At 39.3% G+C, this 144179-nt stretch overlaps 2 protein-coding genes across 4 annotated transcripts in view; one reads left to right on the forward strand and one right to left on the reverse strand.

The window, feature by feature from the left end:
• Positions 1–1640: 1640 nt before the first annotated feature.
• On the reverse strand, positions 1641–72220 carry ripor3 (RIPOR family member 3). Of its 3 annotated transcripts, XM_079241613.1 has the most exons (26): positions 71963–72220; positions 43438–43526; positions 27847–27945; positions 22810–22959; positions 21898–21976; positions 21797–21820; positions 21653–21706; positions 21352–21501; positions 16146–16209; positions 16006–16049; positions 14993–15118; positions 13862–14007; positions 10815–10941; positions 10294–10445; positions 9901–10113; positions 9295–9385; positions 8682–8948; positions 8450–8595; positions 8195–8360; positions 5908–6037; positions 5641–5805; positions 5076–5240; positions 3803–4005; positions 2541–2624; positions 2358–2448; positions 1641–2266 (listed from the first exon to the last, which is right to left on the reverse strand). In XM_079241613.1, exons 3-26 carry the CDS (start codon positions 27942–27944, stop codon positions 2166–2168), a joined length of 3036 nt encoding a protein of 1011 aa, XP_079097739.1. In that variant the 5' UTR covers position 27945; positions 43438–43526; positions 71963–72220; the 3' UTR covers positions 1641–2165. The 3 variants fall into 3 exon arrangements, 2 of the variants coding, with proteins under 2 accessions (XP_079097739.1, XP_079097740.1); XM_079241614.1 differs by lacking the exons at positions 2358–2448; positions 2541–2624; XR_013771339.1 differs by lacking the exons at positions 1641–2266; positions 2358–2448; positions 2541–2624 and having other exon boundaries at positions 3943–4005; positions 5592–5805.
• A 57880-nt stretch (positions 72221–130100) lies between these two features.
• The window catches only part of chd6 (chromodomain helicase DNA binding protein 6), a gene marked incomplete at its 3' end in the record, with an annotated part of 98956 nt that continues 84877 nt past the window's right edge, over positions 130101–144179 (forward strand). Inside the window, exon 1 of the mRNA XM_079241981.1 lies at positions 130101–130142. Coding sequence (XP_079098107.1) covers positions 130113–130142 — 30 coding nt within the window. The 5' untranslated portion in view covers positions 130101–130112. The remainder of the gene's footprint in view (positions 130143–144179) is intronic.

The following is a 144179-nucleotide window of genomic DNA, read 5'->3' on the forward strand; positions in this document are numbered from 1 at the left end:
ATTTTGACTTTTAAATCATCTTCTTCAAAATATAATCAGTTTTGACAGAAAATTATGACTAATATCGACAAGATGATGAAAGAAATGAAACAATAATCCAGAGCAGTGTTGATGAGAAAATAAAATGACACCATAACCGACTACACAGATGTGGTTTGTATATTATCCAGCTATAAAAGGTATGTTATATGCTATGTTCACTAACACTTGGTTATCTGAGGTTTACGAAACTTGTGAAAATGATGAAAATTTATTCAAGAAATTGAAATAAAAATTAAAATAAGGTTGATAAGGTTTCATCTTGCATAGCTGATCTGTTTGTCGATAAATAGTTAAAACAGTTTAATGAACATCTTCCAGCCGTATTGATTCCATATGTGTTTCATTTTTTTAATGTGTTGTTTAAGAAATACAAATCGGGCATCGTAGGAAGGGACGTTTACTTCCAGGTAAAGGTTGACAGGAAGTTCGACTGAGTTTGAAAAGTTTTAGATTGATTTCTTACTTCTTTTTTCTTTACTTAAGTTCCCACTAAAAGACTGCGATCACAAAACATCTCATGAGCCAACATCATTTTCATCCACTGCTTTAATGTTCGTGGGAAATTTATGCAAAGCAAATATTATTCACTTTGTGTTGTATGAGCAGCTGTTTAACATGCAAACACCTGCTAAACATCTTTCTCATCCACATTCATTTATTCATGCTTCACTTCCTTCACCTTCCTATTTATTCTCCCTCAACTGTTCGGCTACCCCTCGTCTTACAGGCGACTTTGAAGCATTTTGATTTTACATATTTAGGTGTCTAAAATTTCCTTCTGAAGTGCAAATCCTGAAACATGCGGTTCTGCAGGAGGTCTAAATATGTAAAAGGTGAACATGTTTTAGATTTCCTGGAACAGATCAGATGTCGCCTGTTTCCAGATCTGAGAAGAAATCCACTCCATGGAGGAAAGTGAAGCAGCTGGAGACAGTGAAACGCGTTGCTAACTCTGCCTGATAGCATGATAAAAAAAATATAGTGCTGCTCCACTTTCCTTAAACTTTGCAAGATATTAGCTCTGTGGTTGACTTGATGCGGTCATTTCTGATTAAAAGTCTTGGCTGGAAATTTTGAACCTGTTCTGAGTTTTTTCTAGAGCTCCTCTTGCACCCAAAAACTTACAGAAGCATGATAATTATCTATGAAGCAGACTTTTTTGTCTAACAGAAACAGTTGGCCAACACATTTCCTTCTCATACCACTTATCTCATGCCAGTTATTATTGTCCTCACAAATGTCAAATATCCCTGTCAGAGCAGTAACTGGAACCAGTACCAAAGCTGCTCTGCTGTGGGTGAAAACATCCACAGGGTCCATGTCCGGCTACAGTTTACCTGGGCAACCAGCAGAGGACAGCATGTCATACTGTTGGTTTCTTTTTCTGTCCATATCAGTCAACACAAAAATGGAAAAAAATAATACAAATAATCTGCAATTGGCTCTTTTTCTCTACATCTCTTGAGTTGTGTTTGACCCCTTGGTATCTCCTGTTGAAGCAGCTGTTTAGTTTTTCCCCGTCCAAGAAATTCTCCATCAAAAAGCATTCTGAATTTTCTTACTGTATCAAATAGTTCACAGACACAGTTCAAGGCTATCACTCTGGATTTATTCAGTATCTCTGGGCTTATTTATAAAATATTTAGGATATTAACTAATTATTAGTTTCAACCACACACTTGAAATGTTATGTGAAATCAAAATATACCTATCCTTCATTTTTCAGAATAAGAATCATGTAAATGGGTCGTTAAAAGTCCCAGCACCATCAAATAATTTCAAAGCTGCACAAAATGTTCTGTCACTTTATATACAACAGAGCATTTTAAATGTATCTGACAGAAATGAATTCAAGTTCTCAGTAAACTAATACAGAGTTGTGGAGATCGGAGTCCTTGATGATCATCAGCGAAGAACAATTCATCCAGAGAGAGAGATTAAGTCACCTTCATATGGTCTTCCTCTGCACATACCACTGACATGTTTTTCTTCCAATCACTTAAAACCTGCAGGTTCATGAACTTTTTCCAACTCAGACATAAGCGTACTTTACATCTAATCTTGAGTCTTCACAGTTGGGATCATGTGTCTCTTTGTGTCTGGTCACATCTCCAGAATAGTTTCTATAGAATGGTAATCTCTGTCTCTTGGTTCTGGTAAGCCTCTTCCTGCATTTCAGCATACAGCTGGTCCATCCTCTGGAAGGCCTGGTATCCCTTTTTACCTGCGTATAAACAGAAAGGAAACATAATTAAAACTATATGGCATGAAAAAATGAACAAACTTCTGAATCTAAAATAGACTCAAATTTGCACCAAAGGAGAGGATAGTTTCTCTGGCAGTGCTACGAAGATCTTCATCGGGTGATCTCCATAAATCTGCAATGTGGTCCACGCTCTCTGTAGCCTGACAAATAAAAGTACTCAATAAAGAACCAGGAAATGAAAACTAAATGTATGTATTTCTGTGTCTCTAGAGATCTAATGTGTGAGACTTACCCTAAGGCATTTAAGAGCCAAACAAGAGCCCTGTTGGATCTGAACATCCGAGCTTTTCAGACTTTCTGTGTAGTAAGCCACTGCCTAAAAAAGACGGTCAACACATAAACTTGATTTGTATTACATTCTAACAAGTTGCTATATTAGATCTTCTATGCTGCATTACTACACTATGCAAGATAAAGCTGTTACCATAGTAACAGCCTTACCTAAACATAGCATAGCAGCCCAGTGTAGCGTGAATCTAAATGGACACTTTTCTAAAGCGCAACTTACACAAACTCAAACACTCTATGTCGCTCTTGTGAGTTTAGTAAACAAGAGGAAGAGGAGAAAACTGATATTTGCATAAATTTCAAACATACTGTACTATTAAACTATTAAAAAATATACTGATGACAGAACTAAAAGCTATGCTAGTAAGGCTGGTAGCATACTAACAGCCCCGCTAGCATATCTAGCATAGCAACCTGGTGTAGCGTGAATTTGGTTTACTGTCTTCTTAACCACTGGTTCTCAAACTGGGTGTTTAGTGGATCATTTCAGGGGGTCACCAGACATTTGTGAAAAAATATACAGACTACATTTATCTAAAACACTGAGCAAACATATAAATGCAACATTTTTGTGTTTGCTCTCATTTCTTGTGAGCTGCACTCAAAGATCTAAAACTTTTTCTACACACACAAAAGAACATTATCTTCAAATGTTGTTCACGAATCTGTCTAAGGCCTTGTCTACACAGAGCAGGGTCTCTCATAAAACAAAGATATTTTTCTCCGATTCGACCTGTCATCCACACAAAAAGCCTGATTTATGCAATCAAAAATTATTCTTTTAAAAACCTGCAATCAAAGTGAAGATTTGCAAATACTTTGTTTACATGTCTGCATGTGGACATATATAACCGGAGTTTTAGGTTTAAAACGTCATTGCAACAAAAAAATGCCATGACGTCACATGTGCCATCTTTGTTTACAACATTATGGACGTCCTCAAAACTGTGCTGGTGTTATCCATTGTTCAGGCGCTTTGTGCTTGTTTGTTTTCACAAGCTCAAACACCGCTACACATAAAAGTCCAACGGCGAAGGATGAGATTAATGACAATTATTTTCTGCCACCTAACCTCACGTTACAGGCATGTGTTGTGGGAAAAACCTGGCTATGTGCGGACAAAGTCCAAATCTGTGTAACTGTTTTTCTCCTTTGCCGTGATAATCCATCCCACTCCAAGTTGCGTAATGCATTCATTTTTATCACCTTGTTCCTGAAGCCCTTACAGCTAGCTGCTCTACACATGCAGTTGGATGCAGCTTTGCATATTTTGTGGTTGGAGTCAATTTGCAGGGCGGCAAGAACTTGCAAGGTGCATCCCAGTGGGAGGAGCTCCATGATATTTCGCCCTCGTAGTTTGTTTAGAGCCCGCCTTCTTTTCGGGCCCCTCAGTGCTGACAGGATGTACTCTGAAACATAGCAAGGAATAACAATGAATAACATAATCCTTACATGTAGGCTCACTGCTCAAATTTTAAGAGTCACTTCTTATCTTGAAATATAATTGATAGTAAGAGAGAGGAGTTTTTTAAAATTAATTTATTATATTTTATTGACTCCCAGCCTGACCACAATCTTCACAACTCTCAATCATTATGGTGTCAGATACTCTTTGTTGTTATGAACACACAATTAGCTTTAAATAAGATCTCCACTGAAGACTAAAACATCAGCTTTACAGTGATAGATGTAAAACTCTTTACAACTGTAAACAACTCTACATCAGACAAAATTGTTGGGTGGAATTTATTTGGCTTATATCACATATTACTTTTACTTTGCACAATCTTCTTATACAGCTAAAAAACATTGAAATACTATGAAAGATACAGTTGAGAGTAAAGATTATGTGTTGTAACAAGCCGCTGAAATTTATGTGTGCTGGTGCCTTTGTTGTCGTGGTCTGGTCAACTCCTGGTGCAGACGTTCCTTGTGATAGTTTCCTTACCAGGCTCCTCTGTGCTCAGCAACATATAACTAGCTGTATGCATGATGATTCAGAAAGTGTTTGAAACAGGCGCTGGGTGTGTGTAGGTGTGGGGATTTAAATGTGTGGGAAGGGTGGAGCTGATGGATGATTCTTTGTTCATTCATTCATTATCCTATCCGCTTAGTCCAACGAAGTATTGTGGGGAAGCTGGAACCTATCCCAGCCGTCTTTGGGTGAAAGGCAGGGTACACCCTGTCCATCGCACACCAGTCCGTCGCAGATAATTCTTTGTAGTACTTTTATAATGTGTAAAGCACTATGTTACATTTCATTGTAGGAAAAATGCTTTATAAATAAAGTTTAATTAGATTTTGATTAAATTGATTGCATTAGTTATTGCAGATACTTCAAATAAATCAATCTGGTTTAAATAAAAGTTTTCATTGGGTAAATATTTGAACCAAAGGAAAAGATCCATACTTAAAAAAGCATTGTTGCAACAATAAATTAAATTTAAAGCAACTAATTGATTAAAAATGGAAGCTTTACCTTCTTTGGAGAGATGGGAGATGTGCTCTCCAAGCTCCTGGAAGTTCCAGCGCTTCATATACACTGAAAGCTGGAAGATGGTGACCCTCTCTTGGCTGCAGAGGGCCCGACAGCTAGGTAGTACTCTGCAGGCTGCCTGGACCTGCTGCAGGAGCTGAGAAAACACTGCAAAGGAGAGAGACGATGGTTTTCAGCTCAGCCAAGAGCTCCCCACAGAGTCCTTTAGAGGACTGAAATGCACAAATAGAAAATAAATACAATTCTAGATCAATAGTTCAATAAATAAATGAATAATATTTTTGTTGTGCGTTGGGAATAAAGTTAGTGTCACCTACTGGTTAAAAATGAAAAGCTGCTGTTTATATCAAACATCACATCCATTTGCAATGCTGCTCAAGCCATCTTCTAATCACTTTGTCCTTCTGTTTTACTTTATTGATCCCTATTGGGACATTAGTCTGCATTTTACCCATTTGTAGACATGATAAAGAACAGTGGGTTGCTAAGTTTCAGCACCTGGGGAGCAGTTGGAGAGTTAAGGGCCTTGATTGCCGTGCAGTTGTACCTTTCTCTGATTGGCCAGGCTGTTTGGCCTTCACCTTGTGTGTGTAACGTTTCTTCAGTGACCTGGAAAAGCTGTCAACGTGGCAATAGAAAGGAGAACTGGTCTCGTTCACACATTCCTCCCAGAACAGAAGAATATCCCTCGATCGCTGGGCCTTAGGGAGGACTGCAGGAGAGATGAGTGTAAAACATGTGGAACCAGGTTACATCTGTTATTTATTGCATTAAGCAATGCCAAATTTTGGTTGAGGAGTTTTTTTCCACTGACTCGCTTGAGCTGTGATGTTGTTGTTCTTTTCCAGCAGCAGACAGCTGATTCTGTCCAGGACGTCAGCTTGATGAGACATCTCCTCCAGCAGCTCCCTCTGAGATGGCCCGAAATCAATTGTTTTTATCATCTGAGGAAAACAAAATCATGTGCATTTGTGTGAACTAGAAATACAAATGAGGAAATGGGAAATAGTTGAGAAGCTAGAAGTTAGTGGCGACCTGTCCAGGGTTTACCCTGCTTCTCGGCCAACAATTGCTGGGATGCGCTCCAGCTTCTTGTGACCCAGAATGGGACTAAGCAGTTAAGAAAATGGATGGATTCAATTCAATTCAATTTTATTTGTATAGCGCCACTTCACAACAATGTTGTCACAGGGCACTTTACATACACAAATCAACATACACATCATTTCAAGCCAATTCATGAATGGATGGAGGTTAGTGATATTGGTTTTGCTGCCATCAAGTGGTTCGTGGAAGCTCACACAGTGCAACTGACCCTGCGAATTATGATTTATCTAAAGTGGTGAAGAGCACAAATCTAAAGTCTGTCATGCAGAAGAACAAATAAGTGTCTAGTTGTACCAAAAGTTTAATGTTACATGATCACTTAGTGAGACATTTTGATAAAATCATCACAGGTGGAAGCTCTTAGTGTTTATGTATAAGTAGCTTTAAATAACTAAATTTTAGCCAACAAAAAACAAAGGAGATTTCAAGTTGCCTAATTTTTCTTTAGAGTACAAGATATAATTAGAAACCATTTCCCCCTTTTAAATTAGAGTTACACTGACTATCTGCATGTCTAGATAATGACATGAGACATGGGCAATAAATAAAGTCATCACGAATGAAATTCCTATTATATTAAATGTAATTTCAGCTGTTTGCTAATTAGTTTAAGCTAATCTTAGCTTGACTAAATAAAACATCTGATTTTATATTAAAATTAGGTTTTTAATAATATGTCTCTCTTTGCAATCTTTACACAGACTTACCAAAAACAGTCAGGTTGTGAGCATGTGTTTTTTTTTCATGTTGGGTTTTACATTGCTACTATTCACTGAATTTGATTTAATAAATTTGGAAGTAGAGATTTAATCCCAAAAAGGCCTCATTTATTTAATTTATTTTCAGTAACCATGTCCTGTCATGAATCATAGCTAGCAGAATTATGGTTTTATTGATGCTGTCATGTAACTTTTAGCCACAGAGAGGAAAGAAACTAAAGAGGAGAAACAGATACAAAACAGAGAACCAACAGCAACAACTGTAAATCAAAACCTGAACAGAAAAACCAGACAACCAGCTGCAAAACTTGTTAAAAACCTTGCAGAAAATGTTGTACGGCAACTGTATGAAAATGAAACTGATCATCATCAGAAGTACGGGAAGACAAACAGGAAAAAAAACATAACCAATGTCATAACATTAAAAAAAGACATAATAACAAACTTTCAAGTAAAATAGATGTTTTTTTTTTTTTTTATTCAACTCAGTCCCACAAGAGCTGCAGCCTTCAGGTTTTCAACATATCTCTGCAGCAACACACCTGACTCAAATGAATCAGTTGTTTATGCAGAACTTCATTGGTTGTTGGATCCATTTAATTTAGGTCAGGTGTGTTGAAGCAGGGATACATTAAAAACCTGCAAGAAAGAAAGAGACTTCCGGTAACTTTTCAATACAACTGACTTCTAGTTTGATCAAATCCACATCAAAAAGAAATGATGTTCTTACCAAATGTTTCACTAAGATTTGAACCGAGCTGGACAACGAGAAGGGGACAAAGTTCATGTAGGTTTGTTGATGTTCATCATGAAACATGGAGCTCTTTGACAGTCGGTCTAGTTGAAACATTTCAATGATAATATTTCTGATCAGTGTGTGGAAAACATTTTGACTGTTCTTGGAGAAAACACTTCAGATTTAGGGAGGGAGGAAGAGGATTCAGAGTCAGGAAGAGCATCTCAGAAAACAGATGAAGATGACCTGAAATGTTCATCCATCCCTACGTAACTAAGTCCAGGCTGAGGAACAACAAAGGCTACAAGAGCCAAAGACGACTTCTCTTCTATTAAAGCCTGATTATGCCTCCTCTGAGCACTGTTCATGGCGTTACTCCTTTTGTAGATTCCTCATCATGATGAAACCAGCATCCTCTATTGAAGTACGTCAGAGGTACATGTTTCAGACATTCAGGTACAAATAAAACAAATAAAATAATTTCTGATAAAATCTACAATGTCATTCAATCAATGTTTGGTACCTTATGAGCAGCTTACCTGCAACAGGACTGAGCAGATATCCAGGTGTGTTTCCAGAGCTTGGTCAAGACCCCAGTTCCCAGAAGTCAGCGGGGCGACAACCAGTTCTTCCTCTGAAGCTGACTGGCTCTCCTGAGACAGGAGGCCGAGACTCCTCAGAGTGCTCTGCTGGAAGGAGCTGATGCTGAAGATGGAAAAAAAAAAGGTCATACGAGCTGTTGAAGAACACGTCGATGCATAGTGGAAGCTGTTTCTGTCTGCTTGTGAACGCACCCGCTGTCTTTCAGCTTCAAACTACCCAAACAGGAAGTGTCATCATCTGCGTTGAAGTCATTCGAAAGGAAGTCAAAGCTTTCCAAGACTTCTTCGACAGCTAGAGTCTCCTCAGATGATGAGCTTTTCAGCAGCGAGAGGTCGTTCTGGAGGAGCAGAACAAAATATTAAACTTGATATTTAAAAATTTTTTGAGATGTATAAAAGTATTTATGTGCAAACACACGGGTACCTTTAGTATGGTTGCCAGGTGCAGAATCTGGTGGTCCAGAGCTCGTAGCTCCTTGTCGGTGCAGCTTTGATTCTGTAGTGTTTTCTCTAGCTCTGCGATCAAGGCTCCGAGCTTGAGGGCCAGAGCCCTGCGCTGGGCCCCGCTCACCCTTGGCCTGCCTGGTGTCAGGGCTGTTGTTGCTGTGGGTGAGGATGGAGAGGCAGCTAGAAGCTGAGTGGATGGTGTTGGGGAGGCTGCAACAAACGGCCCCTGACTGTCTGGGGACTCCTAGAGTTAAAATGAGAAAGATGATGAAGCTTGATGAGTCAAGAGGTGATGGAACAAAACGGAGGACAGTTGTTTAAAAGAAAACCACTCACAGATTGACTTTGCTGCATTTATCAAATCACATCTATGAATAGAATATTTCTGCTATTTTACTTGAATCTACTTTGTTTAATAGTAATAAATGGCTGCTTGCATACAATATGTTTAATTGATAACCACTACAATTCACCTGTAAATAACAAATATACAAAAAAAAAGCTAAGAAAAATGCTGTAATTTATTGTTATATGCAAAATCCAAGTTAGTTTTTCCAGGAGTCTCCAGGAATGTCTCAGCATCTTTTCACCTGCTTGTTGTCCTGCTGCAGAGCTCCACCAGGTGTCTCGGGGTCTGGTTCTCCTGTTGTGTTTTTTCTGAGTATGTCTGGAGTGCTGGACCTGCATTCAAGGTGGAAACATAATCGATAACAATGTTATTACAGTATTATCTAGTAACCACCCTGCACATATCTCCCAAATCTGAGACCCTCCTTGTCTAAACAACTGACAGGCATTAATGTCCTAAAAAAAAGTGGAGACATCTGATTGTTTGCTACATGGGAATTGTGCTGTTTCGGGTGATGTAAAGAGGATTCCAGAGTAAGAGGTCGCTCCCAGATTTTTTACATAATGTTGTTACTCCTGCTTGAAAGGCCAAAGGTCTCATTCAGTTTTTAATTCCCACAGACTCCAACTGTGCTTTTTTTGAGCAAGACATATTTTACAAATGAGTCTCAGCAGTAAAGTTACACTGAAATATACGTACATTTCAGTATATTACAAAACCAACCCCGCTTCAGTAACATGGACATTAGTGATTCTGATGGCTCTGTGTGTCTTGATCAACTAAAAATAAATAAAAGGAATGATTTATAATAAACTCTGAAAGTTTTGAGTGTTTTTGTGATCCTCACCTCTGTATGGCAGCAAGGGAAGCAGCTTTACTCCCTTCTACTGATGATGAGGGAGTTTCTAATACACCTTCCCATTCTTCCTCACCAGCCCTCACATCTATCCTTTCCTCCATCTCCTGCTCCTCTTCTTCTCCAAGTGACAGCTGAGTCTGACTTCCCCCCAGACTGGTGCCTTGACTGTGGCTGGAAGGGAAGCTGTGAGCCCGAGTGAGACTGTGGGGGTTGATGGTCACATACTACGATTAGTATCCTGAGTTCCAGAACCATTACAAAGTCTTATTAAAAAAAAAATCTGATTGTTGCTAGGAAGATCACATTCAAGTTTTATTTGTATTTTCTAAATCCAACTACATTTATCTGTCATTTCATTCTTTGGACTCCCCTGATACAAACCTTCGGGTGTGTGGGCTTTGAGGGCTCGACGTGACGGAGGAGTGAGACGGGTTAGAGAGGTAGCTTAGCAGAGACACGCCTCCTCTATGACGACTTTTAGGCTGCAAAGATGGGAGGGAACCCTCTTGATCCTGCAGCTGGCCCACCATTGACTAAAGAAAGGCAAGGAGAAGAGTTTACGCATCAGACTGTAATGCTACAATTTACTCTGAATGTGCTAGCAACCAGTTTCAGGATGAAGATACTGGGGTGGCTCTGGACAAGAAAAATGTAGATTTCACCATAAATGAACAAATATACATACACTAGATTAATCTATATCAACATCTACAGTATATATGAAATATAAAACAGGCAAAAATAAGCAAAACAAAACTTGAAACCAAAGCTATGAATGACATTTGCTCATTGTGTTCTGAATTAATCCAACTCTCCATCAACTCTAAATATACCAATACTTTTTCTCTCTCTCTCTCTCTCTCTCTCTGTGTGTGTGTGTGTGTGTGTATTTGTGTACTTACTATGAAATATTTCTCTGTGAAGGAGGGGGTGCTGGGTGCCGTCCAGCTGTAAACGGAACTTTTCCTGCTGGACACCGACTGCTTGCTGACAGACAGCGGCCTCAGCCTCTCAGCGGTGTCAAATGGACTGCACACAGAAATGCAAATGTCTAAATAAGATGAACATCAAGCTTTTTACTTATTTTCCAGATACAAACATGAATCAGAAAAAGTTGGAAGGGTTTCGAAAATAGGCAACAGTTAATCTTACATTTTCAAGCACCAGAGTTTTGTTTCCTGGCAGAAAGTAGAAACCCAAAACACATCATGTTTTACTTGTTATCTTAATTCAATTTGTTAAAATACATCAGATTATTGTTTTTTTTCCATTCCAGCAACACATTATTAAAATAAGTGGGATAAAAGCAATTCAAGTGAAACGTCCATGTACTGTATCTTTCAAGAGGACAATGAAATCCAATTTCTGCACACATTACAAAGGCAAAGCTGAGGAGGAAGATGTGAGCGGTGCTGGAATGGGCTGCTTACAGTCCTGCCCCCACCAAAAAATTAAAGCTGTTGAAAAAAATGTAATAATTCGTATTTGTGTGAAAAATGACACAATTTTTATAGAGGCATGGAACATAGCCCACTTGGACTCAATGTCCTCCACCTCACTAGGGACATGGTTCAAACTCTGCTGAAGGTGGGAGTTGAAGCTCGCTCCAATGGGGGACTGGTGTTTGGGATCAACCTTTTTCACATGAACTTTGGCAATCAAACTTGTTGCATTTACAGAGAAAGATTAATGCTAAATAGATTAACACTATTTACTTGCACTGGTGTGATAATTTGCTCTTGATGAAGTCATGGAGCTTGTATTGCAGTTTGGTATAACTTTTCCATGAAACCTGGACAGCTTTTCTATATTTATAAATATATATATATATATATATATATATATATATATATATATATATATATATATATATATATATATAAAATTGATATTAATTGCCAACTATATAAAAAAAATAAAATAAAATAATATATATATATATATATATATATATATATATATATATATATATATATATATATATATATATGTATATATATACTGCGATGGACTGGCGAGCTGTCCAGGGTGTACCCTGCCTGTCGCCCAAAGCCGGCTGGGATAGGCTCCAGCTTCCCCGCGACCCTGAATTGGAATAAGCGGTTCGGAAAATGAATGAATGAATGAATGAATGTATATATATATATATATATATATATATATATATATATATGTATTTATATATATATATATATATGTATATATATATATATATATATATATATATATATATATATATATATATATATATATGCATATATATATATATATATACATATATATATATATATATATACATATATATATATGCATATATATATATGTATATATATATATATATATATATATATATATATATATATATATATATATATATATATATATATATATATATATATATATATATATATATATATATATATATATATATATATAGTTGGCAATTAATATCAAACATTTAGTTGCCTATTTACATGAAAACAATTCTTGCATTTGAACATCATAGACATAGGCACAGGTACAACTATACAGCCTCCAGTCAGTCTGTGATCTGTCAATGCACAAATAACACCTCTATTCCCATTTGCCGCTCTCTAAGCTTTTACTTTATTAATCAGAAAATGTGAGAACAGAGATTGCTCTCTTTTAGAGGCCTGACGCTAGTTGGGACACCAAAAAACACATTTTTGTAGAGTCCTGGTTGTTGCAGACAAGGGCATTCACAGCACAAGCCAAGCCTTGGCTTAGAATGCAAAATAAACAAAAGGGAAGCAAAACAACAGTAGATGCTCACACTGAGCTTTAATGGAACAAGGCGCTCACAGATGTTGTGAACCTTTTAGCAGTTATATAAGCTTTGTTACTGTTCACCAGCTTAGTTTCTTGGGTTTGTTATGTATAAAACTCCCTGAATCAGACTTACCAAAATAGAGTCCTGCAGCTGAAAGTCTTGGCTAGGTTGACGGATTGTTTCACTCATTATAAAAAGTCAGCTTCACCTGTCAGTTTGAGTTTTAAACCGGCACATTTTCATCTTTTCTTTCCTTTTTGAGCTAAATTTGAACATTTAAAAATTTTTTTTTTTTTTTTTATCAGGAGCTCATTAAAATGAGTCACTTCTGCTGTGTCTGTGTGTGTGTGTGTGTGTGTAGGCCCTAAGTCTTAGTTTTGTTTTATGAGTGTGTTTATGGCAGCCTTTTTCCATCTAACTCGGGAGGGTCTCTGAAATGTCCTCCACCTGGTTTCTCTAAAGCCTGAAATGTGATCTGTCATGCTGCAAGAACACCGCAGAGAGTGTTTATGTGTTTTTTTGCTATTGCCTGTGCCTGTGTGTGTGCGTGTGTGTAAGCATGATGTACTGTACTATTCACTCTGTATTAGATCAGCTGCTCTGAAACAGCTGGCTCAGATTAGCGGTGTGTAGCAAAGAAAACAACAAATTCTTCAGGATGACTCGACGTGAGCGTGTAACATGATGTTGTTTGCATCATGTTTGTCCTTGTTTGATGAAACTGAGTGGCGATGGACTGTCTGTTACTGTGGTTTCTTCTGAAAGATTTCAGAGCTGTAGGTCAAAATGCAGGGCATATTTCTTTGTTCTACCTTTTTCCTGGTATGGGAAAAAGTACATTTGGACAATTTTATCTTTACACAAGTAGCAGGACAGAGAAGGGCCACTTCCATGAGGTCAAGACAGAAGTTCAGATGAGAATTTTTGATATTTTGCACAACTAACAGGAATTTCCTGAAACACCAGTCCATCCATTTGTTCTATGTTTTTGTCTAGGAATTTCACTGGTCTCTATCATCACCTCTTCAAAGCTTCTTTCAAGCAGAGGAAATGCCTTTTTTACTCCACCTCATGCTGTTCTTTGCCACCACTTCATCAGTTTGCTTAATGTCATGGCGTTTAGTGTGTGTGTGTGTGTGTGTGTCAGTGTGTCCATACTTCCATGTGACCTCCAGTTGTAGCTTGATGGTTCCCAGCTCTGTGATGTCCACCAACATCAGCTGTGGTTTTGCGACGAAGAAATCAGCGCTTGCACATGTTACCATGCCAACCAGCAGCCAACCCAAACCCTTTGCCTCTGTTACCTGAAGAAACAGATTTCATGGATTAAAAACCCAAAGACAAATATTTGACATTGAGTTGTTTTTTTTTTTTTAACACAAAAACAATAAATAGATGACATCGTCATAATGCTGTCAGATGGTTGGTGCCATTATTGTGCCTCAATCCTGAGTGAGCAGAAGGATATTCTGAGCATAGACAAATTATTTTTCATTGCTTATGTTTTGAGCAGAATATACTTTTGCAAAATAAATAACTTAATCTGAACAAACAAAGATTCATGCTGTGCTCGCAAAATAAATTTCCATACTTGCTCCTGTGATGTAAGAGGATAAACTTTCTCCTTCATTGTTCTCTCCTCTGTGCTGCCACACACCTGTGCACATGCTCTCAGTGTACCATCTGATCAGTTCTGTCAACACACGCTCTCAGCTTGCAGCAGTCATGTGAATGTGCCACAATTACATCCAATCACAGGCTCAGACAAAGTCATCCAGATTAGCTGTTTTGCATGGTAACACTGGAAAAGATGGTTTCTAAGTTGGGAGGAGTAGATCTTTTAAAACGTACAGAAAAAGCATCTGATGTGCTTGCAAAACAAATTGATCTGCTTACTCAGGAATAAGGCACAATAATAACAGCATACAAGTGTGGATCATGATGTAAAAATTTTAAATCCAAGTGCTTTAAGTACTGTTTAATAAAATACTCTTGAGTATAATAAATTTAACTGATCGTTTGTAAGATGAATTTTGGTGTTCAAACTGAGGTTTTATTTGGCAAAGCAAATGTAAATGGTCCTTGACAAAAAACAGAAAATCTTATTAAAGATGAGACTAAAACCAGTGTTTTTCCTCTGAAAAAGATCCGTCAAGTTCCTTCTTTCAGCCAGAAAGGCGCTAAATGTTCACTATGAATTGATTTAGTCTTTTTTCTGCGGCATTAATAATAATAATCTCATGAATCTGTCATTATCCTAAAATACTGTTGGGTTTCTTGGCTTCAAACCTTGATCTCAAAGTTGTAATGTATGTGAGGGAGGAAGACCATTTCTTCTTCATCCCAGGACTGAGTGTCGTCTGATTCGATCCTCCCTCTGATCTTCCATCTCTGACGGCCCAAACGCACAACCACCTGGTCATGTGACACATCATCAGCCGCTAACTATGTCACAAGTCATGATGTTCATTGATGAAAAATGATAGAAAATATAGGCTAAACATTCATGCTTTAAAAAGGAACTAATATTTCCATCACAACAGGAGGCCGTTATTATATATTGTACAAACATCTTCACAGCTCATCTGACTGAAATCATACAAATACAAAGGCAGGATTCAGTAAGAACACAGAGAAGCAGGAAGCAGAGCCTTTGGTTATCAGGCCCCTCTCTTATGGAATAAGCTCCCAGTTAGTGTTAGGGAAGCAGACACCCTCCCCACCTTTAAGACTAGGCTGAAGACTTATCTGTTTGATAAGTCCTATAGCTAGGGATGGTTAGCATCCCTTAGTTATGCTGCTATAGGTTTAGACTGCTGAGGGACATTTCCTGATACACTGAGCTTCTTTCTTTTTCTCTTTATCTCTTTCTTTTACCCCCCCCCCCCCCCCCCCCCCCCCATAACAGTGTTGCATCATTAACATGTATGTCTCCTGTCTCAGCAGGTCTCCCTGGCCGGGAGTAGCAGTTCCTGTTGTCTGTTGTCTTTCTGTCCTCTTCCCCCCACACAGCAGAGGCAGATGGCTGCCTGTCCTGAGCCGGGTTCTGCCGGAGGTTTCCTTCCTGTTAAAAGGGAGTTTTTTCCTTCCCACTGTTGCCAGTGTGCTTGCTCAATCTGTTGGTTTCCTTATATAGGCTGTTATGAATTGGCCTTCATTATGTTTTCCCCTCTGTCTGTAAAGCGTCTTGAGATGGCATTACCATGATTTGACGCTATATAAATAAAGTTGAATTGAATTGAATTGAATAGAAGCATCGTTTTGCCTTCGAGACTTAAATGAAATGGAACGGAGAAGCTCACCTCATATTGGTCTCCGGGGCAGAGTCGAGCAAAGCCAATCAGACCTGAAAGAAAAACTACATGTTGGGGGGAAAGCCTGGAGATAACTGTGACCCTGATAACCTGTGAGTCGCTCTGGGACTTTGTGTGTACATGCATACCCTTCATCTTGACGTGCAGCTCCCCGAGTAGGATCTCTAAATCTCCTTCCATAGTTGACATGTCCTGTAGAGAAGAAAATGAAACAGTTTGACAACAAAGGATTAAAGTGATGATGCTGTGTCTGGCTGCCTTGTTGAATGAGATAAACAGCAGACTTTATTGGGACTCTGATGGATCATTTTTTGTTTTATCGGAAAGGAAACCAGAGGATAAAGATTTGCTGTATTGTCATACATGAGCTTTGCTGATCGTCTGTTTTAGTAAACTCCCCCTGTGTTTGGTAATCCAGCCCATTATTCCACTTCCAAACTCATTTCTTTCTGCACCTCAGTTAGTTTGATCTCATATATTTGTGAATATACTAGCATGTTTTTTCCTTGTTTAGTTCATTTCCATGTTGCTCATGTATTCTTGCTTTTTTGATCATAACACCTCTGCCTTCTGTTACTCATTGCGTTATTATCTTTGATCCCCAGTTTTCTTCACATTCCCATATGCAGTATATGTTGTTTCCTTTTACGTAAATCTAATGTAGGGCTTGTTCTCTTCCTTAAAGTAGCCCTACGTAACTTTCTGACATTTATTATATACATTTCAGGGCCTGATTTTACACTGCAGCATCACGAGGCTGAGAAATCACACTTCACTTCAGGGTTTCTGAGGCGTCAACCTCAGGGTTGCAGCTAATTTTTTCTGCATCACTACAACTGCATTTCACTTTAAGGCACCGTGTCACACGCCAGCACCTGGATAGCAACACACTGGCCATTTTAAATGCGCATTGTGGCTGATTCAGCATACAAACAAGACATAGTAACGGGATGTTATTAGAGGAATAGAGGGGAGAGAAAGAGACATGGGACAGAGTGAAATAAATAAAGAATCAACACCAGACTGAATTTTACATGCTGGAGTGAACTTGGAGTTCAGGTAGGATGAAAAATAGATGCTAAATTAGTTATCACAAGCAGACACCTCACCAGAAAACCTTTTTACTCTTTTTTTTCTCTTGTTTATTGGACTTTTCCTCCATCTTCCCTGCTGCTTTCTCCACTCTGGACCTGTTGTCTTCCTGCTTCCTAGCTGCTTTTATTGTTTACCCCAAAATCAATCAGTTTTTTGCCCTTTTAATAACCTCTCTTCTGCTGCCATTTTCCTTCAAGACATCATGCCTCCCACCACCTCCCAACTCCACCTTCTGCATTGGAGCCTCTTCAGAAGTCACTGGGCTTTCCCATCATCCATCATGTTCTGCTTCGGAGCGTCACAAGAGTCTAGGTATTGGTAAATCAACCTTTCATTTGATCTCTCCATGTTAAATTTACTTCATTATAATTGTGGTGAAAGAGGGGATGCTGTGAAATCATCTTTCTCCCTGGCTGAGGACTTCTGTATTACAACTATACAAAAATGGACAGGTGTTTATCATTGTTGGTGCCGCTCTTTAAAATCCACCACGATGAACATCATGCTACCAAGGAATGCTGGCAGTGCTCATAAAAGCTGCAGTAATCAACCTACCAGTTTATAGTGCAGGTGTTTGTTACAAGCAAAGGAAATTGTAGTAGGTTAAGCATTTATCCAACCCCTTTCCTGTACATCCAGTTAACTTAAAAATGAATTACGAAATAAAATCATAACCGTACAAACTGACTGTTCTGTTGGTTATCTGAACAAATACTACAAAGAAAAGGAAAATTAAAAAATGACAAAAATCAAATTTGGTTTGATGACTGGAAACAGCCAAACAGGAAGAACTTTTAACTAAGGAAAATGAAAATGAATGATTATTGAACACCATTAAAATAATTTGTTTTAATGAAGACCGCCTAAATGAGAAGCAAAGCAGCAAGTCGATGCCTCCTCCTGTAGGCTCATGCCGCAGGAGGCGCAACAGTCTGACCAAAACTTAGAACCAAGCGGGCACTTTACGTGTTTAGGGGAATTTGTAAAACCTACACTGACACTGTTACAAAGCATACAGACAAAGACGAGCTACATTTGAAAAGCGTGTGATCTGTTATCTGGATTATAATTAACTCCTCAAATGGAGAGAAAATCAAGAAATCAAACAGTCAGAAACTCCTGATGAGAGAAAATTAAATTACATCACAGACAGAACTTTACATTTGACATTTTTTGTCAAAATGACACAGAGTCCCCTCAGGATAATAAAAGTTTTAATTCAAACCCTAATGAAGGTGTAATATTGACCCAAGACTGCAAACTATTCAGTTTAGGGTTTTTTTTTGTTGTCTATGTGGACTCCTCTGTGTGTTTATCTTGTTTCCTGGTCCCCTCCTGGTGTGATGTTGTATTTATTCCCCGTCACACCTGGTTCTTAGCTGCTGATTATCACACCTGCTCTTCATTTGTCATTAATCCCTCAGTAAATCTTCTGCGTTTGTCATCCCTGCTGCTTCCTTCTGTCCTGATTTCCGGTCAGTCAGTTCATCTACTGTCCTGGGTCTTGTTTCTTGTGAGTTTGAGTCACATTGTTGGAACCTCCGGCTGATCCAGTCCTCCTGCCTCATAGTCTTGCATGTTTGGGTTTTTCTTCTTTCTGTTTAACCATGAATTGTGACATCGCTGAGTGGATTTCAGCTGTTTGTATATGGTGACTTGGTAAGTTTAGAAAAAATAAACATGCACACATTTTACATTGTTGGGACATCAAACTTAAATATTTGTATCTACAGGGAAGGGACTGACAAACAGAAATGTGATTTTCCACATCTAAGGGACTGATTCTGAAGTGACATCTGAAGTATTTACTGATTAAAATGTGTGAAATAGGCAGATTTTTGTTGACTATAGAACCAAATTTGGACAGATTTTTAGCATTTTAAGTAAATGTGTAATACACACAAACTATATTTAAACATTGGACATTACTCTTGACTTTTTATTCATATTCTCAACATAATATAAATGTGTATTTGCAAGAATAAAGAGGTTAATTAAGCATTTTTAGCTTTTCCAATATTTTGAAATATGTATAGAACACAACCTTTCCTGGACTGTCTGCACTAAAACTTCCCATTTTGTTCTGATTCACTCTTTTAGAGATGTTGTACTATATGATAGAAGAGCAGCTCTTTCTATCCAAAGGGAATATGTTTCAGCTTTTTTTTTGTTTGTTAATTAAGTCACTTTTTTGATTGATGTTAAATGAATTCTTCATTTATTGGTCACCAGTAACACATATACTGATATATAAGCATCCTAATAAATGCTGCAGCATTATTATAAAAATGTGATCTGAGATGCAGCTTTTCAAACAGCCCATTAATCTTGCTTACAGGTAAAAAATGGACAGATTTGGTGTCTAATTTTTTTCCTAATTTTAAAGTAAAAATGTTGGTTATTTTGACAAGACTAGGCACCTTAAGTTGAGAAGCAAAACTAAACATGAGAAGATTTACCAGAAGAGCACTTTGGAGGCTCATGAACCTCAAAAACGTGTGAATACACTTTGTGTGGTCCAGATACACAAACAGCGGTGCTGCTGCCAGCAGCGCTGACTGCCGTCTGCTCACTGATTTATGCTGAAGAGTGAAAACAGTTTCAGAAATGCCAGAACATTAAGGGTGACACGGACAGAAGACTGGATGAAAGGCAGAGGCAGCGAGGACAGAAACATGTTAGACACTGTTGGATGTGTCACAGACAGACAGATGAGTCTTCAGTTTTCTGTTAATGGCCCTTATCCTGTGGCTGCAAACAGAAAAATCACTGTGGGACCATCATTTCCACACCAGCTTGTTCGTTGGAAACATCATGACCATTCGAGGCAAGTTTTGGCCCCTGCTTTGGTGCGACGATGGATAAGTTGAAACTTTTAGCCCGAGTGGATTTCCAATGCACTTTACAGATTCTTTAGTTACATTTTGAAGACAGATTGAAGCTGGATGGATATCTAGTGTGCAAATGAGGGTTTGACTTGTATGTATTAAGAGAGGGATTGTTGTTTATGGATGGAGTGCCGTTTTAAAATAATTTTGATCAGGATCTCAAAATAAATAAATTTCACTTTACATCTTAACATGTTGTGTTTTTTCAGACAGTTACAATAAATATGTCCGATATAGAAAGATAAAATATGTTCACTTTATTATTATAATGAATTATTATGAAAATATGGGCTGCATGGTGGAATGCTGGTTAACACTGTTGCCTCGCAGCAGGAAGGTTGCTGGTTCGAGTCTGGGCAGGGGGGAAGTTTGAACAGTGGCCTCTCTGTGTGGTGTTTGCTTGTTGGCATATATGCATGGGTTTGTGTTTCTGGTCTCTTTACATGAGAAAAACATGTTGGAAATGCTACTTTCCCTTCACTCCACATGTAAAGATGTTCTCGACAAGTAAAACTTTGCTGCCAAAGACAGAGAATGTCCTCGAATCATTCCTTGTCAGAAACAACGAAGGGATCTTTAAATTTTTTCAATACAACATTTTTTATTAACTTTAAATTGTACGGGAAGCAGATCGGGAAACAGGATTTGCAAATAAACAGTAGCTGATAACACTTTTTTTAGTCTGTTCATGCAGCTTTGCAGCAACATTGTTTAAATAGAACAAGTCCTCATGGGCCACCATCCTGCAGGTTTTAGTGTTTCCCTGCTGTGACCCAAATCAAAAGCTCATTAATAGGCAGGCACAGAAGATGACAAGTTGTCGGAGAACCTTTTCATTTGAATGAAGTGGGTTGTACCAGGGAAACACTAAAACCTGCAGGCTGGTAGCTCATGAGGAACGGAGTTGGTGACCCCTGATGTAGACTGACACCATTTTCATGTACAAAGGACAACATTTATATATTACACTCTTCTGTCCAGTGTGTACATAATCTTAAATAGACAGAGGAGGTGACTGCTGTGACTGCTCCTTTGCTCCTTAAGGAGTCTGTGGAGGGGTTGTCTGCTGTTATTCATTATAACTCTGCTTTTTCAGTGTAACCCTCTCCACTTCTGTTTCCAGAGTGTCCAGTCTCCTGGACTTATTCCCCTTTTTATAACCAATCGGTCTACACCCCCCCATCAGAGCAGTGCATCATAGAGCACTGGCCACAACAGTCTGAAAACACATGACCAACATGTCAACACAGCAAAGGACCTCTGTGAGCACAGCAAGAACAGACAACTGACCCTTCATCTATAGGACCCCCCCCCCAAAATCTCCACATGTGCACATGAAATGTCTGAATACCTGCAGACTGTGTCTGTGGTTGCGGCTGAGCTCCAGAAGACTTTCTCTGGAGGCTCTGGTGGATGGGGACAGGGAGAAGGCTCTCTTCATGTTGACTGCTCCCTGACATAATCTCCACTGAATGCAATACGTTTCATACAACTCCTCCACCTGCAGAGGCAGCCATAGCAGCAAAATGAAGACAAATTCTAACTTTCAGAGATGAAATAAAGAAACTGAAATGGCAACGCAGATAATTTTTTAATAATTTCTTAAATAATATCTCCTAAAAAACCAAACCGATTAGCACTAATTTCTTTACCTTGCTGATTTGAAATTCCAGTCGCCTTATGTATCTCTCCAATGCTCTGATTTCCTATAAGCAGAAACACGTATTGAGTCATCGTTTATGTATATCTGCATAGGTTTAGTTTCATAAAAACAAAGAAACACAAGCCAATATTACCTTTTCCAGATCATAAAGAAAGGCCTGGAAAGAAAAGCAAATATCATCATCTTTACTGTCACAAACACAGAACACGATCATTTCTCACTCTCTCTCCTCACCAGCCTGGAGTTTCTCTTGGTCTCTCTCTGCTGTGATGACAGGAAGTCCATCTCTACTTGGTGACCCTCCAAATACTCCCTGCACACATCAGCCACACCAACAACATGTGAGGAATTCAAAACAGACCTACAGCTTCACCAACCATGACATGAGGGGAAGAATTTCAGCACATTAAGTCAACTCTGCTTTTCATCGTCTCAAAGTTTAACACCTACTGGCCGAAACACAACAGAAATCTAGGTGTCTATGAATTAATTATTGTGGAATTGACATTGATCATGCTTTTAATTTTTAAACATTCTTCCGTCTGTCCATCAATCCATCCATCTGTCTGTCTGTCTATCCATCCAAGCAGCAATTTTTTATGCAAGCAGGTCTAAGTTAAAGGTGATTACACTGCCTATAGATTCTCCAGATCTCAGTCCTATTAGATGTCCTGGACAAATCAGTCTAGTCCATAGAGGCCCAATTTTATGACTTGCAGGACTTAAAGGTTCTGTTACGGGCAGTTTGGGGCCAGAATGTCCATTTTTCAGTGTGTCTCCTGACTGAGTAGTCGTATATACCGTTATGGCTGATTGGTGTAGCAGAGCATCCTACATGCTGAGCCATTAAGAGGCAAAAGCTTTGACAGAATAGTGCTGCAGAATTCAGTGCTTTTGAAGTTATAAATTAGTTGTCTCTTTTTGTCAACCCTCATTAATCATCTCATGACCTTTTTGGATTTATCTCTGGCAGGAGCACGACCACTAGATTGGGAACCACTGAGCAGGAATTCCTGACTTCAGGCTAATCAGCACACTAACAGTCATACTTGAATGATATATTCAGCCTCTCTGGTCATATTTCTGCACTTTTTTCTTGACTCCACTCTTTTTCGATGATTTTTTTCTCTGTTAAAGTTCACATACTTGAGTCCTTTGCGAAGTGCCAGGAAGACTCTGTCGACCTGCTCTGGCTGCAGTGACCAGATAGATCCTCTCTGGGGGTAGAAGTGCATTCTGGGAGATTTACTTCCCGTCATGGCTTTGGAGCGGAGAGAGCTTCGTACAGAGGATGACCTGAAAACATAAACACACAATGAGAGAGAGAGGTTATTTCTTGTTGTTGAACGGCAAACAGAATGAACACTTTTTGGTAATAATTATTATTATTGTTATAATTTAGAACTTCCCAGGTTGAAGAGGGAACTGAAGTCCGCCTTTAGTCGTGGAAGGAGGGGAGGAGTAGTTATCATGCCTTATTATGTCATAATCTTTTATTGGTTAGTGTGCAGCCTGGAAAGAAAAGACTTCTTCATTTGATACAATCTTGTTGTTTTAAAGGTAGAGTATGTAAGATTTTCAATATTTTCAAAATAAATAAACTAAAAAAAATAACTACAATCATAATTTGATAGTTTTTTAAACATGTATGTTCCAGTCTGTCCATATTTGATGCATATAAGCCCATTTATTGCAGAGCGGCTCTCAGCTACAGCTCACAAGCGATTCCTGCCCTCGTTGGAGCTGGCAAGGAGGAGGGGTGAGTTTTGCTCATTACTGCCAACCTGTGGTCGTTTGTGGAGGTAGCAGTTTTGTGGTTTTGCTCACGACCTGGTGTTTTCCACCTGGTGGTGTAAAGAATCGCCTTGAAATCTTACATACTCTGCCTTTAAACAGTGTTGCAAAAATGTGTGAATGCTATAGATCATGCCATTTCTGCAGCTGCTCCACTAATACCCCCCCCCCCCCCTCCTAAAATACTGACTTTTCCTCGGGTAAAACTAGTAATAAGACAGAACTTCTGTGTTCTCTGTGACCTGGTAAAAGAAAAGACTTGACAACGACCTGTGCTGTTACGTGAATGTGACCTGAGACTGAGAATTTGTCATTTGCTAGATGTATTTAAAACAGAATATATTGAATTGTTCCCATTTGTTTTGTTATAATCAAAATGTTTACATTTGAGGAAGACATCAATATCCAATACACAGAACGTGGTACACAGTTTGTTTTTGTTAAAAGAAGAGTCATATAGGTCACATTTCCACCAAGGTGTATATGGCTTGGTACGGGGCTTTCCATGGGCAAAAACTGGGAACGCTGCCAAAATATCTGATTCAAGGCATCCTGATTTTTGGGACTCTTACACTGGTTCCCAATCAACCACGGATTGTTGTTTTCACTGGGGTTTGGTATGGGGGTCAGATATTCTGGCACCCTTTCAGTGATTGCCTGTGGAAATGAAAAGAAAAAAAAAAAAAGAGTGCCTTCTTTTCTCCTACATCCCCAAGCTGGATCTTTTGTTAAAAATGAGACTTTATCAGTCAGAGGCTAAAGGGTGGAGTTTAACACACTGCAATCCATTGCATGTAATGGGGATGATGATAGTATGATTAAATATAAAGAGTTTAAAGCCACATGTAGAGAAAGAACACAAACTGCTGGATTTCCCCTTTTCTCCTCTGTGTTGCTTTTTTTGTATTTATCAAGGAAATGAGTTCCTCCTCTAAACGCTTAATTATTCTTCCTTTATTAATGTAAATAGTTATGTCTATTTCAAAAGTTGCTGTCTTCAAACTCTCATGTCTCCCTTTCACTGACATGTTTGTTAGCCACCATACATACAGCCACCAGAGACGTGCAGAGTTCAGAATTCACTTCTGAGCTCTGACATCTGATTTAGAAAGCAGCAAATATGGCGTCGATAGAGGAGAGAGAAATGATGTATTATAAGCACCTAGACCAGGAATGTCCAATGTTGGCCCTTGAGGGCCGATGTCCTGCAAGTTTTCAATGTATCCCAGCTCCAACACACCTGGCTCACATCAAATAAATCCAACAGTTCTGCTCAATGACTGATTCATTTGAGTCAGGTGTGTTGGAACAGGGACACATGGAAAATCTGCAGGATTGTGGTCCTCAAGGACCAGAGCTGGACACCCTTGACCTAAAAAAAAAGCTAATCTAGCTCTCTCTCACTCTCTTGTTCTCTACCTAGTTCTGCTGCTGAGCCCTGGATCCCAGCTGGTAACAATAAGTGATCAGTCCATCGATCATTGACACTACAAACAGCAGCTCTGTAGCAGAGCTGATTTGAGAGCGACCAAGATGGAAGTGGGAACAATGACTGGTATAGTATGAAGACAACTAGAGGATAGACAGTGCTGTAATTCTGAACAACATCTTGTGTCTGTTTTTTTAAAAGACTTGTTTAAGTCCAGTCAGTAACGCTGGTTGCTCCTGGAGAGTTTTCATTGCAACCACACTTTTATTAATGCATTATTCATGGTTCTTTCAACTCTTTCTCTTTTATACTATTTACACTGGAGTATGGCTGTATATCTGGTGATTTAATTGTAGTTTTGGACTGAAGTGACTTTGTTATTGCATGTCTTTTTCTTTCTCATAGTTTTTCTTCAAGTTTTTCTCCTTTTTTATTTCAACTATTTTTAATGGTTTTTTTTTCCCACTCCAGTCTGTGTGGATCAGTACAAGATTGGTACATTGGAAAATGCAGCCTTTAAAAAAACTTGTGCATTCACCAGTTATAAAAGAAAGAATTGCTTTAGAGGTCAGTGCATGGACTTTGGTAGAAAGAAAGCTCATTTAATGCAGGAGGACAAAACTTAAGACAAATAAGATACAAGCTAATGGCTGAGATTTTTTTTCGAAAAGTGTTTTTGTCAGCGTCAGGTCTGGCAGATTGATGCTTAGAATTGAAATGTTCTCTGAAATGCAAACAAAGATTTAAAAGTGCCTTAAAGTGATCTGATATTTCATCCATCGGTGTGTCTGTGTGTGGTGTTTGTGTCATGTTCCCCTCCACCATGGTTGACTGGGCCACTTTGTGTGCTACTGTAAAGGCAGCAACACTGGAGAAACTCAGGAATGACTGGACTGTGTGTGTGTTTGCATGTCTCCGAGATGGAAAACATATCTGGATGTTTGTGTTATGTGTACATAAACATTCACACACTCACACAGGAAGTGGCTTACAGCTTTGCGTTCTTTATTTAACATGACATTTTGTTCTTTTTCTGTCTCACGATGCTGAAAGTTTGCATTCGTGTGTTTTTTTATTCTCCAAATTAAATTTTCATCTTTAAGTATGTGTTAACTGTCTGGCCATCAATTTAAGCAGGCTTGTGTGGAGCTGAGGAGTTTTAGGCACAAAGGGAGGATGATACAGACAAGGCCAGAATCTGGTCACGACTTGTAATTACAATCTTAAACTTCTGACATTTTTCTGTTTGCTGTCTTTCATCCTGACAGTGATGAGACTTTGGGGAAATCATTCCAGTAACATTTGTCACCCAAAAAAAGATTTTGTTGTTTTGTTGCAAAATCTTGTACTAATTAAATACTGCAAAAAAATTTCAAGAACTTAATCTAGCCTCTTTTTTTTCATTTACCCTCATTCTGAATTACCTGCTAACGACGTCTTCTTTCTCCAGTATTGTAACTCACATAATGTGTGTTGTCATAGCAACCATAGAGCATTTTAATATACATAATTAAGAACTTTAAATACAAAATTATGTAGAAAAGATCAACTCAAATAAGACCCAAAAAAATGAGAGTATAGCAGGAGTTTTCAGGCTGTACATATCCACAAGATTCATTCTTGTCAGAGACCAACTACTTTATGGTCCTTATTCAGTTTCTGCTATTTGACATATCAGTTCTATTCAAAGAGGTAAACTATTAGTGTGTAAGCCTTTTAAACAGGGATGTCCAAAGTCGGTCCTCAAGGGCCGATGTCCTGCAGGTTTTTGATGCATCCCTGTTCCATCACATCTTGCTCACAATAAATCCGACAGCCAATGAAGTTCTGTACAATGACTGATTAATTTGAGGCAAGTATGTTGGAACCAGGATACATGGAAAACCTGCTTGATTGTGGCCCTCAAGGACCAGAGCTGGACACCTCTGTTCTAAGTTTACTTCCTATATCTCAAAAGTTTAAGAAAATATTTAGTTTTCTGGCCCCTAATATCTGAAAAACTGAAAAATCCGAAGTCTGATCCACACCTTGGTTCTTATAAAACAGTCTACTGTCTTTTTTTCCCCCCTTTTTTTTGCCTCAGCTTTTAATCAAACCAGGAAGTTTCTCTTTTCTATTTTCTGTATTATTGTAGAAGTCTGTTTTGTGTTTGTTATTTAGACCACATTATGTTGCTTTATGTGTAAAATATGCTATAAGATTCATTTGCCTTGTCTTTCATGGCAATTTCTATCTGCATTTTATTAGGATCGGTGCTTAGGTCAAAATGTCTGTATTTAATTTGGAAAATATGTCCCTGTACCTGGTCATGGCCTCTGTACATTTGCATTTTCCAAACAACTTTTAAAAGCACTGATCCCTTTCACCCACTCAGCAGCAGCCTTTCCTCTCCCCATGGCCAGATTGTCAGAGTTTTTCCTCTGTTTCCATCTTTGAGCTTTTATAGATCAAGAATCTTGTATTTTTACCAGTTTGTGTCCCTGCATTGCCAAGCCTGCCTGCCTGCCCACCCGCAGGCCCTAAAGACTGTAATTCAACAACACAAGGGCTAAGATCTCTTAAAGATCTCTTTAGAACTCCTTGCTGGTGTCCCTGCACTCACATGTGGATGTCGGCTGAATTATCTAGAGGATTACTTTTTAAAAACAAACCTTCAGCACATTTCTCATAATATAACTAATCTTATAAATCTCCACAGATAAACTTTGAGAATCAAAGGATGTATGACTCTGTTGTCGCTGTGCTCTGCCTCTGCTTCGTCAAATATTTCTTCTATATTCACCAAGTTTTAATTAATCTGATCATATGTGGGTCACCACAGCTAACCTTTTACAAGTCCTCTATTCAAGCATTTAAAAGTGCTTACCCAGTCTTTTATATCCTGTGGAGAAAATTAAGTCAGACACAAAGACCTCATTTGTTAAAACTCAAGGTATGAATGTTAACAGTGGGTAACTCACCGTTGTCGACCAGTCAATGAGCTGAACCCAGTGAAGGAGCGGCTTCTGTGGACCAGACCTCCATCTGACGGAGAGTCAAATCGCAGCTTCACTGACATCCTGCTGGCCAGACAAAGAGACTTTAGGGACATTAAAGCTAACACTTGTACTCTTGTGTATTTGCTGACACAGAAAGAAGATGACACTACAATTGAACAACAGATCCATCACAACAGTTCTTGGCACAAATAAAGCTTCAAGGTGTCTGGAGAATTTCTTTTCTTGACACTTTCTAAGAAAATCTTTGTCACCTCACATCTGGCACCATTTGTATTTTGGCACTGTAGCTGTCAAAGTGAAGAATGATCTCAAGTTGTTTTTTCTGTTCACTGAGTTTTTGGTCTATTTTTCACCTTGTTGTGTATTTACACAGTCAGTCACGCCAACACTTAAATCAGCAGGACCACACCAACTCTCAATCCAAAACAGGAAACAGAGCACCATCCAGCTTCTCTGGGACACATTAACAGAGGAACATCTTGAAGCAGACCCACAAATATGTGCATGGTATGGTATGCAGATGGAGGCCAGTTATAAATTTTGCTCTGCAACTTTAAAGCACGTGATGGCAGAGCTGCAGATTTTCAGACATGGCTATAAAGCTGGCACACAGAACAAAACACCGTCGGGTAAATTGCCAGAAAATTTTGTCCATATGTCTACAGTGTAAAGACATATCTTCTCATCACTCAGTTGCATGCACTGTGTCGCTGGATGGTCAGTGTATTCTGTGCATCAGTCGACCATTTTAATTCTACTTATCTTAAAATCTGCGATCATGAGAATGTTTTGTTTGCTCACCAGTAAAATGACATGTGCATTTGTGTAAAACTGAGTAGGAATAAATAAAACTAGAAGACGAGGTGCAAAGATCTACAAAAATATATCCTATTTGAACCAGAACACTGATCAGCACTAGGCCCTGAGCTATGCGCTTCTAGTACTTGTTGCCCTTTCAGACTCAAGCTAAATATTCACATATGAAGCTAGAAGACAAACCACCTTTAGTCAACATTTAATACCAAAACATGTAACAAGGATTCAAAAAAACATTTAAGTGCAAACTGGATCATCTACTGTAGGGGCCATGTTTCTTTTATGAGTTCCCCATCCACCAGGGGGTGGTATCACTTATCGTGATGCTTGTAGCGGGGGTTACTTAAGGGTCATGATTTTAGTTGCACGGGTGTTGTTAATGGGGGAGGCAAACAGTTTTCTATTGTACGTCCAGCAGACTCATGTTTGACACTGTTATGCTTTTTTATCATAAAATGAATGAGCTATGAAAAGACAATAAATATCAACTGGATCTCACGACAGCGGGGAGAAGTGATAATTAAAGAGGAAGTACAATTAGTAAGCAAATTAACACATTGACAACCCGTAGCATGTTGTAGATGTTAAACGCTACATGTATAAAACAAATCAAGATAAAATATTTCAATTGCCGCTATATAAGTCTTGTAAGTGAAAATTTGTGCTACATCAAATGCTCTATAATAGCATTTGAACTATTTTCTGGTTCAAACTGCATAAAAGTAATGATAAAAGACAGCCTCATATAGTAACATCTAATGATGGCCAGGAGAGTTTTTTTTATCCTGAAGCAGTTGGGGTTACGATGGCCAAAGATTTGTATGAAGCTTCATTGATGCAAAGCGGTCTGATGGTCAAAAAGTATACATCAAGTAAACTTTCTTTGAGAGTATATTGTATATTTTCCATTTTAGTAAACGTATAGTCCAAAGTAGCCCTTCTGAATTTTTGCTTACTGCGTGGTGTCCCCCAATGATGGACAATTCAGCATCTGCCTTGCATCCTGCCTCTTCTCTGAGCTCTTTTCAGTCAGTAAACATCAGTCCCTTTCTCTCTGTCTTTCCCACAGTTCTCATTTTGGCTTATTTTTCTCCTTCAACTGTTGTTTGCATTTACAACAAAAAAAAATAGCAGCAGCGGTAAGCACTGCAGCCTCACAGAAAGATCACTGCTTTGATTTTTGGCTGGTGAAGAGGTTTGAACAGTGGTCTTTGCATGTTCTTCCTCTACATGTATTCTGGCTTCCTCCCAAAAGACATAGGTTAGGTTAATTGCTATGGGTAACTTACACCCATAGTCACTTGGATAAAAGCATCTGCTAAATATAAAATAGAACAAAATAGAATAGAAAAATGGACAAGGTGTTGCTAAACCACTGCTGTCATAAGACACTTTGTCATAAGGCAAAATACAGTTGTCATGTGATGCTCTAAGTCTGGGGAAAACAAAGTAGAGTGCAGTTTTCAGCCTCAAGATGCTGCAGAACAACAGCAACAACCATCAAAATGAGTCAGAAACACAAAATTTTAAGGCTGTAAAGTTACATACATGGTTTAAAGCTATGTTTCTCACCTAATACATAAGCTTATAACAGTAATTGCTGATAATATTGTCATTTTACTCTTTTTTTTTTTTTTACAGACTGCCGTAAACAGAGAGATAATTCAAAAGAACTTGTGACAGAACTTGCTGGCAGATTTAATTTTTCCCTGCAGGCATAAAGATTGAGGCATCAAAAAGAAAGTGTCCATAAAGCCTTTCTTATGACAATTGTGAAAAAATCGGGAAAGCTGAGGAACAAAGTATGCATGCTCCACTTTCACAGCAGAAGGAGAAAAAAAGTAGTGTGCACTCAGACGCAATCTGGTCACCATCTGCCTGGTGTCTTTCATGTCATTTTTGTGAGTTTGGTTAAAACCAAAACAGCAACATTAAGATTGTTTTTCTCTTCAGCTTTTTTTTTCTTTTGAATAAACTCAGACCAAGTTGTTGGGAAAGTCTTTGTTATCGTAGTTTACAGCTCTTCTATATATAGTATGTTAAATGTTTCAGTTGAAAGACCCTCATCAATTGTCCTGCAACGATGAAAATTATAATTCAACGCCAAAACCTCAAAAATACTTTGATTGTGCAACATAATTCTTTTTTTTTATTGTTCTATTGTGATATGTTGATCAGGTGAGCGTACCAGTTATTGTTGATTGTTGTCTGCACATTAAATGACTATCTATGATGCAATTTATTTGTTTATTGAAGAGAGTTTTTCTTCTCTAAAGAAAGTATTTCTGACTCTGGTGTTCTTTCTGCATCACCTGGTACAGCACACCTCCCAGGTTCACCTGTTCAATAGCTTGTTCACACAAATGTCTAATCCGCCAATCACATGACCACTGTTTAATGCATACAAGCATGTATAGATGATCAGGATGCCTTGCTAAAGTTCAAACTGACTAAAAATGTCTCAGTGTCAGAGATCAGAGGGGAATGGGCAGACTGGCTGGAGATGATACTAAGTCAACAAGGGCTAAAAAACCCAATGCTTGCAAAGATATCCAGAAAACCTTGGAAGATCACAAAAAACTCAGGCTACATTTCATGCAGACTCACTAAAATGGTACAATGGAAAAACATCCAAGGTCAAGTTTATTTAGTTTGGAGTCTTGAGTCCAGTTTGGAGTGCAGCATCTTCTGATGGCTGCATCCACCAGGATAATGCATCATTATCACAAAACTCAAATCATCAAACTGTTTTCTTAACCACTAACATTGGGTTCACTATACTCCAATGGCCTCCACAGCCACCATATCTCAACAGAGCTTCTTTGGGTGTGATGGAACGGGAGATTCTTAGGTGTGAGGCAGACAAATCTGCAGCTACTTTGTGATGCCTTCATGTCAATACGGAGCAAAATGAAAGTTTCCAACACCTTGCTGAATCTCTTACACAAACAATGAAGGGCGATCTCAATGAAATAGTGCACAGGTGTCAAACTCTGGTCTACGGGGGCCAGTATCCTGATTTTCATTGTCTCTGTGCTCTAAAACACCTGACTGAAATTAATGGACCATTGTGCAAGGTTTTATAAGGATTGATTGAAATTTGTTGTGTTGGGGCAGGGAGACACAAAAAAATGCTCAAGGACTGAAGTTTGACACCCCTGATACCAGTGGATCCAACTCGACATTACCTAGGTGGATGGTGAGAGACGGGTAAAAGTTTCTGTTACAGTACTACAGAAGCTTCTGGAGGGATCAAAACTTTATTGAATGTAAAAATTTTGCTGATCTTCTTTTCAGGTTCTATATTTTATCCAAAGATGTGAAATATGAACATCTTAAAGAACGCAGTAGCAGACAAACTAAATCAAGGTCATCCCCACGCAGCTTTGCAGCCCCTGCCATGTGCATTAAAACCAACACCATGACAGAAGTAGTGCCGGCTGCCAGTATAACTAATTGGGAGCAACCCAGTTTGGAGTCTTGACTCAGAATGGGGAACACACTCTGGCCTTGATGCCAGAACCAACAGTGTCACCAAGCAACCACACATAACAGACGAGGATGAAGAAGCCAGGTTAGATCAGTCTGGACCAAAATACGCCAAGTGAGAAAAAATATGTTATACTGTAGCAGACACACACACACACACACACACACACACACGTGTACACACAGTTCTTCTCCCTGTAGAGGAAGTCTACTGTCCAGTTTTCTTCCAAAGACAATCTTTTTTCTTCAGCTATCACTTCTGGTTGATTTAACCTCCACTCAGAGCAAACCTGAAGGTCTCATGACAACAGCATCCAACTGCTTAAAGACAAAAATGATTATGTTTTAAAGGCTGTTCAAGATGAATAATCTGCATCCAGAGACCAGCATCTCAACACTCTTCCTGTCCTTGAATCAGTCTGCTTCAGTGAGACGTGTCAACACCAGCTGTGTCCTTTCACTCCCTCCATAAATTGTTTGAACTCAAATTTCAATCAACCATCCAGTCACTCGTTGCATCGGACAATGGAGAATGTAACCTCCACACAGACAAGTGAAAGATTTGGCAGCACGCAGCAGTCTGTCAGACTTCCTCAGCATGGCAGGTAAACTGTATTCACTTCAAATGACAAGAATACTTTTTGGAGCAAGTTTAACCCAGAATTTTTGTTTTCAGCAGTTCTAGCAAACTGCCTTGTGAACACATCACAGAGACAAGTTGAGTTTTGGGCCATTCATTCATTCATTTTCTGAACCGCTTAATCCAATTCAGGGTCGCAGGGAAGCTGGAGCCTATCCCAGCTGGCTTTGGGCGACAGGCAGGGTACACCCTGGACAGCTCGCCAGTCCATTGCAGGGCCGAGTTTTGGGCCATGAACTCTTTATTCATTTTATATTTTTCTTCTGAGCAGACCTTTTTTGTAATGTTTTAAACATGGTGTTGATCAATAGTTCTCAAAGCTTTATGAAGATCTTTTAAAGATTTTTTTCAGACATTTTCTGCTTTTTCACCAATTTTAAGTCCTTCTAAATGATCATTTACAAATAAACATTTTTTTTTTGTTGACTTTATTTGTTAAGTCACTTAACTCTTATCTAAGATTAATTTAACCTCAAAAACAATCCGAACTCAAAGAATGAACCAGTGTTGTATGGACTGCCATGGTACTGCCCACACTACAGGTTTTGGTTGTCATGCTGTGTGGGGGCAGGATCAGGTGTGTTTGGCAACTGAGACGATAATCCAGCCAGGTGTGACATGAGGAGGACTGGCGAAAGGTGGAGGGAGAAGCCAGGTGTGAGGAAGACTCTCTTCATAGCCCCCTTTACCTCATCTAGGTATGAAAAATAATCTGATTACCGAACAAGTGGGGAGATGCCGGAAATGCCAGTAGATGAGATCTGGTGGACTGGTTCAGAGTCCAGGGATCACCGTCAGAGTGGAGTGGAGAAACTGGGACACCGCAAGTTGGCGTTCACCCCTTTAACGTGCATAGTGCTGAGCTCTGGGCTCATCAGTTATTGATTGATTTATTCCTTGTTCATACCGTTTAATCCAACACAGGGTTGTTGGAAAGCTGGAGTGTATCCAAGCAATTAGAAGGCGAGAGGCAGGATACATCCTGGACAGGTTGCTAGTCCATCACATGCTGACTGAGTTATGGTGAACATACATGCAGAGCAGTTTGGCGTTAGACGACACAAGATACTACAAAACAAAGAACAAGTTTTAAATGTGATCCTTAGGCTCTTTGAAAAACACCACTGATAACAGTTTGATAGATGGAAGATGCTCGATGTTCTTAGCAGCAAGACGATGAGCTTTAAGCTGAAAATGTGGCATATCTCAGCACGGTTATCAAAATGTTTCAGAAAACTGGACAATTGGAGGACGACAGAATAAGGGTGTCAGGACCAAAAAAGCAAATGAACAGGATATAAAAGTGATGTCCTGAAGATATAGGAACAAAATCAGCAAAGACCAGACACAGGACCTGAGGGATGCGTCTGAACCTTTAGTTGGTCCATTTACTGTTGGCCAGCGCCTCATCAGAAATGGTCTTTATGGATGGGGGATGCCAAGAAGCCATCTGAAGCAACGTGACACAACAAGTGGACTGAAAATTAGTGGCAACACAGTGGCAACACATTTGTGCACTCGCTGTTTTGAATATAAACAGAAAACACAACCCTTGCTTTACTGTTAAGCTCTGTGAAAATTTGTTGTAAATTCATATGATTGTTTTTGTGTTTTTCTAAAAAAAACAAACAAAAAAACATGAGATAAATATTAACACCAAAAAAACAAAAAGTCTTTTTCTCTTAAGAAGAATTTGGGGATTTCCTGCGAACAACCAAACATCTACCACATGTGGCCGTGAAGCAGAGCAGGAAGAAAGGGATAAGGCGGGGATGTGGTTGTTTGTGTGATGATTAAAGACGCAGCAAAAGTTAAACATAAAGGAGTCTGAAAAAAGATCTCAAACATGCAGAATGATGCAAAGCAGCAGAACCAGATGAACCCAGAACATTTGTATGTTTTGCTGTATGTTGTATTTCTGTTTTTTGTGAAACAGAGACCATCAGTATTTACATTGCAGATGAAAAAATAAGGAAAATAGAGTAGAAATTGAGTAAGAAATCACTTCTGACTACAACGATAGTGGAAGAAAATGTAAACTTCAAGTGACTTCTAGCCTGGCTTTATGTCTTTATCTGGCCCTGATAGGTGGCTAATCTCAAATAAATATGTTGCCATTATTACGGAGCTCCTCTGGTGACGTCAGCAGAAAAGGAATTGGCTGTTGGCCTGATGACCACACATTATTTAGTAATGTTCATGGATTATTTACGGTCAGGAATGAATTAACAGGAATTATTGTGAGGCCACATGTTAGTTATACATAGGGATATATGTCTATAGTATGCATGCTAATGCATAATTATTTAATTAAGTTCTATTTTAATATTGGAATGAATTATAAGTGTAACTGAGCTAGTTTGTATTGCTGAACAGTTTACTACAAAACAACAAACTCAAATGGAGCGCCAGGTACACCATTTAATAACAGCCCCACTGTGATACTGTCTGACTTTCAAACACGAAAAAAAGTCTGCCAACTCTGAGCTCGACACACAGGGGACCATGTTTCTCTGTTTACTTCCGGAAGTTGCACAAGCATGTGAAAGTTGCTGTCCTCCTCCAGCCAAGCAATATTCATGCATGTGAAATTTCACCCTCGTTCAGGTAGACGAGCACACAGTCGAAAAATGTTTAACTTTTGTCGCCTTTGCCTAGCTTTACAACCAATCAGTTTTCTGATTTTCTGGATTAGCCTTGAGATTAGCCTTTCTTTTATAAAGTAGAGTTAACAGCAAGTTTGCTGTCAAATCTAGCAAAATCTCTCGACTCCATGCTTTCATGTACTGCAATGAAAATGCCAAATTTCCCTCCAATATCATAACCAATCACATTTCTTGGAGACAAGCAATCCGAGAGCATGATGCGCAACACTGTCGCTGTTCCTTGTTGTGTCCCGTGTGTTGGATGCTCCCTTGTGTCGAGTGGGGGTGGGCTGGGTGTGTATATCATACACAACAAGCCCAAAACATTACATACTGACAACTGAGCTGGTGCGTAAAGGTTAAATAATGATCCCTTTGTGTGTGTGTCTGTGTTTCAAATTTTTACTGTCCTCATACACTCATAGGCTAAACTTCCACCAGAGGGCAGTGCAGAGGTCAGCGTTCGCCTCAGTGTCCTGACGTCCATTTTTCAGACAACAGTGAATGTGGTGATGATGGAAGAGATCATTTGTGTTTTCAGAAAGGGACATGAAAAGATGGAGTACAGCGACAGCAATGGCCTCTGTGGACATCAGATATGGTGCAGCTTCTTCTTCTTTGTACCTTTTGCTGGTCACATGTCAGCCACACTGCTCAACACTGCCCCTGCAGTTAGAGGTGAAAATTACTCAATTTGCAATGTTGGACTTTGCATCTCCAAGAACTTAGGAAACCCAGCAAATTATGCACATTGGATGGACATTTGAAACGAAAACACTATGCAGACAATGAGCAAGCTTTTAATGGATTTTTAATCAATACAATTATTTCATTTCCAAGCACTTGTAAGGTTAAGCCATAAATTTATTATTTTTTTCTCTTTACATCACCAGGTAGTTTTTAAACACTAAATCTTTTCTTTTTTCCCCAAATTATTTTAGTTGCAGCTGTTTTATTTGACCACCATCTGACTTGAGCTCTGATTATTTGGCTGCTGTCGGACTGGTTGAGGTGTGAAGACCACAGGGTGCAGATGACCAGAAAAAATACTGTAGCCTCTTGATTCCCTGTGGCTCAAAATGAGTGAATGTGTACCATAAATGTAGCCAAGAAGAGAAACAAAACAAAAAAGTCATTAGGAAATTAATGCTCTAATCACAGGCTTTGCTGATGACGAGAGCAGAGAGTAAATCTGTGGAATGTGAAATGAGGGAGGAACATTCCTCAAGTGATGAAAAAAAAATTCAAGGGGGACCGAAAGGGAAGAGGCTTCAGTGTGTGTTTGTGTGAAGTGCCTCAGGGGGTTGTCTAGAAGAAAACTGGGGTAAGATCTGGCCTTAAAAAATAGTCTTGACCTGCAAGTGATTTAAAAGCCCTCATGTAGCGAAAAGGTGGGAGGTTGGTGTGTGTCTATGTGTGAGAGAGAGAGCATGTAAACGTAGCATGTGTACATGCTTGTGTGCAAATGTGTAAACAATGCTGTGTGTGTGTGTGTGTGTGTGTGTGTGTGTGTGTGCTTGCAATTACACATTATGTTCATGTCCCTAGTGAGGGTCTGATGCATGCTAACAGCTCTGTGGCCACACCGCTCACATGAGGAATCAATTTTCTTTTACTTTTTCTCGCTCCCTTCTCTCTCCCTCTCCATCCCATGCTGCGCATGATGGTGTTTCTTAAATGCAATTTAATTTCATGGTGGGCTTGTTGGCATCATCACTTTAATTCAGTTTGGTCTAATTTGGTCTTCAGTTATTCATTCACCTCATGCTAACTCTACATGTCATGCACAGAACCCAGAAGCTTGAAGCTTTGCCACATGAACAGGTTCTGTTATAAAAGATGCTAAAAAGAAAAAGAATTGGGAAAACTCTTACATGTTAATTTGCATGACATGTCCCTGCAGCCCCACTGCTCAGTGACATTTCTGAGTGGCTGAAACAACTGTGGAAGGACTTACATGCAGACAGCACAATGTGTGCAGCAACACTTGGCTTAGCCTTTGAGTTTGGTCAACAGACCTTTTAATCCTGTTTTTATATTCTGAAATTACAAGATATTTTAAGGTATCTATAACTTTATAAACAACTCTACATAACATGATCTGCCCACTATTTCGGAAGAAACACTCTAAGTGAAAGCACAGGAAACTATGCAAACTGAATTTCCTACAATGCAATAAAGCACAATACCCCACATTTAAACAGTTGCCTGGCTGTAAAATTAATACAATCTTGCATTTCAGCCACCCATCCATCATATTAGTTTTAGGGCACATTCACTTTGCCTTTTTGACTTGAATCCTGGGCCGTTTCCAAGTCTGCTTCGTTTGGAGTGCTGTGAATGCAGGTCTCAGCCCGTTTTAAGCAGATCAAATACAGGAAGGGGATTAAAAAAAAAGTCACCTCCTGCTTAACATTGCATTGTGGGTAAATACATAGCGATTGTGTTAAGGGTCCTCTGCTTCACCTGTTGTTCATACTGCTTCCAATTGTTGCAGTGTATTTCAGCATTATACTCAAAACAGCGATAGTTTTCGCCTCCATGTTTAGCTCACATCAGAGTTTTCTTGTACACACGGGTCTTCTCTGGTTGTGGGGGCGGTTCAAATGGTGGCCTTTCTGTGTGGAGTTTGCATGTTATTCCCGTCCAAAGAAATGCATGTTAGGTTAATTGGTTACTCTAAACTTTCCCTAGGAGTGAGTGTGAGTGTGAATTGTAGTTTGTGTCTCTGTGTTGGCCCTGTGATGGACTGGCAACCTATCCAGAGTGTACCCCACCTCTCGCCCGAACATTGTTGGCATAGGCTCCGGCTCCCCTGCGACCCTTAAGCGGACTAAGCGGCTCAGAAAATGAATGAAGAGTGAACAGGGAATGGGGATATGTTATTGTCAAGGTTTTGCTCGGTTGACCAAAGAGCAGTGTGAATACAATCTCAGTCTGAATAGATACATCCCCCTACAACTGAACTGAGTTCCCAGTCAGACCGAATCTGGTGGGCCTTAAGTCTGTAATGATCCTCATGGACTCAAGTTAGCTTTACTTATTTACCACCATGTCACACCTCTTTTGTTGTTAACTAGATTTAAACTCGCGTGGCGCCTGTGTAAGGTAGGTTACACTGTAAACTGTGTATGTAGGTCTGTGGGGGCTTGAAGCACACCACTTCCTGATCAGCCCTGCTGAATAGCATGGTTACACATCTTGCTTCATGATTTGTCAGTTTGTGATTGTTTCCAGACTTCTGGATCTTCTTGCTGGCTTCGTCCCATAACCAGAAGAGAAACTGCAACACAACGCCATAATCTGAGTGCAGGAGAGTCCTTTTCACCAGCAAGCACCGACCCTTCTGTACATAGACCCCGAGCGAGTATAAAGCCAGCTTTAGTCGTCACACACATTTTGGCACAGAAGTGTTTACTTAATCAGTCAATATTTTTGAACATTTCTGTTTCCTGAAGTGAAGAAGGCAATGATCAAATAAAAGCGAATACACAAGAATGAAAACTATCATGACACATCAACATGAGACTAAACAGATCCACTCAGACAAACACAAGAAGAGATGCAGTCAGACATGAGACTAATTTAGGCTCAGTTCAAATGTAGTCAGATGCCACTACTCACCAACCATGCATGCATTATGTTAGCATATCTGTAAAGCAATACATTGACTGCAGGGCAGAGTTCACTTCTAAGGTGTGATGTCAGTTTCAGACAATAGTGAACATGCCGACGGTGGAAATGACAAGTATACCATGACTTATTCCCAGAAAGAGAAGTAAAACTAGGCAGCACAGTAGATGGTGGAACATCGTTGCTTGTTTTTTGTTTCTTTCACCTGTTGCACGTGTACTATACTGCCCAACACAACCCCACAGTTTCCTCTGGTACCGCTCCATTTGTTTCTTCTGGTGTGCGTATTCATGTTCTCTTAAAATTCACAGAACTTCACAAGTAGATGAGGTCAAACATTTACAAAAGAATATCTGTACGGCAATAAGAGCATAAATGAGGCTTTAACATCTCCTCTCATGTTGGCTTTTCTCCTCCCTCCTTCATTTTCCTATTAGATTTAAAAAAATCTTCCTTTTGTGTTCACTCTCCTTTATCTAATGATTTCTTCTCTTCTCATTTCAAACCCTCTTTGGCTTTTAGATAATCTGTGATCATTAGAAGAAAGCCTTAAATTACTTTGATTGGCCTTCCAGGACTTTTCTCAGTTTCTAATAAAACCCATGACTCATTCTCTTCAATGCAAATTTGTCTCTAAATCTTATGAGATTCTTCGGCAAGACAGAAGAATGACAGCGCAGATGTATGGTGAAGCATTTATTTATCTTCCATCTAAATGAAAACATTTATAACTAAAAGTCGTGGTTCTGGTTTTACATCATCTCTGGCACTCATGACCTCTGGCCCTGTGCTTGCTGAAGCTCGATTGGCTGGCTTGTTGTAGGGTTTCAGAGGTCACACATGACTCATGTCCTCTGGGGTGAAGAACTATGCAGTTCTGATCAAAACACGCACACACACACACAAACGCACACTACTTCCTCACAGCCGCTTCTCACAGTTTTGGCTCCTCGATACTCCACATACAGCAAACCAGGTCAATTCAGATATTTTTAGAAACGACGTCAAAGAAAATTTAGCTTTCAAACTTCATTTATATGTGTGCTGAGTGATTACAGAGTGCACATGAAGCCACGCAGCTGGATACAAAAGCACTTTTTCAGAAAGTGGGACTTCGTATGAGAGCGACAGCAGATACAGAAACAGATAAACACATCTGTCAGTTCGGTTCTGCTTCTACAGGCTGATTTTTACCAGTGGAGACCAGTGGGGATGGAAAAGTAAGCTGTTCTTTTCAAACATGGCTCTTGCAGGGAAGAAGAAATGTTAACCTTCTAGGACTGGAGTAAAAAAAGGAAAACTACTAGCGATAAGAAAAGCAAGCGAGTGTGGAGAGAAATTCTTCATCTAGATTCAAAGCTTTATCTCCTCAGATTCATCTTGATCTTCTGACCCACAACATAACCTTCTCTACTTTTTCCAAGAGGTCATGGAAAAGTGAGAAATATTTACATCAGCTTGTGTTAATCATATTTGACAGAGTCCCTTCTGAATGGTTGTTTCTCTGAGAGAAAGTGAACATCTAAAATCATCCCTGCAGTTTAATCTGCTGTGATTAAAGCTCTTCACCTCATGCTGAGGTTTTGTTATCATTTTTATTTCACCAGTTTTAAGTGGAAGAATTAGCAGTGAGCTTGAGTTCTGTTCAACTCCAGTTTTACAATGACCTACAGGTTGAGGACACAAGCAAAAAGAGTATCTCTGGAAGACAAAAGTCTATTTGAACTAGAAAACCTTCCTCAAAATTCCCTAAAACTAAAATTGATTCAATGAGTTGTAAATGACAAGTATACCTCTGGGGGCAAGTTGAGACTGATGAGGACAGAAATCAGATCCAAAGTGCTGATGGTGAAGAATGTTTTGGCAGAGTTTACTCAGATGGATACAAAAAGTGACCATATTGGTGGTGTCCCACTGTATTTCATCTTTCAGAGCACACATACATCACACATATAGAGGTTGGGACTTCGCTGTGGGAAATATGTATTTGATTGAAGCCTGGGAACTACAGTACACATCAATCATCCCTTCTGTCCCACATTCCCATGCGGCTTCAATGACTTTAAAAAGGTCAAATTACAGATTTTTAAATCATGAATCTTGCCATATATATATCTGGCCAGAGTATCATGGGGAGGGAGTGGCTCAGGTGGAAAAGCTAGTTGTCCTGTGAAAAGAGCTTCCATTGATAGTCGGAAGCCAATGGTTTGCTGCAGCGGTCCCTTCAGGGTCAAAAGCATGCAAAATATGTAGTTTTGTTGACTCATTTCATTTTCACATATGTTGTTTTGCTTATTTCAAACACCATGTATACTGGTCTAATAAGATTACAAAGTTACTGGCTGACTGTCATTTCTTACTTATGTGCAGTAATGTTCTCTAATGTTTAAATAAACTTATGAAAATAATTCAAGAATGACAGACTAAATAATCATTAAGCCTATAAATGAGGAAGGCATACTACGACAATAGAAAGCAACGAAAAAAGAGACTTGGGCAAAAGTAAACCTGGAGGTGGTCTTGTATGTCTATCTCTGGAGCTGCACAGCATCAGCCACCACCTAAGAACAAAATGACTGAGCAGATATTTCCCTACTTGGCTCTTCTACAGATGAAGATGTTGGGTTGACTACAGGCCACATGTTGACTATAAAGTTCAGTTTGGCACATTTAGTTAAATTGAACAATGGATTAATTAATTTTGTGTACAATGTGAAAGCTGTATTGTTAGTTGCCTAGCAACCTTTTGACATGCAGTTTCTGGTTGAACTGGTTTGAACGCCGGCTGGTTTGCAGGAAAACACTGAGGTTCTGACTCTCCAGATCAAAGCCAGTGAGACCGTGAACCTGAACCAGAAGTACTGGTATTTCTGTGTTTGATCCTGGTCAGTCATCAAGTCTTTTTTTTCTTCTTTCTTCTGCTTTTTTCTTTGGTTAGTGGTTGTTTTGGGAAATATTGCCCTCCAGACCAGAAGTTGCTTTAACTGTATGCCGTCGTTCACGTGGTTCAGTCCACTCGAGTAAAGTGCAGCGTGAAAGCAAAGCAAGCCTAATGAAGATGCATTTCTCTTCATTTTCTGCCCAATCAAACCGAGTCCTTCAGACTGTACTAATTTGATTAACTAGCTTAATAACGAGGGAAGAAAAACGCTGAGCTGGAAAAGTGTGACGGCACGGCAGCGACGTCTGTCTCTGTTAAACAGAATTTAAATAAACAGTGAGAAAGTCGCAGAAGCAGCTTTTGCCATCGTTAACTGCATTCTTTATAAGTGACAGCAACTGCAACATATGGACTTAGTGTCACTGTTCCCTCTGACAGCTCAAAGCTTCATGAAGGAAAAAAGGATGACATCTTGTTTTCATTACTATCAATCAGGGCTGGAGCCAACAGATACACATGATGTCTCCAGAGCCATTTGACCTGGGAATGAGCCATCTGAAGGTATTCATAATGTTAAGACAAGAGCAATATGTTAGTAGGTGTCCAGCGGGAAGGAGGCTTGGTGCAAAGCTTAGTACTGCATTCATTTTCAAAAACTTCATTAGGATGGCACAAAACTATGAGAAAGCCCTGGGAAATAATTGTAATGGGTAAAGGACGGAGATAATGTGGCAGTGGTTGTCATTTCTTTATATCTGCTCTGCTGCTTTTTCCATCTTACATTTCTGCCTCCCTTGAACCATCCAGTCTGCAGTCGTTGTCTGTGTTTTCACTTTCTTTTCCCATGAGTTGTGTACGCCGACTTATTTTCACATATAACCCTTTGTGCAGACCTCTCTCGTTGCTTGCGGTTCAATCACATCCCCATCTCCCTGCTGTGTGGTGTGTTGTGTGGCAATATCAAGGACTGTGTGTGTTTAGGCCGAGCCAGAGAAAAGATTAAAGGCTCTTTAGTAACTGAATCCATTAAATCTATTTACATAAACTCTTTCTCACTGGGTACATCTCTATGTCCCTGAGAAGATACAAATATCGCACGCATCACACACTTGACTGTGCTTTCCCATGTTATCAAAAGATACAAACATCTTTCCAACACTTGTGCACACGCTTCATGCTGCACAAACATCTTTTTCTTCGGAAGATGATGAACATCTTCCTGCAGCTCTAATTCACACTGACCCCTCACAGCTGCGTGCAAGTCATTAAAAATAATCTTTATCTGATTATGTTCATCGATAAACAGCTCACAGTGGAAAAATGTGAGCAATGTGGATGATAGCTTTGGCATCCAGATGTGGATTAAAACTGGCCTGTTTGTGTTGATCAAGAGACTTTCAGTATCCGGACTAACTGGTTCAGAATAAGTGAAAGCTTTCTGCTCTTACCTTGTTGTTCAGCTCCGTCTGATTGAAGCACCAATGCTGTGATGATGTCAGGGCTCAGATGGCGACTGTCACTTCATCGTTACACAACACTGAAACAACAAGTTCAGATAAAGTTTATTTTCTGCAGAAAAACAAATCTCACGACAAACTCTGCAAACATCACATCCCTATGTTAAAACATCTTTTCTGGTCATTCAGAGCATGCAATCCTTTTCTTTTAATGGTTGTGACGTAAAATCAGGGTTTGCAGTACGAAGGGGCTTTTGGTGGTGCCTTATTGGTGGTCATTTAACACGACTTTCAGGGTCATTCATTCATTTTCTGAATCGTTTAATCCAATTCAGGGTCGCGGGGAAGCTGGAGCCTATCCCAGCTGGCGACAGGCAGGGTACACCCTGGACAGCTCGCCAGTCCATCGCAGGGCCACACAGAGACAAACAACCATTCACGCTCACTCCTATGGGCAATTTAGAGTAACCTGCTAACCTAACATGCATGTCTTTGGATGGTGGGAGGAAGCCGGAGTACCCGGAGAGAACCAGGGCATACACAGGGAGAACATGCAAACTCTACACAGAAAGGCCACTAACCAAACCCCTCCACAGCCAAGGATCGAACCAGGGTCCTTCATGATCAAAATTCTAACTGAATAAGGACCAGAACGTTATCCTATAAGCTACAAAAAGCAAGCAAACTGAGTGGTCACTGCTTGTGAATGGTGCTGATAAACGTCTTGTACTGGGCCAGTTTCAGTGAAACAATAATTGATTGTCTGCACTTTAATTCAGAATTGCGATTCTTTCTCACTAAAATTGTAAAATACATTCATTTGTTTGCTATTCCAACCGCTTAGTCGATTAAGGGTCGGGAAGGGAAGGGAAAGTAAGGGAAGCCAGAGCCTATCCCAGCAGGCTTTGGATGGAAGGCAGGGTACATCCTGGACAGCTTGTCAGTCCATTGCAGGGCTTGTAAAATACAATGATAATAAATAGGAATTAGAGCAGTCCTGTTCATTAGCTTACACTAAGTCAATGGCCAGCAGCCTGGACTATTAAACTTGTTTTATTAGTTTTCCACTGCAACAAACTTGCTGATGATTCTTTCAACAACACACCACAAGTGAGCAGAATGGGTGGTTTCTTAAATCAAGAATTAGAGTACGATGCTGGTGAGCACAGAATGAATCAATGCTAAATCATCTCAAATACTATGGAAACATGTTTGGGAAATTTGTTTTAATAAACAATTTATTTCAAATTAATGCTATTCTTTTAGTTTAGGTAGCAATAGGAACCTTATTGAAGATAAAAAACAAATTTAAGCTGAAATCTGACAATTTTTAGGGGAGCTCGACCTTCAGATCTCAAGAGAATCTTTTTTCCAAGCTTCCTTCTAGCTCCCCTGAAATTCAACCTGTGTGCAGAGGTCAAATAAATCCAGTTTCACCAGAAAACAAGCAGGTATTTTTATTCATAACCCCAAAAGCTCGGCAATGTCTAATGCTTATAAACTGTGACATGGCAGAAGTCCTTAAATGTCATGATTAGAGAAACAACAAGCAAAGTTATATAAAGAACATCCGGTTCATTCATTCATTCATCATCCTAACCGCTTAATCCTATGAAGGGTCGCGGGGAAGCTGGAGCCTATCCCGGCAGTCTTTGGGTACACCCTGGACAGCTCGCCAGTCCATCACAGGGCAAGAACTTTAGGTTACCTAACAGAATCCCTGTTTCTTTGTTAATTGAGGTGTTTCATTGTTGGAACCACTTGGACTGTTGGAGCCGTGCTCAAAGCGCTACCGTCCCATACTTCTATGTCCAACCAATCACTTCCTACTCATTCTGGACACATTTCTTTCTGTTTCCATACAAAAAAAGATGTGTAGGTAAAAAAACTCACTATTATTAAAGAACCAGGGATTAAGTTAAGTAACCTAATGTTCTTTTTATGACTTTGCTGTTTGCTTCACAATGGGACACATTGCCCATTCCTGGATTGCATAAGCAAGCGGTATAAGACAGTGAAAGACAATTGGACATCACTCCCCATCTCCCAACACATCATTGGTACAGTTATATGATGTTTTTTAATTTGGAATTAATAATTCAGAATTAAATAATGCGGAATTAACATATTCTGCTACGAGTTTACATGAAAACAATAATTCCGAATGAAGGTTTACATGAAACACGTCCTCACTTAATTCCTCTTTAGAGCGGCGGGTTGGAGAGGGTTTTGATTGGACAGAGGGTGCACATGACGTATACCGGAAATAAACAAAGTTGGCTCCCTGCTTCTCGTCTTTTCAGTCGTAACTTCATAATAAGTACCAGTTTCGCCACTATTTTTATAATAAATTCGGAGTACCAGCTCAACATGAGCAGACTACTTCATTTTTTGCAGCAACTGAGAAGGAGAAGAAAGATAGACCACCGAACACGGGAGGCAAACTTGCAGCGGCACAGATGTTCTAAACTAACAAACAAGGCTTTTGATGTGACCATGCTCCCGGTAGAATGAGTTCTCACCCCTGTAAAAATGGCTGAGTGCCTCTACACCTGGAAGACAGACCTGCAGCTTCAACATGGCTGACGCAAACCTTGACTGTGAACAACGTTTCCCCCTTTCCATCAAACCCGGTGAGAAACAATGAATCTGCAACAGAGCACTGAATTAGTACACACCACACTCCTTAAATAACCTCCATTTAACGCTGTAAAGAGAGCGTGAAGAGAAGGTTCTTGCATTTTAAATACTGTCAATCACAATTATGTCTGGGGGGGGGGGGGGGGGGGGGGGGGGGTGGTCAGTGGCATTCAACTTCCTCCTTTCAGCAGCTAGGCCCACAGCTGCCTGTGTGGGGGGGATAAATCTCCCCTACAAACAGAGACAACCCTGCGGATGGGAAGAAACCATGTTCTACAGCCAGCATTTGAATAATCTCCCCTACCCGAGGTTGGATTATTCACCAAGTGGCCACCATGATCAGATCCAGTTCCCCTCACCCTGGTTAAAATGGGAGAGGTCAGGTTTAGAGAAGGGAAAGCATAGTGGGACGTTTGGCTATGGGTGGGCTAACATCCATCCCTAGTGGTGCAGCTGCCTTGGATAGGGAGAGAAAACAGCAGGCAAGGAGTATTTTATATTTATGAGGTGAAGAGGTCTGCGGCCGTGCCTCTGCCAGATCTGTTCCACCACACCACACCGCACTGAACAATAAATTGCAACCCGTTCAGGACTCCCCGTACACCAGTTGCCCAAACAGACAGAAGTCTGGCGCCGCACCTCACTATTTTCTTCCTGGTCAACCTTTGCAGGTGCAGAGTACGGGTCCACTCTGACTGTATAGTCTTCCACTGTGGTCTGTCCTTACCAGACCAGAACATGGGGACCCTTCAGATTAGACAGAAGAAATTTCAGGAATACTACTTGCAGCTCCAACACATTTATGTAAAGCAGAGCCATCCTCTGTGACCAAATGCCCTTCACCACTCTGCCCATCTTGGTCGCACCCCATCTTTTAAGGAAGCACCTGTAATCATGGTATTGCTGGATTACACCGCTCCAAGCAGCTCTCCAGCAGGGAGAGCTGCTTTTATAACATATTCAGTTGAGATAAATTGTTTTTGTGGTTAGCTGACATTTTAGGTAATAAACAAAAATCAGGAACATTAACCATGTAACGGACTCACAAAGCAACCTCTGTATTTTTTCTTTAGAGTTGTTAAATCTGACTTTCCCAGTGTCCGTGAATGAAGCAAAAATGACAAAACCAATTCCAAAATATAATACTTTGTCTGAATTCAAAAGTTGGGTTTTCAAATAAAAGGAAAAAAAAGTTAGTTAATTTATGCTATTTTGAGTAATGTGGAATACTTTCCATGAAGACTGGAATGACCTCACAGCAGAGCGCTGTGAAAAGCCACGTGCAGCGTAGAGCCTGACATCATTACTGAGGATATGATATTGACAGTGCTGTGCAAATATCATGATCCAACCCTCATCTCTTTTTATTTTTTCTCCCAAGCAGTCAGACCTGTGTATAATCTTTCAAAGTGGTCTTGAGCAGTAGTTCTCCAGGCTCTGTGAGGGTCTTTCAGAGTTTTTTCTTTACCATTTTCTGCTTTGCGCTCTTTTTCTCTCCATACTTGCACTTAAGCAACCTCACTATTTTCCAATGGATGTATTTTTTTGTTTAAGCCACTTTAACTGACTTATAACTTATTCAAGCATGAAAAGGGATGAATATGAGCAAACCAACTCTAAGGAACTGACACACAGTGTAATTCATTGGTCAGATTTGCTTTTGTAGGTGCTTGTCAGTGTCACCTTCACCCTGAATCCCACTCACATCTGCTCTGCTGTCTCTTTTTCCAAATGGAAACTGATGTAAATTCAGTACTTGGCTCTTTGTGTCACTACACAAGCTTTTGTGGCTGACTCAGTCCAAGCACATGTATTTGTGATCTGTGGTATTTTTTCTGTCTGACTTACAAAGTCTCTTTGGTCCTCACAGCAGAGTGGAAATTTGTCATTTTTCCTTTCTCTCATTGGACTCCCCCAGCTGCACGTTTGCAGAAATAACTGACAAATAAAGAGACGCAACCATCTTGGTTCAGATTCTTTTTGTTTTTCCTCTGTGATGTGAGGAACTGTGGGGACTGGAAGGAGAGGAGCAAAAAAAAAAAAAAACCTCTGGGTTTGTAATCACAGAAATTCTCCATGGTCTTCCCCCTTCATTAGCCCTGCTGTCAACACTGTTTAACCTGAGAATAAAACATGCTACAAAGAAAAATTTAATAAGAACAGTATTATTTTAACAGTAAAAGATCCACTTTTTTCTGTGTTTTGATCTATGGTAGGCTGAAAAGATGTTCACATGACTGCAAAACAGCAAAATCTATGCGAGGAAGATCATAAACAATCATGAAAGTCTTTAAATACACAAAACAGGAATCATGGAGATCGCTGAACCTCACCAGGTCTTCAAGACTTCCACAAGTTTAACCCAGATTGTTTTTACTAATGTAAAATAAAACCAAAAATCTCCCTGAGCCTAATAGCCTAATACTGTACAGGGCATATTATGGAAAAGAAAATTAAGAAACTACACACAATTCTAGACCTTCTGTTAGCTTGTCAACATCACAAATCTGGTAGAAATATCCCACTTCTTCATTTCTTCTTTATCTTCATCTAAGAGATCTTAAAAACACTAGTTTTAGCAGGTCACATGATGCCAACTTCACAAGAAGATGTGGATCTAAAACTATCTCTGGTTTATTTGATGTTGTTTCATCATGATGAAAAAGAGATATTATCACTTTTACTTTATTTAGATTTCATCGTTTTGATGCAATATTGTATTTAAGTCAGTTAAAGTAGAACTAGTCATTCGATCACATAGGCAATGTTTTGCTGAAAAAGACCAATACTAAACATGAACATGGCAGCAATTGTTTATGTGGTATATGAAGACAAAATCAAAGTATTCAAAACTGACAAATATAAGCTCTAACCACTAAGCGTTAAGACAAACTGTGGGAGTTAAAATTAGTTTAAGCAATCAACGATCTGATGTTGATTTGCATAATATCCCAGCAAGATGTCTGAAGTCAGATGTCAGTTTTGTCATTATAGAATAGAATAGAAGTGCAACCCAGCATTTATGCATCTAAAGGAATAACAACAGGGGTTTTACTAATGCATCACTTTGTGTCGTATTTTAATGAGCTGGAGCAGTTAAATGAGACATGTAGCAAGTTTTTAACCCAAAACAGGGATCAATGCCTGCTGTCTGGAGCTGAATCACAGGGAACTGTAAGCATTGGAGCCTAAAGGTAGTTTGTCAAGAATTTTTTATGACTTATATAATTAAAATGAAGCAGATGATGGTGAATGAATGGATGAATGAAAGATGGCGTTGAATTTAGTTTAGTTATTTAGTTAGAAGCCTGTCAGCTTGCCTCCTGAAGCCTGTCATTGACTCATCTGCTTACATCTCTGGTGGGAACGATCAACAACTGATGAAAACAGTCGGGATGTGTAATTCAGAGAATAGGATAATTGGCATTTAGTGCTAGATCTAAACCACACAACTGTCCACTATAACACTCACTCTAACGACTGTACCACACTCGCAACCCTCCGGAGAGGCTCATATGACAGCTGAGGGTCTGTAAGTTTTATTTGCCCATGTGCTGCAGGCATCAGGTTGTTCATGCAAGATGTTAACAGATTCAACAGAAGCTTGAGGAGAGGATGCTTAAAGCAGATGTTTGGTATGGAAGTCCTGCAGTTCACCTGGATTTGTCTCCTATGTTTGTCCGAACTGTAAACCACTTCAGCTTTCAGAACTGGATTAAAGGTGCAATCTATGGTAATTTAATTTATCAAATTTTTTTTTTAACTTGGATCTCCTATATTTAGAAGCCATCGTTGGCCATTTAAAGTAAATTAAGGAATTTTTCAACTCCTCATCTGCAAGTTTAGTTCACAGCTTCAGCCTATTCAGCTGTACCACATTTAACTGTTATGCATCACTACAAACACTCAAGACAAAATATCAGGTTTTATCTGATCATAATCAAATGTGATTACAGAAAATGACTATTGTACATTCAGCAGAATTGGGGCTGTTGAACACTGTCTTCAGATTGCTATTATCTAAGGATGCATTGTGGGACAAAGTCCTTTATTTTTTACTTGCACTGATTAAAAACTAAAATAATTTAGTTTACAAATAAAATGGGAATGGAAAGGAAGGACAGACAGACAGAAAGATCTATCTATGTGCTACATTGTATACCTGGACAGAGATTGCATCTTGGTCATTTTTTTTGGGTGGTTTGCCTAAAATCAGCCAAATCAAGTGGAGATGGGAAGATATAAAGGAAGGAAAAGGAGTAAAAAACATGCGCTCAGAAGATAAGAAAGTACTGTGCAAAATTTGATTCTTCACCTCTTTGTTCTGTCAATTTATTATTTTTGATTAATTTTAACAAATGCATCCAGAATTAGTTCATTTTGCAGAGTCAACAAGAAAGAACACATGAAGCTTAAAACTAGCGACACAAGACAATGACAGCCTGGTTAGCGAGTGTCTGAACTTATGTGAACTGTGGATAGGGTATGCAGTGTTTATGTCATTGTAATATTGGGGTACAACTTGAATAAATTATCTGAATAAATCTCACTTCCTTCTGCTTGTCATGTATTTCTGCATTTACCACATCCACAGATATAAATGTATTTATTTAGCTTTTATTTGGACAAGCAAGTCCAAACCTTCTCTAAGTGTTAGTGACAATAACAAGAAAAAAAACGTTATAAAGAGCTGCTGATCTTTATCCAGTCAAAATTTCTTAATAAATTTGCGAACAGCCTGTTTATTAGTTGCTTCCTTTAAAACTTTTTGTCTTTACTCTCTGAAATGAAACATAAACTCTAGCTGTCTTACAGTATCATTTCTAAATATCCAACAGATGCTGAAGCACGTTTGTGGGTCCACCAGGAGCTCAGCATGTCATGTCACAACAAATAATATAAAAATAAACATTTTAACCTTTGTGAAAAATATGATTGCTCTCACGGGACTGCAGTTATTTAACAAACAGATGCAGCAGCGAGAGTCTGATCGTTGTAGCAGACGATAAAGGATGCAGGGGATTAGAGCACCAAGGGGTCTTTAAGTTGTAAATGCAGTTTAGGGTTCTCATAACCTAAAAGTACTGTCTGAAAGTGAACTGTAGGCGGTTATTTAAGTGAATGAAGTTAGTCCAAGATACTTTATTAAGTTCTTTTCCTGCACATTTTCTAACAGCGGCACAGAAGTGTGACAGCGGTACAGAAGCCACAATGCTCCAATGAGACAAAAAGCCACAACAGAAGACAAACCGCACAACATGGCCAACAGCAAGTCATGCCACAGAAGGTGAGCGGTGGCTGAAGTTACTACCTTCAACAGGCAATAACTCCCTATTCACACATCACAGAACATAGATAATAACACACACTAAACATCATTCACCATTAGTGTTTCACTCACTTCTCAAGCGTTTTCCTAAAGAAGCTCTCATTTGTCACTGGGACTGAAAATTACCCACCTCACACAGAGATGTGTGTTCTTTAGATCTATCAAAACGTAATAGTGGGGGTGGGTCCCAGTCTCTGTATTGTCCACCTCACTCATGATCCCAACACTGTCTAAATAAAAACGTAACACAGAAAATACATCATTTTTAGGGTAACAATCACAAAAGGTTAAATTCCTGCTGAATATAAGTTTCCCATGATCCTTTGCTGTGTTTGTATGTTTGTAAATGTGAATCTGTGAATGTGGAAATGTGTGTGTGTGTGTCATTATAGCGATGACTAACTTAATTCTTGAAGTGAAAACGAATCTCAGATTATTCCTGAACACAGGATTCCTGATATGCTTCAGTTGGAGAAGCATTCTTGTCTCCAAGATGCCCATTTTACGGTGGCCCTGAAGTGCAAACCACAACAACAAAATAAAAAACACAAATACAAAACAAAAAAACGCAACAACAAATTAAGAAACAGCAACAAATTAAAAATGACAACAACAATTACAAAAAACACGATGACAAATTAAAAAACACAACAAATTTAATGAACACTACAAAAAATTCCAAAAACCACAACAAATAAAAAAAAAAACACAAAAAAAAAAGATAAAACACAATGAAAAATAAAAAAGGACAACGAACTTAGATAAAGCACAACTACATTAACATACCGGAAGAGGTAGGTATCAGCGAGTAACAAGAGAAATCGCTGATTGGACGATGGTGTCAGACGGCTTTTGAACCGGAAGTTGTTGTGTAGTTTTCAAAACATAGACGTAACCTGTAGCTCTTTATATACGGTCTATGCTCGTAGCCCAAACATCGCTGCTGCTATCCAAGAATATTTTGATTATGGGGGTTAGTTCTTAATTTAAAATGGTTTATTAATAAACTTTGATATGACTTTACCAATAAATAATTAGTAGGACCTGAAACTGAACGGTGTCTTGTGTCTGATGCATTCACAGCATACCTTGGATGTTAATATGTCCTTACGTGAATTCTTTTGCCACCCCGAAGGTAAACCAGCATATGAGATGGAGGAGTCACATTCAGACTGGGCTCCAACACTGCTTCTGGGTCACTCTGAGGTGACAGCCACAGTCTCAGACCGCCAGACCCGCAGACAGCGCAGATGTGGAGAATCCATAAGAGGCAATAATAAACAAATGTGCATGAATGGAAATGTGAGAGGTGGATTCCAAGCGGATGCAGGAGCTGTAGAAAAGGAGCTACTTCAACATCAAGCTGATGCTAAAGATGTTAAAGATACTTGTGTTTTAGCCCACCTGAGGATACATGAAGAAAGAGTAATAGGCAGCTTGCGCAACAAGTACACACTGTTACACAAAACACTACCAATAAGTCTGTTGCTTCCTTGTGAGGAGGAAGAATTTACTCTTCTTGATAAGATTGTTAAATGTTTGTTGTATACTTGTAAACATGTGTCCAAGTGTTGTTGTAAGCGCGGATGAAAGTGAAATGTGTGCATGTTAAAGGGTGTCTATAATGGTGTAAAACCACTGATGTAAAGCGATGAAATGTCTGATTCTTCAATAAAAAAAATTAAACTTATTACAGCTTGACAGAGTGAAATTGAGGTTAATTCTGTACTTATTACTTAATACTGATTCAAGTAAAAAGAATGGATGTATGAGTGTACATATGTAGATGTGTGTGTATATACACACACACACACACACATATATATATATATATATATATATATGTGTGTGTGTGTGTGTGTGTGTGTGTGTGTGTGTGTGTGTGTGTGTGTACTAAAACTACAGTAATCACAGTCTGTACACTGCCTGGAAATGACAAATAAGGTACACTTAGTGACAGTAGAAGTATTTATTAATAAAAAGTATCATGTACAAAAATGTAATAGTTGCAAAACAAAGTTAAAAGTTTGCATTCAAGTTAATTTTACTCGCTGGGCTCCACAGCCTTAGTGTAATATTTAGCAAGTAGCTCTGGCAAGCACACCCTCCAAAAGAAGACTTGTGCTTCAGTAAGATAGTTTTCCAGAACTCCCTGTCTGGGAAGATGCGCACCGCTACAAAGTCCTGTTCTGTCCAAACAACCACGTCACAGTCATCTGACTGAGTAACAAAAATCTCATATCACACTTCTGGTTGAATCTTTGTTAAGTTGCTGAGCAAAACCCAGTATGCTCGCACATCTGTCACAGTCTTCATTCCATGGATGTGCACAGTTGCCTCCTATTTAAACAAGAACGCACCTACATGTGTACAGGTCTCAGCTACTCCTGCCATGCAGGTGCAGCGGCCACATTCCACTTTGCCCGCACTGCTCACAATCACCCAGAGCTTGAGAAGAGGCTCATTCATCCGCTAAGAATGCAGAACTTGTGAGGACCGATGAACAGAGTTTATGAAAATAAAATTATATATAGATACATATATATATTGGCGTGCATTATTTTAGTCTGCATGCACACGTAGTTCGCCTAATTATAACAAGTTCATATCACTCGGTTGCGGACGTCACCGTAGCAACACGTTAATCGGCTGGTTCAGACCAGCTGGCTTTCGATAGGTGAATAAAAGAAACGCGCTTTAGCTTATGGTTGACAGCAGCTGTTCAACATAAAAATCACTGCTCTAATAACCTGTATCAATGATCCTCAGGAATGAATGGCCTCCGAAAATAACACCGGTCTACTATTTACGTCCCAGACCGCATTACGTCATCACGTCCGTTGCCAAGCCCTATTACACACTTTACACAAAATGTGTCTCAATCAGCACACTAAAACTACTTTGAACACTTCTGTAGTATTTAACACAACAAATTTAGTACTACTTTAGCCTTTCCTCTACTTCAAACTGAAACTACAACTTCCGGTTCAAAAGCCGTCTGGCACCATCGTCCAATCAGCGATTTCTCTTGTTGCCCGCTGATACCTACCTCTTCTGGTATGTTAATGTCGTTGTGCTTTTTCTAAGTTCGTTGTCGTTTTTTATTTGTCATTGTGTTTTATCATTTTTTGTGTTTTTTTTTTTTTTTATTTGTTGTGTTTTTTGGAATTTTTTGTAGTGTTCATCAAATTTGTTGTGTTTTTTAATTTGTCATTGTGTTTTTTGTAATTGTTGTTGTCATTTTTAATTTGTTGCTGTTTCTTAATTTGTTGTTGCGTTTTTTTGTTTTGTATTTGTGTTTTTTAATTTGTCGTTGTGTTTTTTGTAATTGTTGTTGTCATTTTTAATTTGTTGCTGTTTCTTAATTTGTTGTTGCGTTTTTTTGTTTTGTATTTGTGTTTTTTGTTTTGTTGTTGTGGTTTGCACTTCAGGGCCACCGTACCATTTTAAGGTAAAACCACTGAAAAGTTCATTCATTCATTCATTCATTTTCCAAACCGCTTATTCCAATTCAGGGTTGCGGGGAAGCTGGAGCCTATCCCAGCCGGCTTTGGGCGACAGGCAGGGTACACCCTGGACAGCTCGCCAGTCCATCGCAGGGCCACACACAGAGAGACGAACAAGCGACCTTCTTGCTGTGAGGCCACAGTGCTAACCACTGCGCCACCGTGCAGCCCCACTGAAAAGTTAAAACAGAAAATTCCTCAATTTTATGGTACACTTGGCCTCATTTTATGGATTTTAGAAGTTGGACGGTTTATTCCAGCAAACAACTCATCCTGAATCTTTCCAAGTTACTGCATCTTCATGCCTGAGCAGTTTGAGGTATCTTCTGTACTGATTTTTAAATAAAAAAAAATCAGTCCTATACCATGACAAGCTGCTGATGAAGAGGACTGTATGGGGAGATAAGATGGAGGAATGTGAATCATGTGACCAAAGTTAGAAATCAGCATGGGAATGTTTTCATTTCCATACTTCCTGTTGTTTCTGTGATGTGCTGTTTAAATTTTGATCCTGCTTCTGATTTGCTTCAGGATGGGATGAAAACTCACTTAAACGGGGAAACTGACTGATCCTGAAGCTGTCTCACTGAAAATGGATGAAAATATATGAGATAAGCTTTTATTCCTTTCTTTTCGTTCAGTTTATGTAAAAGATTATTAATCCCATCATCATAACCTTACTACATGGTGTGCTAAACATAGACTTTTAGTCTTTGAAAAAGTTTGATGATGCTGAAGGATTTAAAATTGGAGAAATGATAATAACATTGAAATAGCAGTGAAATATAAATTACATAAATAAATTCATATAGAATCCCTTACTGCTGAAGGAAATGATGTATTTTACTTTAAAGAAGGTGGATAAACGTTTTAAATCCGAATACTGTTGAATTACAAAATCTCAATATTTTTATGTTTTTTTTTTTAGTTGCTGATTTCATGTTGTATCAAAAGAATATTTCATGTTTTTACAATTGAAATATACTCTTAGAACATAATACACTTAGCCCAAGAGTATGGACACTATTTGGTTGATTATTGATCCCTTTTGATTATACTGATTAATTAAGACACACAACAGAACTTTGGCCATTTTCTCTGTCATGCGCCCCTTATTGACGACTAATTCAGCATCATCCATCCTGCATCCTACATGACCTGTTAGCATGCTCCAGCAAAAGACGACATTACTATGAGTTTTGTTTTGTCCCTTTCTTACTTTTAATGTTCTTGCATTTCTTTGCTAAATCAGTGTTGTTATGTTTTTAAAACAGCCAGTTTCTTATTTTACTGTGAAGCAAAACGTCACGTCTCGTCCCAGTTGTAAAAGTTCCATAGTGTGGTTTCTCAGCCTCGGGACGCTGCTGGGTACATGATAAATATCGCTGTGCCATCAGACAAGTCTGTGACTTATTGAGTGACATATCAAAAAGAGATTGTAAAGCCAGCAGGGATCCAATGTATCCAAAATCTGGGATCTAACTCCATCTTGGATGGTAATGCACAAATTTGGATGAACTGGAATGACCTCATCTTAACCCAACTGGACACTTGTGGGGTCAGCTATACCTGCTAGAGTGACCAACACAGTTCTCTTCAACAACTCCTGGTTGAGGAATGGATGCCATCTCCCAGCAAAATGTGACCAGGCTGGTGAAGAAGAGATGCCAAGCTTTTTAGGTTACGTTTTGATCTTCTGCGTCAGAGCTGCTTAATTTGGCCTCAATATAGCCAAATTAGACTCAACAATGTATAAAGATTGTCTACCTTCTTTAAAGTGAAATGGTCAGTTTCTTCAGCAGCAAGATGTGAATTGGCATTTGAATTTGATCAAATTTTTAATACCTTGAGCTTTAATTCATCAGTATTTCAAGACACCACCATGTGAAGCAAAAAGGTCTGCTTATGGACACCATTTGCTGTGTGGTGAGGTTAGGATTACATACTAAAATGGGAATTACAGGTCGGGTAGGACATCCTGGGATAACTGCTTCAGCAAGCTACAATGAAAATCACAAGTCAGAAGTTCAAACCCCTTTATTCAGACTTCCCCTGAAGCCATGCCTCCAAAGAACAGAAACGCGCAATGCGTGTCCATGGGGTGTCGAGGGAGAGGGATAAATGATGGTTGAGTTTAATCACCATATCACCATGCAATTGTTTAGAAGAAGCCATTAAAATGATTGAATGGCATTTTTTCAGTCTTGTCCATTCCACAGGAGACTAATTTTTTTTTTTTTTTGTGTTAGAGATTTTTGATAATTGTCTGCAAACAGGGTGTGAATGGGACTTTAAGCAAAACAGCAAATTGCTCCTGGAAAGCATCTCCTGCCCTACCTTTCGTCATCTGTTCCAAAAAATTTGGCACCAACATTTGATGTGATTCATCAGCATAGAAATCCTCTATACTTCTGCCTGCTTTCATGGCTGTACCATCGTCTCACTGGCAGCATGTGAAGCTCATAAACTACCACCACAGTGCCACATGTTGCTGGTGGGGGTGGTTATGTAAAAAAATGTCAGGTTGAAAAATTCTCTATTTTATATTGAAACATAAAACAGCTCTCCTGAACTTCCTCCAACCCCGCAGTCTCCACAATATTCTGTCCAGTAGCCAAGATACTGCTTTGCATTGATATGGCTTACAGAGTTCAAAAACCTGATATGAAATAATAAATATTTCAATATTTATTATTTCATTAAATTATATTATTATAAATAGATTTGCTCAGCAGAACACAGCATCCAGAACATCAGTCTGCTTGCTTAAATGCTGGACAAGACAAAAAAAACAACAACAAAAAAACCACAAAACCCTGATATGAGAATTTAGGAATTTACATACACTACCAGTCAAAAGTTTGGACACACTTTCCCATTGGATTTACTTGGAAATTGTGTCCAAACTTCTGACTGGCAGCATAAGTGGAAATATCTGAAATTCTTTTTTAAAAACATACACTAAAGGAAGGACTGTGACAAACCAGTTACATACCTAGTAAGTTGATCTTCTTATGTGCTGCTTATTTTAGACTACAACAGAAAATGGAAGCTGCATTTTACATGATTGACTAAACTTGGCATCTGAAAGAGCCCATGGTGTGAGCCCGGCCAATCTGGAACTTCACCCAAGTGTGAAATGGAAATTCTTACTCTGCACCTTGAGGCCACAGGCATTTAACTTTACTTGTAGGGGGGCATCTTGGCTCAGAGAGTCCAAACTTAAAACAACTCTTAATGCATTTAAGCTGAGACAGATCTGCTGTGATTTGTGGTTCTGAGTCACAGCATAGAAAAGAGATGTTTCACCAGGGTCAGTGGATTTCAGCAGGGTCTTCAGCAGGATCTGTGCCTCAGCGGGGCGAGCAGAAAGCAGATGTTCTGAGAAGCTGTTAGGACTGGATGAGCCAGTATAAAACATGGAACATGTTAACAAATTTAAAGGTTTGCTTTTTAAAATGCATAAAAATCACATTTCAAACTGATTGAAAGCATTTTGAAAGAATGACAAAGTTTTGCTTTTCAAGACACATTATCTATAAAACACAAGCCCAACCTCTTTTTATTAAGCTGTGAAAAATAAAACTTTCCAACTGTGTAGCTTTCTGACATCTAACTTATTAATTATCCTGCTTTTTTCATGCAAGTGTCTGTGAATGATGACAATATATATATATATATATATATATATATATATATATATATATACATATATATATATATATATATATATATATATATATATATATATATATATATATATATATATATAAAGTTTAATTCTAAATTAAACAATTTTAAAGACTTTAGAAAATAAATACAAGCAATATTAAAAAAAAAAAAAAAACATACACTACTGGTCTAAAGTTTGGATACTCTTTCACACTGAATTTAATGGGAACGTGTGTCCAAACTTTGACTGGTGTAAACCAAACTTGTTTACTTGATATCCTAAATTGACTTGTGAACTACATGAATAAACTAATTTGAGCTGAAATGATTAAATCTAAATTTAAGAATAAACTATGAAAAATAAGAATCTCTAGCATCATTGTCTTTTTAATAATACACGAGTCTCTGTTTGACACATTGTTTTTGCTGGACGAAGACCATGAGGTGTGCTAATTTAAATTTCTATTCATTCTGTTTCATGCAGTCATCAGTTCCCTAGTGCAACGCTGTATTCTGTGAATCTTCCCGACACCACAGAGGAGACCGCTATCAGCTATCAGCAGAGAGCAGAAGAATGCGCCGGCCTCGTACATGGGGACCACACCACATGCTGGGCAATGATAAAACACAAACATGAATGTATGAGATGTGATGCGCACTCTGCTCATGTTGTGTAATGAAAAATACAGAATTTCTTTATAAGCTTTGGGCACATAGAAAGCTTACAAAGTTTATGTTGGGAACATCTAAAACTTTCGAAGACTTCTACTCATATTTATTCATATTTCCCCCCATCTGAGCTTATTACTGGTCCAGTCACTGAACAATGCTGCCATGTTGTGTTTGCTTTGTTGTTAAACACAGACGACTGAAATGTCAGGGATCAGAATGTGGGTTCGATCTCTGACCTGGAGTGGAATAGTGCAGGATTAGTGTGGTGTGTCTGATTGGACCCATGGGGCTTGTAGATCTCAGCTGATAAGCCTGGATGAACTCTCCACAATTTAGCCTCAGACCCCGCACAGTAAAATGGAGTATTTGGTGTCTTTGGCCCGTTTATGATGTCTTGTTGAGCATGAGACATATGTGCATGTGTGTGTGGACAAAATCCTCCACCATTGAACTGATTATCACCCTCCTGTTTCTTATCTTTCCTCCTAATACTTCAGCATTTACATAACTAATTCAATGTAAGTACATTACTAAATCAAGACTCAAATTATTTATTTATTTTTTAAACTTTGGGGACTTCTTTTTGTTTTGGCTCCCATTCTGGTTTCCCCATATGGGGTTATTTATTAAAAGAAAGTGTTTTAAACAGGACACCAGGATAATTGCACAACCGTTTTGGGTCATTATAGGACAAAACAACATTTTCTCTGAAAAACTGATATATAAAGAATAGCAGATAAATATTCTCACTCACGAAGCTTCTGTTCTAATTAAACGACCAAATATGTAATCATGCAAATCATTTTAAGCCTTCCAGTAACATTAGATTACATGAAAACATGCATATAAAATACGGGGAGTTAATTTAAAGACCAAGATCACTATTTTCATCAGTACAGTTAAGACTGATAAGTTTAAAAAAAATCCTGAAAGATTTGGTCTGATATTGATTGAGAAATTTGGGAAAAAACATTAAAAAAAATACATCTATCTGTTAGGTTTTTATAGCAGATTTTAGGAGAGGACTTTTCTGCTCTGGGTTATTGCTATTATTTAGATGAACATGTACTTTTTCCTGTTTGTTGTCCCATGCCTGACTAAGAATATTGATGTAATGTGCAATTTTTTCAAAGCTAACATTTAAAATTATTGTTCATGTACCCAGAACACTGCATGGTGGCATGGTTAGCTCTGTGGCCTCACAGCAAGAAGGTCACTGCTTTAAGCCTCAGCAGGGGGGAGATTAGAACAGTAGCCTTTCTGTGTGTAGTTAGCATGTGTATTTGTGGGTTTTCTCCTGGTACTCTGGCTTCCTCCCACCCTCCAAAGACATGCATGTTAGGTTTATTGGTTACTCTAAATTGCCCCTCGGAGTGAGCATGAGCGTGAACTACAACACATCTCCTACCTTTTTTCCACTTTTATGAAGTGATTTAATGTGTGTAAGAGTTTTATAAAGGAACATCTATTAGAGCAAACCCCAAACACAGGAACAACTGTACCCCCATTCTCATATCACTGGGCCCCAGATTTATTGTAAGACCCTGGAGGCCCAAAATCTTTAAGTTACAAACCACTGCACTGCTACAGCACTATATATAGGAGAAGTAGTTGAACCTCGACCAGCTGCAGCCATAAAGTACTTTTTACAACCTGATGGATGCGCATTAATGGTTTAAGTGTGTACTTTAAAGCATATATGAAACTACAGGTGATTTTAGCAGTGACCTCAACATGTTGAATACAAGACTTTGTTTTACTCCAAACTGCTTCCAAAGGTGTATAAAGAAAGAATAATAAACAGTACAAGTATCTGGCTTTTTCTTTAAACGATTTTCTAACATTGGTCGTAACAGATGACTGAGACATTGAAATAAATGACAAATGCTGTATTTTTATCTGTCCACCCATATTTTATACCTGCTTATTCCAGTGCAGCATTGTGGGCAGACTGGAGCTTGTCCCTGAAGCCAGCATACACCAAAGACTAGATTCCAGTCCATCACAGGGCTAACACAGAATCAACCCTTGACATTACATCAACATAAAAACATTTCTTTTTATAGAAGTATCAAATTGCTTAAAGAAATTTGTGCATCCACACAAAATCACTAAAAATCCTGTAGTACAGGCCTCTAAGTTGAGCAGGAGCACAGAAATACACGGACTGAGATATGGGGCATCTAGAATCTCATGCAAAGAAAACACATATACTGTGTGAAGGAAAATATGGAGCTAAAAAGGAGACATTTGTGTGATTTTTTTTTTTCTTTTTTCTGTATGGATGTATGTCCTATATGGGTTGTAAACACAAACAAAGTGACAGTATTTTTCAGATTTATTCATTTTGGGACTGGGTTTAGCTTTGTTTTTGTTTTTTCTTTGAAAACATGCTTCAGGTTCCCAAAATGCCAGTTCCTTGTAGACAAAATACCAAAACAATTGAAAACTTAACCTTATATACCAAAAGCATGTCTCCATGTGGAATCATCAACACTCCTACTGGGGCTTTTTAAAATCCAGTTGACCTAATGGAATGGAGAAAGCCCACATGTATGGGTAGAACGTACAAACTGGAACTAAGATGAGATTTGATTCAGGGACATTTCTTGTGGTGAAATGATGGTGAAAACCAAGTATCACGCTTGCAGAATTTTCTGTTTAAATATTGTATCTGATATTCTCTCATTTAACCCACAATCATATTTCAAATGTGCAAAAACAGCCAGCATTTATCTCCAATTCATGCAAATTGATCAAAGCAACAAATTACTACCCTCCAAAATGCAAGCCATTTCACTTGATTTTAGAACTTATGGTGTAAAATCCAGACAGTGGTTTGGACAGCAGATCTACTCTGGAAATATTCAACTGTAATAAGAAAATTACAAATTTCTGAGTCAGGTTTTGGTTTGAGCTGTGCCTATGGATTCCTGCGTGAATTTCTGAGGCAGATTTATGGCAGCAAAGCATCCAAACTGCTGCTCTCTGCTGTGACTATAATGTGAAGTACAATACGAACCTTGTTCAGCACTTTGCCCATAATCACAGAAAACCATTCTGGCTTTTGCCATTTTACAGCTGTTGACAGACTGCGTTCGGCAATCAGGGCTTTCTTTACTCTAGAGCGCATAAAATGAAAAAATAAAGAGGATTTCTGACGAACTGCAGCTGCTGAAAGACAGATAATAAACCAAGCCTTATTTTATTTAACTAAAGAGCTAAGCTACTTCAATTTTAATATCCTACAAATTAATTCATGAAGTTAAAAATGAAAATACCCCATTCTAATAAGTGTGTTTCCATAATACATATCTAATCTGTCATCTTTACACAGTTTACTAAGTGTGTGATCTAAACACATTTAACTGGCAGAACATAAAGGTTGGCTCTTGTTCAAAAGTAAAAAAAAATATTGATGTGGCTTTGTAATTTATGCTGTAGTTAAAATTTTAAAGAGGTCTTGGAGGGTTCCTGATGGGGCCAGATCTTAGACCAGACCCTGGGGACAATGAAGAATTGAATGAGCTGTCAGAGCCATCTAACAGTGTGTAACATGATCATTGTCTGTTTGAGGTCGTGAAAAGTCACTCAAAACAAAACAAAACAAACAAAAAAAGAACTGGAGTGAGACTGGAAACATCTAAGCTCAACAAAATCCCCACTTTTTAAATTTACTTACAATCAAACTATACAAGTTGATTTTAATATTAGTAAAAGTACTTTTTTTTAGTTTTGCAGAAAGACATTCTGCCAGCAGTTTTCCAGTCTAAACTTTACCTTAAAGGTGGAGTATGTAAGATTTTCAATATTTTTTTTTTTTTAATTAACTAAAAAATAACTACAATCATAATTAGATAGTTTTTTTTAAACATGTAGGTTCCAGTCTGTCCATATTTGATGCGTTATTAAATTACAAGTTTAATTAATGACAAAGACCTTTCTTAAATGTTTTCCTATCAGTAAAAAAAATGTGCTTTTTGTCATTTGTCATTAATTAAACTTGTAATTTAATAACGCATCAAATATGAACAGACTGAAACCTACATGTTCAAAAAACTTTATAATTATGATTATAGTTATTTTATTTGTTAATTTATTTTGAAAATATTGAAACTCTTACATACTCCACCTTTAAAGCCTGTCACCTGATGGCTTTGAGTTCTTTTTTTATGTTCTTTTTCCTCAGTGAAACAACTCAAGAGTGTCATGTCAGGGTTTTCTTTGTATAAAATATAAATGCGAGACTGTTTACAGGTTATGTTAACTTATTGTGAGTTGATCATTGACAATGATGAAACCCTCTCCTGAGCAGTACCACCGGAAACTGTAGGGTTAGTGTCGAGCAGTACAGCTAACATGCAACACGAACAAACCAGAGGAGAAGGAGAGGAACAGGAAGAAAAGGCCTTGTTTAAACAATATTTCCACACAAACCCCCAAAATACCAGTCACTCTGTTAAAACTGACTGCATGACCCCATCTAGACTACTGGAAAGATTTGTTTCCTTTGTATATGAAGGAAAAAAAAATACTACATTAAGCAAAAGCGGAATAAAAACTTTCTTCATGCAGATGTAAAAGTGCAAATAGGACTGAAAACGATGTGGTGTGTATGACAGGCTTAGCATGTGTGCATAGTGTCCTCTTCAGACCGGAACACAACACTTGTTCTTGCACGTCTCATCTTTTGGTAACTTTTCACTTGTATTAACTATCTGGTGCATATAAGTTATGCATCTTTGCTGACGGCCAAATGTTACACAAGAAGCAGGTTTTGCTTTAAGAGACCAAATGACTTGAAAAGATTCAGCAGCACAAACAGAAGACATGGGTTTACAGGTGTAAACAGGGTCTCAGTGCACAGGTAGAAGAGATTTAAGTTTATGTTTAGTCACACAGTCAGTGTCAAAGCCTTGTTTCTGTTTTTATGTGCACAAACATGAGAAGGCTGCACATCATAAATTGAGACTTAAGGATTTAAGGTTTTGTTATTTTTTCCCCCACATTCTTGCTTTATTAGTCAGCAATGTGTCATTAATTGTAAAGAAAAAAATTGGAGGGAGTTGACGGGACCCTAACAGTAAAATAGACAAAAAACAAAACAAAAAAACAACTGTGCCAACGATATGAATATTTAGCGAGACATCAAATAAAATACATTAAAATAAGTTTAAGAGAACCTAGTGAGAACACAGTCTTAGAATAATTTATAATTTCAGCTAAAACAACACTTGAATGGTGCAGATCTCCGCCAAGCAGCTCATTTCCACAGTTATTGTGATTTCCACTCCATGTCAGAGTCCCACAGTTATTTCATACACATGCACTATGAGATTCCTAGATTCATTGATAATGAATCTAGTGTTTTGGCTGTATTGTGGTGTTTGTTGCATATTTGCAATTTATTCTCTTTCAGTGATGACATGCATGTTATGTGCATTGCTTCAGTTAATTGACCATTTATCACGTGTAAGTTGCCTTGGATAAAAGCGTCTGCCATATGATAATAGAATAGAATAGAATAGAATAGAATAGAATAGAATAGAATAGAATAGAATAGAATAGAATAGGTAAAATTACAATATTTTTTTACCCATACAGGATCACAATAATCAGAGTTTTGCTGGGATCCAGATTTATCTTTGATATGTTGTGAAATCTGTATCTATTGATTAATGAGTATTTTTTGGCAGATCACTCTGACCTTTCACTGTGGAGTTAAACGCACATATACTCTCTTTCACTATGATAAAAAATCCTTCAAAAATTCCTGGATCCAGATGGTGTCCCGGATCACTCCCAAAATTTAATGGAATCTAAGTTAGACCAAGACCCATTCTCAGATAAAAGAAAAGAGAAAAAAAAAAAAGAGAAAAAAGAAAAATTTCAGTAATTTTTGCATAAAGTTGCTCACAAGCCGAGCAAAAACATGGAAGTAAATAAATTCTCATGATGCAATAAAATAAAAGATATTTGTATAAATAAATTTCTTAAAACCAGTTTACAGGCTGGTCAAGCTGAGCTAGAACGGAGTGGGCGCTTTTGTCTTTCTGAATTTAATATCCTCAGTCCTGAAACAAAAGTCCCCTAAGATGTGACAATAAAAGACATACTGTGTCAGTTTCACTCCCACTTTAACTGGTGAGAAAAGTTTTCTTATTGCTGCAGTCATGGAATAATAGAGGTGATACCTTCCAAAAATCTGATTTTAATCATTTAAAAGATAGAAATCACTCCTCATCTTGAATCCTTTCTTATTCATCTAGAACACATTTTAGTGCTGCCACAGCTTTAAATAATCTGGTAAAAAAAAGTGCAGATGTTTGCAGTTTAGGACTGAACCTGTTCTTTGCTTTAAAACATTTTTTGTTTTATCAATCCTTAATCCAGCAGTTGTTTATGAGCATGACTGATAACCATAAACTCAACCGTGATGAAGGTCTGAGGTTCTATGATGGACAATGCGTTGGTGGTGATTTTATCCACGACCTTGATTTTTATGTTATTTATTAAAATTTTTTTTTTTAAAAAGCCACTGTATGTCTCTTGTTTAATGACATACAAAAGTCTTGTATTTGTATTTCCTTGTACATTAAACATGGATTTACTATCTGGGGGTGCAGATCTTTTCTTATCATATCTTATCTTATCTTATCTTATCTTATCTTATCTTATCTTATCTTATCTTATCTTAGCTTAGCTTAGCTTAGCTTAGCTTAGCTTAGCTTTGCTTCGTTTAGCTTGGATTAGAATAAAGACTGGAAGCAAATATAACAGTTGGAACGGTTGATACAAGGTATGACGTTTGCCAATACGACTGTTGAACCTGACTAAATTCAGCTGAATTAAATCAAATGATAATCAGCAGACTTGTGCAGAATTTTATGTCTAGATCTGCACAAGTCTGCTAATTACCCATTAAGGTGTGTTGCATCAGGGAAACTTCCAACACCTGCAGGACTGTGGCTCTTGAGCACCAGAGTTGCCTCCTGGCTTCGTTAGGTCTTCTGTCTAAGATTAACGTGGCTGCAGAATTTAGGTTTGCAATGCTGCATCTGAACAAACCTTAAAACAATGTCCTACAGACAGACCAGACCAAAGTGGAGATATTTGATCAGAATGTACAAAAGTCCAAACACAGCATATTAGCACAAACACTCCAAACCCACTGACAAGCATGGTTGTGGATGGATGGTCTGGGTTTGTTCTGCAGCTACAGGACATGGACAATTTCAGTTATTAACGACCCATTACATAACTTTTTTACCTCAAAACTCCACATACCGGACTTGTTCAGTCACAGTTACATCTATCATGTGCATTTCTAAAGCTGCTGCTACCCAGAAGCATCCTGAGGCTGAGAAACCGCACTGTACAACTTTTGCATTCACAACGTGGCGTTGCGGCAGAGTTTCGCTTTACGGTAAAAGAAGGTTTTTTGTTTTGAGCATGCAACGTTGGTGATTCAGTAAAGAAACGCAAGAAGATTAAAAGAGCGAAAGAGACTAAATCAGAGTCAACATAAAATCGTCTTTTGCTGGCAGGAGAGAGCTAACAGGTTGGGTACGATGCAAGATGGATGCCAAATAAGCTGTCGACAGGGGGTGTGTGACGGGGAAAATGGTAAAAGTTCTGTAGTGTGTCTTTAACTGGACCACGAACCAAAGTATGGTCGAATAAAACGCGAGACCCTCTCCCTAACAGCTAAAGCTGGTCTAAAATTGGCTCATGGATTGGCACAATAAACCCAAACACAGCAGCAGATCCACAGTGTGTGACTGAAAGAAAAGAATCAAGGTGTTAACATGGTCAAATCTTATAGTGACTGTCCTAATATATACTCAAGTGATGTTTTTTTTTGCCTAACGATGCAAAACTCAATTAAATTCAAATAAAAGAAAAAAACAACACCTACGTGTGCACACTCACTCTCAGTGTCAGTTAGAATCCCTTGTGGGGGGAGTGTGGTGCACCCGGAGAGAAACCACACTGACATGGGGAGAACATGCAAGCACCACAAAGGAAGACAGGTTGCCCAGTTTCCAACCATGCAGCGGTGCTAACCATCACTCTACTGTTCAGTCCTGTGTGCTCCCTCACTGCTGCCAAGTCCTCCAGGTGTACTGTTCAGTGCTGAGTGGGAGTGTCTGCTGGATTTTAGAGCCAGTCGAGGAAATACTTTCATTGAATAAAATAATAGTAAAAAATAATAATTGGCCTTCACCTTTCTCTGTTCCAATCAAAAGTCTCTGAATGGCCAGTTTCTCAGAAGATAAGACATAAAACGATCATTCTTATGAAAAGAAAAAAAAAACTTGATCCAACTGAAAAACATTTCTGGAAAGTATTTCGCCTGTCTCTGTGCTGTTGTTAATCAGTTTCAGCAAAGTGCTTCTGCTCCTCTGGAGCTCCCTGAGTTGACACTTAATCTAATTTGTTAGCAAAAGTTTTATTCTTTTGGCTGAATTAGCACATAAACTGGTTACGTGCTGTTAAAAAGCACCAAAACTTTCCCATGTGGAGCTGTAGGAACAGATCTGATCCTGCTCTGGATTTTTCCCTCATCGAATAGATTCTCCCAAGAGTTCATGGGCCCGTGGGGGCTCAGAGCTGCATGAGTTTTTAATCAAGGCTTAAAACTGAGACACAACACCTGGCTCATCCCTTTAGTTAAATGCAGTGCTTTCCTCTCATTCAAAGCACGTCCACATCAGTGTAAATCCAGAAGCGAGGAAACAACGTGACGTGCGGCGTGATGTTGTGGGCTACAGCAAGCATTGTGCATCTAAACCAGTCTTAACAATACATTTCTTTTGAGGCAACTTTTTATTTTTTTTTATTTATTTATTTTTTTTAAATCAACTAATATAAGTTGTAATATGTGGTGAAGTTGTAGGAGGGTATACTGATTGCTGAATAAAGCTGGTAAAAGTCCCAGTGTGCACTATACGCTGTAAAAAATAGTCCCAGTAAGCAAAGGGATGGAATTTAAAGCACTAGTTAAATGTACTATCTATGCTTGAGTGATTCATAGTAGCGTTAAGTGGCTTAATAAACACATTGGTAAGCTAAAATCTGTAAAAAGGCAGAAAATGTCCAAAGAAAGACTTTGGAGAAGATGTGAGAAGTGTTGCTTAAGACCACTTTAACATATTACAACTAATTCTGGCTGCTTGAAGGCTAAATAAAAAGATAACAAAAAACTTCTTAGCTGGCAAACAAAGCTGCTCATCACAGCCAACATCTGGTGAAAAATGAGAGTGCACTGCATGGCCTCACCCCCGGGGTCTACCCCCTCCACCACCCCTCTTTTCAGGAGCAAATTACACACTCTGTTAATGTCCAAAGGATGCCTCCCCAAACATAACAATCACCGTGTCTCAGTGTGACAATAAAACCATGACGACACAGATAAGAGACATGTTCACACTTCAATAGACGACAAAGACAAACACTATTAAATCTCATTATGTTTACAGACATTGATAATGTGGCAGCTTCCTCACCACTAACACAAGCATTGTTGAAATGTCTGGACCCCTGAATAAAAAGCCGTAAACCCCTCAATCTCCCTTTCATCAGTGAAAAGAATTAGTCTTGAACCAGCAACCTCCAAGTGAGTCCGGCAGCAGACCGCCTCGACAACAGAACGCAAAAAAGAAAAAAGAAAAAATGAACTTCTTAAAATGATTAAACTTAACAGAACTTTGAGTTAACAGAGAGATGGAGGGAAAGAAAGGATGGGCCCAGTGGGGGATGAAGAAGAGAATAAAAGACAGAGAAAGGAAAGGGTGGAGATTGCGACCCGGCTTGTTGTGTTGATGTTTTATCTGGCAGCTCGTCAGCTTGGGCTGCACTCGCTGACGGGTTCATGAGAAACTGATGCTCTGGCTCTGAGAGCAAAACCTCCTTCCGAAAGCAGAGATGAAGAGCGAGTGAAGGATGAGAAGAAAAAAAAATGAGAACGGAGGAAACACAACAGGGTAGACTCCGGTAGTGAAAACACTGGCAGATGAGAAAGTGGTGATATCTGCTGGTAATTTGACATTATTTAAACACGAACTTTGTTTTTGCTATCCCTCCCTGTGAGAGAAGCGTGGTGAGATATAAATGGCAGAACAGAGTTGTTCCTTTCTATTAAAACTGATTGGATCCAAACATAAAAGACACACAAAAAAGATTTCATATAATGTTTCATGGGATGATCTGTCTTGTCAAGTTCATTAATGAGATAAAATATTAAATAAGCTTGAAAGCTGAATTAAGGAAAGATGAACAGATTTTGAGGATGAATATCTGTTGATAAATGTGATCATAAAAAATATTCAACTGCAAGGATCATATTTAGCAAAGAAAGCCTTCAATAAATAAGAATTTTCGACAATGACTAAATTTCTTGTGTAATGCCTGAGTCCTGACTAGCAGGTATGACTGCTGAGAAGAAAAAAAAAACCGCAGCTTCGCCTTGAAAAGCGCCAAAGCAGTCTGGCAGGAATTACATAATGTGTTGCAATAGTAACTACACACTTTCTTCTCAGCGGTTTTCAGCAGTATTTTATGTTTTGTGGCATTTTTTTGTGAACATTTACAGCTTGGATGGCCAACTTCAGCCCTCAAGCGCCGCAGTCCTGCAAGTGTTGGGAGCTTCGCTGCTGCAGCACTCCTGACTGCAGTCAATAGAAGCAGACTTGTTCGGTGTCAAGCTCTGCGCAAGTCTGATACTTTACTAAGAATTGGGAATTTATTATATTGCTTAAAATGTCCTCCACACCCTGATTGCAGCCAATTAGTTTACTCTGATATTAAAAAAATTTAAAAAAAAAGAGCCACCTGTGGAATGGAGAGGAATGACGAGCGAATCGTTTTAACCGGCCTGTTCTAAAATATTAAATGGGGATTTGTCTATAAAACTTAATTGCCATTTGTCTCTTCCCACTCTACTCTTATGTGCATTCCCCTCTTTGTGTACGAATCGCATACTCTCAGAGGCTTAGAGTAGAATCAACAAAGCAAGAGCCAGAACTTTTCTAGCTATTTACTGCATCAAACTATGGTGAACCCTCGGGCACAGGCATTGCACGTTTCTGTGCTCAAGAGGCATGGTTGGGGGGAGGTCTGAAGAAATGGGTTTGGATTTTTGAATAGTGTATTTATTAAAATAGCTTGCTCTAACTGTGCAGGATTTCCTACTTTGCCTTTAAATATTCAATAGAAGAAGACAAAAAAACAGCACTGATTACAAAGTACAGCTGCATCTCACACAGAGTAATGCAATGTTTTAAAGATTCTAAATCAAACTAATGACACAAATACCCAACATATATTGGCGAAGCTGATGTTTTTTAAATGGAAGTCTTTTGGAGCCCAAGAAGTTTCAAAGCCAGCACCTGGTGACTAATAACGATATTTGGCTTTTCCAAATTTGGTCTAAAAAGTGGAGGACTACTTCCCATCTTTTTTATTCAGTTTGCTATTGTTAAAGAAGAGCAAAGAAGCAAACCTTCCAGCAGTCATGGCTTGTCAACTTCATGCAGATAATGCATTCAGATAGTAGGATTTAGTTTTCCTACTCCCAAAATACATTCATTTATTCATAATCCTAACCGCTTAGTCCAATGAAGGGTCGTGGGGAAGCTGGAGCCTATCCCAGCGCTCTTTGGGTGAAAGGCAAGGTACACCCTGGACAGCTCGCCGGTCCATCGCAGGGCCACACAGAGACACACAACCACTCACACTCACTCCTATGGTCCATTTAGAGTAACCAATTAACCTAACATGCATGTCTCTGGACAGTGGGAAGAAGCCGGAGAGAACCCACGCATACACGGGGAGAACATGCAAACTCCACACAGAAAGGCCACTGTCCAAGTTTCGCCCCAGCCGAGGATCGAACCAGCGACCTTCTTGCTGTGAGGCTACAGTGCTAACCACTCCCAATATAGATTACATGCACAATTTCTCACCATGATATGGGTCAACTGCACACAGCTACAAGCTATATGTAACACCAGAGTCAGGGAGAAGAAATAAAACAGTTTAATTTACTGGTTGTTTAAATGCAGAAATGTGACAGATTATCCCTGTAAGGACATGTGAGGTGCTGTAAAACTGAACAGCAAAGTGAAGTGAGTTCAGCCAAAGTTCCTACAAGGAGAATTAATTTGCTGCTGTTACTTTCCAGTCGATGTGAGTTTAACATCCGAAGATATAGTGTGACAAAAGGGGGAATAAAAAAGCCATGTTACTGAGCAATAACAGAGGATCAGGACACATATGACTAATACTGCAGCAGATTGAGTCTGAGCTCAAAGGAAACTGAGGCTCAGACCAACTAAATCCAGCCACTCCGAGCCATTAATCCTGGAAAAGCAGCATCCCTACCCTGCTCTGTGTGTGTTCCAGGAGGACTCCCACTACCACTTTCTCTTCTCTTACACATGATGGCAAACACTCTTAACTTTATCACAGTGCTTTGAATGAGCCAAAGTAGTTTTTGCATCAATTTGTAGACTTTATTTAATCTTACTGAGATTATCAAGCACTTGAAAAAACACTGAGAATATAAGTATTGATTTTAAAAGCTAGGTATTAGATGTCCTTGTTAATTTTGAGCTGAAGCATGAAGGAAATACTAAATATCAATGATACGACTCAACATGAGTCAGACGAAGCATGAAAAACAGATCAGACTTACCTGACTGGATGCAGAACCAGTTATTCCCAACTGTCACTGTAAGTCCAGCAAACTAGACTGGCCCAGCGGACGAGTCATATTCACCTCTGCTCTCTCTCTCTCTCTGTGTGTGTATGTGTGTGTGAGAGAGAGAGTGGGTTTGGCAGCTGCCTGCTCGCCCCTGATAGCGTTCAGCTGTGCAGCAGCAGCACAGCTGAAGAAGTGTCAGAGCTGCAGGAAACACACAGCCGAGTTGAGCTGTCCCTCGTCTCCTCACAACGTCTCTCCCTCATATCTGCTCTGCTTTCTTCTGTCAGACACTGTATTTCCCAGCTCTTCCTCTCCTGTTGTGTGCTCTCTCCTTTTCAGCTGTTTCTCCACTCCCTTTTTCTGTTTCTCTCCTCCTCTTTCGCTCCTTCCCACCCTTCAAATCCACTCTTTTCTCTTTGACATCTCCAGTTAATGCGTTGAAACCGGTTTTAGCTTCTCTACACCTCTTCCTTCTCTCTGATTACTGCTGCTTTTTCAAGTTTTCTTCAACTCTTTCTCTCAGATTCACATCACTTCTCATTTTTCGTCCATTGCTTTTTAAATTGCTTCTTCTTTTTGCACCTTCTGTCTCCTTCCTTTCTTGCCCTCCTTCATGACCACCTACTTTCTGTTTTCTTGACCGCTTTAGAAAAAAAAAAAAAAAATCCCCCTCCTCTTCCTCTCTTTTCCTTCCCATCCCCCAGCTCAGCTTGGCGAGTATCATGTTTGGCTTTAAACTAAAGAACTTGGCTCTAGCTCAGACCGCATACATCGCTAACACTGTTGCTTTATGTCCTGATTGATGGCCATGCATTTGTTCAAATAAACCTCGTCCATTGAGGAGACTCATCACCACTAAATGTGTGGATCTAAATCTCAGCACAAAGTTTAAATACCTTTAGAAGCATTTAAAACATGTTCAGTCAGTGATTGGGAGGAATTTAAACTTCTTCGTCAATCTGAAGGAAATGAGAGTTTACAGTTTATGTTTCACTTGAAAAAACTGTTTTTTTTATGTGTTTTATCACAGCCACATTTGGCAATAATGTTCAGCCTGTGAGAAAACTGTGAACTATGCAGAGTTGTTAAAAGCAGCTCCGGCCAGATGCTTTTTTCTTTCTGCCCTGCGAAAACCTCAGAGGACTCCAAACTCTAAAGTCCTTCAATTTGCAATCAAGTTGAAAGCTGCTGTGTGAAACTCTGATGAGAGTCATGTGGTGACACTGTCGCCGTTTGTCTCATCGGCTAACAAAGCTCATTAAATTAATGAAGGCTGCTTCAGTGAACATTTCCTTGATGTCCATGGTTGAAGTCTTTATTTGGAAGATAATTTATGCAGCTTAATGGCAATTAATGATTAATGATGGCCGATAAAGCAACCAAGGTTAGAAAGTACCTTTTTTTTTTTAGATGCCTCATCGTAATGTTTGCAAACTGTAGATCTTTGTCATCTGGATGAAAACTGCATGAAAGTCCCTGGATTTGATGTGGTCCTAAAAGTAGTCGATGTTTCTTTTAAATCTTAGTGAATTTTCCTGCATTAATATTGCAGAACTCTGATTCAACCCCATACCACCACAACACGGGGCTTTTGGACTTGTTGCTGTCAACAATCTGGATGCTCCTTTTGTTCTTTGTTTCATTTCGTCCAACACTAAAGCTTGTTACATACTTCACAAGAAGCAAGAACTTTTTTCTTGTTCTCAAGGCCCCAAGAAGAAAATTACGTCATTTTGTTCTCGCAGATGCGTTTGAAGACAGTTCTCGACACATCAGGCTGGCAGAACTTTTTTCTTGCGGGGCTCCGAGAGGTATTGTGTGATTGATTGGATATTTGAGGTGGGTGTCGATAACACGGAGAACGCATGAAGCAGAGTTGCTGCTGCCGTGTTTTTGCTGTTGCAGGAAAAACAAATTCTTTTGATAAAACAGCTGATTGAGGTAGTGAGAAAGTACGAACGTTTTTACATGTGGCATTAAAACACCCGGACCCAACCGCGTGCACGACCCCCCCCTGCCGCGGACAAAGTTGCTCGTCAAAAATTAAACTAGAAAAGCACCCGGAGAGCAGAAACCTCCGCCAAGCACGATGTTAAAGAATCCTTTTAAAAAATTCCTGGATCCAAACAGTGATCCGGATCACCACCAAAATTTAATCAGCTCTTCATTTTCACATTTACAACAACCCATTTATTCCTCTAAGTCACAGGGAAGCTGGAGCCTATGTCAGCAGTCTTTGGGCAAAAGGCAGGGTACACCCTGGACAGCTTGCCAAAGACACACAACCAATTCAATTCAATTCAACTTTATTTATATAGCGTCAAATCACGGCAATGCCATCTCAAGACGCTTTACAGACAGAGGGGAAAACATAATGAAGGCCAATTCATAATAGCCTATATAAGGAAACCAACAGATTGAGTTTAGTCCAACTCAAGAGAGAGATAAAGAGAAAAAGAAAGAAGCTCAGTGTATCAGGAAATGTCCCTCAGCAGTCTAAACCTATAGCAGCATAACAAAGGGATGCAAACCATCCCTAGCTATAGGACTTATCAAAAAGATAAGTCTTCAGCCTAGTCTTAAAGGTGGGGAGGGTGTCTGCTTCTAACTGGGAGCTTATTCCATAAGAGAGGGGCCTGATAACCAAAGGCTCTGCCTCCTGCTCGGCTCTTTGAGACTCTAGGAACCACAAGTAAGCCTGCAGTCTGCAAACGAAGTACTCTGCTTGGTATATAAGGAACTATGAGGTCTTTGATATATAGTGGCGCCTGGCTGTGGAGGGCTTTATATGTAAGGAGAAGGATTTTAAATTCTATTCTAGATTCAACAGGCAGCCAATGAAGAGAGGCTAAAACTGGAGAAATATGATCTCTCCTGCTGGTTCTGGTCAGGACTCTGCCTGCAGAATTCTAGATCAGCTGAAGGCTTTTCAGGGCATATTTAGGACAGCCCAGTAATAGAGAGTTACAGTAATCTAGTCTTGAAGTAACAAAAGCGTGAACCAGTTTTTCTGCATCACTCTAGAGACAGAATGTCCCTAATTTTGGCTATATTACGTAAATGAAAGAAGGCTGTTTTAGTAACCTGCTTAATATGTGGGCCAAAGGACAGGTCAGGGTCAAATATTACTCCAAGGTTTCTCACAGTAGCACTGGAAGCTAAAGTAATGCCATCCAGGATCATTACGAAACTGGAAAATTTAGCTCTGAGTTTTTCAAATCCAACGAGAATTATTTCAGTCTTATCTGAGTTTAAGAGGAGAAAATTTCTAGACATCCAAGTCTTTATGTTTATGAGACAATTTTGTAGCCTATTGGGCTGATTTGTTTCATCTGATTTAAAGGATAAGTATATTTGAGTATCATCTGCCTAACAATGAAAGTTTATTCCATGCTGTCTAATAATTTTGCCTAAAGGGAGCATATATAGTGTGAAGAGTACTGGTCCAAGTACAGAACCTTGAGGAACTCCATGACTTACTGTAGTTTGTGAGGAGGACTTGTCATTTACATGAACGAACTGAAGTCTATCAGATAAATATGATTTAAACCAGCTTAATGCTGTACCTGTAATTCCAATCACCTGTTCTATTCTAATGGAATCAACCATTCCACACAGAGACAAACAACCATTCCACTCATTCCTATGGGCATTTTTAGAGTAACCAATTAACCTAACATGCATGCAGAGAACCCATGGGGAGAACATGCAAATTTCACACAGAAAGGCCACTGCCCAAACCTTGCCCCAGCCAAGGATCAATCCAGCGACCTTTTTGCTGTGAGGCCACAGTGCTAACCACTATGCCACCGTGCAGCCCCACAGTTCCCCACATTTTTATAAAAATCCATCCGTAACCTTTTGAGTTATCTTGAGCACAAAGACTCCGGGAAAAACACAACCTCCTTGGTGGAGGTAACAACCGGGTTCATTGCACATAAAAGCAGACATCGCCCCCTCGCAGTGATCCCTACCCACTGCCGACGTGCTTCTCGTGGAGTATATATGGACCTGACGAAAAAGAAGTTTTTTCTTGTTCTTGCAGCCTCTAGAGCAAGAACTCAGTTCTTGCTCCTCGTGGAGTATGTAACAAGCGTAATCTGGATCACTGACTGGTTTGACCAGGTTTCCACTGTTGGATGGTCCATCAAAGATTGACGCCACCTCTGGAATTGTGCATCAGGTTAACATTCAGCTTCCTTTCTGCTCCGTAAAGTCTGAAGTGACATCTGTAAATGTAACTATAGTGGAGAGCTTGACGATTTCTACAGTAATCCTTGTTCATGTGGTTCTAGCAGCTGCTGATAAATGATGGTTCTTGATGATGGTTCCATCTGAGAGATCATAGATCATTGTGTCATGCTTAAAAAAAAGTTTGCTCACCTGGTCAAATTATTACACACTTATCAAATTGTTTAATGATATGTTGAACTGTAAATTTGAAATACTCAAATCCCATCCAGTTTTCTTTGAGGAATTGTGATGACAACAATTTTACCTCAACATCAGGGGTATAAGTTAAATGAAGCACTTTATAAATGTGTTTCTATTGACCAAAGAATATCAAATTCTGAGAACAAATTTACCCGTCGAGACTTTATTTGACTTAGCTCATTTAGATTTAAAATATTGGTTTTTCCAATCAGCTGATTGATGGTTTGATGGATAAGGATGATCTGCTGACACTGACACACACACCTACAAACACACCCGCAAAACTTTAAAAAGCATGCATAACTGTGTCGTAGGTCAGCAAGACACTAACACAAATGTACATACTACACACACCATTGAGCTGGCTAACTGAAATAGATATTTACTACAGCTGGCCGATTTACACACACACACACACACACACACACACACACACACTCACACTCTTAGATATGTACACATATGTTAGAGAGAGATAAGGAGGATGAGGACATCCTGTGTATCTGGAGGCCTTTACTTCTCCACTCCCTCATCACACACTTGCTACAACAGCTGACCATGCATTCGTGTGTGTTTGTGTATGTATGTGAGTTTATTCAAGGACAGTATGCAGACAGTTGTCATGTCACTTGTTTAAAGGGCTGCTTGGGTTAACCCCTTAATGCTTGAATTTATTTACAATGATGTAAAAGAAAAATAAATGAGTGCTCAGTCCTTTGCAAAGCCAAAACTTTTTTTTTTTTTGCCAGTGACTGTAAACATATTTTTCTTTGTAGTTAAAAGCTGTAATCGCAAAATTATCCCTATCTTCTCATGGGCAGGCGCACACCTGCTTCACAACCAGGTGGTCATGTGACCATGAACAGCTTACCAATGGAAATAAGCTCTTCATCATATAAGTATCTTTTAAAGTGTCCACAAAATCATTATTTTGATAGAAAATGATCCATAATGTCATACAGTTATATTGTTCCCCTCAGGGTCAGGGGTAGATAAAGATATGAGACAAATCTAGTGGCACTGGGACAGAACAAATACCTGATCATCAGGATATCTGAAACACAAAAGACAGGTGAACCAAAACCAGGGGTGAAATGATAAAGGAGAGGCCAATAAAAATGAATGTTTATCAGGAGATGTGGGAATAGGCAATCTCAGAATGATCCTCCAGGGCAGGAAAAACAATCACCACAATCCAGAATCACAAGGTCCAAAACCAGTCCCTACCAAAAGACACAAGAGAATTGAAAAAATCCAAGGAGCAAGTGAGAAGCAAGATCAGGATCAGGGGACAGGCAGGGTCAAGACCAAGTTTTCTTCAGGGACAATGACAACGCTTGAAGGCTGTGAAAAGACAGACAATCTCACACGGAGTAGATCTAGGGCTGGTGAGGTGAGAATAATCAGCAATCAGGCAGGGGAAGAGTGCAGCTTGTTAAAGGCAGAGCAGAAACCATGACAGTTCAATTTAGTTATCTGCACTGCTAAAAAAAAAAAAAGGGAACATCTAAACAACACAATGTAACTCCAAGTCAACCACACTTCTGGGAAATCAAACTGTCCACTGAGGAAGCAACACTGATTGACAATCAATTCCACATGCTGTTGTGCAAATGGAATAGACAACAGGTGGGAATTAAAGGCAACTGGCAAGACACACCCAATAAAGGAGTGGTTCTGCAGGTGGTGACCACAGACCACTTCTCAGTTCCGATGCTCTCTGGCTGATGTTTTGGTCACTTTTGAATGCTAGCGGTGCTTTCACTCTAGTGGTAGCATGAGACGGAGTCTACAACCCACACAAGTGGCTCAGGTAGTGCAGCTCATCCAGGATGGCGCATCAATGCGAGCTGTGGCAAGAAGGTTTGCTGTGTCTGTCAGTGTAGTGTCCAGAGCATGGAGGTGCTACCAGGAGACAGGCCAGTACATCAGGAGATGGGGAGGAGGCTGTAGGAGGGCAACAACCCAGCAGCAGGACCGCTACCTCCTTCTTTGTGCAAGAAGGAACAGGAGGAGCACTGCCAGAGCCCTGCAAAATGAGCTCCAGCAGGACACATGTGTCGGCTCAAACAGTCAGAAACAGACTCCATGAGGGTGGTATGAGGCCCCGGCGTCCACAGGTGGGGGTTGTTCTTACAGTCCAACATCGTGCAGGATGTTTGGCATTATCCAGAGAACACCAAGATTGACAAATTTTCCACTGGCGCCCTGTGCTCTTCCCAGATGAAAGCAGGTTCACAATGAGCACATGTGACAGATGTGACAGAGTCTGGAGATGCCGTGGAGAACTTTCTGCTGCCTGCAACATCCTCCAGCATGACCAGTTTAGCAGTGGGTCAGTAATGGTGTGGAGTGGCATTTCTTTGGAGGGCCGCACAGCCCTCCATGTGCTCGCCAGAGGTAGCCTGACTGCCATTAGGTACCGAGATGAGATCCTCGGACCCCTTGTGGGACCAAATGCTGGTGTGGTTGGCCCTGGGTTCCTCCCAATGCAAGACAATGCTAGACCTCATGTGGCTGGAGTGTGTCAGCAGATCCTGCAACACAAAGGCATTGATGTTATGGACTGGCCCACCCGTTCCCCAGACCTGAATCCATTTTAGCACATCTGGGACATCATGTCTCGCTCCATCCACCAACGCCAAGTTGCACCACAAACTGTCCAGGAGTTGGCGAATGCTTTAGTCCAGGTCTGGGAGGAGATCCCTCAGGAGAACATCTGCCGCCTCATCAGGAGCATGCCCAGGCGTTGTAGGGAGGTCATATAGGTACGCAGACGCCACACATACTACTGAACCTCATTTTGACTTGTTTAAAGGACATTACATCAAAGTTGGATCAGCCTGTAGAGTGTTTTTTTTTCTCTTTAATTTTGAGTATAACTCCAAATCCAGACCTCCATGGGTTGATAAATTTGATTTTCATTAATAATTTTTGTGTGATTTTGTTGTCAGCACATTCAACTATGGAAAGAAAAAAGTATTTAATAAAAATATTTTATTCATTCAGATCTACAACGTGTTACTTTAATGTTCCCTTTATATTTTAAGTAGTGTAGTTAGATTTGGTTCATAGGTGCAGTCAGTGCACAGATATATGGACAAACAATAATTTGAAATGACCTTTATGTCACTTGTGAAATAATTCAGTCACAGCATTCTGAACAAATAACTTCCAACACGAACAGTCCATCTACTCAGATCTTGGCATCTAATGAGTCTGCATTTAGGAGGCATCTAACTATAAATTTAGGACCCATTATGTCTGTTTGGAGCATTGTTGCGCTCAAGAACTATCCAAAATGTATCAGCGGCTGTGGGATGTTCTCCACTCATGAGTCCTCTGTATATTGACTGAAGGTTCAGAGAATCAGGACAAATCGCTCAGTCTTTCAAGGTGTGTGTGTGTGTGTGTGTGTGTGTGTGTGTGTGTGTGGTGGTAGTGGGGAGTATGTGGGTTTTGGTGCATTTATCATGTTTATCACTTAAAGGATTAAATGAGTTAGATATGTGAAAAAAGTGGGGCAGTTTAAGGCTAATTGAAACAGCTTTTTGGCACAGCTTTTGTTTCGGCATTCAGTGACGAGCCTGGGTGGGGAACTCTAAGAGGATGCGTGCATTGTCACTTAGTCCTCCGTTATCACAGTGCATAGCTGTAGTAAAATGGCCCAAACAAAAATTATTTTTATTTCCATCTATGCGTGATTTCAGGGCCAACGGTCAGTTGGTGTTTTACTTTCCTCTCTTTGGATTCTGTTTGTTTGTTCCTGTGCCCAGTGGGCATGGTAGCTGCTGGACACCTGTTTTACATACCTGCCAAACACAGTATCATAGTATCACAGGATGTTTAAATTCACCTAAAATGATGACACTGAGCAAATCATATGGACTAATAATATTATGTCTTATTCAGCAGCCGTTGCTTCAGCTCATTCCACATATATGTACCATAAGCTTTTGTATTTCTGTCTCCTAAAGACTTTAAATTACGAGGTATTTGATGAAAATATTAAGGACAGAGAGACTGATATGACAAATCAAAATTTGTGGGTGAAGCAGAAAAGGGATGATGTTACATCATCAGCAAAGAAGACTATCATGTGATAGACCTGACTGTCCCAATATGGAATTTTATTGTGGACTCAAGGAGTAATCGTCTATTTTATTCTACATGTGAACAACAGAACAGAAATAATAAATATATTGCACAATACAAATTCTGTGCTAAGAAAAAAAAAGAATTAAAATATCAAAACTAAAAAAGACAAGAAACAAGGTTAGTAAAATACTCGTGTATTGGATGCGTGTAAGTTGCAGGAGACCACTATTTGTATGAAGGAGAGTAGCTGAAGTGGATGATTTGGTTTTCCAGTTCTTTTTGCTTCCTCTCAATACAGATGAATATAAGAGCTTAATCTTATAGGTTTTGTGATTTTAGTTTCCCATATGCATGTTTATTTTTCACATTTTGTACTTACTTAATTGTTTGTACTGATTTTGAAGCCTGCAAAGACCCATTAAAATGCCAAAGTTTTCCACAAATCTTTCCAATTTAACAAAACTGAAGTCCAAACTGTTAAGGTAGTTTTAACCTCAAGCCTCAGAATTTTAAAAGCAGGATGAATTCAAAGTTAAATTTGAAGAGCACATTTGTTGTATTGTTGTTTTTTTAAATTTGGACTCTTGAACACTGGAAAGCTGCAGTCTAAACAGGGAGATGTCCTGTAGCACTGTAGCATGATGCCCTCTGCTGTTAGTATAATGCTACTAATTGAGGATCCATTTTACCTTTTACACCTGAACTACTCCATGCCAAGAACATAATTTTATCATTCACCAAGCATATATACAATGATTCATTCATATAAGATGTTGAAGGACAAAAGGCTAATTTTCATGTCAATTCAAGCTGATTTGAACTTCTTACAGAAATCAGACTACAGTGAGCTATGAAGCTCAGCCAAATCCCAAGGTCCATGGGTCCACAGCCACACATCAGCTAATCACACTAAAACTTTTCACAGGCACCCAGAATGCACTAAAAGAGAGCAAGAAGCATGTTTTTTAAAATGATGGTCGCTCTCAGCAAGTGAGGGATCTGGATTTCTCCGAGGAAGCAACGGTTCTCTGATCATTTTGTTGCTCTCGTTGCAAATATGTTGCAACGCCCTTGACAGCGGTGCCAGGGCGAGATGCCCAACACTCAGCAGATCAGCATCAGTTACTATAGCAACAGCCATGGACCAGACCAGGGAGGTAACATGGCTGCCAAAAAGGAACTGCAGCAGCCAAGCTGTTTCTGTCTGTGTGGCTTCACACATGAGCGACGAGCACAACATCTTAGCACAGTTGCTTCTCACCCACCTGTCCATAGAGAAACCCTCTTTTCAAGCATCGTGTGCAGAATAAGAGACTATCACATAAAAACTGGACTCAAATCATTGGACTTTGTTTACATTATTTTACATTCTAACCGGAAACATGGGTGGCACACACAGTGACATTTCCACAAAGCTTATGATAAAAATAGAATTCTGCAGTCCAGAATATAACACTGCAGAGGGCCTCAGCAGTCAGCTGCGGAGGTGCACATGTGGTGCATAGATAATTTACATTTGCATGTAACCAGAATTCCACAAAGATCACTTAAACTCAGTCATTAAATCACGCAAAATATCAATATCTGCATCTGTCAGATATTAAACTTTTTTACGTCAACACTAATATAAACATAATCCAGTTTTTAAGATGTGCTAAGTTACTGTAAACATGTATGAATTTTTCTGTTGTGGCTGAAAATAAAGTAGGACATGGAAGGGATGCTCAGAGCTCAAGCAGCAAACTAAAAATACACAGAGTGTACCATGGGTGCATACATTTTTAGCATGTGAATGTGAACACAAGAGCTCATCATTGCAATTTTAGCATGTTAGCACTATTCAGTATCTTCACAGCAGTGACTCAGCCAGCGTTTGTGTTTTTACCTGTCTACCTATTTATATGAGAAATGAAAATATGAATAATAATCTTGCTGAATTGCAACTTCCCACCTTCTTTCTCTCAAAATATCCCTAATCTGCTGTGACACATGAAGTCAGAACATGACTAATCAGCTTCCACCTGTGAAAGGCAGGGATTGCTTTTCACAGCAGCCTCAGTGTTTGGTGTGTAAGGTTTAAAGCTGCATGATTTCAGACTAAATGAGATGCATTTACATAATAAATAAATAAATGAATAGAAGAAACATCAGGGTTATGTCAGGTCAGTTTTATTTATATATTCCAAAACAGCAAATTAGCTTCAGTGGGTTTAACAGTATTTAGAGCAGTCTCTTTGTCTATATATTCTAGACTGGAATTTTTTGGGGAAAATTTCAGGAAAAAGTAAGGAGTCTGAAGAGCAAATAAACAAAAAATGAGACTGATGTGTGGTTAGAAGAGTAAAATGACTAATATTGCTTGTGGATTGAAAACATGTCTGAGTAATATGAAGGTGGAAAGTTGAGCAGCCTTCATGTATCGGCACGCCAACAAGCCTCAAGGTGTTTGACCTCTTTTTCATTCAGAGAAAACAGACTAAACAAAGAGACAAGGAAACGGTTCATCCACAGAATCAGAGGGAACCAAGCGATTGGGCCGAACTTCTGCAGTGGAGAAAATGAAGATAAGAAACATCCAGAATGAGGCATCAAGGGAGATGCTGGAGAGCAAAAGAAGAACAGAGAAATTTCAAGTTAACTGTAGACATGTTGGCAAGACAGATGTGGACTTTCATGACCTCTGAGTCATGTGATTAAAGTCAACCAACCAGATGTGTTTGTAGAGACAGGTGCACGGACCAAAAAGGAACAAAAGCATAAAATAGCAAATGTGAAAGAGTTTTTAACAAAGCCATGTGGCTTTACATCATTTAGTGTTAAACTCTTTTTTTTGTTGTTGTTGTTCATTTAAACTTGCAGATAAATACAGGTAGAAAAAATGTAAAAAAAAAACAAAACAAAAAAAAAACAAAACAAGAGACTTAATAAACATACATTTTCCCGATTTGTGTGTGTATGTGTCTGGGGGGGGGGGAGTGGAAATTTCTCTACTTTGAGAAATTAAATAACATCGCTAATTCAGCGGTTGAGACATGGTGATACTGCTTACTTCCAATTTAAAACTTATTCATCATATGATAGTAAGGACTTAAACATTTTGTGTGTGTGTGTGTGTGTGTGTGTGTGTGTGTGTGTGTGTGGGTGGGTGGGGGGGGGGGGGGGGGGGTTTAAACAGAAATGTCAGACTTCTGAAAAGTATGTTCATTTCCATGCACTTAATACTTTGTTGGGCCTCCTTTTGCATGAATTACTGCATCAATGCAGCGTGGCATTGAAAGCAATCTGTGTGGCGCTGCTCAGGTGTAATGGAAGCCCAGGTTCCCTGCTTGGAAAAAAAATCGGTATCTCCATAAAGCTTGTCAGCAGAAGGAAGCATGAAGCACTCTAAAAAATTTCCTGGTAGATGGCTGTGTTGACTGTGCACTTCAGAAAACACAGTGGACCAACGCCAGCAGATGACATGGCTCCCCAAATCATCACTGACTGTGGAAACTTCACACTGGACTTCCAGCAACATGGATTCTGTGTCTTTCCACTCTTCCTCCAGACTCTGGGACCTTGATTACAAATGAAATGCAAAATTTTCTTTCATCTGAGAAACAGTCCAGTCCTTTTTCTCCTTAGTCCAGGTGAGATGCTTCTGTCATTGTCTCTGGTTCAGGAGTGGCTTGACATGAGGAATGGGACATTTGCAGGCCATGTCTAGGATTCGTTGAATGGTTGTTGCTTGACAATGCTCTCAGGGCTGCGGTTCCGCCTTTTGCTGGTGCACCTTTTCCTTCCGCTCAACTTTCCATTAAAATGCTTGGATACAGCACTCTGTGAACGACCAGCTTCTTTAGAAATGACCTTTCATGGCTTTCCCTCCTTGTGGAGGGTCAATGATCGTCTTCTGGACGTCTGTCAAGTCAGCAGTCTTCCCCCTGATTGTGTAGCCATCTGACCCAAACTGAGAGAACATTTATAGGTTTGGGATACCTTTGCAGGTGTTTTTAGTTAATTAGGGTGTGACACCTTGACTTTCCAAGATTGAGGTTTTTCACAATATTCTAATTTTCTGAGACACTGCATTTTGGGTTTTCATTATTTATAAGCCACAATAATCAAAATTTCAAGAAATAAACTAATTTGAAATGTTTCACTCTATGTGTAATGAATCTATATAATATATGGGTTTCACGTTCTGACATGAGTGACAAAAATATTGAACTTTTTCATAATATTGTATTTTTCTGAGAGTGTGAGTACCTGCACAAGGATAACCAATGTCTCTATACCAATTGAAAGAATATATAATATAAAGTGATTTCCAAATCAGTCATTAAAATAAAAATCAACTTTGCTTTACATAAAGGCCATCAGCTTGATGCTGACAATGCCATGTGACAGTGCTAATTTATTCATTTATTTATTTAGTTAGTTAGTTAATTAGTTGTCTCCCACATCTCAACAATGTAACTGGCAAAAATACCAACATCTCCTGCAGCAGCCTACAATAGCAAACCTGTTGAATGTGGTGGAATCCATCAAAAATGTCAAGTGCAGCTACATTTCTAAAAAAGGAAATGTTTAAATCAAAGAATTATACTGTAATGACATTAAATTTACTTTTGTTGTGGATTTTTGAAGACTCTTCGAAGAAAAAGAGTTTTTTAAGTGTTAAAATCATTCAAATGAATGTTGAATGTTTTGCATATTTTACCTGGATGGAAGTTGTTTAAGTGATTTATTTAAAGAAATAAAAGTTGATAAAGTAGGACAACACTTGATTCATGTCAATAATAAAACTGTATCACCACCACTGACCCAAACAGAAAAACCGATAGCAAGCAGCAATACCTGTGAAGACATCTAACATCCTATGGTCTTTGTAAGAAAACAAAGCAGAGAATCATTAGGAGCACCTATGCAAAGACAAACTGAGAAAACAATAAAACAACAGGCAACAAATATATATAAACGTATTGATGATTAAACTTGCTGGATTCTTCTTTTATTTGTCTTTAACCTTATTTATCTTATTGCAACAGACTCGAGATTATGATGTCATCACTACAGGATGGATTATTAGAAAAGGATGTGTGGCTGTGACGTTTGCTTTTAATGTGATAGTCAGTGGCACTATGAGATGGGGGGGCCAGTGAGTTTACGGGGCTTTCACACACTCAGAGATACACACTCAGAAACCTTTGCATGTTGCCATTTACTTCCTCTACTGAGCTGGCTCCCAGAGAGGGAGGAAATTCAAAAGGAAACCAACAGTTTTACATCTGGGTAAAACAAACTCTCAAAATCCGAACTTTTTTTAGAGTGTGGCAGGGCCAAAAAAAAAAAAAATCTGTTCCTGCTTCCAGCTCCGTCTGGGCTCAAGGCCAAGTGACTAGAGGAAGGAAGGGGCTGGTGAGGGGGTGGGGGAGGGATGAAGGGGAGTGGGAGGGAAGAAAGGCAGGCGAAAGCAGACAGGATTCATTGGGATTGCAGAGACGCATGGAACAGATGCAGTAATTTAACTCTTCCCCAGCCAAACCTTATGTGTCTTGTCCTCAATCCTAAACTTTGAACTGCAGTTTTCCCTGAAGACTCGCCCACTGCTTTCAGACAGAAAATCTCTTATCAGTCACGTATCAATTTAGAATGGTAAACCTCAACCAACAACCACCTCATGATTCTCCTTACCCTCAAAATGGTAAGAACAGTTACATTTTTTCAAAAAATTAAGTATTTATTTGACCTAAATGTAAATGTATTTGGACCAGTTATTACCATATGATAAGTAAAAATGATATAAATAATAATAATTACTATTAAAAAAATTATAGTGTAATCTTCTGCTTCCGAGTGTCTATAGGAGGGCAGAGCACAAGGATCATATTGTGTGCAATAGGATTTCAAGCAAAGTTTTTCCCATGAAGTGATGCAAACTGCCTCAGAAATTGGGTGTATGATATAATATGTTTCACTTTACAAGATTAAATTGTGTTTTCCTAGTGTTTTCATTTTAATTTCCAATATTAAAGGATCTAAAGATGAGTTCTGCAATGGATGTGAACTGCAGAGAGATGAGCTGCAAGGCTAAGAGTTTTAGTAAATTTAAGTAAACAGAATTTGTTTTTATCTTGTTGATAGTATTTTGCAGTGAGACTTCTCACGTTATAATGTAATAATTTTATCAAAGTCTCATTGTACTTTGACTCACAACATAGTCTGCTTGAATGCAGTTAAGATGATGTATCTTTTTTTAGAGAAAATATCTCCTAATAAAGGACATGCACTCAGATCACTGAGAAGGTAGAAAAGTTTTACTTGCTGCAAGGTCCTCACACAAGCCAGCAGACCAAGTGACCCAAGCCTGTGGACAAGGTAAACCAACAATCAACTTAGAATCACCCATTATATATACTCTTTCCCCAATCCCACCTTTGGGAACATCATCATCTCAGTTCTTGTAGGACCCCCAAAGTGAGGTTTACGACAATACTCTCCAGCAGGGGGTTAATGTCCTTTTGTAGATGTTTGCATTTCAGGGACACTTTGAAGTAGTAGATAAGAAACTTCTCTATACAAACATTATTCTGACCATCTGTCCTCTACAGAGGCTCACAATATCATAATTACAAGATTTTTCCAACAATATCCATAGAGATTTCCCTCTCGAGTTAACCAACGAGATATGACACCTTGTCAAAGGGATCTTCCTTCTGTATAGACCGATCCCTTCTAAAATTCTCCTTAAAGTATGCATACTTATTACAATCTGCTCCAAGATTTTCCAAAATAGGCAAAATTTCACCATGTTTCAACCCAAGTATAAAACAAAACTTTATCAAGTCTTGTAAATTAGCCATTTTCAGAGATCCTGTATAATGTTAGGGTATTATTTATCCGGGGGTTCTAAACCAGATAAGTATATAACTTCTTCCAAGACCCTTTTCGAACTTAAGAAACTTGTTTTGTTTGTTGTAATGACTATTTGTTCTGTTTTAAAGTTTGTTTTTTAGTTCAAAATAAATTCTAAAAAAAAAAAAAAAAAAAATGCTGATCTGCAATTCACCTCACACACATTTTCCTCATCCAAAGTCAAAAATTCCCAAGTTCATGTTTTTAAACACATCACATTATAACATGCATTTCACATTTTTACAATACAACTATCACATTATAGCGTGATAGTTTCACGTCTTTTAAAATAAACTATCACGTTATAATGTGATTAGGCCCCAGTTTTACACTTCTATAAAAAACCCTTAATCTTTAAGGCAACAATTACTATACCATGGTCTCGCTGAATACTCAATTTGGATTGGCTCCAGAGTGTCCGTTAAAAAATTTTTTGTAGGGCACATATAAAAAAAAGTTTCAGTGTTCTGTACGTTTAGCATTCCTCATCAGTGTCATGAGGTTATGTTTTGCTGTGTCCTTTGTTCCTGGTTTCCTGTTTTATTTTGTAGGTTGTTCCTGTTTTGCCTTTGTCTGTGTTCAGTAGGTCACCTGGGTTCATTTAGTTAATTTGTTTCACCTGTGTCTCTTTGTATTCTGTGTATTTATACCCCGCGGTTTTTTGTCTTGAGTTGCTGGATCATTGTGTTAGTCCCCTGAGTTTTTGGATTAGGATTAAAGCAATCTTAACTTGCATCCCTGTTTTGCATCTCTGCATTTGGGTCCACACCTTTAACACCACCATGACACTCAGAGTAGCTAACCACACATTTAGATTTGTAGTTTTATCTGAGGGTTTAGGTTTAATTAGGAACCTTAAAATAAACAGTAATATTAAATAAATTGTTAAAATAAAAGCATGCAAGAAAAAATGTGTCAGCCAAGTTTTAAAATAATCAAAGGTCTAATTCTAAAATGCAGGTTTCTCCAGAGATGGGGAGCACTGAGAGAAAAGACTCTGTCACCCCCACCTTTTAGCCTGGATCTAGGGACGTCTAAGAGTAACTGATTCATGGACTTCAGAGCTCTGGATGGATTATGAGGCTGTAAATGTTTAGACAGGCACAGTGGCACCATGCCTTCGAGACTTTAGCACTAAAAGGAAACTAAGTACATATGGTTGGACAAAACAGTTCACTTCTGTTCAGTCCAGCTATTTAGATATAAATGCAGGTTTCTCCATCTCTGGAGAAACCTGCATTTTAGAATTAGACCTTTGATTATTTTAAAACTTGTCCACCATATGGTTGGACAAAACAGTTCACTTCTGTTCAGTCCAGCTATTTAGATATAAATGCAGGTTTCTCCATCTCTGGAGAAACCTGCATTTTAGAATTAGACCTTTGATTATTTTAAAACTTGTCCACCATATGGTTGGACAAAACAGTTCACTTCTGTTCAGTCCAGCTATTTAGATATAAATTCCCCTTACATGTTTCTTTGATACCTCCATCCATGGTCTGTACTCGCTTATTCCAATGCTGCAACCTATCCAGCTGCCATGAGGCAGCAGGATTCAGATGTTACCATCTTAAAGCTAATAACACACAAAAAAAAAAAAAAAATTAAATGTGATTTACAAGTTATTTAAATGTAAATATTGCATTTAAATTCCAGGTACTTTGAGACATTTTTTTAAAAATAATTTTGTTTCATAAGGTGGCGACAGGTCTGAACTTTCAGATACCTTCACATACCTTCGCTGTGATGTAAGCTGAATGTGGTTTGTGCTTCTTCGATGGAAGAAACCTTTCCTGATAAAAGATACCCAGATATGTTGAAGCAGAGCTTCAAAACATTTATGCACTGGTTTATTATGTGGACCAGATGATGGAGCATTTACGGTATTTTTCACCTCAGTCCGTCTTAAGCCCAGTGATTTGTGACTTTGTGGGAAATTTTCATTTTTCCTCATGGATGATGTGTTCACTGACCACGGTTTTCATGAATGTCCATAATGCAGTGCAGTCTGAGCGGCCTAAAATTGACAGTGAATTATTTCGGTTCTTAGCCTTATTCAATGCACACAGAGACTTCGATGGGCTCTGTAAGTCTGTTCATGATATTACGAACTGTAAATGATGAAATCCAAAATATCTTTACAGATTTATGTTGTAATATATTATTCCAACACATTAGAAATAGAGCTTGATTCCTCCTTAACTCATGTTTATTGTTGAAGTTGGGATGGAAATTTGTTATTATACTATTAAGGTAACATGATTTCTAAAGGGGGACTTTTTCAGTGAACGAAGACATAAAAAAAAAGCATCCAGGCATCCGCCACTATACAACACTTACGATACATTCCTCATGGCTTAGTTTATGGATAACCCAAAGCAGCCCGGGCAAATCGTAGTCCAGTTCCCAATAAGTTGCTGTGGTCAGCAACCGGTTAATCAGCCACCTGCATTTTCCTCCTCCATCTGCTGCTCCTGCACTGACTGAGTTTTTCAGCTTGGTGTTGAAGAAACAACAAGCTACAATAAGGAAACAGTGAGGTGTTTCTGCTTTGAATTTGCAGACTAGATTGTTCACACCGGGAGATGATTTCTCCACACCTTCATCAGGAAAAATGCTGTTTCTGATGATGACGTCCTTCAGCCAAAAGGCAGGAGCGTAATTATGCCGAAGTTTTATTTTTCCTTTTTGTTCTTCATAAAGACAGACATGTCTTCTGTGATATCTATCATATTTCTTTTTTTTTTTTTTTTTTTTTTTTTTTTTTTTTTTTTAAATTTGGTATCATTTATTTCAGTTAAAATAAAACGTTATGGGTTCTATTGTTGAAGCTATACCTTGACTACTCATGAAAAGGAACACACATTATAAAACTGGTTTCCTCCTGCAGCTTTTTGTGCTTCTTCTGCTTCATATGCTCATGCAGGCTGATACTTTTTATAAATATATATGAAGAATTTGTGACTTCAAAGAGATAAAGAAGATCTATGTGAAAGTTAGCATCTATGTGGGGTGGGCAGCAGCTGCCCCTACAGCCACATAAAGGCTGAGGTTACTTTTTTTTTTTTTTGGAATTTATTATTCAGAGTAAAATAATCCTTCAAATTTACATGGAAATAATTCCAGGGAAAACACATTTGCCTTTACTTAATCCCGCTTTAGAACTCGAGGTTGGGAAGCATTCTGACTGGACAGGGGGTGAACGTGATGTACTTCCTGCTTCTTTTCTTTTTAGCTGCAACATAGAGGAACACATAATAAATACAATTTTCTCCACCAGAGGCAGGAGGCAACAAGGCAGAATATGTGTGTGATTGCGACAGAACAAGGGAACAAGCAGGCGCAGAACAACTGGAATGAACTTAAAGCAGAAAGAACATACATGATACAGGAATGAATGATTTCAGATAAAAAAAAATGGGAATAAACCTGCTACTTTGGAATTAAATTTAATTCAGAACTGTCATTTTCATTTGCACTTAGATATTTACATGGTCATTTTTCACCCGTTTAAAGCGGATTTAAATTAAATTCCATATCACAGAGAAATTAAAACTCTAATCTAAAACGTGGCCGTAGTAAAAGTTGGTGACCCCCACACAACACTTTCCCTTCTGTTTACTTTATCACATGATATCATTTTGTTTAAACATTTTTCTTGCATTGCTGAAATGTATAGTTATCTGTAGGCTTTCACAATGATTTATGTTTGTATATTCAACTTTATTCAATTTTTTTCCAATTTGTTGTAAATTTTATTTTATTTTATTTTATTTTTTGTTTTACTGGTGCTGGAGTAAACCAGCACATATTGTGTGCTCTCTCCCAGTAAGCACTGAGTGTCCTGACAAGTGTATGATAGTCACAGGAAACCTTCAAGCCAGTACCAAATACATCTGCATCTTTACCCCTCTGTTGTTTTGATTGGTCTAATCAGCCAGTATTTAAATTCCCTTTTTTGGGGCAGGGGGGTCAGTTTGGTGTGGAGTTATTTAGGTTGAAGTATTTCTGGTTCATCTGGCATATCCAGGAAACATGTAGAAAATCTCAAGAACAATGTCAGAATGATCATAATGAACATGCTCTCAGTAATCACATGCAGTGCCTTCATGGAGTTTGGAATTTAAAAATGCCCCGTCACCTCTGGGTAAAACCTTCCAGTTAATGATAAGTTTCACTTTGAGTCAAGAACATGTGCATGGTGATAAGGTAGAAATTCACCAACCCAGATTTTCACATCCACATTTCACCAGAGCAGAGAAAGAGAGCTGCACTCATCCCTCCATCCCCAGAAGAAACGTCATAGAAACAACAGAGGCAGGTAAACGGCTGCCGTACTAATTATGCATGCTTGTCTGCTCGTCTGCCAGCTTCATTTGCTGCACTGTGACTGTACCACACAGTGTATGATGCAGTTACCATGCTATCAACCTCGGTTTGTAAAAACATAGATAAAAATATAAATAGATCCAGTTAGAAGCCTCCATGGTCTATATCCATTAAACAGCTTTTTTCCTTATTCCAGGAATATTTCTACAAGCTGCACTCAGGTGGGATTAAGTTTTTCCCAAAGCACCCCACTGTCTGGAAATCCTCAAATCCTTTCCAAGTTAGAACTCATATGGAGTATTTTATTCATGCAGAAGTTTGTAGCAACAATATTCATTGTGACATTTTCACATACATAACAGGGTTTGATGTCTGCAAAGATCATTTGCTGCACTGTCACACAGTATGTTATCATCCACCTAGCTCAGAATCAACAGAAGCTATGAATGTGAGCGACGGAAAATGATTAAAAGGTTCACAAAATGATGGATTCATGTGAAAATTAGATAACGACTAAATGAATAAAGACACGGACAAAGCATAACTATGATGTTTACAAATTGATTTTTCTTGCAAAAGTTCATGTTAATTGATAAAACATTTGGAAAAGTTCACTGAAATGAAGTGTTTTGCAGTGTTTTGCGCCTGAAAGTACAAAAACTGAGAAAAACATACACAGCAGTGGAGTGTGGTAATGAGACTAGAAGTCAACCATCAACAGCTAATAGAATGACTGTTTATAACGATCAATAACATTAGAATCAGTTCTCTGTGATGATTAGACTCTCTGCAGTTGTTTTCATGTGATTGGATGATAATGGTAGGAACTGCGAGTGTTCCTGGTTTCTTTTTTCTGCCTCACCTCTGTCCTGCCTTATATGGGTGTAGCTCCCTGGGTAGCGGATTACTTTCTGACTCACCCGTGTCTGGACTGATTGCCTTCTGCTTATTAGCTTGGGTCTGCTCTGCTCCAACTGCCAGTTTGTCTGTTTATCTGCAGTATTATATGGTCATCCTAAAAGCTTGTCGTCTGTGAAGAATTTCCTCAGTCGTCTTGTTGCTTCTCTGTTCTCAGGAACCATTCACCATGATCTGGTCCTTGTTATTTTTTCAGTTATCCATTTTCAGTCCAGGACCGAGCAGTCCAAAGCATCGGAGAGAAAAGCATGGCCATCTACAAACACTGTCAGGTCTATGGGATGGTTACCAGTAAGGCTGGACTCATTCCCACTCACCATTTGCAACCATCCTCGCTCCATCCCCAACCCAAAACGTCACCTCTTTATGTTAAAGTCAGCACATCGTTGCAAATAAATATTTCCTCAATTGTTTTATCTGGTATTTTTCTGTTTTTAATGGACCATCTATCTTAGATAATCTGTCAAAGGTAGTCAATTTGTGTAAACAAGCCATTGAACAAGTAACTAATAATAAAGTGACAGTTTAGTGTACATTACAAGCACAAAGATGGATCATTTTATACATATTGCTCATCGGAAATTAAACTTCCTCATGTATGTTTTATCCAACAACAAAAAAAGGATCTTAACCTATATCCCATGGATAATGGATATGGACCAGTTCAAGCAGTGACAGGACACTTATGGCTTTCTTCTAGTCAGGACAAAATGGTTAGAAGCTTGCTTTGGCAAAAATACTTAGCCATATAAGCAAAGCTCACCCAGTCTAGATAAAGATATGGCTAAAAAGCTACTGCTCCAGAGGTGTGTAAAGTAGAAGTAGAAGTAAATGTTTTTGGATCTACCTATGCATTTAGAACAGGTGTTTTCACCAACAGACTCATCTACCTGCACCTGGTTTAGTGACTGTGGAACAGCAGTCGGACAGGACTTCGACTTTCTACTTCTACTTTATCCACCTCTGTTAACTGCTCTGACCTTTAACTAAAAGAAAACAAAGACTGAACTGTGAGCTAAAATGAAACTGCAAAAATAAAACTTGCTACTGTAAGTGGAGAAAAATGGTCCTAAACAGGAACTGAGTGCAAGTTTAATGGATGAAAATGACTATCACAGGTATCTTCCAAACTCCACATGCAGCCAGTCCATGACAGACAGCATATACAGCCAGTTTAGTTGGAGGACTCGCTGAAAAGGAAGATAATGAGAACAAAAAAACATGAGAAACATTATGACAGCTTTAGCTACCATATAAAAGGATGATGGAAGAAAGGAGGAGGGAGGAAGATGGATGAATGGATTAATGAATGGGGAAAGGTTAGGGTGCCCCTTGGACACCTCCCTGGTGAGGTGTTCCGGGCACATCCCTGTAGGAGGAGACCCCTGGGACTACCCAGGACACGCTGGAGGAATTACATCTCTCGGCTGACCTACGCCTTGGGATCCCCCCCCTGCAGCAGAAAATAGATGGAAAGGGAGGGAAATCTAAGAATGGCCGATATTCTTTCATTCTGGGTGTTTCAGGTTGAGCTAACTATGATCTTGTGTAGCATATACAGTATTTTCTGTAAGAAAGGACCTCCAGGAGACATACCAGGTTCACCAGGATTTTATTCACAACAGAGGAAAGTTGCAAGAATCTCGCAAGGAAGATCAAAGCAGGATATTTTTTTCCAGTCCAGATCTCAGTCAGGTAAGTTGGAGCCGGGAAAGGGAGGTAAGGTCCAGGAGTGAACGTACGAGGCCCGACAGTGTGGAGCAGGGCTTTAAGTAGCTGGAGATGATAGACTACAAGAGTGGGTGTGTCTGCAGCAGAGCCAGGTGCAGGTGTAACATGTTCACATAAATATATGGTTCATAATTAGATTAAAAGAAAACTTGTAAAACATATAAATAAAAGGTTGTTTTTCTCGGCTAAATGTTGTTTCCATTTCATCCAAAAATTAAATGAACTTCTTTTATTACCCAGGTAAAACTGTAATTGAAGCATTAATTTAAACACTTTAAGGACACTTAATGTGTCAACGTGACTGCTGCTCTGCACAGAAGTTTGCATGGTCAGTATCTTGAACATGAGCACTTTGACATGCAGACTGGGGAAGACTGGTATTAAACTAAAGAAATACAAACACTATACCTCCTGAGCTACAGCCACTGCAAAGATGCAAACCTGTAAAAGATCACCACTGTACGGAAGGGGTATTGGGCCCCATTAAAACCTCTTGTAAACTTCAGGACTGACTTTGAATGTACTAAAATAACCTGCTATTTTATTGCACTTTAAAAATTTCAGTCCGACATTTTCAGAGCAGAGAAATTTGCTCTTAGACTGCAGGTTTACTGGTGGTTCTTTGAGGTTGTATTGGTAAAATGGGAGCCAGAACCTTCAGTTCTCAGGTCCCAGTTTAGATTTTGGAAGCAGACACTATCTTCAAGATACGACTTCATATTTTTGTTTTTTTTTTGGTCAAGATGATCGTTAGAACTGGCTTAGCGACCCTTAACCATCCCCCTTGTTGCAATGCCGCTGGGGGGGTCCTGCACTGACCACTTCTTTCCATTTTTACTATTTTTCTTTTTAAGTATAAATATGACATTATTGTTGTCATTAACCTTTGTTTCTCTTTTTCTCTCTCAGCAGGAGTCCATTACTAAGACTGCTTGTTGACCCCTGATTCCTGTGCTCTGCACCCCAAACCATTCAAGGTTGATGGCCAGATGACCTGGTTCAGGCGGAGGTTTTCCTTCCTGTTAAGGAATTTTTACTTTCCACTGTTGCCTTGTAGCTCAGGGTGGAAGACTGAACAGAGGAGAAGGTTCAGTGCAATCTGTTGGTTCCCTTAGCAAGGTACTTGCTTTTATGAGTTGGTGATCCACATTATTATAAACTTGACTAATTTGGATCATATAATAGATTTTTTTAATTGGGTTTCAATGTAACAACAATGAAGTGCACTGAATAGGAGTTTGCATGTAAATGCGCCTTGAGATGACTTTGTTGAGAAAATTTGATACAAATTAAATTAGCTGGTTTTAATTCAGTTTATATTAATTCAAAGTATCAATATTGTAGCATTACGTGGGAGAACGTTGCCATGTTGCCTTACTTAAAAGAAAAAGGAGAATTTAGCAAGGTCATTGAATTTTTTTATTTAGTTATCTTTGCTTTACACAGGGTGGGTATAACTGTCTGGCTTTGGGTTAAACCATTTAATCTGGTCTTTAATGATTACAAAAAATATCTTGGCTTTACGTCTAACAGTAACAACCCTCATCAGATATTTTGTGAACGCTGCATATCAGATTTACACAATAATTAAAAGGAACGAATGCAGCTTTGTTTAGCTCAACTGGGTTGGGGTTTGGACTCTGAATTGGCCATTTACAAAAAAAAAAAAAAAATCTATTTTTTCCACTTTTCTGTTTACAGTTGTTTAGTTTCACATCGTAACATTTTCTGAGTTTCAGATTGTGGACACTGTCCTCACATTCTCATTGATCATGGATCCAGGTGTGTCCCTGTGTTGGTGTATATGTGGCGCAGGTTTCAGCGATGTAGCTCTTCATCATTTACTCACCAACCTCACAGCAAATCAGCTCTGGCTGATTATCACTCCTCATCACATTGTCTCCCCCGGAGTGGTAACATGAGGCCAAGATTCAATCAGCTTGTTGCAGTCCTGTATGTTTTAGACTCTTAATGAGGGTTTTTTTTCCCCTTGCTTCATATTCCCTGGTCTGGTTCTCTGCTATCACAGGAAAACATCTGACTTCCCTGATACCAGCCTGAAGTTCTCTCACATCCCAGAATTAACCCACCTGAATAAACGCACCTTACCTTACACTTTGAAGATAAAAATCCTTTCAAACCTTGCAGTCCTTGTCAGCTTCTTGAGTATTTCTTATGACAGACACTCTTGAAAAAATTAAACCGTTGCTGCTTCAATTACTGTGCAGAATCCTGGTCCTATGATGGAATAGCAAAACCCAACCATGATGCTCCCTCTGTTGTGCCTCTCAGATGAGATGAGACTCTGATGATGACGCATAATATCTTCTTTTCTCTAAGTTTTTTTTTCCATCCACCTGAAAATAATAACTCAGCGCACTCAATATAAACACGATGGTTAGTTCAGTAGGATAGTGTTCGTCTATGATTGTGCCTTGTTCTGAGGATAAGACCATTCTCTATGAGAAATCAGCAAGAATTCCTTTCAGAAGCACATGTCTTGTCTTTGAACCGACTTTTTCACATCTACCATGCAGAGTATAGCTGTACGCATTGTGTGATATGTGAATAGTTTCCAAAACGGTTTTTAATAAAGCAGAATTATTTAGCAGAAAACTGATTTCCATTTGTAGTCGTGCAAGTATGAAAAAAACTCACAAAGATGAAACCAAAATTAGATAAAAAAGAATACTAACCATGAACAATTCAGTAGAAATAACACACTTAAATAGTTATAACAAAGCAATTACCATGGAGTAAAGAGAGAGAGTTGATGATGTTAAACGTGCTTTAAAGCGTCAGCGCATGAATTTCCAAGCTAAAAACTGTGATTCTAACTTGTTTTGATGCCATTCATTATCCACATTAGTTTAGCTGTTGTCCTGCATCTCAGCGCTGGAAAAACACACGTCATCACTTTTTTCCATATAGATTTTTCTATATTGTACTTTTGATTTATTAATGATCATCACATACAAACAGTTTTGTGGCCAATCGTTCACTTTAATAACCATTTCCAAGAGAAACATGTGAATCATAAATGTCCAGGTGAGTTATCTAAACCTCAGTAGCCTTGAAAGTCTTTCACTGTTAGGTCAGACATTTTGATAGTTTCCCCAACTACTGCAGAGAAGGCTGATACTTTATGTCTTTTATGAAGAATGTGATTAAAAAGCAGGTAATTAGATTAAAGAAATCAGAAGACAGTGACAGGTGGATGAAGTTGAGTGTCAACACACTTTAAGTGAAGGTAGGACAGAAAGCAGGACAAGTCTTCCAACAAACACACACTTCTATAGGATACATTGACACAGATAAATGCCACAGCCCTCAAACAGCAGTTAAAGTCCAGCAAACAAGCAGAACATCCGGGAACCAGAAGCTGATCTGCAAAAGACGTGGGATGCCTTGTTTCTTTTCTTCCGCCCTTCAAACCCGGTAATGATGGAGGGGTGAAAAGCGACATGATTGGTGGATGCAGCCAGCAGAGGAGAAATGTAAACCCCTTGGTTTTGTTGCATTGGAGGGGGGGTTGAAAACTGAACGCTCACTTCTTGTTTTTTTTCCCTCCCTTCAATGACAGCAGCCGGAGCCAGCCGGTCGGTGCGGTGGGAAGGATCTCCCTGCAAGTGTGCGGTAAGGACGGCAACACACAGCGGGCAGTGTGAGGAAAGCTCACATCAATGCGAATCACCAGGAAGGCTGAAAAAAAAAACCACACACACACACACACACACACACACACACACACACACACACACACACACACACACAATACACAATGGTGTTGCCTGGGGCTGCCGCGATAGCTCTCAGACAAACCCGGCAGAGCCTCGCTTGTTTTGCTTGCTTGACAGCTGCAGGGCCAATGGAAATATGCACGGAGCCAGCTGCGCAAGGCTGCAGCCAATGGAAAAATGTGAAATGCTGAGCTGCTACTGGACCTAAATGGTAAGGTTAGGCTGGCTGCAGCAGCCACACTGCCGCCGCCGCCTCCGCTGCTGCTAAACTTCCACAAAAAAAAAAAAAAAAAAAAAAAAAAAAATGCTGTTTGTGTTTTGGCAGCTGCAGTGGCCATTTTAGGTAAGAAGCGTCCTTTAACTTTTGGATGCAGCTGCGTTGTGAACGCGGATGCGCGTGCAGTGCGCGTGCGGTGTCTAGACTTAACTGGGGTGACAAAACAGTGCGGGACTCCGGCATCCTGACTGAATGAACTCCGGTGCTGCTGGCTTTATGTGGATTAAATAGATATAGCTGCGGAGTTCCACTCCTCTTTTCTCCCTCCTCCCTCTCTCATCCTCCCCTCCCCTCCTTTCACCTCCCCATCTCTCTCTCTCTCTCTCTCTCTCTCCTCTCTCCCCTCCCTCCCTGCCTGCTAATTTTTTATGCATTTTTCTAAACTGTCATGGCGATTTTGTGTCCTTGGAAATAAAAAGCGCCAGGGTTTTTCGGGCTTACTGGGGTAATGTCTCGCCGGTAATAGCGTGTGACCAGAGTCCGGAGCAGGTGAGCTATCCGCCGGGGAGGGTTTTTCTGTGGAGAGATGTCCCCGAGACGGAGTTTTTAGAGGCTGTCCACACGTGTAAAGGAGAGGGCTGTTATAATGTATTTACAACAGCGATGCGGTGACATTACAGAGCTAGCGGAGAAAGCTAGCGCCGCAGCTACGGGTGCTAACATGAAATAGGACATAGTGTCTCCTTTTTTCTCTCTTGGTGTGTGTGTGTTTTGTGTCTTTTGTCCCGAGTCGCCTTTTTGCTCGCCGGGAACTTGGTTTTTTCATCCCAGCGAGCTCCCAACTTGTGGCAACCCTGTGGCTTGCAACTGAAGCTAGCTGTGCGTTAGCCCCTGCGTCTGCTAGCATTCATTACAGCCAAAACCTGAAAGAGGTTTCAGAAAAGCTAGGTTGTTAGCCTCTTAGCCTATTGACACATTGGTAGCTGTAGAAGCCAGGTGTGCATCCTGACTCACGCAAGTGCAGTGTATCATTTAATGTTTCCCTTCTTTTTTTTGCATGTCACTTTCACCTGGCCAGGTGTGACACCCAGGGCAATAAATCAGTAGCGCCAACAGATAACTACATGCCACTATTTGCACTCTATTATTTAATATGAATAACACGAAAAAGTGTGAGATCTTAAATTTAGGTAGGTTTTCCAATATTTTTCATACTTGCTCCCATCCCATGTGTTGGACATGTTAAAGCCTCTGTATTTGGTTTATAACCTTGAATTTATAGATGGGTTACCGTGCTTTTGTTCAGTGACAAGCTGAAAAGATGTTGGTTGTGGTTGTCAAGGTTACCCAGTTGGCTTCCAGAGTGTCCCACTGTTTCATCATGGGGCTGTATGGTTGCCCTGTTGTTGAACACGGCTTTTTGCACACCATTTGTTCAGCTATGTTTGCATGTTCCCCGTGTAAAGGTGTGTCTTCCATCCCACAGCTTACCTGGGATACAGCTGCATATCTTCAGGCTGTGGAGGGGAAACCTGGATGTGTTTGTCTTGCCCATCCGTTGTGACATCTGCACTGTCTGACATGTATTTGGAAAACTGCTGTTGTGCTTTGACTTCTCTGTTCTTGACTTAGCTCAGGAAACATATCTAAGTCAGTTATAGATCATTAAGTTTAACTTTATTACACAAATTAAAGAAACACTGACATTATAGACTTATCTAAAAGCTGATCAAGAGCTAGTGTTGGCGTTTTACATGTTCATACTTCCCTGAAAGCACAACTACACCCTGTACGGGATTATTGGTGATTGTTTCTTTTGTTTTTGTTTTTTTTCAGCTGCTGTTTAGCAGAGTTGTGAAAACTGATTTCTGATTTTAAACAGCAACAATTCAAAGCCAGTTTTTTGCATTTCTCATATCATATTAGTGTTGCAAGATGTTAAAGCAGACACCAAGCTTGGTGCAGAGATTGTCTTCAAAGACTCACCTGTTGTAGATACAAGGTGAAGTGTATTCAGATCCAGAAAGCTCATTTAAACTCATCACATTTATGTGACATGATGAGTTTCGGGAAAGACTTGGAAAAATGGCTGCAGCAGAACTGGACTGTGGAGAATAACTTTCATGGAAATTGAAGAAGTTAAGGATTATTGAGCATCTCCGTGATTGAAAGACTCCCCCAGGCATTTGATCAGAGTTGATAAAATCTTCGACATAGTTATTCATCTTCTGGATTAGTCCACATTGCACATTTCAAAGCATTAAGGTCATATCAAACGTTTCCATCATGTCAACTCACACCTGATTGAATCACTGTAACAAGTGTTCATGACAACATGTCAGCTGAAGTCTCTGATCAGATTGATTTCAATCAGATAGAGTAAACATATGAGCCTGTAGTTGTTGTCATACCTGCACTAGATGAGCGGCAGATTGGCTTTATATTTGGAGGACTTGGATGGATTCAAACCTAAGAAGTTGTGACGTGCATTGAGTGAATTTTAGAAAATTTTACACCATTTCCCCCTTTACATCCAACAGTTATTTCAGTGTTTCCAGCTGCCATTATAACACGACCCACCTAGAATGTCAAATGAAATTATTTTTAAATGTTTTCTATACAGCACTACACAATATAAGTGATTTCAGGTTCATTTCCCTCTAGCACAGGATTATATAGAGTTGTTTTATTAAAAACTAAACGGTCTGATGTTATTTATCAGATTTACAGATGACATGTTATAGCTCTTCTTTGTGTACACAGCGTAGTTCTGCCCTGATGCCACATGCATAGACATGTGTGTGCACACACTTCTGAAAGCAGACAGAGAGCGGCTAGAAAACACACCAGAGCATGCTAGAAAACAAACCAGCCATGTGAAAATGTTTTAGTTTTGCCAGAAGTTGAACGTGGAAACATTCATTTAAAAAGTTCAACTTTTTTCCTGGAGTGTTTTTTTATCATCACATTTTGGTCAACTGTGGAAAATTTGTCTGTGATTACAGTAGCTGTCACAGGATGTTTACGTTATTGAGCCATGTGTCATACTCGCAGTGTAATGCTGTAATGTGTAGGTTACCTGTTACAGCAGGGCTAGCCAACTTTGGTCCTCGAGAGCTGCGGTGTTGGGAGTTTTCCCTGCTGCAACACACCTCAGGTGTGTTTAGCAGATTTGTGCAGAGCTTGAAATCAAGTCTGCTAATTTCCCATTGAGTTGAGTCAGGTGTGGTGCAGCAGGGAAACACCCAACAGTTGCAGGACTGCAGTGCTTGAAGACCAGAATTGGCCGCTGCTGTGTTACAGCTACAGCGTTCATTAATACATGATTCAGCAGAACTGATTTTAAGGTTGATATTAACATCCCGTTTATTAAGCCTATTGCACGTTACATGTATAAAACTTGATATTAAACTGACTGATTAAATATTATAAGGATACTGTTTCTATTTCAGCAAAGGGCTGTGATCCTGGCAGTCATTTTAAATGTTTTTGTTGGGTTGATGTCGTTAGACCCCCAAGGCTGTGAAACTGGGGTAACAAATGTATTTATTTTTGCCATTGTGTTCCTTTCCATCACTGAATGTACAGTAGCTACCCAGTGAGTCAGAATTCATCCCTCATTCTCTAAATTTGGAGTCCTCCGACTGCCGTCTTCTGCAGGTGGGACACTTAACTTACAAATAAAAACTTCCCAAAGCTTCACTTCTGGAAGACAAAAATTCCCTTTCAGTCCAATGAAGTACTTGCAATACAGAGTATGTAGGAACAAGAGGTGTGTCATGAATTATGCAATCAAATGAAGCCCTCCTCAATATGTACAGTGCAAGTCAAAAGTTCAGACACACCTACTGAAGGTGTAACTTTTCAGTTTGCTTTTACTGATTTTCTTCAAGCGCAAAGCCGTCAGTCTATCTAATGAAAAAATGTAAAAAAAAAATGTACTCAACATTGTATTTAGTTAGGTGGTGTAACTAAGAATCACCTGCTCGGCACTCAGTGACTTGGTTGGCACATGGAGGTCAGTGTAATGACAAAAGGTTTCCAATTTTCAGCAGGACGCAATTCATTATTCACTTATGACGTAGTTCTTCTTTGTTTATTGTCATTTTCAAACACGATAAAGGCTTTTGATATCTTCATATTATCCTCTGAAACTACAACAAACCTGTAGTAAAACTGCCCGGTTTGAGTTAAGTCATAGTAATGATTATTTTGTGAAGCATTATTTCCAAAATAAGCTACAAAAGGGTTAATAAATATTTTATTAAAGAAACAGCTGAATTGAAATGACTTAGATAAAAAAACAAGCAAAAGAAAAGTTGCATTCGCCATTCATGAATGCGTCACAGTGTTTAAGATGCTTCACGTTTCAGCTTTTAGTACCTTAAATTAAAATAAGACAAAGTTGTTCTCTTATGATAGTCATCTTGAGTGCAGTTTTTCTGTATTTTGAGTAAAACTTACAGCATTATTTGCACACATCTTCATTGTATTTGTTGCACTATTAAGCTTGTGAGACATCAGGACAGTTGTAATCCACCTGTCAGCTTGGTAAGCTCCCTCCCACTAAGTGTGACCTTTGAAAGAGTTGGTTCACGTTTTTTCTAAAGAAAAGACCACCTAGATCGCTCTTGTGTTAATAAAGTCCCAAAAGTTCTAACATGGACAAAAAGAGGAAGCAACTTTAGAGAACATGATTGTGGAAATAAGTCTACAGACGTGCGGCTTTAGTTTTCACTTGATGTAGTCATTTGATGCTTTATAGATTATTTATTTTAGTTTTTCTGTTTCTGTGGAAAGTGAAGAAGGTATGTTTGAGATGCTTCTTGTTTCATAGTAATGGAAGAGCTGCATGTTCTGCTTAAGGATGAGAAGACAGCTGTGTTATGCTACTCTGAAGGTGATGATGTGGAATCTGCCCAGCTGTGAAAAACTGTGCTGACCTGTTTTCTTGTTGCATTTTTGCATTGTTCACAGGGTAACTGAACTTCGCAGAGAAGTTGGTTAAATGTTTCCGTGCAGCATATTATTCTGGGATTATTCCTTTTTTTTTTTTTCAGTTGTCATAAAAAGAGCAAATGAGAGGATTTACAGACCACAGTGCTGCTTATTGTTTGCTTGATGAGATCTGGGATGAATCAACCAAGCTGCCTCAATAAATCTAAATTTAAAAAAACGGTTTTATAGATAAGGCCAGCAGCGTAGGATGCCAAGCAGCCAGCACAGCCACAAAGTCTGACACCCAGGCAGAGATTGAAGGTTATTCTAGTTCCTGCTGCCCACTATGCTTCAACAGTTCTTTAAAAAAAAAAAAACAACAACAAAAAACTGTGATTTTTCTGATCAGTCCAGATCAATCGTCTTTACATTCCAGCTTCTCATCTGTGTTTAAGAAATATTTCCTTTTCCGTGGCGTTGACGGTTACTGCATGACACTGCATCCCTGCTCAGTGTTCTCAGGGAAGAGAAATGTGAATGGCTTCACTTGCCAACTGCAACATACAACTTGTGGACAAAAAAGCAGAAGCCTGAAGGTTACCTTTGCTCTAAAACAGGTTTATACTTGGTCTTTGTATTGAAGATGCTCTATGTAACTTTCCAAGCACAGAAATGTGCAATCTTGATACATTGGATGGCAAAGCGACATGTATTATAAACACTCCAGGAGCCGTCACTGCCTAGCAGTGTCCCAAGGCCGAGAAACTGCGTTCACAATTTCCTTTTGTGTCTGGGATGGTGCGTGGTGTTGCATCTAAGTTTCACTGTGTACACCTCATCACACGCTGGGAAGTGGGTATGAACAAACCGGCCATTTTGATTCAGCAAAGAAACACAAGAAAACAACACAGATGAGTCTAGATAGGGCTGAGTTTTACTGTCCGAAGATCTCAGAGTACAGGTAGGAGGCAAATGGACGCGCTATTAGCCGCCAATAAGTGGCGCTTTGCGGAGAAGTTCTGTAGTGCGTCTTTACTAAACAGTCTGATTGCAATCTTCTAGAGGTGGGGAATCGAATAGAAAAATATGAAAATTGGGATTTTTTGCCTCACTTTGAAAATAGATCTTTTTGTTTAAAAAAAAAAAAAAAAAGTATTTTTTCAAATAAATACAAATAATCCATTATAAAATCTTTGTGATTTTTACTTTTTATTGATCTTTTTACTTGTCTTCTTGGGCATTATAGTGTGTTGTTTTTTTCCTAATTGAAATCAAGAAAAAATGTCCAGCAAAAAAAGTTTTGTGCATTACTTTTGTTTGGTTTTAATCTACAAAAAATCAGCAATAGCGAAGAATTGTGAGAATCACAATTTAAATTGAATCGCCACCCAAAAAAATGGAATAGAATCGGGACAAACGCATATAGTCACAGCCTTACTGGCAACTGTGTTGTATTTTTCTTAATTGAAATCAAGAAAAATGATTAGCAAAAAAGGTTTTGTACATTTTTTGTTTTTGTTTTTAGTCAACAAAAATCCGAAAAATTGTTTATTCATGAGAATCGCAATTTAAATCGGATTGGCACAAAAACAAAATCAGAATCGAATCAAATCGGGACAAAAGCATATTGTCACAGCCCTATTATTTACTGTACCTTGCTTACATCACAGTGTGTCATTTATGGCTCTCTTCATTAAACATGGTGGAGTCCCACCATGATGCGTACATGTGCACACACTCCAACCCGCAGAGAACACAGACTAGATGTGGCTTCAGCCACCTGAAAATCAGACCGAAATCTGTGTCTTTTTAAACTCTACTAGGCAGATGAAGACGGAAACGCTCATGTTGAACTGAAAACTTAAGTGTCCATCACAGAAACGCTGCTAAAGAAGCTAAATCTACTCTCACTGTAGTCGTGGCTTAAAATAGATTGAGTAATTTTTGTTTTATTAATGTGTTACAGCATGTTTGTTCCTGCATGTTACTGCAGGTGTTGGTTTCTTTTTGTTCCGTGTTTGTTGCAGAAGAAGCTTATTCGAGTGGGAGAGTATTGCAGAAGTAGAGGTTTTCCCTCAAAACAAACAGATGAAGTCATCCATGTCAAATTTCTTTGGTTATAGAAAGAAAACGACCAAGGTGTCATTGTGGATGATGGCTTACCTGGGCAGGAAAGTGGGATATAGAAAGTTGTGAAGGAAGGAAGAAATAAGTCAGCTAACTTTTACCACCTGTAGCATAAACAACAACAGCAACTTACAACAACTCTGTAAAGCTGAACACACTGGTGTTGTTGTTTGACATCAACTGTTTGCTACTGTGGACTGTAAGCTTTTTAAAATCTTAATCTTAAATGAAATGTCAGTGTATGAATTACGATGATGCACAACTGGAATTATTCTTAGTGTGCAACATGAACAGTTATCCAGTATTTACCACATTATTCTTTACAGATGCAAAAAAACTGAACGTATCTTTACATTTTTTGGAGCATAGCATGAGGGCAATGACTGTTTTATCCGTGTGCAATGGTCTGTTGAGGAAACTATTTATTTTCCCTGTATTATTCATGATTCGAACAACAGGAAGATAAATCTTGCCATATATTTTTCCTGTGTTTCTTGAGGCAGAAATCCTTTTTTTTTTATCATGTCAGAGGAGATTTTATTTGAATGGGATATTTTAATTACTTAGCTGCTTTGTTATCTTTTTATGACATCAAAAGTTGCCATAAATAAGAAGATAGATTAAACTTAAAAAGCTATAAGGACTAATATGACATAATTATAGTGTTGTGAGATTAATGCATAAAAATCTTAACTGTAATATTGTGATTATTTCTGTAACTTTAGATGTAGCAAAAAAAAAAAATTGTTAAGAGACCTCCTTAGCTGACATCAGTATCTGCATCTGGTGACTCCTGTTATCCTTGAACCTTATCATGAAAGCTGTGTGGTGGTTTTGAGTACTTCTACTTCCCCAACTTTCCTCCTTCCTGTGATTAAAACAGAAGCTTCAAAGTTAATGACCACCTTGTCTCGTTTCAAGTTTTGAAGGAGCTTTAAAGCCAGACAGATAAAGCTGATGCACTAAAAAAAAACAACCAAAAAACAAAACAGCAGCTGGAGTTTGAGGCTTTCACACAGGAAGATATGTGTCACTGTAACCTAGTAATGACCTGTCGGTTACCACGCTGTCCATCCATCCATTCACAGATCAGCTGTGTCTGGTAGCTCTTCTAGAGGATGGCATTGGTTTAGGAGGATGTTGTGGTTTACGGGCTTGGTTTGGGTGTTTGTTGGAGCGGAATGACGTGAGAAGCGGTGAGGTGCTGTTTTTAGTCTTTATCACACTCAACACGAATGTTTAAATAATAAACATCACCCGCATATAGGTCCTTACTGTTTACTAGAAGTCTGTAAAAATGTACTAACCACAACTTCAGCGTGACAGTGTGATTCAAGGTTTAGGTGAGACCTTGGAAAAAACACAACAGTGTGGTGCAGAGCAGGTCAGCTGCATAGTTGGCGTTAGAAAACTGTGTCATTGGGAGATGCTGCAGAAGTTTCCTGTTGCTCTAAGTGATGGAGGCAGCAGAGTTTCAGGGCGTTGGAACCTGGACGAGGATGCGCTTTTGTTTGTTGCTTAGTTGGATCGTTGTAGCATCGATGTCGGCACAGAGCGAGGAGGGGCTGTGTTCCATTTTAAGGACGTGCCTGCCTCTCAGAGCATGCTAACACGCATGCATCAGGGAACACGGGGCTGAATCTGGCTCTGGCTTTAAACAGACGCCTGCTCCTTCTCCTCCTCGTTCCCTGAAGCAAGTTGTCTCCTGATGATTCGCAGCATTTCAGCTCCTCTCGTTTGTTGCAAGAACGGGCGATCAGGGAGAGGAAATGCAGGTCACGGAAAAAGGAGCAGGTCTCTCTACAGAAAGGTTTTCAGCTTTAGCATTCACCTTTTCAGATTGGAAAAAAAAGCAAAACAAAGCTGGAAACGGTTTAATTTGGCAAATATTTCTCTTGTTCATTAATGGGTTTCTGTGTTTTCTGCTGTGCAGTTAAACACTGGGAAGCACCGACTGAGTGGTGGGTTTTTGGTTCGACAAGCTTAAAAAAAAAAACACTGCATACAAACTGTCCATAAATTCCACACAAAAAAGTAGCAGTGTTTTGTTGTGTCACTGAGATAAACTCCATTTTCATTTGGACTTAATTTGCCCAAACATCTCAATTGTGGGCATTTTGTTTGCTGAAGGGAGATTAGGAGAATCCCCCTGTGGCGTGATGCAGGTTTATTTAACAGCTTAGAGTTATTTACTCATTATTTTTAATGAAGGTGCTGTTGATCTTTTTTCCATGAAAGAGAAGTTGCAAACATGTTTGCGTTTTTGGTTATTTCAGCTCAGCAAACTTGAAAACATCATCATCATGTTTATCATGTATTGCTAAATTTAAAACAGGGCCTTCTCTGTGTACATTTGTAGAAAATAAAATGAGTCAGACTTTATAAGTTTACAGCTTTTAGTTTAGTGCGTTATGTGCAGATTTGACCTTTAGGTCGAGGGTATTTTAAGACACAGCAAGCTTTAAAGTAATTTTTCAGCTCTGTTGTATTCTGATGAGGACTGCACCGAATGCAGCTGAACTGACGTAGTGATATGTTTCTGAGCTGCGATATTTATTTCATAATGGAAAAAAAAGGTATTTACTAGGGGTGGGAAATCAAATTAAAAAAAAGAAAATCAAAAATTGGAATTTTTGCTTCACAGTTTAAAAAAAAAAATTTTGTGAAAAAACATAAAAAAATGTTTTCAAATAAATACAAATAATCCATTATAAAATTTTTTGTCATTTTCATTGTTTTTATTTATCTTTTTTCTTGTCTTCTTGTGCTTAATAGCAGCAGAATGATGGTCTGCTATTGTGTACTGTATGAAAAATGACTAGCAAAAAAAGTTTTGTACATTTTTTTTGTCTATAAAAAACGGCAATATCGAAGAATCGTGAGAATCATAATTTAAATTGGATCGGCACCTAAAAACTTGGAATCGAATCAAATCGGGACAAAAGCTTATCGTTACACCCTATCATTTAAAACAAATGCCTTGAATAGAACTTTAAGTTACGCTGCATTCCAGACGTCTTGTTGACAACTAAACAGCGTTGATCTTACCCCTTTTTCTGAAAGTTATAAGGATGGTTTTTGTTTATATTTGTGCATTACTGTTATCTTTTATGGCCTTTATTGTGCTAGGTTCTGAGGAAATGTTTCATCCTCTTCTGTTTTGATTACGACTGCTTGCGTTGAATAAAATAGTTGTAAATGAAAATGGAGGGGCTCCTCTACACATATTCAGATCATAAATGGAAAAATGGACATATTGAGTGAATTTGCCTTCTACAGTGCAGGACCTGCACAGATGAACATTGCAATGACAATGCTCAAACGATACACTGTGCAGCTCTAATTCTGATGTTAATAAGCTTAAATATTTGTGATTAAATGAAGCTGACATTCATTTATGACTCCATATTGTGACAGATTTGTGCTGTATGGAAGTCTATGAATGAGTTTGGAGTTCAGTTTTTAAAACTATTGATGTGTATGTACGTGGGAATTTAGCCCTAAAAGGCTAAAAAGGAAGAAGAGGAGCTGCAAGAATTTGCATCGTGTTTCCACGTGCTAGTTCTCACACATAAATTCATTTTTAGCTTGTGGGTGCATGTTGACCAGAGCAGGAAGTTCTGTTTTACTTTAAATGTCTATTTCCTTTTTCTTGTACCTTATCGGTATTAAAAGTTATTTCAAAGATGCATTACGTAACTTTCTGACCTTACAACTCCGCGTTCTGGACTTGTTCGATGACAAAGTGACAGCTATCATGGTCATTTCTCGAGCCGCTGCTGCTCAGCAGGGTCCGAGGCTGAAAAACCGCACCGTACAACTTTTCATCCGGGATGCTGCATGACGTTGCAGCAGAGTTTCGCTTCATGCTACAAAACACACATGGCTGTTTTGAACACACAACGTTGCTGATTCAGCAAAGAAATAGAGAAAGGGACAAAACAAGTCACTGTAAGTATTTCTTTTGCTGGTCAGGTACGATGCAAGATGGATGCCAAATTAGCCGTTGATAGGGGGCGTGTGACGGCGAAAATGGCCTCTTTGTTTACAGCAGAGGTTTCCCGCGCCGGTCTTCAAGGGCTGCAGTCCTGCAGGCTTTTCCTGCGCAGCACATCCAAGTCAAATTAAATGTGTCATGTCTGTCGCCATCAGCTGCCCTGGCTGTTGACCCATGGATCTGCTTCAGGTGTGCTGCAGCAGGAAACATCTAAAATCTGAAGGACTGTGGCCCTCGAGGACAGACTTTGTACACCACTGGTTTATATGAACAACAATAATCTAAATAAGTCAGGGCCATGTCAACATCTCTGTTTTTCTTCTTTTACTTTTTCAGTTTAGCTTACCTTAACTGGATATTTGTATTGTATAGATGTGTGTATTTCTTAATCCCAATATGAAGTACATGTCCAGAGTTACCACATTCGCTAATAGTGAACAGTGTCCTCTCAGTTATCTTGACTTAAGGCTTGTTTTCAAAGACCTGGATGCTAGTTTCTGTCACACCAGCCCCTGCAGAGTCCATTGTGGAAAAGACAAGCTGTAAAAAGTGGACATATTTATTTTTTGATCAAGTCAGTGTCATAAAAATTTTGTGTTTGCACAAATCTTGCTATTGCATAGGGACTGGACTATGATCTGTAACATGTACATTGAAACATGAATGAAATATCCTGATAGAAATAACTCGAAGGGTCTTTCAGTTTGTAGAAAGGACAAGAACCAGAAGGATGGACAGTCATAAGATCACAGTTGTTTAGGTGAAATTTAGTTGTTTTAGATTTATTTTTTTTATTGCCTTTTTAATTAAAGTGGTACTATTATGTGCATTTCAGGCTAATTTATTTTTATTTCTGAGGCCAGAAGGGCTGGGATTGATTGAGTTATTGTCACAAATCGCTTTATTTACTTCAGACCGACCCTCTCCGTAGGCTGTCAGATCAACCTGTGGGCAAAACGAGTGGATTGAGACTCTTCCGCATTAAGCCCCGCCTCCCGCCACCGCACTACATCGGGAGCGCGCACCGCAACTGCTTTCGCTGTCATTGTAACATCTCATAAGCAGAAGGATTAGGCTAATATGAACTCAATAAAAAAAACAAATTACAATGTCAACACATAGCATACAGCCCTACATGTTGGAACCTGAATCAGACCCTGAAAACAAAGTGGAAAACAGCAACCCACAGCAACGAATGCAGCAGGATGTCTCTCTTTGGTAAACTCACCAGCCATCGTTGGAAATAACTTTATCCGTTTTCCACCCGCCTGATGTATTTGTACATGCCCTTGTTCACCAGTAGAAGGTAACCAATCACCGAACCTCATCCCCCGGGACGTCACAAGGATTTCCAAGTAGAAAAAACTCTCTAAAACGATGCGTTTTTCGTCGCCATGGAAACCGAATGGCGAGCGTGCTGGAACTCAAACTCAAACTCAAACACGCGTTTAGGTGATAAAAAACAGTGCCGTTCACATGTCTGATGAGAATTCAACACTGTAACACTGTAGAAAGCTCAGAAAACTCCAAATACCACAATAGCACCCCTTTAACTATATTTTAGACCTGCTCCTTGTTTGGAAATTTTTCCATCATTTTAAGTGTACCAGCTTTTTTCCAGATCCTCTGTTTGACGCTGTTGGTTCGACCCGTTTCATTCCTTATTTTTTGTTCACATATTCCTTGGATTTCCTGACACTTGTGTTTAAATTTGAGAAATAATAAACACAAGCTATGTCTCCAGCATCTGCAACCTGCTGAAAGAACGTGGGACTCATTGTCCCACATCAATGCTGGAACTAAACGCATGCTGTATATGTACCAGTGTTTCCCACACACCAGGTCTGCGGTGCTGTCCTGAGTGACTTGTGTGTGTCGCAGTGTCTTGGTGGTTTGTGGAATCGCTCATCAGGGTTTATGCAAATTGTGTGCAGCAGGCGGTGTTCAAACTTGCACTTTCTAAGGTGCCATGTATACACCTGTATACAAATCTGTCACCTGCTGAGATGATTTTAAAGCTACAAATAATATTTGAAATTATTCTGCTGAAGCTTATTTTTTTTTTAAGTAAGTTCTGTGTCATGTTTTTGCCACCCTTATCCCCTGGCGCTCATCATTGATTACTCGATCCACCTGCTGGCTTCCTAATTGCCTCTGCTACCTCATTCAGTTCACCTGGTTTCCTTTTCTCTCACTGCCTACTTAAGCTCCCTCCAATCCCTCCTTCTCTGCCAGATAATAATCAGACCTATGTCTAGTTTTGTTCCAGCGTTCTACGGATTGAGCCTCAGTTGCCGACCTTCTGCTTTATGCCCCTGGATTACCCTCCTTGCCTTGCCCTCGACGGACACCGCAACTTTTCGGATCTTCTGGTTACCGACCCTGCCTGTCTTTGGATCTCTGAGCCTTGTCGTTGCCTGGACGAGTATTTTGCCATCCTGTTTACCTCCCAGCTGTTGCCTGGTTTCTTCTGCAGACCATTCCCCCGGACTGATCTTCTGTTCATACTCCTCCACCAATAAACTGGTCATTTGTCCAGAACTCCCTGTGTGTGGCTGTATTAAGGATCCTCAGGGTAACTCATTACAGTATTATCTGGCCAACATGGATCCATCGTCCACACAGGATTGGCGCTCATGTGTTGAGAAGTCCATCACCAAATTGGAATCAAGCATGCAGGACATGATGACTATGCTCTCTAACCTCTCCTCAGTTACAGCTCCACTGGAAGGTGCCTCTGTCCAAGCTACTGGATCATCGTCTCTTTGCCAAGTCTCACCTTGCCATGAACCACGTCTGACTCCTCCAGAGGTATTTTCAGGTCAGCGGAGTCAGTGTCGGCCCTTCATAACCCAGTGTGAGATCCATTTTGAATTGCAGCCCTCTTCCTTCCCGTCAGAACGGGCTAGGATTGCCTATATGATTTCACTTTTTTCAGGGAAAGCCAAGCTGTGGGGAACGGCCGAATGGCAGAGAGACTCGCTCATCTGCTATGATTACAAGGACTTCACAAGGGAGCTCATCAGAGTCTTTGACCCAGTCCCACCTGAGAGAGAAGCTGCCCGGGGTCTGTTAGCTCTAAAGCAAGGCAAGAGACGGGTTACTGACTATATAATAGATTTTCATACTCTCTCAGCAGAAAGCCGCTGGAATGATGAGGCGTTATGTGACGCTTTCTATCAAGGACTTAATGAGGAGATTAAGGACGAACTGGCTACCCGGGAAGCTCCGAGATGTCTGAACCAGCTGGAGACTCTCTCCTCCAGGATCGATCAGAGGCTTCACGAACGCAGAGTGGAGAGGAGCCGAACCTCTAACAGCCTTCGCACTGAACCAAGGCCCGTGTCACAATGTAATCCCCTGGCACAATATCCTGTATTTCCAGCTCCAGTAGGGGACCCTGTGGTTCCCATGCAGATTGGACGGACCCGCTTGACACCACAAGAGAGGGCACGACGTTCAAAGGAGGGATTGTGCTTCTATTGCGGAGAGAGCGGTCACCTGGTTCACCGGTGTCCATTAAAAGACCAGGCTCAGTAGGAGATAGGAGGTTCCTACTGAGTCAGAGGTTGGTGAAATCCTCTTTAGTCTCGTTACAGGCACAACTCCTCATAAATGGTCTTCCTAAGCAGGTTATGGCATGTATCGATTCTGGGGCTGATACGGAATTCATTGATGCAGGCTTGGCAAGATCTCTTAACATTCCATTACTACCCACCTCTAAAAAGCAGAAAGTATTTGCACTTGATGGTCATGTGTTGCACCAGATCACGGAAGAGACTGCGCCTCACAAGTTCATTGTAGGAGGAAATCACCAGGAGATGGTATCCTTCCTTGTCATCCATTCCCCTGAGCTACCCATTATTCTTGGTGCTTCATGGCTGCTTCACCACAATCCGCACATTGATTGGAGGACAAGTGAGGTCCTGAGCTGGTCATCCTCTTGTCATTCCACATGTCTTCTAATGACTAATTCACTCTCCGCTGAACCAGTTTGTCAAGAGACCTACCCAGATCTTTCTAAGGTTCCTCCTGAGTATCACGATCTCAAGCAGGTATTCAACAAGCACTTGGCAACTTCTCTTCCTCCACATCGTCCCTATGACTGCTCCATTGATCTTTTACCCGGTACCTTCCCTCCCAAGGGCCGTTTATACTCCTTGTCAGGACCTGAGACTCATGCCATGAAGGAGTACATTGAAGGGGCACTTAAGACTGGAATAATACGCCCCTCTTCATCTCCTGCTGCTGCAGGGTTTTTTTTTGTAGGAAAGAAGGATGGAACTCTAAGACCATGCATTGACTACAGAGGACTAAATGACATAACTATAAAGAACCGTTATCCTCTTCCCCTTATGAACACTGCGTTTGATCTCATTCAGGGTGCCACCATCTTCACCAAGCTGGATCTCAGGAATGCCTATCACCTCATCCGCATCAAAGAGGGAGATGAGTGGAAGACGGCATTCAATACACCCACAGGGCCCTATGAGTACCTTGTCATGCCTTTTGGCCTAACCAATGCCCCTGCAGTTTTTCAGTCCCTAATTAATGATGTTCTCAGAGATATGGTTGGACTATACGTTTTTGTTTATCTTGATGACATTTTGATTTTTTTCCAAAGACCTCCCCACGCACCAGAGCCATGTCCGCACTGTCCTTCTCCGTCTCTTACAGAATAACCTTTTTGTAAAAGCAGAGAAGTGTGAGTTCCACCGACGTTCTATATCGTTTCTGGGCTATGTCATCTCGCCCAACAGACTGTCCATGGATCTCAGCAAAGTTTCAGCGGTGAAGGAATGGCCGGTTCCCCAGTCTCGCAAGCAACTTCAGAGATTCCTCGGCTTTGCCAATTTCTATCGCAGGTTGATAAGAAATTACAGTTCCATCGCCTCACCTTTGCATGCTCTTACTTCATCTAAGAACAGGTTTATTTGGAACACAGCGGCGGACCGTGCCTTTTCTCGCCTAAAGGACTTGTTCACCTCGGCACCTGTCCTCCACGCACCGGATTCTGATCGGCAGTTAATTGTTGAAGTGGATGCCTCTGACTCAGGAGTGGGTGCTATTCTAAGTCAAAGGTTTTCTGATGGCAAGACTCATCCATGTGCCTTCTTTTCAAGAGGTCTCTCCACAACCGAGAAGAATTATGATGTGGGAGATCGCGAGCTCCTGGCGGTTAAACTGGCACTCGAGGAGTGGAGGCACTGGCTGGAGGGGGCTAAGCACCCATTCATTGTGTGGACGGATCATAAGAACCTTGAGTACCTACGGTCTGCTAAGAGACTCAATCCCAGACAGGCTAGATGGTCCCTGTTCTTCAGCAGATTTAACTTCTCCCTATCCTACAGACCAGGAACTAAGAACACCAAGCCGGATTCTCTCTCAAGGCTTCACGAGGTTCCGGAGGAGGGACAGTCCAATGGTCAGAATGACTACATCCTTCCCCATTCTGTCCGGCTGGGGGTCGTCAGACTCGGTTTGGAGAGAGAGATAAGGGAGGCCCAACAACACCAGATTCCTGAGAACTGTCCCCAGTTCTCACTTTGTTCCAGTGCACCTTGTCCCAGAGGTACTGTCATTTTGTCATTGTTCTCGTTTATTTTGTCACCCAGGTGTGACCAAGACTCTGTCAGTGGTACAGAGTCGCTTCTGGTGGGAGACCTTGGTCCAGGACGTCAAGGAATTTGTCGCTGCTTGCCGTGTCTGTTCCCAAGCTAAGTCTTCTCATCGACCGCCAGCTGGTTTTCTGCGGCCGCTCCCAATTCCACGTCGTCCTTGGTCTCATTTGTCAATGGATTTCATCACAGGTCTGCCCAATTCCAAGAATCATTCAGTACTACTTACCATAGTTGACCGTTTCTCCAAAATGACTCATTTGATTCCTCTTGCCAAGTTGCCGTCTTCTAAGGAATTAGGGGAGATCCTTGCCAGGGAGGTATTTCGTTTACATGGACTTCCAGATGACATCGTCTCTGACAGAGGTCCCCAATTTGTGTCTCGATTTTGGAAGGAGTTTTGTAACCTTCTTGGGATCCAAGTGAGCCTCTCCTCTGGGTATCATCCACAGACAGATGGACAGACGGAGCAGGTCCACCAGGAGGTGGAGACTAAGCTACGTATGTTGTGTGAACGGGATCCCTCCATGTGGTCACAGAACATTCCTTGGGTGGAATATTCCCTTAACTCGCTCCCCTCCAGCTCCACAGGGCTCTCTCCGTTCTACACTGTTTATGGATACCAGCCGCCAGTCTTTGATTTACAGGAGCTTGCCATCACAGTTCCCTCGGCTCACTCAGCAGCACTGAGATATCAGCGTGTATGGCGGAGGGCTCGTTGTGCCCTGTTGAAGACGTCTGCAGTGTATTCACGGGCTGCTAATCGTCGGTGGATTGCTGCACCGGAGTATCAAGTGGGGCAGGAGGTGTGGTTGTCAACCAAGGACCTTCCCCTTTGGGTTGAGAATCGCAAGTTGGCCCCTCGCTTCATTGGCCCTTTCCCTATAACCAGGGTGGTTAACCCCATGGCTGTACGTCTTCGACTGCCTAGGACCCTGCGGGTTTGCCCCACTTTCCATGTCTCCCGTATCAAACCTGTGTTCTCTTCCCAGTTTGCACCCCCCTCCGGGCCCCCTCCTCCCGCCCGGTTCATTGATGGGGGGCCTGCCTACACTGTTCGTCGTCTACTCCGCTCCCGGCGGCGGGGCCGTGGGTTGCAGTACCTGGTTGACTGGGAGGGTTATGGGCCGGAGGAGCGCTCTTGGGTTCCTGCTCGTTTTATTTTGGATGGGTCCCTTGTTCGGGATTTTCATCTCCACCATCCTGACATGCCTGGTGGTCCGTCTGGTGCCGGACCTTGAGGGGGGGGTACTGTCATGTTTTTGCCACCCTGATCCCCTGGCGCTCATCATTGATTACTCGATCCACCTGCTGGCTTCCTAATTGCCTCTGCTACCTCATTCAGTTCACCTGGTTTCCTTTTCTCTCACTGCCTACTTAAGCTCCCTCCAATCCCTCCTTCTCTGCCAGATAATAATCAGACCTATGTCTAGTTTTGTTCCAGCGTTCTACGGATTGAGCCTCAGTTGCCGACCTTCTGCTTTATGCCCCTGGATTACCCTCCTTGCCTTGCCCTCGACGGACACCGCAACTTTTCGGATCTTCTGGTTACCGACCCTGCCTGTCTTTGGATCTCTGAGCCTTGTCGTTGCCTGGACGAGTATTTTGCCATCCTGTTTACCTCCCAGCTGTTGCCTGGTTTCTTCTGCAGACCATTCCCCCGGACTGATCTTCTGTTCATACTCCTCCACCAATAAACTGGTCATTTGTCCAGAACTCCCTGTGTGGCTGTATTAAGGATCCTCAGGGTAACTCATTACATTCTGTAAGAGAAGAAAACTAGAAACATTTTTATCCAGTATCCTTTCCCCGACTTCATGCATTACATGCAGGCCAGTAGGATTCGTTTATACCTGGACTTTATATTGGAGGAAAACCTGTCTGTAATTTTCAACATGAAGCTAAAATCTAAAATTTAAAGTTTAGTTTTTACTTTCATTTTAGCCTATTTTAATAGCAATCTTTACATTCTGTGACATCCAAGAACAACTAAAAAAACAACTAAAGTAGGTTTTAATTTAAATGCTTAAAGTAAACAGTATAAGTAACAGCATTATATGGCACATGATACAGACAAAATAGCTTCATATTAGACATCATAGGACGGCCAAAGCCAGCTGTGAAGTCACGTTGCATTTTAAATGAATGTCAAATTTCATTGTGGATCAATTTTTGACAAACAACCAAACAGCAGCGATAAGAAATGCAAACAAAAATCACTCTGCACAAAAAGAAAAACAATTCCATTTTTAAAAATATTTCTCTGAAGACCGTTTCAGTCAGTGGAGTTGCTCTGAATATTCAAGTTCAGATTTCCAATATTATGTGTTAAAAAAGTACAAAGAATATTGGGTCCAATATAAGCCGTAGCACGACTCAGAAATGACAAAAAAGACAGATTCTGCTAGCTCAGCACTTCTCTGCGACGGCCATCAAGGTCTTGCTGTAACATCAGATCAACATGCAGGTGGAGAAATACTGTAAATCTAGTATTACATTCATATTTGGGAATGTATAAAATATCAGTCAATTGAGTCCACGAAAGATTTGATCTGGCTGTGATAACAAATCAACTACATAAAATTGATCTTTACTGTTAAATCTTAAATGTTAGCTGTCTACATGTATGCTTATATTTACAATAAATGTACCGTTTTCCTCAGTTCATACAACAGAAACATTAAAAGTCATGACTACAGTTTTTCAAAGTGTGACTTTAAGCAGTTAAATGTAATTACAGCGTATCTGTGCCGTGACTGTGCTGCAGCCATCCAGAAGTCTAATTTTCCTCCATAAATCAAGGGAGTAACGGTGGTAACGATATTTCCTATTAGTTGGAGAGGAAATATTTCTCCTCCAATAAACAAGGTCTTGCTCATTAGTAAAGCTGGAGTGACATACATGAGTGTACATGATCAGACGTGTCCCCAGGTAAAGTTTAAGACTCTTGAGTGGCATTTCGGTTAAGCATGTAAAACACTGATATGGTATTCTGTACCCCGCCTTTTGCGTGACGGTTGCTGTGATAGGCTCCAGGCCTCTGACTTGGAGTAAGCGGTTCAGAAAATGAATGAATGAAAAATTCGCTGCAGATGTGTTTAGCACAACTACAGAACATGAGACTTTCAGATAAACTGTTCTGGAGAAGAAACTGTGTGAGAAAACTGACAGTTTTGGTGTTTTACCTGACAGGTCGATGAAGCTGTTAACGTCACGAGTCTTATTTCTGAAATGGGCAGGGGGGTCTCTATGGCAACAGGAGATGAATTGACAACAGTATGATGGTGTCTTGTCCTATTTTCATACTGCGTGTCTCTCTCTTTCTCTTTCTCTATGTGTTCAAACCCCCCCCCACCATCCATGTGACCCATCCTTGCACGTGACAGACATAGTGCATCACACAGGCCTCAGCATCGATGCCTCGGGTTGTGTGTGCCTTTGTGTTTAGCTAGCGCTCACCTGATCAGCTTTATTAGATTGTTTCAGTCAGTGCAAGCACACATATCGATGATCAGTGTTTCTGCACTGCTTTTCTTAAAGATCACCTCTCAGTCATTCTTGTGCTTTCTTTGTGTGTGCTTTTGTTCTTTGCATAAAGTTGCAAAGACTTTGAAGATCCCACCATCTAGTGCAGAATTTTTTAAAATCAACATCAGATTTTTATAAACCACATGTGTAATATGTCTTGAATTAGCTGCAAATTAAATATCATTTGATGAAACTCCAGATTAATCAAAACTGTGTAAAAATATATTATTGACTTATTATTGGAAAGATCATGTGTTAATGTTTGGTATTTGCAGCTCTGACCTTTTGACAGGTGCAAAAAAAAAAACAACAAACGGTAGTGACTTAAAACGGCTTTATTGACTGAAAGCTAAATGTCTACAAGGACTAACTATCCCACTTTACAGACTGTTTTGTGTCGGATCTGAGCATCTTTGCTGATGCTGCTCCTACGTGGAGACAGGTGGTGGGAGTATCTGACTGCTGCTGCAGAATGGAGCTCTTCAGATGTCATTTTATCAGCCATGTGTTAAGCAGCAAATGCCAGATTTTCCTGAATGTCATGTACCATGCGTTCAAAATACGAGGAACAGCTGATCTTTACTAGAAGCAGTGATGCTGTTTACTTGCTGTCGACAATGAATGTTCCACATTTACCTAAGTTGTTCAGGAGGGGATGAATAGATGGCTGAAAGAGACGTGTACCCAGGACAGGTCCCAGTAGGATGGTGTGATCAAAAAGCAACAGAAAACAAGCAGTCACAGAGATTCTTGCGGGTACCTGAGCTTTTATTTCACTGCAGACTGAACAAACCCAGACCTGCAACACATTCCATCAAAAGTTTGGAATTGTGAAACTTCTGTAATGTCGTCATTCCTGCTCACATTTCAGTAATCGTCTGGCATTGAGGATGCAAAGAGACCCATTTTTTCAGGTGTATTTCTTTTTTCTCACTTCCTCGCTGCAGTCACATCCTAAAGTGTGCAGCAGTTTGGGAGCATCCTTGTAAGATTTCTTTGTTTCTGAATTCTCCAACCTGCTGCACGATGGGACGATTTCAGAGACATGGCTTTCAGAGGCATGGCTCCTCCCTCAGCCATGCCTCTGAAACTTATGCAGAATGAGGCTCTGGACTTTCCTGTTGAAAAATGCATGCTTTTATACCAAATTACATCACATAAAATGTCATTAATTTTTCATCTCATTAATATGAAATGCTTCAGCTCAGCTCCCCCAAATAGTACCCAGACCTGAAATGCACCATGTAACATAAGATCTATATTTAAATTGCTAAATGAATTCAGATGCTTTTATTTAACTGGTAGTTGTCTTGCATCTTCTGCTGCAGCTGTACAGTGAAGGGTTTTATGTGACAGCCAGACGTAGTGTTTGGATTTGATGTTTAAAGATGCTTTGAAAGAACACTTTAGATTTCCGTCGGTCAGTCTTGTGGTCAAAATATAATCTTTGTGGGAAAAATGCAAGTAATTTCCAAATCTAAGTTCATGTTTTGGAACATGCCTGAGGAGCTTATTTTCTTCTTTATGCATTTGATTTTCTTTTTTTTCTGTTTATTCCATGTTTTTGTTTTCCCCACCAATCCCTGGGAAAATGTGATGCGATGCTAATTTTATAACTGTTCACTGATTCCAAAAGCAGACTTTAGATCTGTGTCACATGAGGTGGCGTGAAGAGGTGGAGAAAAACAACAATGGTTGGACTGTTTCCACCTCCATTCAGAGTTATTTATCATGTTGTAGTTCTGCACTAATATGATGACAAAATACACACATGTAATAGATAATAAAATTGAATTATTGTATAAATGTTATGTTCTTTTCCCCTCCTCCTTTCTGTCCTACGAGTGCTTTCTGGCTTTTGCCAACTAAAAATGTAAATAGGAAATAGTTCTTAATGTTTTGCCTTGTAAAATAAAGATTAAATAAAGTAATTGTACTTGCATATAAAAAGCATTTAAGATAATTTTAGTCAAGATAGTTTATTACATTTTCAACATTTAAAACAATTAATATTCTTCATAAATGTATTCAAAGTCCAAAACATGGGATTTGCTTCAGCAAAAGTTTAGAAATAAAATTTGTGAACAGTCACCAGCCTCAATATCTGGTCTGCAGGGACCAGGTTGGACTACTTTTTCTCTCAGAACTACTTTAATTCATTGTGTCATAAATTCAAAGAGGTGCTGGAAACATTCCTGAGAGATTTGGCTCAATATTGGCATCACAAAGTTGCTGCAGATTTGTCGGCTGCACATCCACAATGAGAATCTCCCGTTCCACCACATCCCAAAGCTGCTCTGCTGGACTGAGATCTGGTCACTGTGGAGACCATCGAAGTACAGTGAAATCATTGTTATGTTCATGAAACCAGTTGGAGATTGTTGGAGCTTTATGATGTTTAAAACCATTTTTAGTTGCTACCTAGAGGACCAAAGTGTGCAAAGAATATATCCCCCACAAACATCACACTACCAGCAGCCAATACTATTGATTGAAGGCAAGATGGATCCATGTTGTCATGTGGTTTCCACCTAAATCTAACTGTACTATCTAAATATTTGACCTAAAATGGAGATAAAATACACCAGAAAACCTTTCTCTATCTTCTGTTTTCCAGGTTTAATTAGCCTTTTGAATTGTAGCTTTATTTTCCTTTTCTAAGCTGACCAGAGTGACACCCAGCATTATCGTCTGGTGCTGTACCCCTTCTGCTATATATGAGCTTTTGTACCACCTAAAAATAAAAATAGGTACCTTTTTTTATTTTTATGTACTTAACCATCTGTAAAGTTCTAAATGGTGTGTTCATACCAAACACGTTTTAATAGTTTTTGATGCTCGACACTGGTCACTAAACTGCCACTTTTGTGTCCGACGTCCAAAACGTTCCCAACCCTCCTGCCGCGTCTGCCGCTTGTCTGGAGCGAGCGGCAAACGTGGAGGAAAAGAGAGGGGGAAAGGCGGAGCTTTTCTTCCGGTCAGTTTGAATGACGGTGGATTCAGTAGAGAGATGGCATGGTTTTATTTAATGAATAAAGCTAGAGAACGTTATCATAGGGCAGTAATAGTCAGTGTTAACGCAATAAGAGCCACACTCAGCAGAGAACTGCACAGACTTTCTGAAGGCATTTTACATCCCACACACACAAGCTGCACATCGCTGTGACGGTAATTTAAATGGCTACACGACAGTGGTGTAAGAACTGGCATCAGAGATGGTGGGCGAGGTATGGAAGCGGAAACGTATGTGATTGTCAGACCTGTGACACCTGTGATTGTGATTATGATTGTGATTGTGATTGTCAGGTTGACACTCGCTAAGGAAGGTCCATGGATCAATCCATTTGGTCAAATGGGGGCAATCAGAAGGGGAGAGCCTACCGGTGCGTCATGCACAGTTTTATTGAAATAGAAAACGTCTAAGGTATTGTACGAGCGTGATATTTTTTTTTTAAAAAAATGCATAAAACGGCCTACGGGCGGGCCAGTGCTGGTCAAGGAGTAAAGGTTAGTCGTGATATTTTATGAGAAATTTCAGTGATTTACAAGTCTTGTGGAGCAAATTTCTGTCCCAACCGTTTGTTCAGTCTTGTACATCTGATATAAATGAGCTGCCTGTGCTAATTTAGCAGGTAACTAATTTAGTCTGGAAAGATAAGAAGCAAGATGGTGACCTGAAGTGTGTGGACAACCAAGGTGTGTGTACAACTATAAACAAGTAATCAGTTACAGCTACTAGTTACTTTTCCAAAAAAAGTAAACAAGTTACTACCTTTATATATAAAAGCATTTTTCCATTAAGTTTATTTAAATATTCAAACATCTTCCCTTTTACAGAACTTCAAATTTGTCTGCAAACCCATTATTCATAAAACTTAATATTAGATTTGACTGATGACTAAAATGTAAATGTATAATACATTTATCAGTGGAAAAATCATCAACAGTAATCTCATGCTACTTAGATGTTGTGCCTTTGTCTCCTTCTTGGAGAGCTTCATGTGATTGACACCTATTCATGCAACTACCAAACAGCTGTGGACCCCCTATCTGCCCCATGATGAAACAGTCCTTGGTTTGGTGCTTCCATTTGCTAATTTAATTCATTTAATCATAATTATAATCATGATTGATGTGTTCTGGCTTTCGTATTCTCCTTTTCCTTTGATAAAACCAAAGCTAAGGTGATTGTCAACATTTAATGTTCATTGTTTTTTATTTCAAAATAAGAATGAATGATCTACCCTGTGACATTTCTCCAACATGTCTCATTGATTAAATGGTGCAAAGTTTGTATTTTCGGAATCCCAAAACACTGGTTCCATGTGAATGAAACCTCAGTTTGTCAATGTGTAAACATGTTATTAATGTAAATCACAATACCTCTAAACAGTCAAAGCCTTAGGGTCCCCATGTGTTCTAGGTGGACCCCTCGGAGGTCCAGGGCCCTGAGGTTGGGAAACACTGACTTAGGCTACATGGTTGTCCGTCCCCACCCCCCACCCCAATCAGATGAAGACATCTTCAGTGTGTAGAATTATAGTGTAACGTATTATGTGTCTTCAGCGTGATCTGTCAATTGAATTCCTGTCATGAGTAAGAGATAAAAATCAGGAACAACTTCTGGCTCGATCATATAATGCTAACATATTCTTAGCATGCACCCAGTCACAGAACCACAGCATCTCTTCTTCTACTCAAACACTGAGCGTATTCTTCAGTCTCTTAACCGTATCATTCTGCCTCCTTTCCGCTATAGCAAAAGCACAATATAGTCCCAGATAATGTGAAACTTGTGTTCACTCAAAACAACAACTCGCATTATAATAGTAACCTGCTTTCAGAAAGTTATTCCCATCCGAAAAAACTAACTAAGGAAATAAAAAAACAAGCCCTCAAAGCCGACACTTCATACCACCATCTGTCTTTTTATTTTGATTGGTTTTTTAGTTGATTGAAATTGTTGCATGATCTCCCCCTGTATGCATGGGTTCTCTCTGGGTACTCCGGCGTCCTCCCACCATCCAAAGACATGCAAGTTAGGTGTGAGCATGCGTGGTTGTTTGTCTCTGTGTGGCCCTGCGATGGACTGGCGAGCTGTCCAGGGTGTACCCTGCCTTTTGCCCAAAAGACTGCTGGGATAGGCTCCAGCTTCTCCGTGACCCTTCATTGGATTAAGCGGTTAGAATAATGAATGAATGAATGAAATTGTTTTACTTATAGTTGTAGTATTTTACATTTTAATTGTCCTTTTGTATGCTATTTCGTCAGTTTTTTGTTTAAACCCCCACAATGTGGCACTTTTTTCAAGGCTGTTGTTTTTAAAGTGCGTTATAAATAAAATTGCATTGCATTGCAACACTCAGACTATCCATTGTTCCCAGATTACTCAGGTACATCCTGCTTCCATTTCAACACATTCAGTGGTTTCTCAATCTAAACTATGATGATGAAGAAGCTAAAGACATTATCTTTGCTGTTTTTTTCTTATAAATTATTTTAAAGAAACCTTACAGTTTAACAATAACAAAAGTGATGACCATTATCACAATCATCTTTAGATAAACCTTTTTTAATGAAAAATATTGTTGGTGCATATTCAGTTTCAGATATCTGAATTAGATAAAGTCCTCCCAAAAGCAGATTGGTGTTTCTACTTGCATTAACAGTTGAGGCCATATGTGACCCATATTAGATTTTTTTTGACAGTCAAAGCATCACAAATCCAGTGTTTTTTCTTTTTTTTTTTTTTAATATGTCCTTGGCTGCTTTTGTATGTGGTATTAAATTGGATCCATATCTGATGTTGTTAACATGATGTCAGTCTTTGACTTGACATCTTTGAAGTGAGACAGATGTCATAAATATATGCTGGATGACAAAGGACCCCTAAATGCTGCGTGCCGTGCGTGATCTTGTATCGTCTGTGCAGTGTGTGCAGAACTCCAACAGCTGTAGACTCTTTACACTGGCATCTGACGGAGGACACATTTAAATTATAATGCACCCACAGGAAAAAGTCGGATCTCAGCTAAAAAAAAAAAACCCCAAAAAACTTCAGCATTGAGCATGAAGATCAACTGTATGATTTTCTTTTTTTCCCACTCGGCAGTACTACTTAACTTAGGCAGATTTTCTCTTGTAAAGGTGTCCCTTTTCTGAGCTCTTTCCAACAAGTACAATTGAGGTTTTCTCTTGTCTTATCCGTTGCTCTGTCACTTTCTTTCCTTTCTTCTCTTGCTTTTATAATGTCCTCTTAGTTTACATGTGTAATCCATGGGGCTCATTCAAAATAGACTTTTTTTTAAAAAAAAATGCACAGTATCTTGCTTATAACACAGTGCAAAACATGGTTGTAATTCATTGTTATGGGCTGTAGATAAAAGTATGAAGTGTGGGGCACAATGGCTGGATTTCACACCCCTTTTAACAATGTTTTTTGTATGATGATTTCCTTTTTTTTAAAGCAAAAGACAACAGTTCTTTTTGAATAGGTGTCTAATGTCAGTCCTGCAAGTTTTCAGTATATTCCTTATCCATCACACCTGACTAAAAATAATAGATCTGAGCCCTTGGAGTTCTGCAATGTGACTCATTAACTTTAGTCAGATGTGTTGAAGCAGGAAAACAGAAACCCTGCAGGAACGAAGCTAGACGTTCCTGTCAGAGAATATTAAAGGTGCAGTTAGTAGCAAAATCAAGGGTTAATGATTAAAAAAAAAAAGGGGGGGGGGGGGGGGGGGGGGTTAAGGGAGTTCATGTCACAGATTTACATTTTTATTCTCTTAGATTAGAGGCGTTTTTATCTACTTGCTGTGGATCCACATGCATGGCAGCTGCAATTTATATTTATGTATAATATATAGTTATGATATATATTTATAATATATATTCAATCACCATTTGAAGTGAGTAACCTTAAAAGGCACATAGCAGAAGTCAGAACACATGTATACAGGGGTGCAGATGGGATTTTTCAAGTGGGGGGGTGCCACGCTTTCTGCAAACAATTTCAACTCAAGTTATTTTTGTGTAATTTGGGCCAGAAATGAACCATCAGAGAATACATATCAGCCGTCGGTTTCCAAACTCCAGCGGTAGAGCGAGCAGGTCGGTTCAGCTGAGCTGTCATGGCAGAGTTGAGTGCATACTGGTCACTCTCTGGCTCTTGAGGACATTGGGTCACTAATGCTTCTACTGTGGACTGATCAGCTCTCATTAGGGTGATTCTTTGCTTGCAAATACTGTTATTCAAGTCAGAAATGCCGATGTGAGTTTTTCACTTGAGGGTTCTTGTTTACTCTGTTGTGACATATAAACACACTTACTATTTACCGTGTGTGCGCGTCGGTGGTCGGTTTTTAAGTGCATGGCTTGTGGAACTAAATGAACACTAGACATGCACCATTAGTCAATTCATGCTGCATTGACATTAATCCTCTGTTTTAGCGACAATGTTTGCTGCCTTACCCTGGGATAGTGGGGGTTACGAATCGGTGTCACTATAAGTCTTAGGCAGTCATGTCCCACCCGTCATCTGCGACCACGAATGTATACGATGCTGAAGTAGTTTCCCGTCATGCAGTCATACCTGCACCTGACACCATTAGATCCACTCACAGATTAAAACAAGTTCATGTCCTGAAGAATTTTGGCCACTGATGGCCCCCTTCCTTTCATAACTGTACTTAGTATGTGAAGTTAGTTCTATGCCCGTCTTCACCACTAGATGGCAGTAAATCTTATACACTAAACCTTTAAACTGCATTATCTCATGATTAAAAAAATTGAATTGTTGTATTAAGACACTGCAGATTATTATGATTAATGAGTTGAAGAAACTTTAGTTTTTTAATAATGTGCTTTTACACATATGACGATGGACGACAGAGCATTTGAACTTATTACAGTTTATTGACGTTTCATGAATTTATGATTAGTTTCAGTAGCTTTTTTTTTTTTAAATTTTCTTCCTGTTTTGTTTTTCACCAGGTAAAGGATTATGCACATACATTGGGTCATCTAAAGTAGCTCCACTGATAACACTTGCTCTTTAAGGAAGTTCCAAAATGCATCTTCAAGGTTTTGAATCTGAATAGAAACTTTTTGTTTGTGTTATTTATAGATTTAATTGCTTGTTTTGTTTTTTAAAACTATAGCTGCAGTTCAACAGCACTGCTGTGTCTGTATATTGGACATGTGAAAAAAGTGCTGGGAAAAATTTAATTAATATAAAGTTGAAAAGAAAAACGTACATTGTGATCTAGAGAACTGTTGCACCCTCTGCCATTAACAACAAACAGCACAAAGTTATACTCCTGGAGATTTTCAGTGAGTTTCACAGAGACAACAAACAGACTGATGTTGTATCACCTTAGGTTTTGTCCATGTAAGTAATTCCACAAATGTTACAGAAGCAGTTTGATATCATTTTGTTTTTTCCGTTTCCACTGAAGCCCCAGTGAAAGTCACACCTCCTGCTACTGCATGTTTCCTGCTTCACCGTTTCTGGAGCACTTTCAAACACATGATTCCCAACCAGGTTCCTACTTGAGGTACTCTGACTGCCCTCCTGGTTATCAGGTCACAAATGACACACTGCTCTGTTTTCCTCAGCAGAAACACAAATAGAAAGTACAGCAAATACATGCTTCCCCCAGTGCCACCAATTTTCTTAGGGAAATAAAGCGTTTCCGTGCTGACGCCTGCTGTGTGTCGTGTGATGAATCATCAAGTGACTATTTCAGATTCTGGGAGTGAAGTTGGTATAAATGAGTAAAATTCACTAAGTCCTAATCTTTGTGCTGTGGATTGGTGCTCAATTTGCCAGATCAGTTTAGTTTCTACCGGACTCATTGTAATGTAGCTGATAGGACAGAACCACCGATGAGGATAAATCAACTTAATTATTTTTAATTTTGCTCATCTGGTTTCAGTATTTTATTAAATCAGATGTGGATGTTATTCTGCAGATGTGATGGATGACATTCTGTTGTTATAAATAATGGATGAGTGGAATTATCGGTTATTTATTTTTTTAAGATGCAGAATTGTTCTCTTTCATTTGAAAGAAAATAACTTTCTTCCTGTCATGAGCTTTAACTGCAGCACTGCATAGAATTACAGGCAGCACAAAGAGTTTGTAGACGTTTTCTTGTAAACACAGGAAGACAGATGCTGTTTCTTTCCGCACAAAAAAATGATTTTACTTCACTTTGCACAGGTGCGTGTTTTATGTCTCAGAATTTGTTTCCTGGTAACAAAGCATAGGATGGACATTTTGAAAAGTTGAATCTCAACTTTTCCTTAAATGAAAGACATTTAAAAGCTCAGGCTGAGATGGAACTGGTACAATTGTGACTGAAGGATCCACAGCTACCATCAAACTTATTTTCTGTTTATCCATCATGAAGTGACCAAAAGAACGAGATTGCAAATACAAGCGGTTGAAATGGGTTTTATCTGCAGGTTAGCAAGGCCTGTGCTGTGAGCTCTTTCCAGACAGCAAAATGACTTTTGTTTTGTCCCTTTCTCTCTTTCAATCTGTATTTCTTTGCGAAATCTGCAACGGTGCAGGTTGAAAACAGTCAGTGTGTTTATATTCGTTTTCCAGTGTGTGAAGTGGAACCCTAACCCTAACCCTAAAACCTTTTTGTGCAGCGTCTTTCTTTAAACAACAAAGAACAAACTGATGGCAGCGCAACCTATTTCCAAAGTTTGGAGATATTTCACTTTAAACAAAGTGTCAAACAGATGAAATCGGACACACAGAGTTGGCGTACCACGGCAGCACAACAGTCATGCATGAACATGTGAAACAAAAGCATCCCAGAGTCATGGTTTCTAGCATTCCGGATGGCAAAGTTAGCGTTAGCAAGTAGTGATGTGCTGTTGTCACCTCTGCCAAAGAGGTTATGTTTTTACCAGCGTTTATCTGTTTGTTTGGGTTCAAGATAACTCAAAACGTTATGGATAGATTTTCATGAAATTTTCAGCAGTTGTTGGAAATCCGGATCACCGTTTGGATCCAGGAAGTTTTTAAAGGATTCTGGCCCTTACAAAAACAGGGTTTTTCCAGATGTAAATAATCATTTCAATGCAATTCTACAAAAATTAAGATGTTAAAATATTTTATTTATTTTGTTTTCCTTTTGAGGCAAATTCTGTACAGCTTGGATATGACCCTATAGCTAAGTTAGAATGTATTCAAATGAATTAGTACTAAGCTGTTAAATTTAATATTCAGCTGGTTCGGGAGTCGTTCTTTTAACTTACTAAAGGACATTATGTTGTGACTGATTGGGAAACAGGGTGACATTCATATGATGCAAATGAAGAAAATTGGGTAAAACATACTGGAGACTGTAAAAAGAGCTGTGTCAACTGGAAGCACAGATGGTGGGCGGGACAGAAATAATCGTGACTAATCGAAAAAATTATTTACAGATTAGTAGACTATTAAAAAAAACTGTTAGTTGCAGCCTTACCTGTACCATTGACCTGGTTCAACAGGCTCTGAGGAGAGGTATGCTGCTTTACCAGGGTCTTTCATTCAGAGTTTATGAAGACTACTCCTGTAGTTGCTCAACCACAGGAAGCAGTTTTTTCAATCTTTACTTTTTACAGTCATAGTTAACTTAAATTTAACTGTTAATCACGACCATTAGCACTTCCTTTTTTTTTAAATGTAACTTTTTCTTTTATTTCAGTTTCTTCTTTTTTTCAACATATTTTTTTTATTCTGTTCTTACTCCCACCAAATTACAAATCTGAATTTGGCCTTATTTCATCAAAAGAACTTTATTTTGGACATTTTTGTCCCTAAACATTCTGTTTCTCAGCCTCACAAAGAACTACAGGATGACTGCAGGAGGACTAATTTCTGGGTTGGCTTCGGTATCGGCTGACAATAAACATCAGATAATAATATCTGTATTGGAAGTGAACAACTGGATATGTGCATCTCTATTTTTTAATTTTTTACAAACAAGTATATCACCCTGTAATGCAGCAGTCCACCATGGACATTAATAAGTTGGCTTTTCTGTGTAATAATCTCCTAAAAATCTGCATTAACACAGAGAAAGCATCTAAATTCTGCAGCCCGACTTCCTTTTTTACTACGACGTTTCTACTCAAAAGTTTCTTTTTAAGTGTAAAATGTGACTGTCCTGAAGTAAGACAGCAGTCCTGCTGACCAGCAGCAGATGTGTGTGTCTCTATGAGTGTACAAGTGTGAGTAACTGGAGTGTGAAGAGGGATGTTTCTGGAAAACCTTTGGCCCAAATATTCCTTTAATATGGGTGAAAGAGGTTAGCTGTTTTGAATAAATGATAACCGCCATGCTGTATGAGGTTTTGAGGAAAATCTAAGCTGAACTCTAAAGGATTTCAGTACTTCTTGTTTGGATCAGGATTTTTGTTTTATATAATTCAAAATGTCTTTTGCTAACCATGAAGCTCTTGCAGGATATTTATATTTCTGGAACCACCTTTGATTTGTTGTTTTGCACTTTATGTATTGTGAATTGTGTTTTTTTCTGTTAACAGATGCAGTGAAGGGATAGAAGATGAAAATACTCAAGAAGGACAAGCAGCAGGTTTGTTTTGTTCTATTCTCTCTCTCTCTCTCTCTCTCTCTCTCTCTCACACACACACACACACACACACACACACACACACACACTCTGGACATGTAGAATATTTTAAAGGCACTGAAGAGACAAACCTGCTCACAAAAACGTTATTAAAAATTTTTGGACATTTTAGTGTAATGGAGTCTAATATGTGATAATTTAATCTTTGATAACATGAGTGGCTGATTAGATGCTGACAGAGTATTGAGCTAACCTCATCAGGACTAGTGCAGGATCATTTCTTCCGGTGGACAGTATGGCTGCACGCTGGCTGAGCTGCTTACACTGATGTGAGGCTCATTCAGGGTTGTGCATTTAAAAAAAATGCAAGAAGCTAACAGGGAAAGTGAGCGTGAGTGGTTGTTTGTTTCTTTGTGCTGGACTGCAATGAACTGCTGACCTGTCCAGGGTGTACCTTACTTCTCCCCCAGTAGCTGCTGGGATAGACTTCAGCCTCCTGCAACCCTTTAAGTGGAACAAAGTGAAATAGGAAATGAATGGAATCCTTTATCGGTCAAGTGAAAATACTTATGGGAAAATATTTACAGTGATTCTCAAACAGTTTTCACCCCCCTTTTTAAATTCCATTTTTTTGTGATTTATTCAACAGAAAGCACAAAATAAATGTAAAAAAATTTCTCACCCTAATTTGACCTATAAACTCATAAAACTCAACACTTATAAACTCAAAAATTCAGTTGAATAGCAAATAAACCTGTCATAGGAAAACAAATAGGAATAATAACAAAACACACAATAAGCTGGTTTTAGAAGTGTAGACATTGTTAATGTCAAACTTTTTAGTCTCAGTTTTCTTTGGTAGCAGCCTGTGATGCATCTTTACCTACTGTAGGTAATTTCTGTCACATTGGGAGAGTGTCTCTTTTCAGATTTTCTACTTTTCTAGAACTTTTCCTTAAAGGTTATTAGGCAGGTTCATGGTGTGTTTGTTGGCAACTCTGAGATATAGGTTTATATCCATATGAAGCAGAAAGGGACATCTGATAAAAAGAGGTTTCTTGAGATGAATGTTTAAACACCCTGGAATCTGTAGATTGCTGTGTGTTTGTCTTTCTGAGTCAGAGTGAAATGAGTAATGAGTCAAAGATATTGTGAGGTAACACAGTGGTCTCTCAGCTGAGTGTGAGACCTCGTCCCTGCCAGAATGATCATATAAGCACAATATAATGCTTCACTCATTGCCATCGTTACTTTGGCTTCTTCACAGCCTTGGTGTTCGACTAAAAAAGAAAAAAAAAAATCCAAAGATAAATTGTTAATCAGTGTTTTTTAAAGAAAAAAAGGGACTCATCAGACCCGGCAACCTTTTTCTATCTTCCATTAACCAGTTTTGGTGAATCTGATTGGATTGTAGCCTTAGTTTCCTGTTCTGAGCTGAGAGATGTGGCAGCCATGGTGGTCTTCTGCTGCTGTAGACCATCTGCTTCATCGCTGGATGAATTGTTCTTCATACTTTGGTTGGAATCAGTGCTTATTTGGTTTCCTTATGTCTTTTAATCATCTCCAACCAGTCTACCCATTCTCCTCTGACCACTGACGTGAACAAGATATTTAAGTCCAGACAGCTGCTGCTCACTGGATATTTTCTTGGTTTCAGACGATTCTCTGTAAACCCTAAAGATGGTTGTGTGTGAAAATCCCAGTTGATCAGCAGACATTTGATGGTGTGTGATGGTGGTTTTTTGCCAGCTTTTCTTTTAAGTATACAGTGGGTTGTCTGCTTATCTGCCTGCCACATCAGACTGATACTGCCATCAGAGCACAGTGATGTGGGAGGAATCTAGTGTGTGAGGAAGTATTGCAGAGCAGTATTAAATAGACAAGATTATCATGTTGTCATTACATTGTCATGCCTGAAACAAAATTAATTTTTCTTTTTTCTTTTCTTTTATTTGCATGAAATAGTTTAAAATAATATTAAAAGGACATTCAACTTTTGTTCCTTACTGCGTTTACATTTTTCTTTAAACTGGTGCATCTTTGACACTTTTTGTTCTGTTAAACAAGGTGACAACAGTGTATTGACTGTGGTGCAGTACAGCTCTGAGAAGAAATGGAGGGAAATATTGCAGACTGCTAAATTGTCTATGCACTCGTAACTTTTTGGAACTATTGCGATAAACTGGCGAGCTGTCCAGGGTGTACCCTGCCTTTCACCCACAGACAGCTGGAATAGGCTCCAGCTTCCCCGCGACCCTGAATTGGATTAAGCGGTTTGGAAAATGAATGAATTGTCAGAATCAATGCTGAAATGTTACGGCGGATGGTCTTGGAATAGACCAGGAGGAAGATTTTTGGAGAAAGATTTGACTGTTTTTTTTTTCGTTGTTCACGTACCATTGGTTTGTAAGTATCTGTAAGAATGTGTTAAATAAAGATCTCTTTTTGATACGATTACAGTCAGAGAAATAATCACTATATTACCGTTATCACATTTTTTATGCATTAAGCTTTGGATATTAGCGTGGTTTGTCACATCCACCAGAGGGAAATGAAGACTTCAGAGCTCAGCATCAAGTTCTGACATCAGTTTCACATAATAAACCTGACTTAGGTTGAAGTGATCATAAAAATGTCCATTCTCAGAAAGAAACATAAAAGGAGGCAACACACTACATGACTGTGGTCTGTGTAGCCATTAAACCATCACATTGTCTGTTTCTTATTTGTTTATTTTGCGGGACACATATCAGTCATACTGCTCAGCGCTGCCCCCGTGGTTTATGGCGGTACTACTGTGTTTAGCTATGTGAGAGTACAGAGCCGCAGAGGCCCTGAAAACGACCCAATTATTCACATAAATGATTAACAATGCTGACAATAAATAAATACTACATATTAACTCTGGATTTCTCTCATTAACAAAATGGAAAAGGCTTCAGGACCTCCACCTGGACTTGGGAGGCTTCTCTCTGAAAACTACATGATCAAGATGTTTTTAATAATTTCTTTTAAATCTGAGTAGAGAACCTAAAAACTCAGGAAAGACATCTAGCCAACTTTGACATCCAGAACAGCTGCTGATTCCTAAATCATGAAGCGTTTGCTGTTACTTTTCTGGTAAAGTTTTAGTTTGATTAAAACAAAAAAAAGTTCAAGGTACAAAGAAAATACTCCACAACAGCTCCTTTCTTTACCGTGAATTTACAGCTCCTTTTTTTTCTGTAGCATTTCAAGAAAGTCAGATTATTTTGAAGCGCCCCCCCCCCCCAATCCCATCCACCCCCAACCATTATTGTGATTATTGTATTAGAGCAGCATGGAGCGTTGGCTTGGCTAATTATACAAAGAAGATGCTGAGGAAGACTTGTTGTACAAGTTGTTGAGTTAGAAGCAGACAGAAACTGAAGCCATCATGTCGCTTCTAATTGGGCACAAAAATACAGCTAAAAAGTTTAATCCGTCTCATTTTCTCACCTGCTTGAAGTGACACACTGAAGCTCTTGTCTGTGGTAACATTCACACAATTCTTTTGCATCTCATGCGTACATTTTCTGTTTCATTCTTTCCGGGAAACGGCATGTGAAATGTGGATCTTTCAGACTGAATGGCCGGATTCTTTCCTGTCTGAGGCCTGGATTCAGTCGCTTTGATCATCCTGTTTACTTAGCCAAACGCTGGAAACATCCACACACAGCTTCCTGCTCGCCGCTCCTCCTCCTTCCATCTGCTTTTATTTATTTATTTTTATATGAAATAACCAGAGGGAATCTCTTCTTCAAACTGGAGTTTTATTTTTTCTAAAGCCGACATTTTGTTTCCAGCTCAAACCTTTCTGGTCACATGTTGTTAGATCAGTGTGTAAAATGACCGTTTTTAGAGCAGTTTTTATTTGAGAGTTAAACTCGTCAAAGCATGGATGAACTGGGAAACAAAGATGAAGTGCAACTTAGAAATGAGAACTCACTTATTCTGGGCTGCGGTGCAGTTCAGTTTATTTTTATTTTACAATACTTGCAACCAAAGTACTTTATTTACATTGCAACGACATTACAGAAAGTTTGAGAAATATAATTTTAATTTGAAATCATAAAGTTTTAGCTCAACAAACACATGCTTCAAATTTCTATGCCGTATATAAACTCCTAAAGTGGGGTTCAGTGACAAATGTTATCAAAGAAACTGTTGTACAGCAGATGTTCGTTGTTTTGAATTGATGGTTTTCATCTGGTGCACAATGACAATGGCACAATGACACAATGGTGTTAAATCATGAGCAGGAATCATTAAACAGAGCAGAAGATCCAAATTCCAACATATATGTTGTCAGCAACAAAAATACTATTTAGTTTTTTTTTCCATCACAAGTCTAATTAGTGATTGCAAATTACCCCTGTGTCACAACTTGACCTTCTTAACAACATCACCTCCTGATGACGGGAAAACACAGCCTGTGTGATTGCATTATTAGTGGACTATATGTGTGTCTAGGTTTTCAGGTGAAGCGACTGAGTTTCTACGGCTGCACGATTTATCAAGTGGAAAAAGAAAACATACAGTCTCTTGTGGCGATTACTTTGAATGTAAAATTCCTTGCATTCAGGTCGTGATGAGTTTACATGAGTCCAATTTGTTGCTTTTTTCAAAGAAACCAGTGACTGGTGTGTTTTAATTTACCTGAACTTTTGCTGTTGAAGAGTTTTTTATTTTTTTAATAAAGGGTAATTTTTTTAATTTATTTTTTTTTATCTGATTACATAATTTAATCAGTGAATATTATATTACCTAAATTATCTCTTTGCTGGAACCCTATTTTATTTCACATCAGCCCCTTTAAATAGTTCAACCTAAAATCTACTTTCATCCCTTTTGCTAAATTATTACCTTAAACTGTAGCACAACTGTGATGCATAACAAGGATGCAGACCCATTAGTTGCTTCATTTTCTGTGGTTTTAGGAGGAGAAAAACACAAAGTTGAATGAAGGTCTCTTTTTCAGTACAAGGTTAAGGACAGGAAAACTAGATCTGCAAAAGCGTCTGTTGACCACGCAGGCATCCATTAATCAGATGTTAAACAGAATCGCGATCAGCTACACAATAATATAACAGGTGATATCATGTATCATGCGGTTTAAGTCATGACTCCTCACAGCTGAAAACAAAAGATTTATTTCTAATCATAATTATATTATATTTAATCTTAGGTATAGATATAAAGCACATTGGTTCATTGCGGAAAGTCCTTAATGGAAAGCACATCCTATTACATGAGTGTGATATGTGTTTTTATTTTATAAAAGGAAAATCTTACTCAATTTGAGCGGTTTCTAGAGGCTAAATTACTAAATAGATTAAGTCACCCTCACTATGGGGACTTATTTAGATGTAGAGCATGCATGAAGTTTATCACACACTAGATATTCACAACCCTCTTTTTTCTTCAGAGTTGCCAACTTGTCCCCTCTTAAAAATTTTTGTTCTACTGGAAATATTTCTCTGACACCGTATCGGCTTGAAGGCGAGCAAGCTGACTCTCTGGCTGAGTTACTTCCTCCATGGTGGAAATATGTAGGTTTATTGCCACAGTTTCTTTATCAGATAAGTGTTCATCCACATTGACAAAATTGACAAATTTTCCTGTGAAACCAGATTCACAACGGAAGTGAAAAAATATAAATATGTGGACTCAGTGCTGCCAGACAGTTTTCTGCTCTGTGCTCCAGTTTGTACATGAAGAGCATCTTCACGCTGCATGATGTCTGTTCCAGGACCCGACATCTGCCTCCTGGTTTCATTGTACAGAGGAAATATTTGAGTTCTGATTAATCGAGTGCCACTACTCTTTTTTTTTTTTTTTTTTTCCTTGGTTGCACATTCTTGCAGTTGTAGGACTTCCATCTGTTTGCATATACTGTTTACACTCCATCCTTACCTGAGCTCAGAGAAGAATGGCACCATGATGAAAAGCAAACAAAACAAAAACCAGCTAAAGAGAGCAAACTGGGAAGTCTTTGCTTATGGTTGGCTCTGATCCACAGTTATACAGCTTGTTGTGGGTTAGTTTTAAAATAAACTGGTTTACTAAAAAATATTTTTTTTAATCCTGTAAAGCCAATCATATATTTTATACAGACAGTTTTGGAGATATTGTGCATCATTTTATGGTAGAAATTTTACTCAAACCTTCTTGTAGACCATATAAAACTGGTCTCCTGTCCTCTGATGGACACCAGAAAGCAGAAGATCACACTACAATATTTTTGACCTATCATATGGTAATAAATGGTAAAAATTCCAAGAAATAGAAAAGTAGTTTTCTTTTCAGGTTTTATAAAGAAGCAAATAAAGACTTTAGATTTAAAAAATGGACTTTTCTGTACAGTTTTTCTTGTACAGGTTGGGCTTAAAAATGGTTAAGGGCATTTTTTAGTCTGATCCACATGTTGCTGATTCCTGCCCTGGCAGCTGTCATGTAACTATCCAGGTATCTGTGGGATGCTGTTATTTCCACGGTGTGGAAACCACACATGGAATTCGACAGTTCAACTGGAATAAATAGTAAAACTTGGAAAGTGGTGAAATTTTCTCATTTCTGGCTGTGACCAATTCAAGGTTTTTGCACAAACTTATATGAAAGTTTCATTTTAACCTCCGCAGCCTCGCGTCTGCGTGACACTACCTGAACTGAAAGGGCTCAGAGGCCAACAGACACAACAAAGTTGTCCAAAAATTGCGAAAAAAATCAACACTACGCAACTGTAGAAAAATTAAAAAGCTTCATCTGTTTCTGCTGAAGCCTCAGGCTGCAAAAATACTGGCTGACAAACAAGGAGGAGCATTCAGCAGAAACCTGCAGCAGCCTCCATCAAACTCAGCCCGTTTGTTTGAGCTGCACCAGGATGCTGTTCTGAAGAAGATGCATGGCAAAAATGTCAATCATTGTTGCCAGAAATTGATAGAAGATGCTGAAGTCTATAAAAACAACAACAACAACAACAAAAAAACTGGTCAGGAGGTGCCCCAGTGCAAATCCTAATGGTTTTATGTCCATACAACAGCAAGCATACTGCTAACATAACCATAGTGCCTAACAGCTGTGTTTGATTTGCTTCATCTTCACACAGATTTGATAATCCAGTAAATGTGTTATGATTTCATTAGGTGTGCGCAGATCTAATTTTGAAAGCCTCATCCACTTCCACTGACACTCAGAGCTCTGGTTGGAAGGAATCGTCCCAATCCTTCATATTTTACAGATGTAAAGTTTTAACTACTCAGCCATGTAAATGAATATCGCTGTTACTGAGCCACTTAATCTGCGCTCCATGTTCCAGAGCTCCAGTCTGACTTTTTGCACTGGTGGCACTGGTCCGTCTGCTTCATTTAGGTGCACCATTAGAAAGTTGAGAGGCACCCGAATTTGGACAGGTTTGCTCTCCGGACCACATTTGAATATCTTTTTAAGGATTGCTTTTTTTGATCAATGTTCAGTTATTTATATTATTGTGAATTAAAAGGGGTTTGAAAAATCTTTATTCAAAGAAAAAATTAACTTCAGCTCTTACTCCGCTGTACTGAATGAAACTAAACATGTTTTATTAAAAATTTTTGTAAATCAAAAGATTGCAAACGAAGAGTAAGAAAACATTTCAAATTCTGAAGTAGATCACAAGGCTGTGCAGAATTCCTTCTGCCAGATTCACATTTAATCCGTTCTCCTTTGATCTACCTGGACTTAGATTTCATAAAAGCCAGCTCCTCTCTGGCCGTATTGTATGCCATGTTTATAGCATACACCTGTCGCATGTTCTTCCATAGCAGAGGTCCCTAAAGTCGGCCTTCCAGATGCCTGCTCCAACACAGCTGGCCTCCATTAAAAGGATCCAACAGCCAATGAAGTTCTGCACAAAGACTGATTAGTTTGAGCCAGGTGTATTAGAACAAGGATACATGGAAAACCTGCAGGATTGTGGCCCTCGAGGACAGGAGCTGGGCACCCCTGTTCTAGAGCCTCTTAGAGTAACTGTTCTTAACAATTTATCAACCTTTTATCTACTGCAGAACTTAATTTCAGTCAGAGTTACACAGGCAAGGCGACACATGTGACTCTTGTCCTGCTTTTCTCGTTCTTTTGGCTGAGAGACCGCGAAAACCTCCTCGATTAGTAGGAAAATCACTTGACACCCTCATAAGGGCAAATTCTACAAAATTCAGTTTTACACCTGACTCCATTTTCATTGATGAAATCTGCGAATCTTTCTTGCATCAGGTTGACGTCTGAATGGCTCCAACATGCATCACGCCATCGATTCATAACAACAATGACAAGATGGAGGAGGGGCTGTTCATCCAGTTTTAAAATGAACAAAATGCCTTCGCCGTATCGGAGCGTAAAACTTGAACCTGCTGCTCCAGATGTTTTTAATCTGACACCAGCTGTGGTGAAAATGCCGTTTGCTCGCTAGGAGTCTCAGCCATATTCGCTAATTCTGCTCCCTTTAAAGGCTGGAAAGGGAAGTGGCAGCATTGATGAGACTGCAGTGCTCACGGTCTATATACGTGACACACTGTATGTGTGTGTGTGTGTGTGCGTGCACCGCTTGTTTGTGAGGCAGCATTATTGATTTGTAGGCAGCACGATTGCAGGCAGCCTCTCTCAGCTGTACTCTCGACTTTACTGGACTGGCAGGGCCTGCTGCTGCGCTGCAGTACGTCACTGGATGCTCCGTGTGTGTGTGTGTGTGTGTGTGTGTGTGTGTGTGTGTGTGTGTGTGTGTGTGTGTGTGTGTGTGATAAAGAAGTGTTGTAATTGTGTGAAGATAAAAGCTATGCTATTGTGTGTTAGAAGAGACCGATGCAGTGCTCATGTTGTTTTTCTACATTTGCAAGCACTTTAAAAATGTGTGTGTTTGTCTGAAGGAAGCCGTTGTAAGTCGACATTGTGTATGCAGTCAGTCATGTAAGCACATTGAGCTGTGGCGTGTCAGTGTGGGAGTCGGAGAGAAACTCCTGATGTGTGTTTGCGTGCTCACGTAGCCAGTCATGTAAGCACGTTTAACCATGACTCGATGCCACGGTGTGTGAGTCTGTGCACATATGTACGTGTGTGTGTGTGTGTGTGTGTGTCTGTGTGGGATGCAGTCGCTCGGTTGTTGTGGAGATGGATGGCAGCAGCTCAGGTCATTACTGAGCCTGAGTTAGCGCAGAAGCTAATTTTAGCTTCTAGGTTACCTGTAACTGTGTCTGCTGCGAGGTTTCTGTGTATGTGGAGGCAAATCAGCGCTCTGGCAATCTTTAATCCCTTCCATCACTGTGTGCATCAGAACTGAGTTTGTTTGGCCCACTGAGGATATTTAAACTTCATGCTGCTTAGCAAATTTTTTAAACTTTTTTTAAAAAAGAGACTGAGAGTAATTGAAGCAAAACCAGTTTGATGCACTGTGCCTTTAAATTATGCCTGACTGATGCAACGAGTAGCTTCTCATTTCTTAAACAAACATGTCAGAAAATGCCTCTTGTGGTTGAAATGATGTTAATCTTTTTCAGAAAGGGTCAAATTGTTTGCATCAGGCAAACAAAACATCTTACGAGATTTCTGAAACTAGAAAAATTGGGTTAAGAACTGTCTAACACAATCGTGTTGGGTTCCACTGCCTTACATGTTTCCTATTAGATTTAATGGAAAAGTGTGTCTAAACTGTTGACTATTACTTTACTACTCTAATCCCTTGCACGTACATATAAAATCAACTCTCACATGCACACATGAGCAGCGTCTCGCAGATAGACTAATGAAAACACATATATCACTAAAACCCCTCACACACACACACACACACATACACACAGGACACCATGCACCTATTTGAATCAGTTACAGTACATATGTGAGAGGTTGTAAATGTATGTTTCATATGTTATCTGACTGGACTGAATGAGAACTTTTCGTGTGTTCCACCAAAAGGAAGCACAGAGTAACAAGCCACTTTTTTTTGTCTTGTCTCCATAGAGCCTGTTGCTTGTTTTCTCATGAGATCTGGCAACACGGCTTTTAGAGGAAGGAGAGTATGTTGGTGAAACCAAATAAAATAAAGCGACTTGGATTGCATAAAGACCCGAAATGTTGTGTTTTGAGTTGATGAAAAAGCACGACGTACGTTGGTTTATTGCGTAAATGAATTTCCTCTAAGTTTCCAGAGCGCTGCAGAGAGAGAGAGCAGCCATGTTGAGGAGTGTGTGAGCTGATGAGATTTACCACAGATTAACCACATCATAAGATGGATCTTATTGATCTTTAGGGAATTTGGGTCATTAGAACTGTCAGGCAGAAAATGTAGAGAGACATGTTTATTATAGCAGCATCTTCTTTATGCACGGATGAATTTTCACCGCCGGTTTTGTGGATGGATTTATTTTGAGCCAGATTTGATTCGGTGACATGGTGGGTAGAGTCCTTATGTGCAGCTGGAATTGATTGAATCCATAAAGAGGTGAACGGGAGAATGTTCTGTGTGTGTGTGTGTGTGTGTGTGTGTGTGTGTTGTCAGATAAAGTTTGTGGCATCATGCAAATGTGGCCTACTTGGCGAGCAGTAAATCTGTACTTACTCATTCTGGTGCAAGCGGCCCAGTTCTGCTCTCGTCCTTCACAGAATTTGAAAGGATTTCACCTCATTGTTTCCATCGCGTTTATGGAAAAAAATAACAGAGTTTTTCTAAATCTTTAGATAACAACCCCAGTTTATCAGTGATAGTCCCCAATTAAAACCAGGTCAATACTTGTGGTTCATATTGGGCTCAAAAGACTCCAGTTTTTTCGGATCCTGGATCTCATACAGTGGCAAGATGAAAATCTCCTGCTTTGGTGAAAACCCGAAGAAGTCTTCACTTGGAGCTGTTCTGGCCCTTAAGGCTTGCTTAGATCCTCAGTGGTCCGGCGTGATCCAGACTGATGTTTTTAAAGCTTCTGATCTGCCTTATTCAAAGCCTCGAGCCACTCGGAGGAGAAGCTTGTGTCCCGCTACGAATGCCAATCTGAAGCCTTTATTTAAAAACAAATCTTGTGCCGGTCAACATCTTTAAGTGCTCAGTAAACTGAAAGTTAAGCTTAATGGTTTATCTTAGTTAATCTAGGAATTATTCTCACTTATTTTTTTTCTAAATTCAAGCGCATTACTCTTATTATAACTCTATTTCTATATGTTTATAACACATGATTTCAGCAACAAACCAGATTATATTAGATTTATTGAAAGGATCTTGAGCAGTTGTCCAACAGCTTCATAGGTAATCTGGACCTGTTGCTCAACTTTGACTTCAGTAGGTTTTAGAAAAGACCATATTGGGCAGATATTGTTGTTTTCATCAATAAAATTGTCAAAAAAAAACAACACTGTTTGTGAATTTCAGAAGACAATCCTTGGTTTACATCAGTGTTTCTCAGTTCCAGTCCTCAGTCCCCCCCTTGCCCTGCATGTTTTATAGGCAACCCTACTTTTACACATCTAAATGAAATAAAGGGCTCGATAACAGGCTGCCTGAGGCCTGGAATTGAGAAACACTGGTTTACATATTCATGGATGATAAGGTGTATTAGAATTAGAGCAGAGTTTCTCAAATTTTCAAAAATCTGGCTCATTCAGTACCACCTGTACGACCGACATTAAAATATAGTAGAAAAGTCCTACTCAGATATACTTCAGACAGGCAAGTTAGTTCCTAATGGAATGGTTATTTACTCTTAAATTCTGGCATTTATTTTTGTAACTGTGAGGGGTCTGAGACCACTATTCTTTTGAACAGTGTTGAGTCGACCTTTATATACCACACAAATAATGAAGCTTACCGCAGCCATGGTTGGTACTTTTTTTCCCTTTTCCCAGCACAATCTCACCTCTATGATCTCACAATGACTTTATATTTTGATCTGTTATTTACACATTGAGCCAGAACAGAAATACATAAAATCAAATCTGAATTGAATAACAAATATTATTTACTGGAATAAAACCCACAGACGCCACTTTTTTCATTTGGTGGAATGACAAGAAATGAGTTGGAGCTACATCTCCATAAACACAGCACCTGTCCATCACATCTTTATGCTGTTATTGTGTTATTAGTTTAAACTGTCTTATCTCTGGTTTTGTATGGTCTGTCAACGTCAAACACAAACTGAGTGAGAGTTGCAGATCTGAACTTTCCCGTGAAGCTAACAGCAGCTCCAGGTGAGCTTGTTCTTCTGTTACAGCGCTGTGAAACCATCATAAAGTCTCTGTCCTTCTTTTACTCTTGACCAGTATTGACAGTATCAACATTTTATCTACAAACTAATTCATTTTTAAAAGTTTCTGGTTTGGTAAAGATCAAGTTTAAGTTGACTTGCTAGTTGGTGAGTGGAGAAACTGCTCCCAATGATCCTGATTAGCTTTGTTCTCAGACTGACTTTCCATCAATCCTTCTTTTATGTTTCCAATGACAGCAAGAAAAAATAAGCATTTATAACAATTTACAGATTACACAGAGTCTAAAGGAAGAGACGTTATCTTTGGATTTGTGATCACACCCGCATGATCGGATCACCTGACATGTTCACAATGCCGTGACAGAAAAACTAGGTCACCTGGAGCTGCGGTCAGCTTCACTGGAAAGTTCAGTTCTTAATAAAAAAAAAAAAGTGTCAGTTCAATCTTAATAAAACTAAACAATAAAAGATGAAAAATGCTGTCTGGTTGGACGAGTCTCCTTTTCAGCTCCACGTTCAGACGGTAGGATCAGAGTTTGGTGAAAACATCATGAAAACATGGATCCTGCAAGGTTTCCATGATAAAGTGGCCGGTGAGTGTGTACCAGCTAATTCTGAACTGAACCCTACATGTGTTGTTGGGGAACATAAATAAAAAAAAGTGTGTCAGTTTTCTAATTTGTAATTTATTAGTGTAACATCGGAAACGTTCACCATACAATGAAAAACTCCGGAGAATATTTATGTTCAGGCCCTTTTGACTGATTTAAAGAAAAAAAAAACGAACGAAATAAACTTGGTTTGACCTCCCTCCCCTCTTCCTCTTTGAAGCTTTTGAACACTGTTAGCAAAAAGAACAGTTGACCTCAGTAAAGGGCTTTTCAACTATTTTCTCTTGGGTTTTTCACTCTGGGGTTCAGAGTCATTACTTTGCTGCTCATGTCGTGCAGAAAGCGTCTCTTGTTCCTCCGGCACCCGACCCTGCAACACTGTGATCACACTTACAGTTATCCTCTTTTAACCAATGGAAAACCTCAGCTCTGCTTTGCATTTGCGTTTACAGTTTGTTGAGCATTGTTGGTGACTGTAGACGAACAGTTCATACAGTAAACTTTATGTCATCATGTTAAGTTTGAGACAAAATGATCTGAACATGAAAACTACACGCATTCAGTTTGCTCTTGTGGTTTGAGCTGTCAAAGCTTTTTTTTTATTTAATGTGGCGTTAAAACAAATGTTTGATCATTTTAAACAGTCTAAAACCTGAAGAAAATTTTCTCCATCAAATAAATCTAAGTTTTCCTCCTGTGTTTTACAAAACCACACGCATCAGAGGTGAGAGATCAGTTACGTTTTTATGCATTTATTGGTTTATTCATCCTCTCCAGTCACAGATTAAATACTCTTTTTGGATTGTTTATCAGATAAAAATCCACTTTCCAAAGAGGTTTTGAGTTGCTCTAATGACTATGTCATATCCTGTAATGACTGATTGATAGAGGTGTAACTATGAGCCAGTATGGACCTGAACCTGATGTTACATCAACATGTGCACCTCTGGATGGGATAAAGTATCAACTATCATTGCCACAGTTTAACCAATGAAGCCTGGTTGGCTGGGGGTTTGCTGCACATCTTACAAATGTTGAGGATCTCAGAGTAGAAGGTTTAAATTTTTTTTCTTTTCACAAATATGTTTATTGAATTTTGTATTTAGAGAAAAGAAGAAAAAAGAAACAAATATAAAAATAACGGTAATAATAATAAAACAAAAACCCACACAACAACAAAAGAC

The sequence above is a fragment of the Telmatherina bonti genome (assembly GCF_933228915.1).
Source record: "Telmatherina bonti genome assembly, chromosome: 6".
In the NCBI taxonomy this organism is placed as follows: domain Eukaryota; kingdom Metazoa; phylum Chordata; class Actinopteri; order Atheriniformes; family Telmatherinidae; genus Telmatherina; species Telmatherina bonti.

Coding starts and splice junctions, on each gene's coding strand:
- ripor3 (XM_079241613.1), bottom strand. CDS start 27,944: ATGTCAGTGAAGCTGCGATTTGACTCTCCGTCAGATGGAGGTCTGGTC. Junction 16,050..16,145: donor GCTGCACGTCAAGATGAAGG/GTATGCATGTAC, acceptor TTTTTCTTTCAG/GTCTGATTGGCTTTGCTCGA. Junction 10,114..10,293: donor CAAAGCCCACACACCCGAAG/GTTTGTATCAGG, acceptor CAACCCCCACAG/TCTCACTCGGGCTCACAGCT.